The 144,179-nt window shown below is 42.7% G+C and overlaps 1 protein-coding gene across 1 annotated transcript; it reads right to left on the reverse strand.

The window, feature by feature from the left end:
• Positions 1-34,002: 34,002 nt before the first annotated feature.
• On the reverse strand, positions 34,003-110,944 carry ADRB2 (adrenoceptor beta 2). The gene is made up of 2 exons (XM_063120602.1): positions 109,593-110,944; positions 34,003-35,881 (listed from the first exon to the last, which is right to left on the reverse strand). Exons 1-2 carry the CDS (start codon positions 110,785-110,787, stop codon positions 35,847-35,849), a joined length of 1,230 nt encoding a protein of 409 aa, XP_062976672.1. The 5' UTR covers positions 110,788-110,944; the 3' UTR covers positions 34,003-35,846.
• Positions 110,945-144,179: the final 33,235 nt, after the last annotated feature.

Genomic DNA, 144,179 nt, shown 5'->3' on the forward strand with positions numbered 1-144,179 from the left:
GCATTTCTCTCCCCTTGAAGGGAAGACTGGCTAGTAAAGTGTGGTGTCCTGCAATAAGTACTTCTCTTCCCTTGAAGGGAAGACTGGCTAGTAAAGTGTGGTGTCCTGCAATAAGCACTTCTCTTCCCTTGAAGGGAAGTCTGTCCAGAAAAGTGTGGAGTCCTGAAATAAGCACTTCTCTCCCCTTGAAGGGAAGACTGGCTAGTAAAGTGTGGTGTCCTGCAATAAGCACTTCTCTCCTCTTGAAGGGAAGTCTGGCTAGTAAAGTGTGGTGTCCTGCAGTAAGCATTTCTCTCCCCTTGAAGGGAAGATTGGCTAGTAAAGTGTGGTGTCCTGCAATAAGCACTTCTCTTCCCTTGAAGGGAAGTCTGTCCAGAAAAGTGTGGATTCCTGCAATAAGTACTTCTCTTCCCTTGAAGGGAAGACTGGCTAGTAAAATGTGGTGTCCTGCAATAAGTACTTCTCTTCCCTTGATGGGAAGTCTGGCTAGTAAAATGTGGTGTCCTGCAATAAGAACTTCTCTTCCCTTAAAGGGAAGTCTGTCCAGAAAAGTGTGGTGTCCTGCAATAAATATTTCTCTTCCCTTGAAGGAAAGACTGGCTAGTAAAATGTGGTGTCCTGGAATAAGCACTTCTCTCCCCTTGTAGGGAAGTCTGGCTAGTAAAATGTGGTGTCCTGCAATAATTACTTCTCTTCCCTTGAAGGGAAGTCTGGCTAGTAAAATGTGGTGTCCTGCAATAAGAACTTCTCTTCCCTTAAAGGGAAGTCTGTCCAGAAAAGTGTGGTGTCCTGCAATAAATATTTCTCTTCCCTTGAAGGAAAGACTGGCTAGTAAAATGTGGTGTCCTGCAATAAGCACTTCTCTCCCCTTGTAGGGAAGACTGGCTAGTAAAATGTGGTGTCCTGCAATAATTACTTCTCTTCCCTTGAAGGGAACTCTGGCTAGTAAAATGTGGTGTCCTGCAATAAGCATTTCTCTCACCTTGAAGGGAAGTCTGGCCAGTAAAGTGTGGTGTCCTGCAATAAGTACTTCTCTTCCCTTGAAGGAAAGACTGGCTAGTAAAGTGTTGTGTCCTGCAGTAAGCATTTCTCTCCCCTTGAAGGGAAGACTGGCTAGTAAAGTGTGGTGTCCTCGAATAAGCATTTCTCTCCCCTTGAAGGGAAGTCTGTCCAGAAAAGTGTGGAGTCCTGCAATAAGTACTTCTCTTCCTTTGAAGGGAAGACTGGCTATTAAAGTGTGGAGTCCTGAAATAAGCACTTCTCTCCCCTTGAAGGGAAGCTTGGCTAGTAAAGTGTGGTGGCCTGCAATAAGCAATTCTCTCGCTTTGAAGGGAAGACTGGCTAGTAAAGTGTGAATGGTCGCAATAAGTGATCCCCTCCCTCTGATGGCAGTGCTTTCCTCTTTCGTCTTTACAGCAGAAATTCCAGGCATCCCTTCTTCGACACCTGCATTCACTTTCTATTCAATCCATCCAGCAAGTGGACTGCAAAGAAATGGACAGGGAAGTCTTGGTCCTTGATTTCAGAGGTGCAGCAGACCATCGTCCTGGGACAGAGGAGTGAAAATCTACATTTTATTTTTTAATTTATTGCACTTATATACCACTCCCATAGCAACGGCTCTCTAGGCGGTTTACAGAAATTCTAAAATTAAGGTAAAAACGAGTATACAAAATTTAAATTCTAAAACACAGAACATACCCACATGAAGAATTAAAAACTGTAAATCAACAAATGAAAGGGAAAAAAGCACAAAAACAAGTGCAATCAAAGCCAATGTAATATATTGCTTAGAGAGTTGGACTGACTTACCTCGAAGGATTTTTTTTGAGGATCAGATGGAGAGGAAGACGACGATGTAAGATGCCTCGCTTTCCTTGGAAGCGTTAAAAAAGCAAAGCCCACCCCATAAAGGGGAGTGAGGGGGGGACACTGGCCAGTAAAGTGTGGTGTCCTGGAGTAAGCATTTCTCTCCCCTTGAAGGGAAGTCTGGCTAGTAAAGTGTGGTGTCCTGCAGTAAGCATTTCTCTCCCCTTGAAGGGAAGATTGGCTAGTAAAGTGTGGTGTCCTGCAATAAGCACTTCTCTTCCCTTGAAGGGAAGTCTGTCCAGAAAAGTGTGGATTCCTGCAATAAGTACTTCTCTTCCCTTGAAGGGAAGACTGGCTAGTAAAATGTGGTGACCTGCAATAAGTACTTCTCTTCCCTTGATGGGAAGTCTGGCTAGTAAAATGTGGTGTCCTGCAATAAGAACTTCTCTTCCCTTAAAGGGAAGTCTGTCCAGAAAAGTGTGGTGTCCTGCAATAAATATTTCTCTTCCCTTGAAGGAAAGACTGGCTAGTAAAATGTGGTGTCCTGGAATAAGCACTTCTCTCCCCTTGTAGGGAAGTCTGGCTAGTAAAATGTGGTGTCCTGCAATAATTACTTCTCTTCCCTTGAAGGGAAGTCTGGCTAGTAAAATGTGGTGTCCTGCAATAAGAACTTCTCTTCCCTTAAAGGGAAGTCTGTCCAGAAAAGTGTGGTGTCCTGCAATAAATATTTCTCTTCCCTTGAAGGAAAGACTGGCTAGTAAAATGTGGTGTCCTGCAATAAGCACTTCTCTCCCCTTGTAGGGAAGACTGGCTAGTAAAATGTGGTGTCCTGCAATAATTACTTCTCTTCCCTTGAAGGGAACTCTGGCTAGTAAAATGTGGTGTCCTGCAATAAGCATTTCTCTCACCTTGAAGGGAAGACTGGCTAGTAAAGTGTGGTGTTCTCGAATAAGCATTTCTCTCCCCTTGAAGGGAAGTCTGTCCAGAAAAGTGTGGAGTCCTGCAATAAGTACTTCTCTTCCTTTGAAGGGAAGACTGGCTATTAAAGTGTGGAGTCCTGAAATAAGCACTTCTCTCCCCTTGAAGGGAAGCTTGGCTAGTAAAGTGTGGTGGCCTGCAATAAGCAATTCTCTCGCTTTGAAGGGAAGACTGGCTAGTAAAGTGTGAATGGTCGCAATAAGTGATCCCCTCCCTCTGAAGGCAGTGCTTTCCTCTTTCGTCTTTACAGCAGAAATTCCAGGCATCCCTTCTTCGACACCTGCATTCACTTTCTATTCAATCCATCCAGCAAGTGGACTGCAAAGAAATGGACAGGGAAGTCTTGGTCCTTGATTTCAGAGGTGCAGCAGACCATCGTCCTGGGACAGAGGAGTGAAAATCTACATTTTATTTTTTAATTTATTGCACTTATATACCACTCCCATAGCAACGGCTCTCTAGGCGGTTTACAGAAATTCTAAAATTAAGGTAAAAACGAGTATACAAAATTTAAATTCTAAAACACAGAACATACCCACATGAAGAATTAAAAACTGTAAATCAACAAATGAAAGGGAAAAAAGCACAAAAACAAGTGCAATCAAAGCCAGTGTAATATATTGCTTAGAGAGTTGGACTGACTTACCTCGAAGGATTTTTTTTGAGGATCAGATGGAGAGGAAGACGACGATGTAAGATGCCTCGCTTTCCTTGGAAGCATTAAAAAAGCAAAGCCCACCCCATAAAGGGGAGTGAGGGGGGGACACTGGCCAGTAAAGTGTGGTGTCCTGGAGTAAGCATTTCTCTCCCCTTGAAGGGAAGACTGGCTAGTAAAGTGTGGTGTCCTGCAGTAAGCACTTCTCTTCCCTTGAAGGGAAGACTGTCTAGTAAAATGTGGTGTCCTGCAATAAGCACTTCTCTCCCCTTGTAGGGAAGACTGGCTAGTAAAGTGTGGTGTCCTGCAATAAGAACTTCTCTTCCCTTAAAGGGAAGTCTGTCCAGAAAAGTGTGGTGTCGTGCAATAAATATTTCTCTTCCCTTGAAGGGAAGACTGGCTAGTAAAGTGTGGTGTCCTGCAATAAGCATTTCTCTCACCTTGAAGGGAAGACTGGCTAGTAAAGTGTGGTGTCCTGCAGTAAGCACTTCTCTTCCCTTGAAGGGAAGTCTGGCTAGTAAAATGTGGTGTCCTGCAATAAGTACTTCTCTTCCCTTGAAGGGAAGTCTGGCTAGTAAAATGTGGTGTCCTGCAATAAGAACTTCTCCTCCCTTAAAGGGAAGTCTGTCCAGAAAAGTGTGGTGTCCTGCAATAAATATTTCTCTTCCCTTGAAGGAAAGACTGGCTAGTAAAATGTGGTGTCCTGCAATAAGCACTTCTCTCCCCTTGTAGGGAAGACTGGCTAGTAAAGTGTGGTGTCCTGAAATAAGCACTTCTCTCCCCTTGAAGGGAAGACTGGCTAGTAAAGTGTGGTGTCCTGCAATAAGCATTTCTCTTCCCTTGAAGGGAAGACTGGCTAGTAAAGTGTGTTGTCCTGCAATAAGCACTTCTCTCCCCTTGAAGGGAAGACTGGCTGGTAAAGTGTGGTGTCCTGCAGTAAGCATTTCTCTCCCCTTGAAGGGAAGACTGGCTAGTAAAGTGTGGTGTCCTGCAATAAGTACTTCTCTTCCCTTGAAGGAAAGACTGGCTAGTAAAGTGTGGTGTCCTGCAATAAGCACTTCTCTTCCCTTGAAGGGAAGTCTGTCCAGAAAAGTGTGGAGTCCTGAAATAAGCACTTCTCTCCCCTTGAAGGGAAGACTGGGTAGTAAAGTGTGGTGTCCTGCAATAAGCACTTCTCTCCTCTTGAAGGGAAGTCTGGCTAGTAAAGTGTGGTGTCCTGCAGTAAGCATTTCTCTCCCCTTGAAGGGAAGACTGGCTAGTAAAGTGTGGTGTCCTGCAATAAGTACTTCTCTTCCCTTGAAGGGAAGACTGGCTAGTAAAGTGTGGTGTCCTGCAATAAGCACTTCTCTTCCCTTGAAGGGAAGTCTGTCCAGAAAAGTGTGGAGTCCTGAAATAAGCACTTCTCTCCCCTTGAAGGGAAGACTGGCTAGTAAAGTGTGGTGTCCTGCAATAAGCACTTCTCTCCTCTTGAAGGGAAGTCTGGCTAGTAAAGTGTGGTGTCCTGCAATAAGTACTTCTCTTCCCTTGAAGGGAAGACTGGCTAGTAAAGTGTGGTGTCCTGCAATAAGCACTTCTCTTCCCTTGAAGGGAAGTCTGTCCAGAAAAGTGTGGAGTCCTGAAATAAGCACTTCTCTCCCCTTGAAGGGAAGACTGGCTAGTAAAGTGTGGTGTCCTGCAATAAGCACTTCTCTCCTCTTGAAGGGAAGTCTGTCCAGAAAAGTGTGGTGTCCTGCAGTAAGCATTTCTCTCCCCTTGAAGGGAAGATTGGCTAGTAAAGTGTGGTGTCCTGCAATAAGCACTTCTCTTCCCTTGAAGGGAAGTCTGTCCAGAAAAGTGTGGATTCCTGCAATAAGTACTTCTCTTCCCTTGAAGGGAAGACTGGCTAGTAAAATGTGGTGTCCTGCAATAAGTACTTCTCTTCCCTTGATGGGAAGTCTGGCTAGTAAAATGTGGTGTCCTGCAATAAGAACTTCTCTTCCCTTAAAGGGAAGTCTGTCCAGAAAAGTGTGGTGTCCTGCAATAAATATTTCTCTTCCCTTGAAGGAAAGACTGGCTAGTAAAATGTGGTGTCCTGGAATAAGCACTTCTCTCCCCTTGTAGGGAAGTCTGGCTAGTAAAATGTGGTGTCCTGCAATAATTACTTCTCTTCCCTTGAAGGGAAGTCTGGCTAGTAAAATGTGGTGTCCTGCAATAAGAACTTCTCTTCCCTTAAAGGGAAGTCTGTCCAGAAAAGTGTGGTGTCCAGCAATAAATATTTCTCTTCCCTTGAAGGAAAGACTGGCTAGTAAAATGTGGTGTCCTGCAATAAGCACTTCTCTCCCCTTGTAGGGAAGACTGGCTAGTAAAATGTGGTGTCCTGCAATAATTACTTCTCTTCCCTTGAAGGGAACTCTGGCTAGTAAAATGTGGTGTCCTGCAATAAGCATTTCTCTCACCTTGAAGGGAAGTCTGGCCAGTAAAGTGTGGTGTCCTGCAATAAGTACTTCTCTTCCCTTGAAGGAAAGACTGGCTAGTAAAGTGTTGTGTCCTGCAGTAAGCATTTCTCTCCCCTTGAAGGGAAGACTGGCTAGTAAAGTGTGGTGTTCTCGAATAAGCATTTCTCTCCCCTTGAAGGGAAGTCTGTCCAGAAAAGTGTGGAGTCCTGCAATAAGTACTTCTCTTCCTTTGAAGGGAAGACTGGCTATTAAAGTGTGGAGTCCTGAAATAAGCACTTCTCTCCCCTTGAAGGGAAGCTTGGCTAGTAAAGTGTGGTGGCCTGCAATAAGCAATTCTCTCGCTTTGAAGGGAAGACTGGCTAGTAAAGTGTGAATGGTCGCAATAAGTGATCCCCTCCCTCTGAAGGCAGTGCTTTCCTCTTTCGTCTTTACAGCAGAAATTCCAGGCATCCCTTCTTCGACACCTGCATTCACTTTCTATTCAATCCATCCAGCAAGTGGACTGCAAAGAAATGGACAGGGAAGTCTTGGTCCTTGATTTCAGAGGTGCAGCAGACCATCGTCCTGGGACAGAGGAGTGAAAATCTACATTTTATTTTTTAATTTATTGCACTTATATACCACTCCCATAGCAACGGCTCTCTAGGCGGTTTACAGAAATTCTAAAATTAAGGTAAAAACGAGTATACAAAATTTAAATTCTAAAACACAGAACATACCCACATGAAGAATTAAAAACTGTAAATCAACAAATGAAACGGAAAAAAGCACAAAAACAAGTGCAATCAAAGCCAGTGTAATATATTGCTTAGAGAGTTGGACTGACTTACCTCGAAGGATTTTTTTTGAGGATCAGATGGAGAGGAAGACGACGATGTAAGATGCCTCGCTTTCCTTGGAAGCGTTAAAAAAGCAAAGCCCACCTCATAAAGGGGAGTGAGGGGGGGACACTGGCCAGTAAAGTGTGGTGTCCTGGAGTAAGCATTTCTCTCCCCTTGAAGGGAAGACTGGCTAGTAAAGTGTGGTGTCCTGCAGTAAGCACTTCTCTTCCCTTGAAGGGAAGACTGGCTAGTAAAGTGTGGTGTCCTGCAGTAAGCACTTCTCTCCCCTTGAAGGGAAGACTGGCTAGTAAAGTGTGGTGTCCTGCAATAAGCATTTCTCTCCCCTTGAAGGGAAGACTGGCTTAGTAAAGTGTGGTGTCCTGAAATAAGCACTTCTCTCCCCTTGAGGGGAAGACTGGCTAGTAAAGTTTTGTGTCCTGCAGTAAGCATTTCTCTCCCCTTGAAGGGAAGACTGGCTAGTAAAGTGTGGTGTCTTCAAATAAGCATTTCTCTCCCCTTGAAGGGAAGACTGGCTAGTAAAGTGTGGTGTCCTGCAGTAAGCATTTCTCTCCCCTTGAAGGGAAGACTGGCTAGTAAAGTGTGGTGTCCTGCAGTAAGCATTTCTCTCCCCTTGAAGGGAAGACTGGCTAGTAAAGTGTAGTGTCCTGCAGTAAGCATTTCTCTCCCCTTGAAGGGAAGACTGGCTAGTAAAGTGTGTTGTCCTGCAATAAGCACTTCTCTCCCCTTGAAGGGAAGACTAGCTGGTAAAGTAAAGTCTGGTGTCCTGCAATAAGAACTTCTCCACCCTTGAAGGGAAGACTGGCTGGTAAAGTCTGGTGTCCTGCAATAAGAACTTCTCTTCCCTTAAAGGGAAGTCTGTCCAGAAAAGTGTGGTGTCCTGCAATAAATATTTCTCTCACCTTGAAGGGAAGACTGGCTGGTAAAGTGTGGTGTCCTGCAATAAGCATTTCTCTCCCCTTGAAGGGAAGACTGGCTAGTAAAGTGTGGTGTCCTGCAGTAAGCATTTCTCTCCCCTTGAAGGGAACACTGGCTAGTAAAGTGTTGTGTCCTGCAGTAAGCATTTCTCTCCCCTTGAAGGGAAGACTGGCTAGTAAAGTGTAGTGTCCTGCAGTAAGCATTTCTCTCCCCTTGAAGGGAAGACTGGCTAGTAAAGTGTTGTGTCCTGCAATAAGCATTTCTCTCCCCTTGAAGGGAAGTCTGTCCAGAAAAGTGTGGTGTCCTGCAGTAAGCATTTCTCTCCCCTTGAAGGGAAGTCTGGATAGTAAAGTGTGGTGTCTTCGAATAAGCATTTCTCTCCCCTTGAAGGGAAGACTGGCTAGTAAAGTGTAGAGTCCTGCAATAAGCATTTCTCTCCCCTTGAAGGGAAGTCTGGCTAGTTAAGTGTGGTGTCTTCGAATAAGCATTTCTCTCCCCTTGAAGGGAAGACTGGCTAGTAAAGTGTAGTGTCCTGCAATAAGCATTTCTCTCCCCTTGAAGGGAAGACTGGCTAGTAAAGTGTGGAGTCCTGCAATAAGTAATTCTCTCCCCTTGAAGGGAAGACTGGCTAGTCAAGTGTAGTGTCCTGCAGTAAGCATTTCTCTCCCCTTGAAGGGAAGACTGGCTAGTAAAGTGTGGTGTCCTGCAGTAAGCATTTCTCTCCCCTTGAAGGGAAGACTGGCTAGTAAAGTGTGGTGTCCTGCAGTAAGCATTTCTCTCCCCTTGAAGGGAAGACTGGCTAGTAAAGTGTAGTGTCCTGCAGTAAGCATTTCTCTCCCCTTGAAGGGAAGACTGGCTAGTAAAGTGTGTTGTCCTGCAATAAGCACTTCTCTCCCCTTGAAGGGAAGACTAGCTGGTAAAGTAAAGTCTGGTGTCCTGCAATAAGAACTTCTCCACCCTTGAAGGGAAGACTGGCTGGTAAAGTCTGGTGTCCTGCAATAAGAACTTCTCTTCCCTTAAAGGGAAGTCTGTCCAGAAAAGTGTGGTGTCCTGCAATAAATATTTCTCTCACCTTGAAGGGAAGACTGGCTGATAAAGTGTGGTGTCCTGCAATAAGCATTTCTCTCCCCTTGAAGGGAAGACTGGCTAGTAAAGTGTGGTGTCCTGCAGTAAGCATTTCTCTCCCCTTGAAGGGAACACTGGCTAGTAAAGTGTTGTGTCCTGCAGTAAGCATTTCTCTCCCCTTGAAGGGAAGACTGGCTAGTAAAGTGTAGTGTCCTGCAGTAAGCATTTCTCTCCCCTTGAAGGGAAGACTGGCTAGTAAAGTGTTGTGTCCTGCAATAAGCATTTCTCTCCCCTTGAAGGGAAGTCTGGATAGTAAAGTGTGGTGTCTTCGAATAAGCATTTCTCTCCCCTTGAAGGGAAGACTGGCTAGTAAAGTGTAGAGTCCTGCAATAAGCATTTCTCTCCCCTTGAAGGGAAGTCTGGCTAGTTAAGTGTGGTGTCTTCGAATAAGCATTTCTCTCCCCTTGAAGGGAAGACTGGCTAGTAAAGTGTAGTGTCCTGCAATAAGCATTTCTCTCCCCTTGAAGGGAAGACTGGCTAGTAAAGTGTGGAGTCCTGCAATAAGTAATTCTCTCCCCTTGAAGGGAAGACTGGCTAGTAAAGTGTAGTGTCCTGCAGTAAGCATTTCTCTCCCCTTGAAGGAAAGACTGGCTAGTAAAGTGTGTTGTCCTGCAATAAACACTTCTCTCCCCTTGAAGGGAAGACTGGCTAGTAAAGTGTTGTGTCCTGCAATAAGCACTTCTCTCCCCTTGAAGGGAAGACTAGCTGGTAAAGTAAAGTCTGGTGTCCTGCAATAAGAACTTCTCCACCCTTGAAGGGAAGACTGGCTGGTCAAGTCTGGTGTCCTGCAATAAGAACTTCTCTTCCCTTAAAGGGAAGTCTGTCCAGAAAAGTGTGGTGTCCTGCAATAAATATTTCTCTTCCCTTGAAGGGAAGACTGGCTAGTAAAGTCTGGTGTCCTGCAATAAGCATTTCTCTCACCTTGAAGGGAAGACTGGCTGGTAAAGTGTGGTGTCCTGCAGTAAGCATTTCTCTCCCCTTGAAGGGAAGTCTGTCCAGAAAAGTGTGGTGTCCTGCAGTAAGCATTTCTCTCCCCTTGAAGGGAAGTCTGTCCAGAAAAGTGTGGTGTCCTGCAGTAAGCATTTCTCTCCCCTTGAAGGGAAGTCTGTCCAGAAAAGTGTGGTGTCCTGCAATAAGCACTTCTCTCCCCTTGAAGGGAAGACTGGCTAGTAAAGTGTGGTGTCCTGCAATAAGCACTTCTCTTCCATTAAAGGGAAGTCTGTCCAGAAAAGTGTGGTGTCGTGCAATAAATATTTCTCTTCCCTTGAAGGGAAGACTGGCTAGTAAAGTGTGGTGTCCTGCAATAAGCATTTCTCTCACCTTGAAGGGAAGACTGGCTAGTAAAGTGTGGTGTCCTGCAATAAGCATTTCTCTCACCTTGAAGGGAAGACTGGCTAGTAAAGTGTGGTGTCCTGCAATAAGCATTTCTCTCACCTTGAAGGGAAGACTGGCTAGTAAAGTGTGGTGTCCTGCAGTAAGCACTTCTCTTCCCTTGAAGGGAAGACTGGCTAGTAAAATGTGGTGTCCTGCAATAAGTACTTCTCTTCCCTTGAAGGGAAGTCTGGCTAGTAAAATGTGGTGTCCTGCAATAAGAACTTCTCTTCCCTTAAAGGGAAGTCTGTCCAGAAAAGTGTGGTGTCCTGCAATAAATATTTCTCTTCCCTTGAAGGAAAGACTGGCTAGTAAAATGTGGTGTCCTGCAATAAGCACTTCTCTCCCCTTGTAGGGAAGACTGGCTAGTAAAGTGTGGTGTCCTGAAATAAGCACTTCTCTCCCCTTGAAGGGAAGACTGGCTAGTAAAGTGTGGTGTCCTGCAATAAGCATTTCTCTCCCCTTGAAGGGAAGACTGGCTAGTAAAGTGTGGTGTCCTGCAATAAGCACTTCTCTCTCCTTGAAGGGAAGACTGGCTGGTAAAGTGTGTTGTCCTGCAATAAGCACTTCTCTCCCCTTGAAGGGAAGACTGGCTGGTAAAGTGTGGTGTCCTGCAGTAAGCATTTCTCTCCCCTTGAAGGGAAGACTGGCTAGTAAAGTGTGGTGTCCTGCAATAAGTACTTCTCTTCCCTTGAAGGGAAGACTGGCTAGTAAAGTGTGGTGTCCTGCAATAAGCACTTCTCTTCCCTTGAAGGGAAGTCTGTCCAGAAAAGTGTGGAGTCCTGAAATAAATATTTCTCTTCCCTTGAAGGGAAGACTGGCTAGTAAAGTCTGGTGTCCTGCAATAAGCATTTCTCTCCCCTTGAAGGGAAGTCTGGTTAGTAAAGTTTGGTGTCCTGCAATAAGCACTTCTCTCCCCTTGAAGGGAAGACTGGCTAGTAAAGTGTGGTGTCCTGCAATAAGCACTTCTCTTCCCTTGAAGGGAAGACTGGCTAGTAAAATGTGGTGTCCTGCAATAAGCACTTCTCTCCCCTTGTAGGGAAGACTGGCTAGTAAAGTGTGGTGTCCTGCAATAAGAACTTCTCTTCCATTAAAGGGAAGTCTGTCCAGAAAAGTGTGGTGTCGTGCAATAAATATTTCTCTTCCCTTGAAGGGAAGACTGGCTAGTAAAGTGTGGTGTCCTGCAATAAGCATTTCTCTCACCTTGAAGGGAAGACTGGCTAGTAAAGTGTGGTGTCCTGCAATAAGCATTTCTCTCACCTTGAAGGGAAGACTGGCTAGTAAAGTGTGGTGTCCTGCAGTAAGCACTTCTCTTCCCTTGAAGGGAAGACTGGCTAGTAAAATGTGGTGTCCTGCAATAAGTACTTCTCTTCCCTTGAAGGGAAGTCTGGCTAGTAAAATGTGGTGTCCTGCAATAAGAACTTCTCTTCCCTTAAAGGGAAGTCTGTCCAGAAAAGTGTGGTGTCCTGCAATAAATATTTCTCTTCCCTTGAAGGAAAGACTGGCTAGTAAAATGTGGTGTCCTGCAATAAGCACTTCTCTCCCCTTGTAGGGAAGACTGGCTAGTAAAGTGTGGTGTCCTGAAATAAGCACTTCTCTCCCCTTGAAGGGAAGACTGGCTAGTAAAGTGTGGTGTCCTGCAATAAGCATTTCTCTCCCCTTGAAGGGAAGACTGGCTAGTAAAGTGTGGTGTCCTGCAATAAGCACTTCTCTCTCCTTGAAGGGAAGACTGGCTGGTAAAGTGTGTTGTCCTGCAATAAGCACTTCTCTCCCCTTGAAGGGAAGACTGGCTGGTAAAGTGTGGTGTCCTGCAGTAAGCATTTCTCTCCCCTTGAAGGGAAGACTGGCTAGTAAAGTGTGGTGTCCTGCAATAAGTACTTCTCTTCCCTTGAAGGGAAGACTGGCTAGTAAAGTGTGGTGTCCTGTAATAAGCACTTCTCTTCCCTTGAAGGGAAGTCTGTCCAGAAAAGTGTGGAGTCCTGAAATAAGCACTTCTCTCCCCTTGAAGGGAAGACTGGCTAGTAAAGTGTTGTGTCCTGCAATAAGCACTTCTCTCCCCTTGAAGGGAAGACTAGCTGGTAAAGTAAAGTCTGGTGTCCTGCAATAAGAACTTCTCCACCCTTGAAGGGAAGACTGGCTGGTAAAGTCTGGTGTCCTGCAATAAGAACTTCTCTTCCCTTAAAGGGAAGTCTGTCCAGAAAAGTGTGGTGTCCTGCAATAAATATTTCTCTTCCCTTGAAGGGAAGACTGGCTAGTAAAGTGTGGTGTCCTGCAATAAGCATTTCTCTCCCCTTGAAGGGAAGTCTGTCCAGAAAAGTGTGGTGTCCTGCTGTAAGCATTTCTCTCCCCTTGAAGGGAAGTCTGGATAGTAAAGTGTGGTGTCTTCGAATAAGCATTTCTCTCCCCTTGAAGGGAAGACTGGCTAGTAAAGTGTAGAGTCCTGCAATAAGCATTTCTCTCCCCTTGAAGGGAAGTCTGGCTAGTAAAGTGTGGTGTCTTCGAATAAGCATTTCTCTCCCCTTGAAGGGAAGACTGGCTAGTAAAGTGTAGTGTCCTGCAATAAGCATTTCTCTCCCCTTGAAGGGAAGACTGGCTAGTAAAGTGTGGAGTCCTGCAATAAGTAATTCTCTCCCCTTGAAGGGAAGACTGGCTAGTAAAGTGTAGTGTCCTGCAGTAAGCATTTCTCTCCCCTTGAAGGAAAGACTGGCTAGTAAAGTGTGTTGTCCTGCAATAAACACTTCTCTCCCCTTGAAGGGAAGACTGGCTAGTAAAGTGTTGTGTCCTGCAATAAGCACTTCTCTCCCCTTGAAGGGAAGACTAGCTGGTAAAGTAAAGTCTGGTGTCCTGCAATAAGAACTTCTCCACCCTTGAAGGGAAGACTGGCTGGTAAAGTCTGGTGTCCTGCAATAAGAACTTCTCTTCCCTTAAAGGGAAGTCTGTCCAGAAAAGTGTGGTGTCCTGCAATAAATATTTCTCTTCCCTTGAAGGGAAGACTGGCTAGTAAAGTCTGGTGTCCTGCAATAAGCATTTCTCTCACCTTGAAGGGAAGACTGGCTGGTAAAGTGTGGTGTCCTGCAAAAAGAACTTCTCTTCCCTTGAAGGGAAGCCTGTCCAGAAAAGTGTGGTGTCCTGCAGTAAGCATTTCTCTCCCCTTGAAGGGAAGTCTGTCCAGAAAAGTGTGGTGTCCTGCAGTAAGCATTTCTCTCCCCTTGAAGGGAAGTCTGTCCAGAAAAGTGTGGTGTCCTGCAGTAAGCATTTCTCTCCCCTTGAAGGGAAGACTGGCTAGTAAAGTGTGGTGTCCTGCAATAAGAACTTCTCTTCCCTTACAGGGAAGTCTGTCCAGAAAAGTGTGGTGTCGTGCAATAAATATTTCTCTTCCCTTGAAGGGAAGACTGGCTAGTAAAGTGTGGTGTCCTGCAATAAGCATTTGTCTCACCTTGAAGGGAAGACTGGCTAGTAAAGTGTGGTGTCCTGCAATAAGCACTTCTCTCACCTTGAAGGGAAGACTGGCTAGTAAAGTGTGGTGTCCTGCAGTAAGCACTTCTCTTCCCTTGAAGGGAAGACTGGCTAGTAAAATGTGGTGTCCTGCAATAAGTACTTCTCTTCCCTTGAAGGGAAGTCTGGCTAGTAAAATGTGGTGTCCTGCAATAAGAACTTCTCTTCCCTTAAAGGGAAGTCTGTCCAGAAAAGTGTGGTGTCCTGCAATAAATATTTCTCTTCCCTTGAAGGAAAGACTGGCTAGTAAAATGTGGTGTCCTGCAATAAGCACTTCTCTCCCCTTGTAGGGAAGACTGGCTAGTAAAGTGTGGTGTCCTGAAATAAGCACTTCTCTCCCCTTGAAGGGAAGACTGGCTAGTAAAGTGTGGTGTCCTGCAATAAGCATTTCTCTCCCCTTGAAGGGAAGACTGGCTAGTAAAGTGTGGTGTCCTGCAATAAGCACTTCTCTCTCCTTGAAGGGAAGACTGGCTGGTAAAGTGTGTTGTCCTGCAATAAGCACTTCTCTCCCCTTGAAGGGAAGACTGGCTGGTAAAGTGTGGTGTCCTGCAGTAAGCATTTCTCTCCCCTTGAAGGGAAGACTGGCTAGTAAAGTGTGGTGTCCTGCAATAAGTACTTCTCTTCCCTTGAAGGGAAGACTGGCTAGTAAAGTGTGGTGTCCTGCAATAAGCACTTCTCTTCCCTTGAAGGGAAGTCTGTCCAGAAAAGTGTGGAGTCCTGAAATAAGCACTTCTCTCCCCTTGAAGGGAAGACTGGCTAGTAAAGTGTGGTGTCCTGCAATAAGCACTTCTCTCCTCTTGAAGGGAAGTCTGGCTAGTAAAGTGTGGTGTTCTGCAATAAGCACTTCTCTCCCCTTGAAGGGAAGATTGGCTAGTAAAGTGTGGTGTCCTGCAATAAGCATTTCTCTCCCCTTGAAGGGAAGATTGGCTAGTAAAGTGTGGTGTCCTGCAATAAGCACTTCTCTCCCCTTGAAAGGAAGATTGGCTAGTAAAGTGTGTTGTCCTGCAATAAGCACTTCTCTCCCCTTGAAGGGAAGATTGGCTAGTAAAGTGTGGTGTCCTGAAATAAGCACTTCTCTCCCCTTGAAGGGAAGACTGGCTAGTAAAGTGTGGTGTCCTGCAATAAGCATTTCTCTCCCCTTGAAGGGAAGATTGGCTAGTAAAGTGTTGTGTCCTGCAGTAAGCATTTCTCTCCCCTTGAAGGGAAGACTGGCTAGTAAAGTGTGGTGTCCTGCAATAAGCATTTCTCTCCCCTTGAAGGGAGGACTGGCTAGTAAAGTGTGGTGTCCTCGAATAAGCATTTCTCTCCCCTTGAAGGGAAGTCTGGCTATTAAAGTGTGGTGTCCTGCAATAAGCACTTCTCTCCCCTTGAAGGGAAGACTGGCTTAGTAAAGTGTGGTGTCCTGAAATAAGCACTTCTCTCCCCTTGAAGGGAGGATTGGCTAGTAAAGTGTGGTGGCCTGCAATAAGCAATTCTCTCGCTTTGAAGGGAAGACTGGCTACTAAAGTGTGAATGGTCGCAATAAGTGGTTCCCTCCCTCTGAAGGCAGCGCTTTCCTCTTACGTCTTTACAGCAAAACTTCCAGGCATCTTTTCTTCGGCACCTGCATTCACTTTCTAGTCAATCCGTCCAGCAAATGGACAGCAGAGAAATGGCCAGGGAAGTCTTGGTCCTTGATTTCAGAGGTGCAGTAGACTATCATCCTGGACAGAGAAGTGAAAATCTACAATTTATTTTTTTATTTATTGCACTTCTATACCGCTCCCATAGCTAGGGCTTTCTGGGCGGTTTACACAAATTCTAAAATTAAGATAAAAACGAGTATACAAAATTTAGAATTCTAAAACACAGAACATACACACATAAAGCATTAAAAACCATTAATCATCAAATGAAAAGGAAGCAGAACACAAAAACAATACAAATTCTAAAATTAAGATAAAATTAAGACAAAAATTAAAAAATTAAAATTAAGACAAAAACAATATAAATTCTAAAATTAAGATAAAAACGAGTATACAAAATTTAGAATTCTAAAACACAGAACATACACACATAAAGCATTAAAAACCATTAATCAACAAATGAGAAGGAAGCAGAACACAAAAACAAGTGCAATCAAAGCCAGTGTAATATATTGCTTAGAGAGTTGGATCCAGTAAAGTGTGAAGTCCAGGAATAAGCACTTCTCTCTCCTTAAAGGGGAGTCTGGCTGGAAATAAGTGTTAAGGCCAGCAATAAATTTTGCTCTCCCCTTAAAAGGGAGTCTGGCCAGTAACTGCGAACGCCGGAAATAAGGGGTCCCCTCCCTTTGAAGGCAGTGCTTTCCTCTCACATTGTTATATCAAAACTTCCAGGCAGCCCTTCTTTGGGAGCTGCATTGATTTTCCATTCAATCCATGTAGATAAGATGAAGAGGAGAATGACAATGATGCAAGCCACCTTGTTTTCCCTGCAAGAAGAAAAAAGCATATATACGTATGTAAACACATAATTCAATACAGCAGTGTCAAAACATTCAGCTCCATTTTCAGACATTGGAGGTTTTATACCTCATAGCTCAACCACCAGTTAAAATATCTTGACAATATACCAATATGTGCTCATTATATTGTCTTAATAATAATACATAACTTGTTAAACTAGAAATACGTTAATTCTTCATTTTAAAACTTCATGGTAATAACCCAGAGCAACAACAACAAAAGTTTAAATCTTACATCACATATCTAAAGCGGAAAGAGTTATAATCATATATATTCTTATGCTTTTTCTAATACTATATTAAACTTTTAAAAAAATCTCTTAAGATATTTTTCTTTGCTTCCAACAATTTATCAATAATTTAGTAAGGCTAATTTGACAGCTTGATAATAGAATACAAGATAAGAAAAACCCATATCCCCCCTTCCTATATTGTTATAACTTTCCTATCTTATATAAAATTTCAGCTACCAGCCTTTGTTTCTTCCTGATTAAAGGGATTTTTAGTGCATCAGAGAATACTACTACTATTTACTTTGGGGTTTTCAAAAGACAGTATTAATTCTTAAGGAATAGAGACACTGTTGCTACTAACTATAAGCCTTAATGACTCATTTTACCTCAGGACTTATTCCCAAACCTTAACCTTAGATATACACCCACATCTAGCTCTAGGATAGTCTTCTTTTGACTCCCAAAGCACCTCCTGTTGTATTTCTGGCTGCTTGGACAATTTATTTGAGGTTTTGCTGCCTGCTTGTTTAACCCTCTTCTGGCAAGATCTCAGGGCCTAAGGAACTCTCTGCCACTGTAACTCCAAGTTCTACAAGTGGACCCTTCCCCCCCACCACCACCAAATCTCTTTAGAATTTCCTGTTATAAGAGACTTTGGCATAAGAGAGTCTCCAAAACTAGAGCCATGACGAACTATTAAACAATCCTATGCATGTTTAGCCAAAAAAATAAAAAAAGTCATAAAACTCCCAGTGATAATTCTTAAGGACACTGTCCCTATTAAAAGCCTCTTAAAGACTACGTTTACCTCAGGAAAAAAATCCCTAAACCTTTACTCTAGCCCAATATATCCGTAGTAGTCTTCTTCTGAATCTCAAAACTTCTCATATTGTATTGCTGGCTGCTTGGACCATTTATCTGGGTGTTTGCTGCTGCCTGCGTGTATAACCTTTTACCTCAGGAAAAAACACCCCTAAACCTTTAGCCAAATACACCCCATAACAGTCTTCTTCTGAATCCCAAAGCTTCTCCTATTGTATTTCTGGCTGCTCATGCCATTTATCTGGGTGTTTGCTGCTGCCTGCGTGTATAACCTTTTACCTCAGGAAAAAACACCCCTAAACCTTTAGCCAAATACACCCCATAACAGTCTTCTTCTGAATCCCAAAGCTTCTCCTATTGTATTTCTGGCTGCTCATGCCATTTATATGGGCGTTTGCTGCTGCCTGCTTGTATAACCTTCTTTTACCACAGGAAAAAAACACCCCCTAAACCTTTAGCCAAATACACTCCATAACAAGATTCTTCTGAATCCCAAAGCTTCTCCTATTGTATTTCTGGCTGCTTGAGCCATTTATCTGGGTGTTTGCCTCTGCCTGCTTGTATAAGCTTCTTTTAGGGCAGCTTTCTGGCATAATACAGCCACCCTACACCTGACCTTCACTAACTACCCATGGTTATCCCACAGGAATAGCTTAATATTCGAGGGGAATATTCAACAGAACCCTTAGTTTCATATTCAAGCCTCGGCTGTTGAGTTTCTCCTCAGTTTTCTTTCTGAAACTTCACCTACCAAAGAACACCCCTTCCCTCTCGCTGTCTAATCTCAGACTGACTGACACCAAATGTCTTTTCCCGCTCTTTCCCACCTCATGGGAACGCCCAGCCAATCAGAACTGAATTTACCTGATCCAAGCCCCACCCAGAAATATTCAAATTATTTGTTTCTCTCTTCCCCCACTTCAGAACATCAATAAATAATTACTATAACAGGCTTTTGACAGAATATATATATATATATATATATATATATATATATAATTTTCCAAAAGAAAGTCAACCAGAAGTATGAAAAAGAAAAGAAGTAAATAAAAAAGGGGAATATATTGAATTTAAATAAAATTATCCACAGAGGGTAGTACATAACATCTTTTAAATGCCTCCTGAAGACATGCCTTTTTTACACAGGCTTTCCCTGTTTTTTTAATGTAGCTAGTTTTATACTGCCTTTTTTAACTTCTTAATGATTTAAATTTATACTTGTTATAGTTTATGTTTTTTAATTGTGCATTGCTCAGAGAGCTTCAGCTGATGGGCAGTATAAAAATGTAATAAATAAATAAATAAATAAATTTAACCTCTATTCATATTTTTCACTTAGCATTACAGACCAAACTATATGAGGAGTTCATGGGCTGCTTAGAAGTTTCCTTTTATCATTCTTCTCTATATCAAACTAATATTTAGTCTCTTTTCCATAATCTGAGGAAAGGGTTTGGCATATACCACTGTGCATGATCCTGCTCAGTATATAAAATAAAAAATCCTGTCATGTTTTATAAAAGTCAGGTATTTTGACTTTGGCTAATTTTATGGCATTTTTTTGGGAGGGTGTAAAAGCCGGAACGGAACGGAACAGGCCGGAACAGCCCCATTATATTAAAAAAACCATACCAAAAACAGTGGCATGTGTTAGCAACACTTGAGAACAATATTTTAAGACTAAAACCATACCAATATTATATCACTATTAACCCCAGAAATCCCAAAATGACGTCCGGAACAGAATGGGATGGCCGGAACGGCCACTAGGGAACGAGCGATATCAACCAAACTCACCAGACATGCATAACTAAATGGCAGGGATGCAATAGGCCACAAAAGTTGCCCCGAAACCACGTTCAGATACCCGTTCTGGGCAAAAACGCGTATTGCACAAAATGGGCCGTAACGGCACCTTCCCAATGAGGTAAGTCAACCAAACTCACCAGATGCACATGACAAGGTGGGACAAATATAGAAAGCTCCAAAAGTTGCCCCAAAACCACGTTCAGATACCCGTTCCGGGGGGAAACGCGTATTGCGCAAAATGGGCCGTAAAAGCACCTTCCCAATGCGATAAGTGAACCAAACTCACCAGATGCACATGACAAGGTGGGACAAATATAGAAAGCTCCAAAAGTTGCCCCGAAACCACGTTCAGATACCCGTTCCTGGCAAAAACGTGTATTGCGCAAAATGGGCCGTAACGGCACCTTCCCAATGAGGTAAGTCAACCAAACTGACCAGATGCACATGACAAGGTGGGACAAATATAGAAAGCTCCAAAAGTTGCCCCGAAACCACGTTCAGATACCTGTTCCGGGGGAAAACGCGTATTGTGCAAAATGGGCCGTAACGGCAGCTTCCCAATGCGATAAGTGAACCAAACTCACCAGATGAACATGACAGGGTGGGACAAATATAGAAAGCTCCAAAAGTTGCCCCGAAACCACGTTCAGATACCCGTTCCTGGCAAAAACGTGTATTGCGCAAAATGGGCCGTAACGGCACCTTCCCAATGAGGTAAGTCAACCAAACTCACCAGATGCACATGACAAGGTGGGACAAATATAGAAAACTCCAAAAGTTGCCCCAAAACCATGTTCAGATACCCGTTCCGGGGGGAAACGCGTATTGCGCAAAATGGGCCGTAACAGCACCTTCCCAATGCGATAAGTGAACCAAACTCACCAGATGCACATGACAAGGTGGGACAAATATAGAAAGCTCCAAAAGTTGCCCCAAAACCACGTTCAGATACCCGTTCCTGGCAAAAATGTGTATTGCGCAAAATGGGCCGTAACGGCACCTTCCCAATGAGGTAAGTCAACCAAACTCACCAGATGCACATGACAAGGTGGGACAAATATAGAAAGCTCCAAAAGCCGCCCCGAAACCATGTTCAGACACCCGTTCCGGGCAAAAGTCTGTGTTGCGCAAAACGGGCCGTAAAAGCAGCTTCCCATTGAGGAAAGTCAACCAAACTCAACAGATGCACATGACAAGGTGGGACAAATATAGAAAGCTCCAAAAGTTTCCCCAAAACCACGTTCAGATACCCGTTCCGGGGGGAAACGCGTATTGCGCAAAATGGGCCGTAACGGCAGCTTCCCAATGAGTTAAGTGAACCAAACTCACCAGATGCACATGACAAGGTGGGACAAATATAGAAAGCTCCAAAAGTTGCCCCAAAACCACATTCAGATACCCGTTCCGGGCAAAAATGCGTATTGCGCAAAATGGGCCGTAACGGCAGCTTCCCAATGAGGTAAGTGAACCAAACTCACCAGATGCACATGACAAGGTGGGACAAAAATAGAAAGCTCCAAAAGTTGCCCCAAAACCACGTTCAGATACCCGTTCCGGGCAAAAACGCGTATTGCGCTAAACGGCCGTAACGGCAGCTTCCCAATGAGATAAGTGAACCAAACTCACCAGATGCACATAATTAGGGGGGACAAATATAGAAAGCTCCAAAAGTTGCCCCCAAACCACGTTCAGATACCCGTTCCGGGCAAAAACGCATATTGCGCAAAACGGCCGTAACGGCAGCTTTCCAATGAGGTAAGTCAACCAAACTCACCAGATGCGCATTACTAGGTGGGACAGATGTAAAAAGCTCCAAAAGTTGCCCCGAAACCACGTTCAGATACCCGTTCTGGGCAAAAGTCTGTACTGCCCAAAACGAGCCGTAACGGCAGCTTCCCAATGAGGTAAGTCAACCAAACTCACCAGAAGCACATTACTAGATGGGACAGATATAATAACCTCTGAAATTTCCATGAAAGTCAGGTTCTGTTACCCATTCCGGGCCATAGTTCATATTCCCAAAATTAGCTGGCAAAGAAAATTATGGGTGAGGAAAATGAGGCACTATCTATTGTCGGGAAATTGCCTCGAAAGGCAACTTCTATGTGTGTGAATGCAATCAAATAAACTACTTTCATTGTACTAACTGGAACATTTAATAAACTTTCTCAGAATCCAGAGTGAAGTTCTGCAAAGATGGTTTCCTACAGAAGCCCATAGTTGTCATGTGGTTTGGTAGTGTGCTTAAAATATCAGTCTATGATGGCATTGTTGGGGTTGGGCTGTCTCATTCCATCATGAAGCTTACAATGACCTGTGGCTATTCACATCTTTCAACCTAACTTATCCCACAGGGTTATTACAAAATTGGGAAAGGCCATTGTAGTTCACCATGCGTTTCTGGGTGGCGGGTGGGATATAAATGTTCTGTCAAAAAAGCCCAGGTCTTTTGAGGATTGCCATGGGAGTACTGGAGGCTGCATTCCAGGAAGTCCAAAAACGCGGCCCCCAACCCCTTCCAGGGCTGATGGAGGCCTTCCCCTTCAGCCCTTTCCCCCAGGAAATTGGGTGCCAGTCCCGGTTGCCCTGGAGATCTCCGTTTTTCCAGAGGTCTCCCGGGTTTTCCGGGTCATCTGGTCACCCTTATCACACCAGGAGACAAAGCGTTAATGCCCACATTCCACAATCTTGACAGGTACCCCTCCCCTCCCCAAACATGGAATTTATTTTTAAAAGCCAATCACACAATTTTTAATTGTATGTTAGGTGTCTTGAATAGGTTAGCCCCATGTGAATAAGAGGGAGCTAGGTTGACCATTTGTTTGATTCAGTATAACCCATTGTCATTGGCTGTGATGTTCTGAAGCTTTATTAGTCATATTCTTTATGAAAACATGAATACAAGAAAAATAACCACAAACAGTAAGAACAAAAACAATGTACATAATATCTATATATACTCTTTCTCTCTCTCTCTCTCTCTCTCTCTCTCTCTCTGTGTGTGTGTGTGTGTGTGTGTGTGTGTGTGTGTGTGTAAATGTAAATGCTAACAAATAGCACCTGTTAACATAAATTTTTGCCTACAGTGTAGATTATTCATTTCTCACAACACTTTGGACATTTGAATATACCACGAGAAGCTTGATTTATCTCAAGGCAAGAGAGATGGTGCCAGTCCTGACAGGCTCCCTCGCACAGAACCATGGTGTCCTCCTTGGGTTTCTTGCACTGATCACCCATTAAGCACAAAGACCAAGATGAAGTGTTATACTGTTGTATTGCTGAAGACAAGAACTGGATTGTAGAAAATGTTCCTTTCGGTGGTTTTCTAGAAACAGGACTATTGAATTGCTTAATTTCTCTCTGATTTTTTTGCTTCTTTATTCTCTGCTGCTGTCTCTGCATTAAACTTGGCGGTGGAAGAAGTGATTTGTGCATGAGAAGTTCATTTGCAATCCACTGCCGTACAGGCACCATGTCTGCTGGGAAAGGGACAGGTGAGCCACTGCATAGCACATGTGCAAAGAGACATACAAAAAGTTTGGTTGACTTACCTCATTGGGAAGCTGCCGTTACGGCCCGTTTTGCACAATACGCGTTTTTGCCCGGAACGGGTATCTGAACGTGGTTTGGGGGCAACTTTTGGAGCTTTCTATATTTGTCCCACCTTGTCATGTGCATCTGGTGAGTTTGGTTCACTTAACTCATTGTGAAGCTGCCGTTACGGCCCATTTTGCGCAATACGCGTTTTCCCCCGGAACAGGTATCTGAACGTGGTTTCGGGGCAACTTTTGGAGCTTTCTATATTTGTCCCACCTTGTCATGTGCATCTGGTGAGTTTGGTTGACTTACCTCATTGGGAAGCTGCCGTTACGGCCCATTTTGCGCAATACGGGTTTCCCCCCGGAACGGGTATCTGAACGTGGTTTCGGGGCAACTTTTGGAGCTTTCTATATTTGTCCCCACCTAGTTATGTGCATCTGGTGAGTTTGGTTCACTTATCTCATTGGGAAGCTGCCGTTACGGCCGGTTTTGCTCAGTACGCGTTTTTGCCTGGAACGGATATCTGAACGTGGTTTAGGGCCAACGTTTGGAGCTTTCTATATTTGTCCCACCTAGTTATGTGCATCTGGTGAGTTTGGTTTACTTTCCTCGTTGGGAAGCTGCCGTTACGGCCGGTTTTGCGCAATACGCGTTTTTGCCCGGAACAGGTATCTGAACGTGGTTTTGGGGAAACTTTTGGAGCTTTCTATATTTGTCCCACCTAGTTATGTGCATCTGGTGAGTTTGGTTGACTTACCTCATTGGGAAGCTGCCGTTACGGCCCGTTTTGCGCAATATGCGTTTTTGCCCGGAACGGGTATCTGAACGTGGTTTCGGGGCAACTTTTGGAGCTTTCTATATTTGCCCCGAGTTATGTGCATCTGGTGAGTTTGGTTGACTTTCCTCATTGGGAAGCTGCTTTTACGGCCGGTTTTGCGCAAAACGCGTTTTTGCCCGGAACGGGTATCTGAACGTGGTTTGGGGGCAACTTTTGGGGCTTATTGCATCCCTGCCATTTAGTTATGCATGACTGGTGAGTTTGGTTGATATCGCTCGTTCCCTAGTGGCCGTTCCGGCCATCCCTTTCTGTTCCGGACGTCGTTTTGGGAGTTCTGGGGTTAATAGTGATATAATATTGGTATGGTTTTAGTCCTAAAATATTGTTCTCAAGTGTTGCTAACACATGCCACTGTTTTTGGTATGGTTTTTTAATATAATGAGGCTGTTCTGGCCTGTTCCGTTCCGTTCCGGCTTTTACACCGTCCCTATATTTTACATATTCCTGCACAGAAAGAGCAGAGAGCTGCATCAGAGATCAGCAATGAAGCAGTTAATGAATCCTCTCAAGATGGAAGCACACCCTGGGATGTTCAGTCCCCCCCCCCCTTGCTCTTCTATAACTGTTTGCCCAAGGGCAACATCAATACACAACTGTGTTTGTCACACATTGATCTGTTTAAATCTTGTTTTCTAGGATTTAATTACTATAATTTCTATTTTTGTAACACCTTTTCCTTCCCCCATGGTGCTTTTCTGTCACTGTCAGATGTGTTAATGGCACAAGTCTAACTTTTTTTCTGTTCATTTCTCCAAATGAACAAAGTCACTCTGCAGAATAGAGGAAGGAGGGGAAATGATCCTTAACCATGCATCCTCTGCCAGGATGGTGTGTGTGTGTATGTGTGTGTGTATGTGTGTGTGTACGCATGCGTACATTTCTTTTCTTTTCTTTTCTTTGGTCAGTTTCCATAGAGACCAAATAATGTGTCTGAGACTTAACATTATTTCATAATAATTAGCATGATCATTCTTTCCCCCCCCCTTTTTTCTTTTTTTCGTTTGCAGTTCCTTAAAGCAAATGGAGAACTATTTGACTATAAATTGGAGGCATTGGGGTTGGGGAATTCAAGTTGGGACCACATTGATTGGGGAAGGGGTAAAGGCTCCCTACCCCCCACATACACACACTAGGGTGCCAGTCTGGATTGGCCCCCAGTGCTTACTCTAGAGTAAAACAGAGAGAGACTTAGCTGCTAGCTAAATCTTTAAAGTCATGCCTGCAATGTGGGAGTACCATAGATTTCAATAATGGGGGGCATTATGATATTTGCTGTTTTAATTTCACCCACTTTCCTAAAAAACATGAAAACCGAATTTGTCTTTCTCATTGCTGAAGCAAAACTAAGCACACGTTTTCCATAAGCTTCCTACTGTGTTTTAAAAGCTCTCTTTCTTGAGAGGTTGCAGCCAGATTAGACCTCAGTAGCATATATGTAAAGTTGCTGGTTTGTTTTTCTGTGTTTTTTTTAATCAGTTTGCATCATTTTATTCTTGCTCATACTGAATCCCATTAGACATTATTTTGCCCAGTCATCCTGTTTTCCAAGTTCTTTTAGGCTGCAGTTGTATACACTAAATTGGACTTACTTCTGAGAAGGGGCTTTCCTACATTAGACTTTTAACCTGCCACTTTACTGAGGCTTCTACTTCCAGATTCTTTTTGGGATTAAGATTGGATCTTCTACATGTGTCTTTTCCCAGGTGTTTGTGTTCTCTTTTCTGCCTTTCTATATGTTCCATTACATAACCTCTAGGTGGCTCTGAGGTATAGCAGGATTGTGAAACTACACTAGGGTTTCATTCCATCATTACTTAAACTTCCCCCAGTTCACACACACCCAACCCTCAAAAATGGTTGCAAAGCATGGGAGAGGCACTAGAGCATGACAACAGCATGCGAAGCACCCAGAAATTACCATGAATGAGGAAACACGAGTGTATAATAAATGCCTCATGTAGAAAGGCTCTAGAGTTGGACCCCAGATTATTTACCAATCAGTTAAGTAATCTTGGTTGCAGTACAGATCACTGGATAAATCCACTTTTTTTCTTCCTTCTGTTTTAAAACTGTCGTATTTATTGCCACCCTTTGCTTGCCAGTTTTCAACCAATGATCAATTATTTAACAGACTTATTAGTGTATTGAAGCAATATAGAAAGATAGATGGAGAGATAGTATCAGCAGAGCCAGCCCTACCATTGGGCAGTGAGGCAGCCATCTCAGATGGCAGATGCTGAAGAGCGGGGAGTGGCAGCAGGTATTGGAGGACAGAGCTGTGTGTGCCATGTGACCTGCTTTGTGCTCCCTGAGGTAATCTGTTGCCTCAGGTGCTGTGAAGGTTGTTGTCTTGTCATAAGTGTTGAAGCAAGAGTCAAGTGCCAGTTGGATCATCATCTGTAGCTGGAATGGGAGGGACACATCTTGTCCTTTGCCTCAGGCAGCAAAATATCTCGGGATGGCCCTGAATGATGTTAGGTGAAACTTTTCTTGACATGGAGATAGAAAGATGTGGGTCTCACCTACCAGACAAAAAGGAGATGAAATATAGGATTGCCACCTCCTTGCCTAAGAGCTACATGACAATGCTATATTGGTGCAGCATTTCTTGTCATGTGAAAAATACGATGGGGAAAGCAAGACCTCTTTCATTTCTCTTTCATTGCCACCATACAGCCAACAAAGGCTCAGGAACCTCTGTTACAAATGGAGGTGGCCCATGGTGTTAATCACACAATAGCCAACATGGGGTAATAATCAACTCAACAATTGTTTATTTAGGGGGTACACCCCACACAACATGATAATAATCAACCATGGTGTGGATTACGATCAGCATTGAGTTGACTATTAATCCACGCTGAGTTGACTCACTCATCCCCCTGCACTCTCTCCCTCCCACTAGTATCCCATCAGCCATCACTGCTGAAAATCTACCCTGCCAGCTGGACAATAATGATCGGCCCAAGGGACCTTCAGTGACCCTCAGGGGTGAGTAGGGATTTGGATCCAGCTCTCCCTAATCTGAGCACATCTACTATACTACTTAACCACCCCAACTCATCTTTTTTTTTGCCTTCATTTTCCTTATCCCTCTTTTCCTTTTCTGAGAATCCCACTAGCTACAAAGTGGAAGATTGATGGGAGCAATGAGCCTAGGATGGAGATGGAGTTTATCAAGGCAAACATCAGAAGCAGGGCACTGCTGCTGCCCATCCATCCTCCTTGCTCTCTACAGCTGCTGAGAGCTGCAGAGATTACAGCTTTATTGTCATTCTTTTTTTATTTGCAATGGAAGACAAAATCATAAACACGCCTCCCCCATTAAAAATTTTGCGCTCCATCAGCTAGCAAAATAGGACAATACGGATCAAAGTGACAAAGTTGCATGTCTCTACTATACATCTTGCTGAAACCAGTTCTTCTGTGTTCTGATCTTCTGTTCCATTAGAAAAATAAGAGATGTAAATATCTGCCTTATTTTAATTGAGATTCAGCTACTAGAGGGTGCTACCACGATGTGCAAACTGGCAAAAAGACTTCAGTGGGTGCTGGCACATTTATTCAGCCAAATACCCAATCTATCTTGAAGACAAGAATGTTCTTCAGCAAAAAAGTTATTTAGTGTGAGAACACTCTTTGAAAATGTCTCTTTCTAAATGTTCTGATGCATTTAACTAGTTTACAACCTTGGGTGAATTTCGGGAACAAGTGGAATGATTGAGTTCATCAGATCTTTGAACATTGCCCTGTGAAAATGCACCCTAAATCCTGTCCAGCCCTTGCCTTTGTATCCCAGTCTTTATTCTTACATCCCGCTGACCTAAGAAACATAACTGTGAACCTCACATGCTAGACTCCTGTAGCAAGCAGAAATTAGACTGTACACAATACACATGGGAGTAGGTCCCTTTAAACATAATGAGATTTATATCTGAGTTAACGTATTTAAGATTGCACAACATGGGTGCATTTCATAAATGTAGGTCTCCTCCACCTTCATAATATTACGGAAACATATCCATGTCCTAGCATCAAACTGTTTGCTTTTCAGCTCCTACCAGCAGCAACCAGTTGTGGCATGGAAGCAGGGAAATGCAACACATAATGATGTCAGGATATGCTTAACAGTGCAAGAGCATGCACGTTGACTAGCAATAGTAGAGTTGGAAACGGCCTATAAGGCCATCGAGTTCAACCCCCTGCTCAATGCAGGAATCCACCTTAAACCATACCTGACAGATGGTTGTCCAGCTGCCTCTTGAATGCCTCTAGTGTGGGAGAGAGTCTGTTCAGTGAGGCTTACTCTCAGGTAAGCATGTGTACGATTGCAGCCTAAAATTCATTACAAATTGTGACCCTCTTCAGATGACATGCTAAGCCACGGTGGTTAAGCATTTTGAGCTAAACATTATGACTTAGCATGTTGTCAGAACGTGACTTAGTGTGTTGTATGAACTATTCCTAACCATGGTAATTATATAACCAAAGGTTAAACACATGCACTAACCATTTGCTGCAAAAGGGTTAGTAGCCTAACTATGGCTTAGGCCTTAGCTAGACCAGCCTTTATGAACCCCGGGATCATCCCTGTGCGTCCAGATGAAACACAGGGGATCCCGGGATCAGGGAGGGATCATCCCTCCCTGGCCCCAGGTTACAGCCCTACACTTTGAGCCCAGGACTGCGGAAGGTGTGGCCCGTTGCCGCGGTTTTTCCCGGCTCCATGCGATTACTTGCGTGGAGCCGGAAGCTGTGCATGGGGCGCAGAGCTCCTCAGGAGCACTGCGCCCATCGGGGCTAGGGTGGGGGGAGCAGGAAAAGTAGTTAAATTTTTTAAAAAACTTACCTTTGCACACAACCATTTGTCCACTCCAGCTCCTTTAAAAATAAAAAAGGCGGGTGCACCGCCTCTCTTCTTGAGGTCATCGTGCCTTATGTGTAAACGAGGGTGAGATCTCACGTTATTCACAACGCGAGGTCTCCCCTCCTCTCCCCTGGACTTTCAGGTATGTCTAGCTAAGGCCTTAGTGTGTTGTCTGAACAGGCTACTGTCAGGACAGAGTTGAACTCAATATTGCCTGCCCCATGTCAATTAATTGTTACATCTATTTCCATGCTTATGATTGCTACATAGAGCCAATTCCAACAAGCCAAATACCAAGATGATGCTTGATCATCTGTATTGCCACAAATGTGGTATGCATTTTCCTGACACACATCCTTACGTGTGGTCAAGTTTGGGGCCTTTGCCAGTGGTAAAGCTTCCCTCCATTCCCCACATGATTGGATGGCTGTCTGTCGTCGCAATCCACGGCTGGAGATGACGAGTGGAGAACAGGGCTGCAGCTTACACGTTGCCCAAAAAAGAGGACAAAAGAGGACACCAAATTGCATAAAGTTAATGCAAATTAATATGTATGGATAATCACTATAATCAAAATCTAACTGCAGTCCATCTCACACCGTGGAGGACACTGTGATGTTGTGTGGGCCTGCTTGCTCCGTCAGCTGTCCAGGTGCTGACTGCTGGTGGGTGACTTCAAGGTGCAGCTTCCCCTTTATGCTTCTTTCTGTTCAAACTGGACTTGGATTAGCTAGACCGTCGAAGAGAGGACGCCTTCTCTCCTGTGACAACGCTTCAAATAGAAGATTGTCCTCTGAAAAGTAGGACACATGGCTACCCTAGAAGTTATTTCCCCCAAATTATGGAATTTCATGGTTAGAAAAGGGTTCTAGAAAAGGGTTCTTCTTTTAAGAAAAGGGTTATCTTCTCTGCTTTTTCTCCATGGATTTCAGATGTCACAAGTCCAGTAATTCAAGTTTTTGTGAGCATTTTTTTAAAAAAACAAAAAAACCACAAATTCATTTGTCTTGTGTTTTAAGTTTGAAAACACTGTACTGTGATGTATCTGAAGTTGTGCTTATTGTGAGGAAGGGGTGTGTTTGAATGATTGATTTTGATAATGTGTAAAACCTGCAGTGGGAGGGTGGATTGCACTCAGGGAAACAACACACACTGCAGTTTTAAAAACACAGGAAAATGTATTTACTTCCATATTTGGAAACTGCTGCAAAGACCGTTATAAGTATACTTACTTCTGCAAAAAACGAACCAGGAAGTAGAGTTAAATGCTGCAGCAATGGATGGAGCGATAAATAAGATTAACATCTTCTTCCCATAGCAACAGAACAAATCAGTAACTAGGGGTGGAACAAGAGCAATCACGGAATACTGCAAAACCAGCAACTATTAGATGTATCACTTCAATTTAGCACACACTTAAGAAATGGGCAGATGTATTGCCCATATGTTAAACTGGTTCTCTGTATTCACTCAGTGTTAGTTTTAAACTGGTTCCACGTGCTATCCAAATAGGTTTTGTTCAAGTTTGCAATGATTAAAATGGTTACTCTATGCAAATAAGGAGACGTACTGCTTTTTCCTCCTCTGTGAGAAGTGGCAAGTTGGACTACATGAGATGCCTTGAGTTCAAAATGATTAACCACTTAAACCTTATCCCCCGGCCTCAGATTATTAAAGTTAATGGAAACAAAACAATGTGAAATAGAAAGAGATACAATGCAGTCACTTTTATTGCTGTGGTGCCCCAATCAGTGAGCTTTCAGAATGTAGATCTTTTATTTTTACCATTTCCTTACTGCTTGCAACAAAGGAACAAGCCGAGGTAGAGGTAGACCTTTTGGGATGTGGGGTGGGGAGAAGATATTTCAGTGCAGTTTTATAAACAAGCAGGGGAAAGGAAACACAAATGCAAGGGAAACTGGCAAAAAGAATGAACACGCACGCTTGAAGACAGTGCGCCGGTGGCTGATACTGAACCATTTCTTTTGTGTAGTGTGTGCACATGAATAAGAGCTGTGTTCCTTTAGAGAAGATGAAGGACATTAATAACATAGCCCCACTCTGACAGCATTATTGGCACGTGCTGTTGCCTTCGTCAGCTTAACAAGGCTTTTTAACAAAAGCCACATCAAGTAACTTTACATGCTCTCATCAAGGCCATTTAAACTGCAATAATTCACAATTGCTCATCTAACCATGAAAGGATTGAGCTGGGGTTTTTTTTTTACTGCAGCAGTACACTAAAGTAAAAACAAGAGTGATAACTATTTCCAGGTTTTATGGAGAGCTTTTAGACTTTGGGAATTTCAGGGAAATATTTAAAGAGATAGTTTCAGGTTTGCTCTTTTGTCCTGTTATTCCAAAACCTGATAGCAATCTCAAAGCTCTTTAAACTGAGAACCCGTTGCTGTCCTCCACAAGTTGAGGGTGGACTTTTGCAGCCTTTGCATCCATGCAGTTGCCCCATCCAATTGAGAAGCCTGGGGCAGTGTCCACCTGTGTCATTCCATTAGTGCAAATGACGTTGCACTAGCGAAAATTAGGTTCTGAACTATGCACCAGCGGGGAAACCAACTAAAGTTACATTTGCGCAAGTGCGGTTGCACACGTGGTCGTGCATTATGCTTGTGTGACCCATTGTGCGTAAGTCTTGTCCAGGCCTTCACACAACCCATTGTGCATTCCACCTGTGCAACCTGTTGTGCAACCAGTTGAACAAGTGGTTGTACAAACGTAATGGACAACTACTTGTGCTATGGAAAGATTCAGCAGAGATCCACTAACGCATTTTGAGTTTGCAGAAGGACACCACTGAATACTGCCCCTGGCCCCCTGCTGCAGAAGTTCACCCTCAACATGTGGAGGATGATGGGGGGGGGCAGAATGAGCATGCTTGTCCTTGCTCCCCTTGCCGTTGCCTATTCACTCTAACGCAAAGCATAAAGCAGAACTTCTGAATCGTACGGTGACAAGCAAACACGGCATTAATCCCTGTCCGTGCACGTGCCAATTGCACACTGGATTTCCCAAAGACTATCTATCTGGCAGAGCAGCCTCTCTGTTTAGACTTAACAGAGCTACATGGAGCCCATTTATTTTCTCTCTCCCTCGAGTGCTTTGAGAACTTCATGTAGAAAGTGCAGAAGAAAGGGCTGTAATTACAGCGGGAAATTAAGGCCCCTGCTATGTTGTGTTCTAAATTGTGAAGGATGAACTCCCACAGGCTTGATTCAAAGTGGGTTCAACAATTACGAGGGAAAGTAGAGAATGTTTAGAGAAAAGTTCTCTCTCTTCCCACCCCCAGAGTTCAAAATCTTGCCACCCCAAATCCTTCACCCTGTCAGTTTTCTACCTCCTGAACCATTAACCCCTTACCTGGTAGTTGCTGCTATGATGACTTCTGCCTCCCTTGTTGGTGGCTTTCCCTCCCCCCTGCCCCCCTTCCTCACTGAAATCGGGAAACCTGGGAAAGGGCTTCTATGCCTGTGATGCCTTATTTAGCAGTGTTAAAGGTTTCAGCAAGGCAGCCTGAAAGACAGGGAGGCACAGGTGATCCAAGGGACTGAGGCTTATGGGTTCCGTAGCTTATAAAGTACACAAAGGTACCCCCTGTTCTGATCTTTACAACTAGATGAGAGCATTTCCCCCATTCTGTTCCTTAATTTCATTTCTCTCTGCCCTGTCTTCTATTCCTGAATTCTGATTTAACTAGGGGCATTTCTAAAGTTAATTCCAGAAATGGAGCATGCATTGGAGTTTGCTGTAGCTTCTAGATCCTTCTCTTCATTTGGAGATTAGACAAACTCATGGAGAGATAAGGCTATCAATGTCTACCAGTCATGATGACTATATATTACTTCCAGTATTAAAGGTATATGCCTCTGTATGCCAGAGCTGTCATTTTTAAAGATAAAGAGATTAAACTTGGCACCCTGTTAGATCTTAAGTAGGGCTTTAGTCATGCTAAGTCTGAAGGAAATTTGTTCATCCATTGATTTTTAGATTTTTTTAAGTTTGAGGTTTTAAAATTATTATTTTTAAAAACTGCTAGAGCCATACCCTTCAAACTCAGATTGTCAAACCTTCTCTTTGGATCTTGCACATTGAGCAGTTCCAGCCGTTAAATCAAAGGGATCTCCAGTGTTTAGCTAAGAAGTGCTGGGTGGCAGGGCACCTTTCATGTCCCAGATTTTTTGTATTATTATTATTATTATTATTATTATTATTATTATTATTATTATTATTATTATTGGCTGTGCTGCTTACAGTGCAGTAAGATGGACTCTGAAAGGATCCTCCTCCTAGCCTCCTAGCATTTCTGATTAAGGGGATGCCAAAGCATCTCTCACTGCCTATATTTCGAACCACTGTGGCAACCTCGCAGGGACGGTTGTTTTGCTTTCTGCCAACCTCTCTGTGCCAGCCCACCTCTCTGTCTTCCTGGTGCCTGAGGGATATAGCTGTGCTTGGTCAACCCCATGAGCCTATGACATACATGCTCCCAGTACTCCATGCCGCCCGCATGCCTCTCCTCCTCTGTGCCCATCTCGCAGGGGCCGTTTGGGTCACTTATGTCACTGTTTACTTTGCTTCCTCCTACTAAATTTTTTAGTGGGTGTAATAGGAACAACAGTAACACACACACATACACAGAGAGCAAATGGGGAGTGGCGTGTGTGGGTATAAAAGGTGTTTGGAACTTGGATTTTGGGGGATTGGCTTCTTCCAGGGCAAGGGCAAATTGATATATCACTTTGCAATTCACAGATGTCAATCTCAAAGCTACCCCTCACCTCCTCAGTGTCTTCCTTGTGTGGAGAAGTTTTCAGTAAAGTGCAGCAACATTGTTTCAAGTCAAAACAAGCTTCAGAAATAGTTGGATACCTTTGAAGTGGTTCGAAGCTCCAACAGGGCTTTGCTCCACTCCGAAGGTATCCAACAGTTTAAAAACCATCCCCGCTCAGCAAATTCAAAGCTTCAATGGCGCTCCATCGAACCTTCGGATTTGCGCAGTGGTGCTCACAGTCCTACTGTCTAGCCCTATTCCAGTTTAAAGATAAAGAGCCATAAGAACGGTGGCCCATCAACACTTAACAGCAGACGTAACGGGCAGGCACACAGGGTCACCTGGTCACAGTCTCCGCACTATGGTGAGATTGGCTGCATTTCTATTTAAATTATAATGCTTCTTTCTAAATTTGCATTTATGCTCATATATTAGCACGTACAAATGTTATGCACATCTCTGCCCTAATTTGTGTTCTTCTCTTCTTCTTTTGCTGAAGCATTGTCTCTTTATTGCTGATTCTTAAGTGGCCACCCAACTATTTACAGATGTTTTGTGTCATGCCTAGTTTGTCCCTAGTGGATAACCGTCAGGTGCCAGTGTAGCCAATGAAAATGTAGGTTGATATCACTGATTCATAACGGACTTCCAACATACACCAGTAAGCCTTGCTGGAGAAATATGCCTAGATAAACATAGCGACTGTACTGAAGCTAGCCTGGTTTATATCCACAAAGGCTCTAGGCATGCCAATGGTACCGAGGAGGATACGTAATATACTGCTCAGCATTAAATCAGATTTGTTTTCCATCCTACCATTGCCGTCACTGAGAAAGCAGCAAGGGAGAGAGAATGCATAGCAGGAGAATGCTGGCTCATAGTGTATCCAAAGGGTCACCTTTGGATTCTTTTCTGGAACCAGACAGTAAATGGCAGACTGTAAGCCCTGGTGTTCATCTACAGATTTTGGACACTGTCATACGATAGATTCAGTTTTATTTTGGTGGAGCCAGTGGCCCATTGCTCCATGAGATTTTGTCACCCTCTCCCCCTTAGAAAGGAAGGCTAAGAAGCTAGAAAAAGAAACTCCTCTTACATCATGATCCAATAAATAAATAAATACATGTCACAACTATAAAGCAGCACAGGTGGAAGCCCAACATGTCTCAGGCAGAGTCCCAAATCGCTTCCTCTCTTGCCCTTCCCTTCCATATGATACCTTGGGATCAAAGAGTTCTGTTGAGTCGAGCCTCATGCTTGCACATAGTCCATGAGAGCAAACAGCAAGACAATCATTTGTCATCCAAAATGGCAGGACCACCAGGTTCTCTGCTGATGGACAGCGTTCTGGCTGTTTATAGTGCAGGGTTTATCTTCTCTTTAGCTATAAGCAGTGAAGGATGAAAGGTCTTTTGAGTGTAGGCAATACTGAACTCCAAACAGAAGGGATAAAAGGCTACATACACAGATGCCTTTATAATTCATGAGAGAGTGCCAGGCATCCTCTAAGTCAAAACCTTAAATATAACAATCCAAACTAAGAGCCTTTTCTTCTGCATTTTAAAGCTGTTACTTTCCAGGCTGAAAAGGGTTACATTTGAAAGGAATTTTTTGTATACCTAGAATACTTAATGCACAACGAGTGAACCTTTGTTCTAAAAATCACAACCCTGAAGATTCACCCCCATCCTGAAGCTGTCCTGTTACCCAACTTACACTCCAAAATCCTCATGTAAGCTTCTCCCCAGCACTCATTTGACCCTCCCAGACACTCAAGATGAGCTCGTTCCTCTTCCAAATATTTGGAATGGCCAATTCTCTTCTAACAACTAAACAAAGGGGATATTATTCAGCAGCACCTGAAGCAAGTTCAGTAGACATGTCCAGACCTCTCCATGTTCCAAAGGAAGAATTCAGGCACTGTACAATAGCTCTATGCTCATGCAAGAAAATCTACTTTAAGAAATGTAAACGAGGGGTGTTCGGTTGCTTAAAAGTTAGGAAAGAGAGAGAAGCTGGCTTCCAATCTTGACCTTTTGCAGTCCTCTCTGAAATGAAATTACACAGCAGTCAGTATCTATCAGATCTGTCTCTAAAAAGTTGAGTTGATAAAATTTGAGTAAATGTTGATTTAAAAATAACAGTTGTTAAAGTTTAGTGAATGTTTTCAAATCTTATCTCAGGGCAATGGTTCACTTCAGTCTGTTTGGTATCATGTCACACTGGGGGGGTGTCTTTGCTTTGAAGAAGTTGGCTGAAGATGTGCAGGAACACAAACTAGTTTCAAAAAGGCATTTTAAACAAATTTAGTTTTGATCATGCTTTTCTGTTGATTACTTCCAGGGTTCTTTTCATACTTGAATCACACGGGTTGCACTGAGATCATGTCCAATCATAGTAATCTTCTGGCTTCACCAGGAAGTTTGATGTTTGTTGTCCCTTCCACTTGTGGGTTAGCGATAAGATGGGGAAATGTATTCCCAAAGCATTTCAAGGCCTTGAGGATATTTAACTCTTCCTCTGCCTCTGGAAACTCATAATTGTTTGGCTTCAAGGAAGTGTTTCGTTATTGCACTGCGTAGGCTCCACCAACCCAACCTCAAAGAGGAGCTTTACAGAACGGATCTGGTTTCTCACAGCTGGGTCCCCAAAATGGGTCATTCACTGCAGATTCCTGCCATTTCAGTCTGGTGTCTCGGCTTACTGCCCTTTCCTTTATCCGTCTACGAAGGAATGTGTAGTTCTCCCAGTCCGTCGGACGCATGGCTGAACTTGGACTTGTCTCTTCACAAGCTTCTGTGAGCTGCCAACAGCGATGAAGAAGAGGCGTTGGCCCATTCAGCTTTCAACCATTCCAGGACAGCCGGGGATATCTGTGAGGTAGAGGGAAACATAGTTTGTTCAGCTTGCCATATGATAGCCCCCACAAAGATGGAGTGTTACAGTTATATTTGTGCTGCACCCAAAAATACAACTCTGGTTTTGCTGGGATCAAGCAAGTATTTCTAATCTTTGTTTCCAATGCAGAAGTGGGCAAGGCTGTCACAAGACATTTTGCTGCCTGATGCAAAAGACAAAATGATGCCCCTCTCCATTCCATGTACAGAAGCTGCCCAATCAGGGATTGAATTGTACTTCAACAGAAGGGACAGTGATGTCCTCCAGAGCATCTGAGACCAGCAAGCTGTCTTAGAGGTTTAGAGCAAGATATGTGGCACACCCAGCTCTGTCTTCTATCACCTTGCCACCACTCCTTGTCCCCCAATATCTGCAGCTGTCTCACTCTGCCTAATGGTTTCAGGGCTGGCCCTGAAAGGGGCCTATAATATAGGAAAAACCAAAATTCAATGCAATGAGAAACCAAATTCAATAATAACAACAACAACAACAACAACAACAACAACAACAACCACCTCACAGGCAGGAATTGTTTGGTTAGTTAAATTCTACCTCATTGCCTTTGGTCATTCAGAATATGTGAGCTGTACCTGCCAAAAAGCCAAGGAATGAGGCTATAAAGGAGTTATCCTCAACCAGTCACGGGTGTCTCAGGGGGAGAGATGGAAGGGGGAACAACTGCAAAGAGCTCTGCTGGGGAACTGACGCAAAGATATGGGGTGTAATGACATTGGTAGGTGAATGGTAGCACAGGACTATTTGAGGTTTTCAACATGAGACTGTTATCTACTTTTGGTTTCGTTGCAGAATTGAGATCTGAGCACTGCACAAAGAGCATTTCCTTTCCTGTTTTCCCACTACATAGCCTCTAGGTGGCACTGTGGTATAGTAGAATAGGGCAAATACACAACTGAAAAAGCATTTTCTTTACTTGTATGATTAAGTACTGCATATTCCCTGCTCGATATAGAAGTGAAACTGAAGTATCACGACATTGTCTAAAGAACCCATAAACAACCATGAATAGGGAATTAAGAGCACACAATAAATGCCTTGTGTAGAAAAGCATTTGGTGGTAGGTTAGATTTTATAAATCTGGAGCTATGAATGCTCTTAATTGCTCTCTTATGATTATCAATAGCCTGAGATTCATATTTCATCACTGAAAGGTCAGCACAAGGCAGAATGGGTTATTTTGCATTATATATATGCCTTGCATCTCCTGCTTTATAGGAGTCTGGTAAAATTTTATTGGATAGCATGATATTAAGATAGCCAAATCATCTTGAGTGGCCAAGACTGTGCAGGCATGCACAAGAAAGGACAGTTCTGCAGGTGAGAGTTTCTCTCTTGCATTTGGGGTCATTAGGTCAATTTTGCTACAAGTTCTATGCAGATTAAGAGATGCACATCAGATTTACAGAGCTAATTAAATCAACCCTTTTAAATCCCCCTGCAGCTGTATATTGCCTTTGTAGTTTAAGTTTTATCTCTTGGTGCATTTTAATCAAACACATTGCTACTTTAATATATTCAAGCAATAGCATGGTAGAGTCTTGAGTCACATTATGCAGCTGCTATCTAGAATTCTTCAGTATATTTCTTTCTGCCTTATAATAATTGGATCCCGTCTCATTTTCAGTTTAAATTCTTGTATCAAATACTCCCTCCTTTTATCAGTATTTCTAAGGACATTTTAAGTTATGATGGTAACAGTGGTCCAAATCGATGAAAGCATTTCATGTCTCTCTTGGGGTGGGGGCAGGGGAAGAGATTATCACTATTCTCTTCTAGTCCTCAGGTGTTCATATCTTAGAAAACCAACATGGTCTCTCTTCAGAAGGCCTAGCAAGCTCCCTCTCACTGTGGGGAGATCATACACAACCCTCCACATCCATGCACTGCAAAGTCTCTTGAGCATGTGATTTGGCCATTCATTTTCTAGCTGGTGTGACCATGGCAAAAAGTGCTCCATCATTGGCTGATGATACCAAATTATTCAGGAGGGTAAAAATACAAAAAGGATTGTGAAAAGCTCGAAGATGATGTCTCAAGATGGAATGAATAGGCAATAAAATGGCAGGTGTGGTTCAATGTAAGCAAGTGTAAATGATGCACTTCAGGGCAAAAAGTCCTCAGACACATGGATGATGTCTGAGCTGGCAGTGACTGAGCAGGAAAGGGAACTTGGGGATGAGGTGGACAACTTTATGAAAACACTGACTCAGGGTGCAGCAACTGCTTGAGATATCTGAATGCCAATACCAATCTAAGATGCAACCCCACTTGGAAAATTGTGAACAGTTGCTACACCTCAAAAAGGTTATTGTGGAGAAAGGAAAAGTGTAGAAACAGGTAACCAAAATTATCAGGTGGATGGAGCAACTCCCCTATGAGGAAAGTTGACAATGTTCGGGGCTTTTTAGTTCTGAAAAAATGGTGAGGAAGGGAGACATATTAGAGGCTTATAAAATTATGCATGGTGTGGGAAAATAGATAGACTCTGCCCGCCCCCATGCCTCAAAATGAAGCTGATTGGTGGTAGAATCAGGACAGACAAAAGAAAGTCTTTCACAGTGCATAGTTAAACTATGGCATTTGTTACCACAAGTTTTGCTAAATCTTAAGTGCCCACTGAAGTTGACAGTGAGGTCCTGATAATTCACTTAAACTAGTAATAGTCTTATCAGGCACCATAATTATTTCACAGAGAATGCAGAAGCATAGACATTACTGGAATATTTGGAAGAATGTGCATTCGTGCTGCTGTCGAACTGACCTGTGCAAAATTCTGCAGAAAAAGGCTTCTAGTTATGCTTCCCCCATTCCTTGCATAGGTTCATGCAATTGAGGAAATTGACATAAAACATGAGGCGGGGTGTGTGACTGCTTTTCTCTCTAATCTATATCAACAGATGTTCTGGGCGCATACAATTGCTACTTTTTCTGCTTCTTCTCCAGCCACTACTTCTCCTTTCTTCTCTGGGATACTTTTGGGATATACTCCACTTCCTCTGATATGGCTCATCTGGAGATAATTGGAACCTTTGCTTTTCTGCACTGACTAGTTCTGGTGTAACCATGATACACTGCATTGGATGGGGAGATTGGAATTTTGCTTTTCATACTGGAATAGCATAAAGAAGACAGGAAACTTATAGCATGGGCTAGAGGGAGTCTTAGGAGGGAGATGCAGGCATAGGATTCCTATTCAAATTGATTTGTCAACAGAACTCTAATACCATCTCTCTGCCATTCTTAAATCAGATAAAGCAGTGATTGTAAACCGCCCAGAGAGCTTCAGCTATGTGGCGGTATGTAAATGTAAATAATAATAATAATAATAATAATAATAATAATAATAATGCAAAAATGGAAGTGAATGCTCCAGGACATCTCTTTCAGACCTGCTGGAGGAGGAAGGGGACTGTGTGAGTTAAAGGCTAGTTGTGGCTCATTCTAATCATGCTAATCTACAGGCCAATATCTTCAGTTTGTCACAATCTCTGTATGACACAGGGAATGGTCCTGACTGTTTTGTGAAAAGCTATTATATGAGAATGTCAAAGTCTAAAGACCAGTCTGAAGACTCAACACTGGGTGGTTCCAGGGCTCTGTCTTCACGGCACTGAGTTAGCGTCACCTTCCCCCCAAACCCTGAGGTTTTACTTACTGAGATGGCATCAGGTAATCCCAATGCCAAAGAGGGAGCTCAGGGTTTCCGGTGGGCATCCTGATGGAAAGCGACCAATTGCTGGTTGCCTTCCACCAGGACTGCCCCTCAGATCATCCCTGGTGCAAGATCAGATGGGGGAAGAGTTGTACTGAACTTGCTCCAACTGAAAAAGTCGGGGTAAGTCCCAGACTTTTTCAATGCGCAGCTTCACAGGAAAGCCCCGCAGAGGCTGCGAATGGGTGGCTACATCATATAACTGATGCAGCGCAGATTTGCAGCCATTGCAGGGCTTCCCCCATGTATAGACAGCCCCCAGGTGAGACCTTTATTGTGCAATCGCCCTGAGTCATTCATAGAATTATACCGGGAGTCCAGATTTCATCTTTAGTTTGCAATCTCCCATACGTTCCCACTGCTTCTTCTGTCTTTTTTCTTTGCCAAAGAGCCGAACAATGCCGTTCGATCGGTAGCACTAGGAGTCCTCCATCTGGAAGCACTCAGGACATATCTCCACACAGACAAACCGGTTCAACAGCTATTCCTTCCCTCAAGGGAAATGCAGTTTGAACAGGAAGATTAGGATTCTCTAAGGAAGAATTATTGGCACCCTCCGCAAAATAAAATTCCAAAGGTTATTTAAGGGAGCCATAGGTCTTAAACTGGCATAAAAACCAATATAGGCTTATAGTAGAGATGTGCCCTGACAGAGGAAGCCTCATTCTCTCTGTAATGCAAACATTCACGACCATACACTATTTTATAGGCAGTAGGGTAGGAGCAGCCTTTCCCCAGTACTACACCATTTACGCCTTTTCTCCACCTTAGAAAAGGGTGGCTAAAGACAAATTAGCTCCGTTCCCCCCTCCGTGAACCTACGACAAGCTAAAACAAATGAGGTAAGATTGGAGTTGTTATTACAGTGTTTTACAACATGAGGAACTTATTTACTGCTATGCACAAAAGAGAAGAGATGCATTTTTTTTTTAAAAAAAAAGAAGCTTTTTAAAGAGCAGTAGACTGTTTCCTAAACATCTGTCTGAGAAGTAAAAAATCAGATGTTGAGCTGGAATTCCAGCTATCTGCTGTTTTGGGTAACCCAGTGAGAGATTTAGCTTTCATCACCTCTCACGGTCATCCTTCTGACCCGTGAATAAAATTTGGCCAAACTCATTAACTGAGTCAGACACTTCAAAACAAAAGCCAGCTGAAACTCTCACAAGGCCTGCCTCTAGTCTACCACTGACTGCCCCTAATGCAAGCCTGCACTTGTTGTAGTGTCATACAATTGCCCTTCATTCCAGGAAGCAACGGGCATGATTTATGAAACGGAGCATAAACACTCCACTCACTGTCTCCTCTTTGCTCTTCCTGATTCTTGGTCACGTGTGTGTACACAGGTCTGCCAATAGCACACAGTCCCTTCTGTCTTTAAGATTAGTGATTTCCACAATTGTAGTCGTTGGGGGGGGAGGGGGTTGCCCCTCTTTTTTCAGCTCCCTGTCTTCTCTGCTCTCTCTCCCCCTCCTCAGATTTCTCTTTTTCAGCCCACTCCTTCTTAAGTGTGGTGCCCAAAACAGGACACAGCACTCCAGATGAGTCTGAGCACTGCAGAATAAAGTGGAACTATCATACAGATACATTGAAAAAAGGACATTTTTAATGCCCCAGTAATCCAGCGCTTGCCGTTCGTGCTCTGCCTATTGCCTAAGTAGCTTCTACGAGTGTCCATAAAAGCAGGAGGCAAAAATGAAACCAATTCTAAATAATCCACTAGTTGCTTTCTCATCATGGATGAGATGACTTATTGTTGGCAGACTGTGAAGCAAGGATGAGCAGCAATTTTACAAAACAGCTGCAGAGGGAAATTTGTAATGGATCCTCTCCTTTTGGCTGCTATGCAAAGGAGGTTTCCTGAGGTGCCCCCTCTATGTGCACTCCAAGCAGGGACATTGCTTCAGTGTGGTGCAATCCAGTGCTGCAGGGTTGCATCTTGGAAAAACCACATAGGTGGGGTGTTAATTTCATGGGAAAGACACGGTGAGGAGCCTCCCATGCTGCTGGGAGTGCAAGGACAGGATAAAAGATAGATACGTTTTACTGTAAATTAGATACTGTTTATGAAATGAAACACTGTGTGCTAGAGACATATTGGCCAGGTCCATTTAGCCTCAGGATATAGTAGCTCAATGCCATCCATCCCACATTCCATTGTCATGTTCTGTTCTTTAATGCTTTTTTTATATGTTAGTATTGACGCAAATCGAGACACCTACCCTGGCACCACAGACTATACAGTAGAAGACTGCAGTTCAGAAACATCCCCCTTATTACTGATGTTGGGGGGTGAGTGCCAATCCTTATGTAGCCAAACTGGCACCACCGACATACAAGAGTGAGGTATCCACTGGCTCAGGGGAACACCAAGGCTTACATAAGTACAAAAATGTTTAGGAAAAAAGAACTCAAAAACAGCCAAGCATGCTCAGTGGGCACAGAATACTGCCTATCTGTTGAGGGGGGACCAGAAACCTGGGGGTGGGGATAATAGAATGGGAGAGGGCATGGCTGGCTGGCACCTTGAATGGAACACGCTAGATACTGTAACGTTTTGTTGCAGATCTCACTTGTCTTCTCTAATAAGTGATCAAAGCCACTCAGTCTAGAATGAAACTTTGAAGTGCAATCCTGTGCATGTTTAGCTAGGCAATACTGGGAGCTGTAGGACATTCCCCCACCCCACCCCACCCCCCAGTCTACACATGCATAGGATTGTGCTCTAGGGTTGTAATTCTAAACTCTATGACCTGACAGTAAGGGCCTTGCTAGACCTACCACCAAATCCGGCGGTGAGGAGGGGCCAGGCCACGCTAGAAGTAGCGCAGCCTGTCGGCCCTGTCTACACCTGAGGCGTGACAGGGCTGAAGAAAGCCCCGTCGTGTCCTCCATTTCCCCCCCCCCGCCTTAAAGCAGCCACGTGCGCAGGAGCGCACCAACGGCCAGGTAAGTATATATATTAAAGTATATATATTTTTTAATATATATATTAAAAAAGCCCCCCCTCCCCTGGCCTTTGATCCCCCCTCTCCCCCCCATGTCCCCACCTGCTATTTGCTTCCGATGTCCCCAGCCGCTGCGTGCCGCTGCCGCCAATGAGGACGATGTCCCCAGCCGGCGTTTCCTGCTGGCATCATGTCCCCGGGCCTGCAGGCATCACAGGCTGGGGTAGGTCTAGTGGGATCGAAGGCCAGGGGAGGTGGGGGGAATCAGGGGACGGGGGGACAAGAGCGCTGTGGCCCATCCGCCGCTTTTCCCGGCTACTCGCACATAAGTGCGGTAGCCAAGAAAAGCGGCGGAATGGTCCACACGCCCGCGGTTCCGGGTGGATCCAGTTATCCCGGGTCAAGGGAGGGTTTAGCCCAGCCTGACCCTGGGATTCCCTGTGCGTCATCTGCATGCACAGCAGGGAGCCCGGGCCTCGCACCGGGCTAAACCCTTGTCTAGCAGCTAAACTCTTGTCTAGCAACGGCCTAAGTCTCTTTGAACTCATTGGGAGTTGCACTGTAAGGGAGTTATTATTTCATAATGATTATGATGGCTTCCTAGACAGTACAGCAATGGCTACGTTCTTGAGTCCATCCGCTTCAAATAAAAAGGGTCTCAGCAGGAAGGAACACTAACTCTCATCTTCTGTTCAATGCTCCAAATGAATAATGTTCTATTGAAGACACAGGGGACACTCTGAGCTGTACTATTTTGGAATCTAGCTTCAGCAGTTCTCAAATTAACGAGGCTCAATGAAGAAGGCAAAAGGTTCAATTATAATGAAATTTATATTAAATGGAAATTCAGTTTGCCATCTGTTTTCCCTGCATGCCAGGAGTCATGGCCTGTCCTCCTAAGCCACAAGCAGGTCTACAAGATGCCCAGGGAAACATTTGTGCGAACCTCATAGTACATAGATGGTATTTGTTTTCTACAGCACATAAACGCCTATTACGAAAGGTATGAGACACTCTATTTCTCAGGCTGAAGCAGCAGACGTTGGCTACTCTATAAAATTCTTATTTATTTACTCTGTTTTACATGTCATTTTAATAGCTCTCTAGCAGAGAACAATGAAGATCTTGTGCTCCTTCTGCTCTGCTCTGTTGTTGTTTTTAAGTTGGCTTCATATTATGAGAGTTGTGCATTAAGAAGTAATTTCTTCACATTCTTCTATTTGCTTAGCGCTAATTACACAGCAGATTAGAGCAACACCACTTGGTGGTGCCAATATGCCAGGAAAAAAACAACACTAGCATCTCTAGTTCCAAGGGGATGGGAGAGGTTGCTTCTTTATTGTTTCAGAAAAATAATGTCTACTTTGATAAAGATAAGGGCTTCCCCCCATCCCAGTAATTCTTCACTTTACCCAGAATGTAAAACAGATGCAAGACAGCAGGAACTAACAAAGAAAAGTTAACATATTTCTCCTCATTTACTTTTCCCTGCAAAAATACAAAAATACAGGACTTAACACCTTAAAGACAAACAGATTTATTGTGGCATACACTGATGAATTGTGTTCTAGTCCACAACAGTTTATGCTAGCATAAAACTGTTAGTCTTTAAGGTGTCACAACACTCCTTTTTTTTCTTGCTATAACAGACTAACGATCTCTTTAGAATTTGTCCCTATAGGAATTTGTACCCATAAATAAATAAATGAATAAATAAGAGTGCACCAATGACGAAAATCTCGGACTCTCTACACATCTGAAATTTTAGTGATTATCCCAACAATGAGTGAATGCATGCCGCCAATCATATGTTAGCCTTTGCATAATAACCTACCTGCAAGTCTTCTTTTAAAAGCAATGGGTTGGCTCCAGACTTAGGCCGTAGCTAGACCTAAGGCTTATCCCAGGATTGTCCTGGGGTCAAACCTGTTCATCTAAGTGCCACACAGGGCATCCAGCGCTCAGGCAGGGACGAACCCTGGATGATCCTGGGATAAACTGTAGGTCTAGCTACGGCCATAGTCAAAGTAGACCTATTGAAATCCATGGGACTTAAGTTAGCTCTGACTGATTTAAACTTATGTCTTATTGATTTCAATGGGTCTACTGGAAGTAAGTCTGGATCCTACCTGGATCCTAATAGCATCATGCCAAGTCTTCATGTAATGCAGGAATGGGCAACTTGTGGCAGTCTTCCACATGTTGAGGCTAACACCTCCCATCAGCCCCAGCCATCACCATCAAGGATGAGGGAAGATGGGAGTTGAAGGCCAAAATATCCAGAGAGCCATAAGTTGCCCACCCCTGATGTAATGTATGGGGGGTGTCTTTACTATGAGGAGGTGGCCATATTGCTCAGAGCCTCGAGTAAAAGTTCACAGGAGCTCAACTTTTTTAATGGCCTGTAAAAATGGAGATGGGAGGTAGAAGGGCAGTTCCACTGGAATTTGATGCCTAACATGATTGTTCCAAGCTGGTTTGCAATCCTAGTACTACTATCTGTCCCCTCTTAATGAAAGAGGAAACAAAACTGGGTAGATGTCTGCACCAGAGCTGTGTGTGTGTTTGTGTGGGGAGGGGAGGATTGCATAACAGGACTACATAAAATTAGCCAATGAATCATAAAATGGTCATAGCGGTGGTGCTGGTGTGATCATATTGCTGTTGTTACCCACATTTTTTTTAAGAGAAAAAGTTAAATGGGTGTTCCCTGTTACTAGAACGGCACAGCAAGACAGTGATCAGCACATATTTTTAAAGTCACAAGACGTCATAAGAAGCAGGTGGTGGTGCTGCATTATCACTTACATTACAGGCAACAATAGATGTTGGTACACGATGACATCCATATTCTAAATGGCAAATGCTATGGAGTCGGTCTCTGCAGTTCCCTGTACAAAGTACCAGTGCTCATACATGAATGCAAATTTAAAGGGTGGTTGTTAATCAGCTAATCGTTATCTCCCCACTGCATTGTTGTACCACTGCAGAAGTGAAGAATTGGGCAAACAAACAAACAAGCAATAATTTCTCCAAACTGCTCATTAAAATAATGGGTGAACTCTGCCTAGGAAAAGCACAGGAAAGAAAACTTTCCATTGTTTGACATTTAATCAATATAGATTCCTGCCTCTTTGAAAATGCAAGTTCACCTCCGCCACCACCACGTTCATTCTATCCACAATGCAATGAGATCAAAACCCGAGGGGCAGAGGGAGATGCAAAGTAATTGATTAAAACAGTAATGTCAGGGGAGATTAAATGCAGCCCTTCCAACAGCTGATAAGCACTGTGCTCTGAATATTGTACTTCACTGCTTGTGGCTCATATACAGGCGGCTAATTGCTTCCATCTCCTCCTGCCATGGTTACACAGCCAGCCACTAAGTGTCAATTGTCACATTTAATTCCCTTGCAAAATGCTTCCTCTTTGATTACTGCTACTAACCCTTTGCCTTCTGGTCTCCAGGCAGGCATTCACCCCTCAACCCCATGCTAATAAAACATCACAATGCTCTTGAAGTTGGCTGGGAGTGATAATTTCAGAGCAGAAACCACAAAAGTGCCTGAATGGAAATCACAGCCAAGGACGCTTGTTGTTATTTGTCAGCTCTATTGGCATAAACCCTTAGCTGATGCCACTCAGCATGGAGTGGGATCATATATGCAGTATGTCATACTTTCTGTTTAAACTGCAATACTAATTTCCTTCAAAGATCACAGAATCATGCAGTTGGACTTTGGTGGTCATCTACTCCACCCACTCCTTTGTGCAGTTGCCATTACAATTTGTCTGATGGGTTGTCATCCATCCTCTACTCACATACATTCAGTGGAGAGCCCACCACCCTCTGAGGCAGCTCTTACAGTCAGGAAATTATTCCTGGAATGCTATGGGGGTGTGTGTGTGTGTGTGTGTCAGGCACTGTCATCTTCAACTCCACTTTCACCACCACTTCCGTCCTTTCTCTTACCATGGAAAATCTGTTAAGAAATAAAAGTAGGAATGGCTATGCAATGCCTTTGAATTGTTAGCAACAGGAGCCCTCCATCTGGAAGAGCAAAAACTAACATTTATCCGAATTTTGTTTCACTGCAATTTCCACCTATTGGTTCTAATCCTGCCCTTTAGTCTAGATGCTTCTGACTGTCTAAATTTTGCTGCCTATTTTTTTCTTTATTATGTGAATGTATTAAGGTTGCATATGTCCCAAAGCCAGCCTTCAAGGTACAAACTTACTGCAGATGTATAGTTCTTACATATTGCTGCATACCAAACACATAAGCCAATGGCTCTGATGTGGAAAACATTCACATTAAGTACACAAGAATTTGACTATGTGTGTATTTGTGCTCTTCAAATCCCCAGGCCTTGTGTTTATACTGGGACTAAGGGCCACTTCACACATAATGGGAGACGTGTATGCTTTCAAAGACAAGTTCACAGAGGCCTTATCCACTTTTCACCTTTCTTACATAGGTGAGGTAAAGACAACGCATCCACACCAGAAGCTGTTGATAGAGCGGGGTTCACCTCTTTCAAACAAAGGTTTGTCTTCTGTAATATGCAAAACAGAACTAACAAGCCATCTGAAATTATGCACGGGCAGTATTTTAAAAATAAAATAAAACTACTTCAAAATTAGGCATGGACAAAGTGATGGGCGCAGAAAATAGTCAAGTCCAATAGGGCCTGGAATAGGTTGGTGAGACCATGTTAATAAACCTCACAGGACTCTGTGGCTACTATTAAACATGTGTTTATTGCCCACTTTTTCACAAGCAGAGACTAGTCTGATTAAAACAACATGATCAATAACAACAACACACCACTATGTTTTTAACATAAACCTATTTTGATGTAGCCTGGCCTTGAAGGAAAGGCCAGGAATTGATCTAATGTGGATATATGTGTGGCGGGGAGGCGAGGGAGGGAGGGAGACTACCAATATAAGCCCTCATTTCCAGTTTATTGAGTTAATTTTCAGTGCTGTTTTCATACAGATCTATGCCATACAGAAGTATAGGACACTTTATCCTTGATGCTGAGGTTCAACATGTTGCTAATCCAGTGATCCACATAACAAAAGCTTTCCTCGCAACAAAACCCAGGCACAGCAGCTCACTGATTCTATCTGAAATGCAGTTCATCCTGCACCAGCATTTCTAAGACACAGAAAAGCTGAAGCAAAGTCGTTAACACTCAAAAAGGTCAGACCAGCCTTCCCCAACCTGATGTCCTTCAGATGTTTTGAACTACAACTCCCAGCTTCCCCAGTGATGGCTGGGGATGGTGGTAATTGTAGTCCAACACATCTGAAGGGCACCAGTTGCGCTAGACAATTAGAGGGAAACTGCCTCCCAGTCCTAAAAATAGAAACTTCTAAGAATCTGTAGGTTCCTGTTTAGTGGGTAGCAACTTTGAAAGGAGACATTGTGAGTTGATAACTACCCAAACTTTTAATCTTTTGAATAAGGAATCCATCACAACTAAAATCAAGACTTCTTTTTGGATATTTAGACCAGGTCAACTTCTTACCTTATTTTGGACATGACGCAAAGAGTGAGGGTAATGAAAGTGGATGAGGTGAGAGATCAAAGGTTACAAAACAGGGCCGTGAGGGCTTTCCTTGCTGGCATGTGAACATTTTAATGGTTGCAATAAATTACTTTCAAATGTTTCAGATTAAAATGGATTCAGACTTTTAATGAGGAAACCTTTGTGGACACTTGGCTCCATGTGATGGAAATATTTCTCCAGATGTAAGGCAATTGTTTGTGGAATTTGATAGAGCTGTGATTCCCACCAGCTAGCTGGGACTGCTCTAACTATTTCTGGGAAATGTTACTTCCTCATGATCAAACTCCTGGGTTTCTTTAAGATGACATGTTTATGAGATGCTGACAACCACCAGGACGTCTATGTAAGGACTTGACAGCATAATACCATTCCCTGACATCACTTCTTCTATGGTATGTCTCCTACGGTCATGATCACTATCAGTGCATGTATGTCTGCACAAGCTTGCACCTCAACTACCCTTCCCATTTGCAACCCCCCTCCCCAGTCTACTTTAGAGATATTTAGGCCTGTTAAGGTGCGTAGTCAATTTCTCAACTTTTCTCCTGTGGAATGCAGGGTTCCCTTTAAGTCATTACCCAAAGATTCATGTACAGCAGAGGTAGGCAACCTTTGGGACCCATGGCCACATCTGAAAATTGGAGAAACGTGTAGGCACAACCATAAAATGGCTGCTATGGGTGGGTATGGCTAGCTTCCCAGAAGCATTCATGGGAAATTAACATGGCAGCAGTATGAATGAATTGGGAGGAGTAGAGTGTCATGGTGGGCACCAAAGAAGGGGACACATTGGGGCTCACAGTCTCCATATTGCCTACCCGTGATGTTCAGGTATATACCACCAAGAGCATGGTGAAAGAATATTTTAACACCAACTGCAAATACATGGAAAACATCAGTGGAGTACCATAATATGAATTAGCACTCCATTGTCATAAATGAAACTTTGGAATGTAACTTTGAAGAAACTCTTTGCTGTGCTGCTACTCCACTATGTTATAATTAGCAAAGGACCTCCCATTAAGTAAAGTCTTGCAACCCCTCTCTCTTCCTCTGCCTCAGGTCTCTCTGATTGTCCCATAGTTCTATTGCTATTGGATGTTTGCTCTGAAGTCACAATGGGCCAATGTTGGCAGGGAAACCATGGTCCTTCTGATTGCCAGTGATTTATCTGCCCCAATGTTACAGAAGGACCAACGTGCATTTGCTCAGGTAGGTGAGTACTTTTGGGGTGAGGGGCAAAGAGTCTTTAGAGACCTTAGAATCATAACTCCAAGATCTACTGTATAAGCAACGTATCTAAAACTAAACCCCCTTATCCCGTACAATCTGCCCCTCACACTCAGGTCCTCTGTGAAGAATTTCCTTCTGCCAGCCAAAACTAGGCTGACAGGTATTACCCAGAGGACCTTCTCTTCTACTGCTCCAAGACTGTGGAATGGCCTGCCGGAGGAGATTCATCAACTTAACAGTCTTTTAGCATTTAAGAAAGTTATAAAGACTGATCTCTTCCGGCAGGCCTATCCAGTGGAATTTTAGTATGCTATTACGATTTTTTAAGGATGCTTTTTTAGGAAGTTTTAACAATGTATACTATGTTTTTAATCAGTATTTTATGTGTTTTATACTTACTGTTGTTCCCCACCTTGATCAGGATGGAAAGGCAGGTAAGAAATATATTATTATTATTATCATCATCATCATCATCATCATCATCCTATGGCAGTATGCCATGGGTTTTCCAATGACCACTTATGGGTACAGATCAGTTGGAAATGGAGAAGCAACACTTGGTGCTTATAAGGTAGGGTGAAAATAGCAAGAGAGAGCCAATGGTGAGCTTATTTTATGAAGGTTAAACATTGCTGGCATCTAACTAATTGACAAAGCTGTTGACATGCAAGGTCAGTGCAGAATCTATAGCATATTGTGTGAACTCTATTTTTACCATTTGGGAAATCATTCCTCCTCTACAAGATGATGCTATGGGAAGGAAATAAGCTGTGAAAATATCCATGAAAGGGAGACAATGTGATCTAAGTGATTGGATAACAGGATTCTGTTGCTATGGGGATGACTTATGACACATCATATGCTCCTCTCTGTGCATTATTGCATCTCAAAATTGTTTGAAAATGTATGGAGGTTAATAATATGCAATGATATATTTTTATAATATAAACTATAATAAATACTGGTGCTCTTTAAGGAGTAGAGCTTAATTTGAAAACAAAATTAAAGTGAACATGTGTAGCAGCAAATATAATACCAAAGCAGCTCAGTATATTTTGGGTGAAGGCCGCTTGTCTCAACTGGGCTGTTTCCTGAACAGAACATTTCAAGAAACTTACAAGAGTTCCATGATAAGCAAAGGCTAGTACAATAGTAAATATACATTTAAATTAGAAAAACATCCATAAACCTGGCTGAAAACATGCCCAAACCAATTATATTACCCTTAACTTCAATGTTGCCCCGTAACTGTCCCCGTAACTGTCCCCTGAACATATAAATGTTCAGAAAAGAGTAACCTTCAAAATTATAGTTTCCTACTGGAGGGAAACATACACTGACCCTGTTCGCATACCACAACAGCCCATGTGGCTTAATTTACCCATGCATCTTCCTGGGTGCCTGCGGAGACATTTTTGCATGGTGTCTGTGGTTGTTCCGCTTGCTGTGGCTTGTCATGTCATGTGAACTAAGGTGGTGGTTATTTGAAGGTTAGAAACCCCTCAAATAACTGTAAAATAAGCTGCGGGTTATTTGAGGGTTACCAAACCCTTAATTAACCCCGCTGCCTGGATTCACACAACATGAAAAGCCCTGGTAAGTTGGGCACCCCTGGGTGCCCATCATGCAAAAATGATGCCCATGGATGCCCAGCAAAACGTAACAGCCCCTGCAGGTAAATTAAATTAAGGATGACATGTTGTGTGAATCAGGTCACTGTCTGCAGAACAGACAACTAGAACATTAAGGGCACAATCCTATGCATGCCTAAACAGAAAAGTCCTACAAATACCAGCATGCCCCAGCTAGCCATGTCAAGTCCATGTTTTACAGCAACCACTCTCAGCTGAACTTGATGGAATCCCACCCCCCACCCCTGGTTTTAATTTACTGACCTACCCTGGCCGGACGTTGCGGGAAACTACAGGGACAGACACAACAGACATACATAGCACATATAGAGTGCTGAGACTGGAAAACCTAAAAGCAAGTATGTAGCTTTTCAAGAACCAAGGAAATTCAATGGGTCTTACTTTTGAGTAAATATCTATGGATGGAAATGCAACCTATGCAGGATTGAAATCTGACCACAAACTTGATCACAATCTGCTACTTTGAGATCCAAACAGGAAGGAAAAAAAGTATGCAGCATAAAATGAGCTATAATAACTAACATAGTAAACTGAAACTTATTCTAACATAGTGTACTTCCAGAATTAATCCGGGATTTTTATTTCAGAACAATTTTTCGTCTCCAAATACAGGCACAAAACATGAAATGCTTCCTTTTCACAAAGCAGTGGTAAAAAGCTTTTATCTCTGGACACTGGCTGTTGAAAAGTTCAAATGAGTATCATCAGTTCAAACTTCTGGGGCTAATTTATTAATTTGAAAAGTAGTTCAACACATAAGGCTAGTTTCAATTTTATATTTGATGTCAACATGATGTACCATCCTGGCTGACACTGGCTTGGTTGTCAGCTGTATAATATCCAGCTATCCGTTACACAACGGAATTCATTAAACAAAAAAAACAACCATTTACAAAACAATGTTAAGGCTCTACAGTTTTCAACCAAGCACCAAAAAGCAGGGAAATTGGGAGTTAAGGCTCACAAGCCTTAATGCCACCACATTCTCCCTAAGGAGGCAAAAAGTTCAAGTGAAATTCTCATTCTCCCAAAGCAGATGAACTGACCGGCCCAAAGTCAACCAGTGAGCTTCCATGGCTGAATGAGGATGTCCCGATTCCCGATCCCAGATCTCCTGATTCCCAATCCAACATTCTAGCCACTACACCACACTGGCTCTCAGTTATATGAGTTATTATGCTGGCTGTTGTTGGTAAAGAAGCTGTTACTGCTGACATCTTTGCTGGTCCTCTGTCTGACCTATTTTACTTCACTCTGAAGATAAAGGGGTTATTTCTGCCTTTTGGCTGCATGACTGCTTCAGCTGAAAGAGCCCACTCTGATATAGGTTCCTCTTCCTCATCACCTTTACTGAGATCAAATGCTGGAGAGGATGGCTATCAGCATAGCAACAGGTTGTGGCTGAGCAGCAAGCCATGTGTACCAATCCAGATTAATCTTGCCAAGAGCAATGCTCTTAACTTGAAGGTCACCCGAGAAGTGGATCATGAAAGGCATTGGATAGCAACTACAGGAGAGCTGTGAGCAGAATTCAGAGGTTTTTTTCCAGCTTGATATCTACACACAAATAGGGATAAATATCTCAGAATGCTATAGACGATGATGATGATGATGATTTTACAATTGGAAATGCACATTTCAAGCATGGCCTATACATGCATGTAAATAATAAAACAATTTCAATATTACATGTAAAAAGTTCATCGGGGACATTTCAAGTAAGGCCTGTGCATATATTTAAATAATGTAAAACAGTTAAAATATTAAATACTTGTAACAATGTCTGCAGAAACTATTTACAACTGTTTGTCTTAAGTTTATACACTGGTGACTTGATGGGATGTGCTGAAGGGTATTTTTTTTTATACTGTTGAACTTTCTTTTCTTTTTTTTCCTCTTTTTTTTAGTTTCTTACTTACCATGACAGGGCAATTCACTCAAGGCCTTTATATCTGTACTGAGCTACAAACATCAGGGAATATCTCAAAACGTCAGGACAGTTACAGGAATGGTGTCTAGACTTTGGGCAAAGCTTCCTTGGATTTGCAGTATTGCATGAATGTAAGCCTATGCGGCAGGGTCTTGCTATTTACTGTTTTACTCTGTATAGCACCATGTACATTGATGGTGCTATATAAATAAATAATAATAATAATAATAATGCCCCCTTTATTTGGTGAAAGGGTTCTAGGGGTCTGGATAAAAGGAAGTTACCAGAAGGCCAAAGAACTAGGACTAATAAGATGCATGTGTAAAGCTAACTGGAAAGTATCAACGACAGGATGCATGCAATTATGTGAGTTTGGGGGGGGGGGGGGCTCTGAACTAAAATACTTCCAAAATAAGCCCCAAATCTGAGGTAGGGTGACCATATGAAAAGAAGGACATATGAAAAGAAGGAAAAGAAGGCTCCTGTATCTTTAACAGTTGCACAGAAAAGGGGATTTCAGCAGATGTCATTTGTATATATGGAGAACCTGGTGAAATTCCCTCTTTATCACAACAGTTAAAACTGCAGGAGTTATACTAGAGTGACCGGATTTAAAAGAGGGCAGGGCACCTGCAGCTTTAACTGTTGTAATGAAGAGGAAATTTCCCCAGGTTCCCCATATATACAAATGACACTTGCTGAAATTCCCTTTTCAATACAACTGTTAAAGATACAGGAGCCCTGTTCTCCTTTTCATATGGTCACCCTATCTGAGGCAAAATCCATATAATTGAGGAAAGTTGCCAGCAAGTGAAGTGGTGTCAAGGTTTCTAAAAGAAAGGTGATTCCCTTCGGTATCCAAGAACAGAATTTCCAGAAGAAAAGCCCAATCGTGGGCAGGACACGTAGTCAACAGGTATGCTTTTCAATATCATGCAAAGATAGGGTGACCATATGAAAAGGAGGACAGGATTCCTGTATCTTTAACAGTTACATAGAAAAGGGAATTTCAGCAGGTGTCATTTGTATTTTCTCTTCTTCACAACAGTTAAAGCTGCAGGAGCTATACTAGAGTGACCAGATACAAAAGAGGGCAGGGCTCCCACAGCTTTAACTACTGTGATGAAGAGAGAATTTCACCAGCTGCTGCATGCATTCAAAGGACACCTGCTGAAATTCCCTTTTCTATATAACTGTTAAAGATACAGGAGCCCTGTCTTCCTTTCCTTATGGTCACCCTAGCAAGGACTTGGGGCAAGGAGAAATATTTCAGATACCGCCCCCCCCAATCAACAGAACTCTGAAAAAGATTGACACACCAAAGAAGAAGAAGCTTGCAGCCCATCTCCTGCTTCTGAGTATGCGAGCTGGCTGGCGTTCAGGCTCTGTGGCTCCAACATGGGTGACTATCTGAGTGAATGCAGACAGTGTGAATAGATTGAACTAAGAAAAGGCGTTCTAAAAATTTTGAGCCTCAATAGGTAGCTCACCCCATAATCCCAGCTACATATTCTGTACAGTGGGATATTATAGTTTATGTTTTTTATGCCTCCTCACACACACCCCACACACACACCTCTGAGAAGAATTCATATGTTGATTCTCTGTCAGCCATTTCCAAACTGGGATTATTTTGTCTGAGACTTGCTGTGCCTCAGGGATTGAAGATCTGTGACAAACCCCTATATTCTGATGTAGTTCAACAGTGCTCCTCAGAGCACCTTGTAAATTGGCACCCTCCTCGACAGGCCAACTAGGTTATCTCATATCTTTCTTTCCCAATCCACATCCAAAAGTTTATGCATAGGATTGCACTTTAAAAAGTGCTTTAAACAAATTAAGCAGTTTATTGCCACAAACATCCACACATACTATTTTTAAAACAACTTTGAAGCTGTTTAAGGTACTCAAGACTACCTCCTAAAAACATTTACCTGGAGCTTTCACTGCTTAAAAGGGTACCTCTGAAGTATCTTCTGGACTCCTGTAGAGAACGCATTTCAGCCCTAAATCTCATTGCTTAAAGCACTTTCAAAAACCAGTGTGGTGTTAATAGAATAGATATTTGGATGAAAGGAACTTTTGCAGGATTGCTGTGACCTTGAACTGAATGGAGGATATTTTATATAGTGTCTGGAGATGAAAATGCTCAGCAAATGACATTCCTATTCCATTTTTGGGGAGCAATAAAACTAAACACTTTTATTCTCTCCATCTAGTCAGCTTGCTCTCTTTGTATAGCCACAGCTGATGATTTCATATAATTTGAAACTCACAAATCGCCTTTCCTTGCTGATGAAGGGATACAATTAAACTAAACACTGTTGAGCCAAACAACCATTATGCCACAAAGAAGGAACTCTGCTTTCTCTCTCTCTCTCATTCTAATTTTAGTATATTCTGCTTCTTTATCTTCCCTTCCCCACTCTTAAGGATCAAGATTGCAGGAATTTCTTTTACATCAGTCCTTATTGCACCCTTCCCCAACCTGGAACCCTCCAGATGTGCTGTGTTATTTATTTAATTTATTTATTGCATTTCTATACTGCCCAATAGCCGAAGCTCTCTGGGCGGTTCACAAAAATTAAAACCATGAAGACTATTCAAAGTATAAAACAAACAACAATAAAACACAGTATGAAAGTAATATAAAAGCACTAGGATAAAACTGAGCAGTAATGCAGAGATTAATATAGATTTAAAATACAGATTTTAAACAGCAAAGTTAAAAAACTAAAAAACAAAACAAACTAAGATGACAAACTGTTAAAATACTGAGAAAATAAAAGTCTTCACCTGGCACCGGTGTCGGTGCCAGGTGAACCTCTCTAGGGAGCTCATTCCACAGTCGGTGTGTCACAGCAGAGAAGGCCTTCCTCCCGCAGGGTTGTTTTTTTTTTAAGTGTGCAGTCAGACACAAAATGTGCAGTTGGGGGGAAAATGTGCAGTTGGAAATCTGATAATGTGCAGCTGAAAAAAGTGGTGAAAAAATAAGACACCTGTGCGTTATGTGTATGTGTTTATTAAGAACTTAACAATAGACGAAGTCAGGGATGGCATGTAACACAAATTATATAAGGATGCAGGTGAAAGAGCCCTTGAAGGTGTGACTGATGTTGTTGGTCCTGCGACAGTGTTGCCTGAATACATGTGAGGGCAGAGTTGGCACTTGGGTCTATTGCATGGTCTGGTCCCTCTGTCTGTGTCTCTGGCCATAGCTAGACGGGGCGAAATCCCAGGGTAATCCCCAGGATCATCCCTGGCTTGGGCGGGGATGGGTAGGTATCTGACAGGGCATTTGCGCAGTTGGAAAATTTGCTTTAAAAAAACCCCTGTCCTCCTGGTAGCCACCTGTTTCACTTTCTTTGGCAGGGGCTCATGGAGAAGGACCCCTGAGGATGATCTTAGGGTACTTATGGGAGGAGGCGTTCCTCCAGATAACCTGGCCCCAAGTCATTTAGGGCTTTGAATGTTGATACCAGTACTTTGAATCAGGCCTGGACCTGTCCTGTCCTTTTTCCAGTGAAGCTGGAAAAGGACAGGTGTGATGTAGTGTCATTGGCCAGTCCCTGTTAGTAAACATGCTGTCCTGTTTTGTACCAGCTGAAGTTTCCAGACCTTTTTCAAAGGCAGCCCCACATATAACACATTGTAGTAATCCAGATGAGAGATTATCAGAGCATGCATAACTGTAGCTTGGCTATCTCTGTCCATATAAAGACATAGTCAGTATATCAGCCTAAGCTGATAAAAGGTGCTCCTTGCCACTGAGCCCACCTGCACCTCAAGTGACAGTTCTGAATCCAAGAGCACCCCCAAACTACAAACCTGGTCCTTTAGCGGGAGTGCAACCCCCTCCAGAACAGGTTGAACATCACCTTGCTGAACAGACGAACCACCCACTAACAGTACCTCCATTTTGTCTAGATTGAGTCTCAGTTTGTTGGCCCTCATCCAGTCCATTACCGTGCCCAGGCACTGATTCGGAACAGCCACTGCCTCACCTGGGTTTGATGAAAAGGAAAGGTAGAGCTGGGTGTCATCTGTGTATTGATGACACCTCAGTCCACATCTCTGGATAACCTCTCCCAGCGGTTTCATGTAAATATTGAACAGTCAGTCAGCATGCTAATGGTGGCAGGTTGGGTGCTTTAATCAAATGGGTTACTTATAATGTCCTTTGAATTTTATTTTGGGCCCCAAACAAAGTCAGTGTTTATGGGCCACTTCACGCCCACCCACCGAAGCTCCTGATCACTAGTTTGCACTAAACCCCTGATCCCTTCAGGGAGGTTCTCTTGTCCCATGCAGCCCCCCAAATGTAAAGCATGAAAGGAGAGAAGCCCTCAGAGGTTCTGGTCTTCTTGTGGGGTAGCCTTCACTTACATCGGGGCATTGAACCTCTTTCAGCCTGAGGGGCAAATTCCATTTCAGAGAAGCTTTTGGGGGGCACATTCCAGTGCTGGGTGGGCTGAAGGTCGTGGGCCCAAAATACCCCAAATAGCATATTTTAGATTAGAGCTCTTACTAAGCCTTAGGAGAAGCCTCTCAACCTGTAAGAAAGGGGGAAAACACCACAAAAGTTAGGAAACCACCAAGCAATCACGGGTTGGGGCGAAAGGGACTGGGGTCAGTCATGGTCATCTGGGGAACCCGGGAGAGTGTCGTGCCATCACTAGAGGAATCCTCCTTAGAGGAAGAAGTAGAGCCTCCAGAAACCAGGGGGACACTACATCAGCTGCTGGCACCAGACCAGGAGGAGCCTGTGTCTTCAGAGGAGATGAGCCCAGGTCCTTCCCTGTCAGGGGGAGGGGACTTTTGACTCTGGAGCACATGCTGAGCACCCCCGCCCCAAACCCCAGGAGTGTCACTGACTCAAGCAACAACCAGTAGGCTTCCTGTAAAAAGGAGTGCCCGCTTACAAAGAAGGTCTCTGCAGGAGAAAATGACTCCTCTTGAGTAGGGCTCTGGCCAGAGAGCTCTAATGGACAGCAGCTGTGCCTGGGTGGGGCCCAAGCCTTCAGTCAGAGCTTGACAATTGCTGGAAACAATGTCTTACTAGTTTCTCCTGGTTTCCTGAATCTGGCCTTGTTCTTGAACCTCTGTGCTATGATCTTGGACTCCTGCTTGACTCTGCTACTGGAATGTGTGTGGATTGGGCTGCCTAACAGTGCTTTGACTCATTGCCTGCTTGATTGCTCCTGCTTGCCTGATTCCATACCTGGGACTGATTGCCTGCTTTGCCTGAACTCCCTTGAACAGAAGCCTTTCTGCTGGAATGCTGGCCTGGGTTGTTACATGGCCTTGTGGTCAGCCCTATAACTGCGACTGCTACAGCCAAACCAAGACAGAGAGACAAACTGGGACTCCAGGAGGGCTGGATTTGGTCCTTGAGCCTGAGAATCTGTGCCCCTGATCTACATGAACAGGCCCCTGGAAAGACCAGCTTCAAGGATCCTTCCCATTTCCCACAGGCTCCAACGGCATTACACTCAAAACTACAGCTATTCAACCTGTAAGTGCACAGGTGACCCAGTTCTTTTGACCCAAGGCTGGCTAACAAGCTATGGTGGCTTGCTAACCATCCCATCCCCAGATATGCTGGTTGCATACTGGTGCACCTCCCTAATTACCCTCATTAGGTGCAGCTTGTTGTGATATGCAAACTCAGCAAGGGTTGGTGGCTGGGGTGGTTAACAAACCACCCAGCAGCCCTACAACAGAGCATGGGTCCTGGGTGGTCTGTTAACCACCCCAGCAACCTCCTTCGCCAGGCTTGCATGTAACAACAAGCTGCCTCTGGTGAGGGGTGACAACATCCTGGCATGCGCAGGGGTACTTAATAAGCTACTGTGGCAAGCTACTGTGGCTTATTAACCACTTATGTGCATGGGAGCTTGGTCAGTGAGGTGGTCTTTCTCACACCACAGCACATCCACTGTTGCCATTATTGCTGTGCTTGCAAATATTATGAGCATCTGTTCATAGATGTGAAAACCCTATACAGCATAATTGCAACAAGGTGTGTGTATACTGTACACATGTAAATCCATTTTGCAATTTGCTTGCTGATTATCAATAAGGATGTGTACAGCCATGCTGGATGTGTACAGCCATGCGAAAGGGCATTTTGAGGACAACTGGGGAAAGGAAACCGCTCTAATTAATCAAAAGCTTGCATTCTCACAATAGGTTCAAAAGAATTAATTTCCTACGAGTGTGCTGGAAATGGAATCTCAAAAGGCTCCAAAGAGAACAAAAGATTTCCTATCTAGAACTAATGCTTCCAGGAGAACTGGCATTCTAGAATTCTGGCTGACTGGTATCCAAGGGGTTGATCTGGCAAGAGAAACAAACCCCACAAAGTGAGTTGAAGGTAGGGATGACTGGATTTTGTGAAATCCATCCCGCATGTGTTTTGTGGATAGCACAGTGTCATACTTACCATCATCCGTACAGAGATAGGCTTGAATTTTTCTTCCCGTTATATGGGGGGAAATGTAAATACCGCTAAGGAAGTTTGCAACAATTTACATAGTTAAGAATGTAACATTTAGCTTATTTTCTCCCATTCCATTCAACTTCTTGCTGTGCATATTTTCCAGCAATGGTGTATGTCTCAGAAGAAATGTGTATTTTCCTGCTAATTATTTTGTGTGAATTTTGGGAACATTGAAAAATATATATCCCCAAAAGTCCACAGACTGCATGGAGGGGGTGGGGGAGGGCAGTGAGCAGCAAGCCGCAATCCAGATGCTTAGAAATCTGAACTCGTTCTGCAAGCCAGATGCCTAGAAATCCAAACTCATTTTAGTCTGTCTTGAATTTCTACAGCATCCCTCATAGAAGGTGTGAAAATGTGTGCATGTTTTTCTTCCATGCTTCGCCCAACCAGTCCCTTGTTTCCTTGGTATACTGAGCCAACTATTCATGTAGTCATTGCTTGGTAAACTTTACAAAAGGAGGCTATTGTGTAATCCATTTGTATTTATGGGACAGACACAATTATAAGTAGCTGCTGTAATGTATTCAGCTTTCAGCACTGAAAGGGCAGTTATTTGTTAATCAAATAATCTGTATGACAGATATTCTTGGTGGCCTCCATTGTCAGTTCAGGAAACCTAATACGACTGCAGAAAATATGAATTGTAATTAAAGGTGGGTGGTTTGACAGCTAGGAAAGAGATACGTGTTTCGCAAATCAAGACACCTCTGATGACATCATGGACAATACAGTACTGGGCTGCAAGGCAGAATCATTTCCTTCTGGGATGAGTGCTGATGCTTGCCAAACTGGCATTACTGACATACAAGAGCAGGCACAGGCAAAACCAAAATTTGGAGAAGTACCACAAAAAAAGGGGGGGAGAGAGAAACCCTCCAAAACAGCCCAATGAGGAGTGAGCATCGTCTGTGGACACAGAATGCTCAGTGACTCTAGGGAACTTCTCTGCTTTTCTACTAATTTACCTCTAGGTGGCACTGTGGTATAACAGAATAATGCAAATACGCAAGTGAAAAAAGCATTTTCTTTCACCTGTACAACTGAATACTGTGATTTCCTGGTCTAAAGTAACTCAACAAAACTGCTGGTTAGACTCAGAAGCGAAACTGGAGGGTCATGATGTTGTCTAAATAATTGTGAGTAGGGAATGATGAGCTTACAATAAATGCCTCATGTAGAAAAGGCATAGTCCCATCAATTTCAGTCAAATTTCTATCTAAGTATACGTGCTTAGGATTGCAGTATTAAGCTTATTATAGCTTGGTGTCTATTTGGATGGACAGGTAGAAAACTGAAGGGGAGGGGTAATGTAATTGGATATCTGGAGAGAAGGCATGACTGACTGGCTTCCTGCCTGGAACAATGAACAGGAGCACCTCTCACTGCAACATTTGTGCAGGTCCCACTTGTTGAGTAAGATACAGAACTGATTATGAAGTGGAGTTTATTCAGCATACTTTGTTTTCAAAGAAGACTGTCTAATTATTTTTTACCAATACAAATCCTGTGTTGCCGTTTGGGCTAGTAGTCAGGAAATGATTGGATAAAAATATGTTTGCCCGCTTCCCTTGCAGCTGGTACTTTTAAAATAAATATACTACAAATACACTGGCAGTGGAGAAAACAAACAAAAATGTTCTTTTTACCATTTCTTGAAATTTGCGTTCATAAACATGCAATGAAAGATTTTGCTTTCTCTTCTCCCTCTGTTGTCCTCAGCTCTTCCTCCTCAACTTCTTTTCATCCTCCTCAAACTATCACCAACTGACCTTTCTTCAGCCTCCTTCCTAACTCTCTGTGCCTGTCCTTTCATTGGCCAAGCACTCAAAGAACTCAGAGGAGTAGACACACATACACTGCGACACATATTACATCACATGCACAGTGTGGGGCATATGCATTAAGCTCCCCTTTGCTTCATCCCTCTTCTTCCTTCCTGAGGTGCCCAAAGCTCAAGCTTTGAACTTTTTTGTAGTTTCAAAATTTTCTGCAGGCCTAAGCTCCTCAAGCTTCAGTTTAAAACATAAATGAGCAAAATTGGTCTGGTAGATCTCTAGTAATAAGCCTTACACTACTATATTCTTATATAAGATTTACTCCTATATTCCCTGGGACTGAACATAGCAACCTGTCTGAAAGGATTTGAAGGTAAGGGCAGGCTAAATGGTTCTGCCTTGCTAGCAACAAAACAAAATTCTAGCTGAAAATCTAGAGGACAGCAGCAGCCAGTATACTATGGCTTTTTATGCTATGTTTAGGAAAATCACAACCTATTTAATGTTACTGGTAGGACTGTATCCATGAGCTCTCCCACACCTATTCCTGGGATCTTGGAACAAACAGATCAGTTCTGCAATAGTCAAGTAAATGTGGCCCAGAGCAGTGCAGTCCTGTGAACAGCAGCATAACTGAAAATCTTCTCCATACAGCGACATGCTTATTTCTGCTTACAGACAAGGCATGGACACATTCAAGAATATTAAGCATGTTCACTTACTCCAGTTGCGATCCGAAACACACGTACTAGGGAGTAAGCCCCATTGATCATAACGGGACTTTTATCGAGTAACCAGGCATAGGATTGGACTCTAAGGACTTAATCATATACAACTTTCATTGGAAAGTTCCACTGAACAAAATGGAAATTACATCCAATCAAAGTTGCATAAGATTGGGTTATAACATTTGTCCAGAACTTTCCAGAAGGGTACAGAAATTACTGGGCAAAAGAGTGTTTTTCCATAAGATGGAAAACAATACCTATGATTTTGGTTCGCAGACTCAGACTTATTAATCACTAGCTGATATGCCCGACGTTGCTTTGCCCCCCTAAGATATATGAGTGTGTTTAGATTTTTCTGGTACATTGTACAGCCAGGCCTATCACCATGTCAAATTTGAAGTTTCTGACTCATCTGGAAGTGGGTAAACATTTCCGGACATACATGACACACACACACTCTCTGCTTTATAGGTAGAGACTAGTTGATATACCCAATGTTGCTCAGCCCCCCTAAGTAGTAGGCCAGTGCTAGGCATGTGAGTTAACTTTTAAATGAATTAAATTTGTTTATTTTTTTCCTCTTTCACCCTCACAACAGCCCCCAAGGTAGTAGGCCAATGCTAGGTCTGAGGTAACTTTAAATGAATGAAACCCATTTTCTCTCTCTCTCCCCCTCAACACAGGCCAGGGTCACCTTGAAGATGCAGCTTTCCATGGCCTGCTTGACCATCTTCTGCTTGGGGCTCTTGATGGGCACTGGGAAGCCTCCAAGGGTGGCGGGGTTAAAGGCTTGTGCCTACTTTATCCCATTGTTCTTGCTGACCATGTGCTCCAGCAGGAGGCTGTACTGAAGCACTGGGGCCGGGATGGGCGCTTGCTCCACTTTGTCAGGCCTATTCGGGCCTGAGGAAGAAGCCACCACTATGATTTTCATTTCCCCTAAGAAAGCCAATGTGGTGGTGTGGTGGTTAGACTGGAAGTTGGGAGATCTGGGTTCTAGACCCCATTTGGCCATGGAAGCTCACTGGGTGACTTTGGGCCAGTCATATACTTTCAGCCCAACCTATCTCACAGGGTTGTTATGAGGATAAAATAGAGAGGAGGAGAATTATGTATGCTGCCTTGGGTTCCTTGGAGAAAAAAAAGAAGCATATAAATGCAATAAAAATAAATAAAGCGAAAACTACAACTCCTGGCACGCTTTTTGCCATGGTGACCATATCTAGGGGACTTGAGCATAAGAGCTCACTCGTGCGGGGTCAGTGGATGATCCTAGCGAAACAGAGAATGACACTACTACATAGACTTCATAATTCCTGACTAGCTCCCAGTAATAAGCCATATTATAACTGCATGAACAACTGAGCTTTATGATGATTAACAAAGATTTTTCCCATAATTGATTCTAGATATACAAAAGCAGCCTTCCATATTCATAAGAGGGTCATACATGTATTTTAAAGAAACAATGTTTGCATTAAGCTCAAATTTCATTTTAAATCTGGTGATGAGATGTACTAAAGCTAAAACTGAAAACACACATGACCTGATTACCTTTAAAACACACACACACACACACACACACACACACACACATACACACACACACTATGTTTTATTAGTTTAAAAAAATCATTGATTTGGATCCACCCTGTATAACAGTAATGCAAGTATGGGTATGTGGGGCCTCATTTTTGAGAGAAAAATTTGATGGAATTCTACAACTTCAGAATTGAGGCTGGATTTAGATACTATCTTGGCAAACATGTGATTGCAACAATCCTGTATTTGCCAAGATAATGGGAATGGAGTTGCTTAACCCCACTTGTGGCAACTAGAATCCTAACTCACAGAGCTGTTGTCAACACAAACAAGTTTATAAAGTATTTTGTGTGCTAGGAGTGCTATATAATTATGAGTTAATTTTGAAATTAGACTCTTGCCCCCACCCACAGACCTTGATTACTATTTGTCACAGAAAGACGGAAACTATTATTAAACGCATATTCATTTGGCTTTGCTGCACCTGAACACTCCTCCCTTCTCATACTCTCTCATACCCATACATTGATTATGGGTGTGAAATAAACAATAACCAACATCATACTTCCAGAAAATCAACCATGCCAACAATAACCCATCTAGGGCCAGATCTACACCAAGCAGGATAAAACACGTTGAAAACAGCTTGAAAACTGTGTATGCAGTGTGTCCTGGGCCCCAACAGTTATCACTACTGTTATAAACCATTTTAAAGCAGTAGTGTAGATCCTGCCTAGGAGAGCGTCTGCTTGTGTGCTCATTTTATTTTCATTCTGTTCAAGGTCTCAAGACTCTGTGCCTTGAGTAACGTTTTACCCTCTGTTACTGTCACTGAGTTGCAAAACAATTCAATTCACAGGGTTTCCCTTTTGTGACTATATCTTCTCCACGCCCCTCACTGTAGCAACTAACTCAGAAAGTGAACTCCCTCAAACCATGGCCTATGGCCTCCTGTTTCTAAATATGTTCTCCTTATCTAAATGCAAAATGGCAACTGTTGATGTGTGACTGAGCTGGAGTAGCTGCCCTTTGACCTGCTCCATTAATTTAATTTGCTTTTCCTACTTGCTGAAGAAAAGCCACCCTCTCCCTGCTCTCCAATGTAGTCGAACCAAATCTTGGTTGACTGAAGACACTCTCTCACACACTTTCTCCGCCCCCCCCCCCCCATCACGTATCTTACTGAGATAGGGGAAAGTCCTCTGCTGAGAAGGGCCTTGATACTATCTGATGTGAAATCCCACTGGAAAAAGAACAATTTGTTATTTATTTATTATTTATTGCATTTGTATCCCACCTTTTTTCTGAATGTGTCCAAGCTCCAATATAAGAAAAATAAATATATTGCCTCCATTGGGTTTAGGTGTATGCCAATATACTTTACAGCAGAACATCTCCTGATGATCGAATTTCATCTGCAGCTAAATTTGGCTTACTGTTACTAGAGGGGGAAAAGAATGATCAAAACCAGGTATTGTTGGACACCAAATGATTGACTACTACAAATTGATGATGGCTAAGATTATAGCTGCTTTATCAATAAGACTACATTTTTTACTAACCTCACTTCCAAGATAACATTACAAGAGATACTTGAGGAATTTGTTTTTTGTGAATACTGATATGAAGTGACCAGATCCACACTAATGTGCAATTTGGAACTTAATTTGCACTACCTGAATGTTCTGAAATAGTTCTTGGCTCAAAAGATGTACCCAAACATGTTTTAAAATGTGTATTTGGAGGGGAAATACACTTAGAAATAGATATTTAAATGCAAATTTTCATGTGGATTAAAAAAGCATTTCATTTATTTAATATCTTGCCTTTCTACCAAGAAATGGCACTCAAGACAGCTAACAGTAAAATCCAGTTTATAAACAAAATCTTAATTAAAACATCAAATAAAAACATATAAATTAAAAACACAATTAAAAGCACAACGATAAAAGAAGATAAACAGGAGCAACCAATTCAAAATTCACTTCAGCAGCAGACCTACTTATATGCCAAAGGCCTACCTGAATAAAAACATTTTTACCTGCCAGTGGAAGGACATCAAAGGGGGTGCAATTTAGCCTCCCTGAGTAGGGAGTTCTAGAGCCTAGGAGCAGCCTTCTTAAAACTGTTCGGAGAGGAATCCTGTAGCCCCTAGACAGTGTCCGGGGTGGGGGCATAGGATATTTTGGATTCCTGGACCTAAGGCCAGAGACAGCACTTGAAGCTTAGACGCAGGAGTCTGAGCTCCTGTCCCCTTACAGCCTGCATGGAGAAGCCATGAGTGGCTGGCTGTATGAGCTTGCAAACATGAGCTCATAGCAGAGTGAAAGGGAGTTGGTCAGCAAGGGAGGAGACTGGGGATGTGGGGATTAGATGTATCCTCCCTGCTACTCCCTGAAGCCTCCGTTAGATGGGCAAAAATGCCCATCTAGCTAAAATACAGAGCAGGAGATGAGTTCAGAGGTTTACGAGTATCTAGGCCAGATCGAATAGGACTGCACCCTAAATATAGTTTAATTTAAAACCATCTTAATATTTAGCTGAAACCCATCTTAATATTAAACTAGGAACCATCTTAATAAACAGATTTTAATTCTATTCCTGCCCCCTCATGTGACCATCTTCTCAAATCCAAATACTGAGTTAAGCGTTCTCTGAGTCTCATATATGGACATTATTGGTCTATGCATCATCTTTGTCCCTATATTTCTTGGCTTCAGTTTCCAACAGTGATATGCAGCCACTTCCAAAATGCATCTCAAACATCATAATTTCCTCTGGTAATTTTGCAATTCAGGATCCTTGTGCACCCATCCATAGCCACCAGAGTTGCTCCTAGTGGCTTAATTCTACTACTGAAGTTTAAGCGGCACATCCTCAATGACACCATTTAGGGAGGGAGGACTTTGCATGTAATCGAACACTGGGCAAGGTGATTATTACTCAGGAACAACTGTATTTCTGGCCAACACACTGGCTCTATAAAGTGATTATGATTATATTAGCAATAAAATGTGCCTGTGTACTAGGTTTCCATGTCAAAAGAACAAATTCCTTTTCTGAAGACTGGCTGGCCTGAGTTGGCCTACTACAGTTATGAGGCATTAAAAAGTTACCAAAACAAATACTTTTTTAAAGCACTGCTTTTTATTTCTGAGGGAGGGTTCATTTGTTGCTGTTGAGGGGGTAGGTTTTATTAATATTATTTTTACACCCTCAAAAAAAGTGCATTTGAAAATATCTAGTTTTTAACTTCATAACTGTCAATATTGGTCTTCATATCCGGGTAAAGATGGGCTAACAGGTTTACTTTCAGTTATTAGGGGTTTTCCAAGGCTTCATGAGAAGGTACTCATACGGAACTTGGATACAATATGCTCAGCTTGACCTCATTCATCATTCTGACATAACACTAAGTCATGCTACTGACCTGACGTTAGAATGCTATGCATCACCTGTTATATAACAAACTGAAAGCAGTGTGATATGACACAACCTGCTCAGAATCGGAATTCTAAAACATAAATACAAGACAAGTAATGACCTGGAATTCCTGGGTGGAGCATGTGAAACACCCAGATTCAGGACTCTCTTGGGCTATAATTGCACCATATTATTCCTACGGCCTTTTTGACAGAGGCATTTAATAACAGAGCTGAGCCAAAAGCGGGGGCCACTTTCATAAACATTTCTGACAGCTTCAAAAAACACATCCTTTTGGTGATTTTTTTTAGAGTTTGCTCTAAAAGGAGATGAATGTTGACCTATGCAGGAAACATTGTCTTGAATAGGCTTCATCTGCTCTCACTGTGATGTCATTGTGTTAACTATATGATCCCTGATTGGCTGGGATCACTCTGGGAAGGAGAAAGAAGTCCTAATGATCGTGAACATGACTGGGGGCACACTCTTATCAATTAATGTGTTGTTGTTGTTGCTGTTTTAAAAAGAAATGTTTCAGCCTCCTGAAAATGTTACTGTTTCCCCAACACTGTAAGAGGCAAACCTTCAGCACACCAGGGCAGGAGCTACACTACTGCTTATAACGGTTTATAATGGTTATGACAACTGTTCAGGCCCAGGACACATTACATATACAGTTTTCATACCGTTTTAAAAGTGTTATATCCTGCTTGGTGTAGATTGGCCCAGGTCACTATCTATTTTGTGGCTATAAAGCAAATTCCACTTCAGACAAGGCTTGGCTTGCTGATGTATTAGTTTCAAGTGAGTTAAAAAGTTAAGAATGACATTGTAATATGAAGAAACTTTAACAGAAGGTACAAAATGCCCAACACGTTTTGGTTTACACCTCCTTCAGTGGGGAAAAATATAATTTGGAGTACCTAAGAAGGGCATCATCATGATGTAATAGTATTTGGTTAGGACACACCCATTCTGCATCTTCTCTTACTTCTCCCCTAGCTTTTTTACTCCAGCCTTAATCATAAAGGCAACACTTTCTTAAACAGCTCAAATCTTATGCATTCAGAACACTTATAATTTCAGAATACAGCTTCCTTGCTTTCAAACACTTGGTTTATTTAAGCTAAAGCATTACCTAAATGCCATTATAGGCGTACATATAGAAATTCAAAAAGCAGGGGAGTCATATTTGTGTTGTCTTATGGTGCAGAGTTAATGTATAGGCAAAGTTTAACATACAACACTGAAATTATTCTAGCTATAGTTTGAAAAGACTGTGCTGTTTTATAAAATAATGCTGCTCCCTGAGGCATGCTGCAATGTTTCAGGAATCCAAGTTTAACTTCATGCTGTGATCGGAGATCAAAATACAGCATGGCAGGCTGGCTGAAAGCGTAGGTGATCCCAAAGGGTTTAGCATGACAGTGAGTCAGCATTTATGAATAAGCTTTTGCTAACATAATAGAATTACTCAGCTTTAAAATACTGAAATCAAGTTACCAAAGCAAATATACAAGACAAAAGCATTAGGCATAAATGAGTGCTTAGGAATGTGCAATAAACCCAAGGTAATTTTTTTCATTGGCGTAAGCTGCAATACATGTGCTGAAATATTTAGAGGATAGTGATCAGTGTATATTTGATAATACTGATGGCTTATTTCTCATCACAATAATCACTATGTAGGTATTCTATCCCAGCAAAAGGATAGTAAGTCTAAGATTACAATCCTAAGCATATTTACTTAGAGGGAAGTCCTATTGAAATTGAAGTGCTATGTTGTCATGTATAAAGTTATGTTTTAGGAAGGTACCAATAAAGGAACTAGGGCTGTGTATGGCCCCCGATTCACTTCGGATCCCAATTTGAAAGGTCTAAATTGTGCCCGATTTACTTCAGACCAATTTGGACCTGTTTTGATTCACTTCAGATCTGAATCCAAATTGAGATCCGGATTTCCGAATTATTTGGATTTCTCATTTTCCCATAGACTTGCATTGGAAAAAAGAAAAGCCTATAACTTTTTCATTTTTCATGTTATAAACATGAAATTTGGAGACCAAATAGATGCAGTGGAGTTGCTCATGTTTGTCAAATTCCAGACATATTGGTTCAGTGGTATTCATGCAATCAACTGGAAAGATTTGCTTTTTTTCAGGGAAAAATGGAGGAAGGGGAAGGAAGGGGGGAAGGATTGGAACAAACACACTAATGGCTAACAACTAGAGGAATCTTTTTTACATAAATTTTGTATGTATTTTTTAAAAAAACAAGCAGAAATAGAGGCAAGACATAACAGTGAGAGAAGGGAGAAAGCTCAAAAAAAGATTCAAGTACCAACACCCCCCAAAACTCACCAACTACAAAGCTAAGCTAGCTAGCCCAAAACACCCTACTCCTACCAAGTCTAACCCACAATGAGCAAGGATGAAGGAAGCTTGATCTCCTGATTGTCCTTAAGCCCTCCTCCACCATTGTGATTGGAAGCTGCTGGAGAGAATTGGGAGACTTCAGGAGGATTGGGGGATGAAGCTGGCATGTAACAGCCAATTTCCCCCTCCTTCCCCTGCCTACTTTAACAAAAAAATGTTGTCAGCACAGACAGGCTGTCTGGACTTGGGGGAAAAAAGGTCCAAATCAATCTAAATCAATCCAAATTGATTCGGACCATGTTGATTCACTTTGGACCAATTCGGATCTGTTTCGATTCACTTTGGATCTGTTTCAAAGCCTTCTGAATCACTCCATTTGCCTCAGATTCAGGATTCGAATCTGAGGCGATGCACAGCCCAAATAGGAATTTTCATTTGAGGTTTAACGGTTAGGAGGATTGGACGGTTGGGTTACAATTCTAAGCACATTTCCATACATAGTTGATGGTAATAGGCAGCAGGAGCCTTAACTTTTCATGCTTCTGGAATACAAAAGCATGACAAATGGGGCCTGCAAAAAAAAGTTGCAGTTTAGAGTTCTCCTACTCAATGTTCCAGTCAGCCAGCTATGTCCTCCTTCATGATACTCCATTCCTTTTGCACCCAGTCTTCCGTTTCACAGCCCCCCAAGAGTCAGCCAGCATTCTGTCCTTACTGAGCATACTCAGTTATCATTGAATTGTTTTTTGGGGGTATTTATCTGGTCCTTTTCATTAAGAAATCATGAATTATCTTCCTAACGTCAATTTCTCTTGCACATTCACCATTGTTAGATAAAAGAGCTAGATGGCTTTTGCTTCTTTTAGTTTCCTTCATTTAATCTGCTTAGGTTTCTCTCTGCCTAATTTGTTCTTGAAGCCAGACATGGCAGTATGATTAGTATGTGTGTGTGTATGTGTGCGTGTGCGTGTATACATATTTACATATATTTTGGTCTAGTATATCAGCAGCACTGGCTCCCACTGTCCTGGGATCAATGTCCCTGATTATTATGGTACTTGGATGGATTTCTGCAGGCAGGAGGGGGCACCAAGGTCCACTTCCAGTTGATTTAGCTTAAATTTGGATCTAACCCTGTGACTGGCCTTTTCCATAGCTCAATTCTATTGCACATCTTTTGTTGTGTAAACTAACTGTCTGAAAATCACTGTGTCTAGACATCTGGGACAAGGTACAATCCTTTGAATTCTTTATAGTGTATTATGCACTGTGTTTCTACAGGTTAAGCTAATGACTTTTCAGATTTCTACTTCTGATTATGCAACAACACTTTCCTTTGGGCTGGACTTACACATAACAAACAACCGACTATTGCTTAACTGAAAAGGCCACCCAAAAGATGGGTGTGAAGGAAGAAGTTATGTATAAAGAGAAACCTCTTGGTAATCAACATATGGAAGGAAGTAGAAAACAGACTAATGAGCACTTTGTTAGTATGGAAGAAAAGCCATAGCCTTTGGGAAAGGAACCAATGTAGTCAAGTATGATTTAAGAAAGACAGAACTAGTTGAAATGGAGTGCAAAATCACATACTAAATTAGTCACCCCCAACTTGACACCTTCCAAATATGTTGGGCTACAGTTACTATCATCCTCAGCCAGCATGCCTGTACTGGCTGGGGATGATGGGAGATACATCTGGATGACACTGGGTTGGAGAAGTCTAGGTCATGTGACAGCTGCAACCACTGTACTAAAAACTGCATGTATGAAGCTACTTTGATCGATCATCGCACAATCAATTTCCCTGCATTGTCATCACCTCCAGTTACCTAACATTCAATCTGGAGGTGATAAACCTATCACGAGCTGGCTTTCACAGGACTGAGGAAATGCGAAATCACCCAAAAATCTTCCCTTTAAAGGAACATCTTTCTTCTCTTGAAGCTGAAACCTGTCCAGCTGATATCACTTATGTTTGTCTTTTTTATTCACTGCTTTGCGCATATGGAAAGGTAGCCAAGAAATTATTTGAAACAACAACAACCACCGATCCCGAGGAAGCTGTATGCAGGAGAAGATTGTTGTGGACAGTGTTTGTTCATAAATGTTAGTAGAGTCTAGAATCTCCTTTGAAGATACTTTACTGGTGAATCCCCCTCCATTCACCAGCCCAGACCCCCTGCCACCACTGCTATAAGATTATTCAAATTCATTCTCTGTCAACAGGTAGTTTTCTCAGAAACAAGTTAGGGGTATTGCTATCTGTCAATAGTGCACTCTTTAGTACTTTTTCATTCTTAAAGTCAGCAGAATGCCTGACAAGTCTAAAGAGGAAACGTATTTTGTTTTCAACACTGATCACTGACTTGTAACACTGACAGACAAAAATATGTCAGCATCCCCACACCCATTGTGAGTGTGGACTAGCACACAACTAGGAGTAGCCTTGGTGAAAGAACTTGATTTGTTATTAATCTTAATAAGACACACCACAGAAAACAAAAATGAAAGACCAAGCACACCTAGAGGACAGAGGAAAACAATGAAAGAGCTGAGCATTACCACAGATAACAAGCCCTGGTACATGGATTGGCTGAAAAACATTGTGCAGAGACTGCACAATGCCTTTATGTTCACCACTCCACCTTCACCACCCTAACAAAACAAACGAAGATTTCCAATATAACTACTTGCTTTAAATAGCATAATTTGACAAATGTATGAGGAAGTAAAACTCTAAGCACAAGAAAGCCACCCCGCTAAAGCACTGTGCAGACATGGTTGAATAGGGTACAAAAGTGTGCATGGGAACAGGGAATAGGGTTCTGTCTGTTGGCCCTGCTCTGACATCTACATGTTCATTGGAACGTGTGCATAGAGGGCCTTTGCATGGACAAGGCAATGTGCATAGGGTCTGAAAGGGCAATCTGCACCATACTTAAAATAGTGTGTACAGGTTGCGAATGCTCATTGGAGCATTGGTTGCGAATGTTCATTGGAGAGGCGCACATTCTGATAAACAGCAAGGATAGCACAGAATGATTCCTCCTCCACCCACGCACCCCAGCATTCATTTCTACCCCGTGTGAATGTTTGCACAGTGTTGATATGTTCAAACCTCATGAGTCAGACGTTCTGGCATCCCTGCAATTTGTTAAGTGAGAAAGTTTCACCTCATACTCCATAATGGTTATAGTGTTCTAGGTAGAGATATGTTGTTGTTTTATTGGAAAATTCATACCCTACTTCTGGCATCCCCAATGTGAGGCCTGTTGGCACCTGCCTCTCCTGTTTTTTATTTTATTTCTTATGTTTTTAAAATTAGTGTTTACTTTTCATAACTGGGAAGTTGGCGTACTTCAAAGTGGATGGCTGTGCTCCAGTGTCATCTTTATTTTGCATTCAAAATAATTGTTTTGTGCTTTGAAATTCAGATACTACATCTGTCTTGTACTTGGGTCCTGGGCAAATTACTTATCTTTTAGTGTCATCAGTTTACCTCCTGGAAAATGAGTATTGCCATGACAGCCATTATTGGAATGGGCAAACTGCCCTCCCCTAGCAGCCATTTTGTGAGAGCACCACAACACTCTCCCAAAAATTCCAAATGTGCCCACTGACTCAAAAATATTGGGGACTTCTTCTTCCATTGTAGTCATGCTTCTAGAAACTGCATTTGTTACTTTAAGAGAATAACATTTTCATATGCAGGAAGTGAGGACTAGAAGAAAAAGGAACAGGGACTTGCACGCTTGGATAGATTACTGCACAGTTTGTCTGAGGTAATGAAAGATATCTGAGCAGTTATTCATGAGCGACAGTATCAGTGAGGTGAAAAACAGAGACCAAGGAACATATAAGCAAAGCAATTAAACATGCTTATGAAGAACAAGCTGTAGAGGTCTCCAATTTTAAAATGGCCATTCAAAACCAGTCAGTGTTGCCATCATTTAATGCACATGCAGATGGTGGCATAAGGACATGGTGGAGGAGAAAGACACAGGCCACAAAACTCCCCCCCCCCAGATGTTCATGATAATACCAGGAAGACAGCTTTGTTCTTGTGTAAAGCAGGAGCAGTGGTGTAGGTAATGCTCGGGGCTAACATCCAGGCCCTGCAACCTAGCCCCTGCCCAAATGACCACCCAGAGAGCGGCAGGTGAAGTGGGAATCAGGACAACAGAAGGAAAACCCATTTCATTCCTGTGGTCATGATGGTACTATGATTTAAGTGAGTTTAAAACACAAAAGTGCCACATACTGAGAGTTAAAAAAAAAAATCAAGGTTGGCAAACAGCTTTGTTGTCATTCTAACATATCAGTAATAGAAGCAGTTAGAAAGCACAGAATGATTTGGGGGATGGGAGAAGGGAATATTAGTTGTATGCTTAACAGCTTCCGATCATTAAGTCCAGTCTAAAATTACCTAGCTGCACTATTGAGCAGGGGAACAAATTTATGTTATATTCATTAAACAAAAAACCTACGGTTTACAAAACAATGTTAAGTCTCTACAGTTTTCAACCAAGCACCAAAAAGCAAGGAAATTGGCAGTTAAGGCTCACAAGCCTTAACGCCACATCCTCCCTAAGGAGGCAGAAAGTGCCAGTGAAATTCTAATTCTCCCAAAGCAGATAAACCATGAGGACAGGATGGAGGACAGGATATGCAGAGGTGACTGTCGGGTTGTGGAAAATGGATGACAAACAACTTAGGGCCACCTACTTCTCTTTTTCTGTTTAGAGCAGCCCTTCCCCAACCTGGTGCCCTCCAAAGGTGTTGGATTAGAACTCATCATTGCAAGTCAGTATGTCCCACAATCAGGAATACTGGGACTTGTCTGTCTCCGTAGCCTAACAATCAGAGAGAGCCCATGTTACCACACAAGATCCTTAATCTACCTGGTTGAAGGTTGCAGCTTATATCTTTGGGCTCAAGAGGTGCTCATATCTCCTGATAATAGACAATTATTCAAAGTATCCCTGACAAATTGGCTCACACAGTTGTGGCCAAGTTGAAAGCAATTTTCACCTGGCATGACATTTCTAGGGAGATTGTTTCTAATCACATTCCATTTGCAAGTCATGTCATGCAGCAATTTGCCAAAGAATGGGGTAGCATTATAACATAGTTGAGTTCCAACTACCCCCAATCCAATGGGCTAACTGAACACAGGGTCCAGCCAATCAAGTATATATTAGAAAAGACATTACAAGATTACACTGTTCCCCATCTGAGCCTGTGAAACCTCAGGGTTACCCCCAGTCACAGGTTTTCCATTTGCTCCAGCCCAATTGTTAATATGGCAACCTTTGTGTACCTGCCACAAAAGCACTGTCCCCCACTACCTACAGAGGTGCATGCACAACTGTAACACCTCCAACAGCAACAGAAGTTCCATTGCAGTAGATGAACTATCCTCTTGCCACCTTTCCATGTTGGTAACACAGTCGGTATGCAAACAAGCAGTGTATGAGTCCTGGCCTCTGTCACTGCAGGGAGGGAGAAGCCACAAGTATATGTAGTGAAAACACCTGATGGTGTTCAGAAGAAACAGGAGAGATTTGAAAAACAAACAATCATCTCTGACCCCCACATCCTCAGAGGCCCCACAAGACATCTTCAAAGGACCAGTTCCTGGAGTGAACAGAGATTCAGTACCTCAGAACTATAAACATACATCTGAGACTCCAGAAGTGACCAGAGATACTCAACGCAATCTACACCAAGCAGGATGTAGCAGTATGAAAGCAGCATGAAAGTGGTGTATGGTATGTGTCAATGGGCCCCAAGAGTTGTCAATGCACTTCAATACCGTTATAAAACAGTAGTGTGGCTCCTGCCTTTTATATACCGCTTTCATACCACTTTCATAGTGCAATATCCTGCTTGGTGTAGATTAGGCCACAGTGTCTCAAACCAGAAGACGTCAAGTGGTACATTACCTGCTATGTTTGATGAGTTTGTTATGGGAAAGTGGTAAATACTTGCCCTGAACGGAGAGTCATGTGCTTGAACCTCTGACTCCAATCCTCAATGTTTACTTTAAATTAGAAGACAGTTGTGCACAGCACTGCAAAGAGGGAAGTTATAGTGTGAGTGACCTGCCTCTTTAAGAAATATGTCTGAGTAGCAGCTTCCCTTCCTCCAAGAGTAGCTGTGGTCTTCTCAGTGATCCAGTTGGAACTGGTTGGTGTTCATTAGTCTGTCTGGATAGCAAGTTGTATCAGTTGTTCAAGAATAAAGACAGTTACCCTCACTCCTGCTGCTTGTTGGCCTTAGGTCAGGCATGCTGGAAAGCCATCTCACCCTATGAGTTCTCTCCAGCAAACCTACACAACTAAACTAAGGAATTACCACAACCACATTACCATAGTGTTACTTTTTCAAGCAGTAGAATTTGCAGTTTGGAATTTATGCAGGATTTGCCCATGGGAAAGCCCAAAGCAAATGGTGAAGCAAAAACATTCATGAGAGCCTTAATAAAGAGCCTCAACAATTGAAGGGGAAAAACTGGAAACAGGATATGTGTTTCTATGTAATGAGAAAACCATACCACACAATGCATCAGCAGCAGTCATTTTGAATGGAAACATTCACACCCAGTTACCCGGATCCTCTCCTCCAACACTGATGAAACATATTTTCATCTGCTCCATGTGGAGGGTAGTGGCTCCAATGTCAGCAGGGTGATGAATCCACTCTGGGTTTCAATCAGAACCAGTCAGAACTCTAAAGGAGCTCTCCAAGGTGCGAAGCCACTGCACTCCTTTGCCTGCTCCTGCTGCCTGGAAACTAAATTGGCTGAACCAACTGTCCCAATCAAACACTTCAAAGGGGGCTTCAAGCACTTGATTAAAACTGTAATTTGCAACACTGTTCAGCCAAGGAGGGATATAGATATGCTTTGATGAGTCTGTCTCTTTAAGAGTATGAATGAGGGCTGTATGAGAAAATTGTTTCAGTTCATTTTACATCAAGATTTACCCAGTTTGCACCTTCCAGACCAAACACAGATTCAAGCACAAATCTGCAAAGTCTGTATGCTTCTGAGCTCACAATGAAATTTGCAGACCAAAAAGGTTGCAGTCAACATCATGAATACATTTATAAAATGTGCATGAAAAAAATGTATACTTTTGAAAATGTATACAAACATATTTTAATCAATGGGAAAGGGATGTGTACATTTCAAAGATGTGCACAATTGATGTCTACATTTGGAAACATACACACGAAAATTCCACATGAATTTTCATGTGGAATGGAAAAACAAAAATTGCAAACTGATACAGACATGAGACTGAATGAGCTTAAGAACATATGAAGAGCAATGCTGGATCAGACCAGCAGCCCATCTAGTCTAGCACTCTGTTCACACAATGGCCAACCAGCCATCGGCCAGTGACCAACAAAGCAAGACATGGTGCAACAGCACTCTCCCACCCATGTTCCCCAGCAACTAGTACACACAGGCTTACTGCCTCGGATACTGGAGGCAGCACACAACCATCAGGGGTAGTAGCCATTGATAGCCTTCTCCTCCAGGAATTTATCCAACCCCCTTTTAAAGCCATCCAAATTGGTGGCCATCACTACATCTTGTGGTAGTGAATTCCACAATTCAACTATGCGCTGTGTAAAGAAGACCTTCCTTTGAGGTGGAATTTGGAGAACTTTGACATACTCGAGTTTTGTTTGTATGCACATTCCTGGTATGAAAAGAGTGATTGGTCCAAGATCAGCCCCTTTTCCCAGGGGACCAGTCACTTTTCCTTAACCTAACCCTGCCTCTCAGGCTCACTGTGAGGATAAAAAAGTGGAAGAACCATGTATGCCATCTTATGCTCCTTTCAGATGGGATATATATGAAATCATTAAAGTAATCAATGTTTAAATTAATGTAGAAATATGTATTTATTGTTACATTTATATCCTATTATTATTATTATTATTATTTATTTATATAGCACCATCGATGTACATGGTGCTGTACAGATAACACAGTAAATAGCAAGACCCTGCCGCATAGGCTTACAATCTAATAAAGTTGTAGTAAACAATAAGGAGGGAAAGAGAATGCAAACAGGCACAGGGAAGTGTAAACAGGCACTGGGAAGGGTGAAGCTAACAGTATAGAGTCAGAACAAGCTCAAGGCAGCTTACATGACCCTCCTCCTCCTCTCCATTTTATCCTCACAACAACCCTATGAGGTAGATCTGGCCAGTGTTTCTCAAACTGTGAGTCAGGACCCCCAGTGGGTCTCAGTTAACCTTCAGGAGGGGCTCTGTGCTGTGGACTGCCCAGTGCCTCTTTCCTTGATTCCCCTGTGCCATGGCCACCCCTTGCACACTGCAATGGCAGGTGTGGTAGTGGGAGTTGGTTAGAGAGCAATATATATGAATAAAAGAGAGGGAAGCTGTTATAGGAGAAAATGGGTGTAAAAGCAGAGGGGAGGGATGAAAAGAACTGACAGTTGGGGATAGGGTACGAGTTGTGTGAAAGAAGAAGAGGAGAAGAAATGACAGATTAGAAATGACAGAATACTTTGAAAGGCATGTGCAAAGGTGGAGAAAAATAATATAAAATAAACAGTTTCCCCTACTTAGAGTGGTCCCTAACCCATTTTGTTTGTTAGACACACTTGGAATTTTGAGAGTGTTGTTGACACTCTCCCAAAACAACTGCCATAGAGGAGCTTGTTCATTCATCAAATGGCTGCCTTGGTGGGCATAGTCAGTCACAAAGCGCTCATTTTCCAGAAGGCAAATTGGTGAGACTAATAGAAATGGAACCAAGTACAAGGTAGAGGTGAGGGATCCCAGCTCCATAATACAAAACCACTTCTTTGAACCCAAATAAATATTTTGAACCTAAATAAAAGGCAGCACTTTGCTTTGCAGATAGCAATCTTCCAGTTGTTGTTGTTGTTGTTGTTGTTACATTTATATAACGCCCCATAGCCAAAGTTCTTTGGGCGGTTTACAAATAGATTTTAAGATTTAAAATAATCTTAAGAAATAAAATTAAAATCAAATCAGGACAAGCTGTGAGCTTGGTGAGTGCCAACAGGGGTGTCCATTGACGTAGACTGGTGCCGTTGGGCAGCCTGGTGGAAACCCAGACTTAGAGCCTCTGGATCAGCAAAGTGGGAGTCTGAGTCATGATACCTTGAGAGCCAATATCTGTACTTAACTTGAGGAAAGATGAATTATGGAATTTGCTGCTACAAGGAAATAGCTAGAAATAACAAGAATTCATCAATTTTCAAAGAGGAATTAGATGTCAATAGAAAATGATTCAGCAAGTGGACCCTCAGGGTAAAAAGAACCCCTGGGTTACGCTGGGAGTCAGTGACTGGCCCAAAGTCACCCAAGTGAGCTTCATGGCCAAGTGGGGAATAGAACCTGGATCTTCCGAGTCCCAATCAAACACTCTAACAACTATACCATACTGAATCTCATTAATGTACAAAATCTAATGTTTTCCAACACTTAAATACATGAAAATATAATGTTGGGATTGGCTAGCATTAAGGCTGAGATAAAGAAGAAACTTGGGACAGTATACAATAGGACGCTAGTGTGAACATAAACAACGTTGTGCTAGTGTAGGGGACTGCTAACGCAACAACCCTTGAAAACTCATCACCCCAGCTAATGCTACTGGCATTGTGCTAGAAGTCCCTTACACTAGTGCAATTTAATTTATGTTAGTGCTAGAATTCAATTGGATACTGCCCTTTGTGGCAAAAAAGATCCCTAGTCTGCTCTAGTATAGTCCAGATGATTACATTTATTTTAAGTAAAACCATTTGCTTTTCTGATTCACAATCTACCTACTTCTTTCTCCTATCCACACCCACAAGCTTCATTTGCTAGTCACAGGAAACGGGTCTCCCTTCTGCTGTTCCAACTTTGTGGCTTGGCAAAACTAGGCAAACAAATAAGAACAACGCGGGATCTTTATTTTCAAGGTTTGCCACTATTGACAACAGTGGAAACATCCCCAGAAAAGCAGCCAACGGACTGGCTGTTCTAAGAAAAAGAAATGGCTAGGGGACCTCAAGGAAAAAGGACCATTAATTTACCATAATTAATAATGGTCAGAGCATCCTTTCATTTTGGGTGGAGCAACACACAGTCAGGTCAAATTGGGTCGCACTAATGAAGCAATGTGAATAATGCTTACTTGTAACTCTGTCACATAGGTGTCCATGAACACAAGTCTCTGGCAAAACAAGGCACACTATTGCCAAGTTTGTCTCTGTGAGGTCACTGTTTTGACTAGAAATGGCCAGGCAAAAATGTTCCATAAAATTCTGCAGGTTTAATGCAAACTTCAATGTTTATCACATGAGCAAGTGTGAAATGAAGCCTGAGGATGAATAGCTGAAAAAGGTCTATCTGGAGGAAAGTCAATTATGAACAAGGCTGCTGTTTATGAACATTCCCGGAATGGAGTCAAGAGAAGGTCCAGCTTGACTCTGCTCCCAGCCAGTGGTGACTCTCAGAAGATTAACTTATCATTGAGGCATGTCACAGTCTTGGAGTGCAAGAAAAGGAGGTATTGAAAAGATTATGCATCAGAAATAGCAAAGACTAAACCATCTGGACTCTTATGATGATTCTGAATATGCACCAGATAGCTGAAAAGGTACACACATGAGTGAAGTCTCACATAATCATGGAGAGAAACAATAAAGCTTCAAACATGAGTGCATCATGCAAGTTGCATTCAGATGAAAGCTGAGAGATTATATATCTCTGAAGATTGCTAGCACATAATCACTATCTCAGAATCTTTTCCAGAAATAAAAACAGAATTGATCTGCCCATAACTACTACCAAAAAGCTTATACTTTCCCCCCTGAAGTATCTAGTAATGCCTGCTAGTAAAGGAAAGGCAGTAGACTCAGGGCACCATGGTTTGACCTATGTGGCAGCTCTTACTGTATTGTTAGAATAATTAATTCCATGTGGCAAGCCTGGATTTAGGCGACGCTGAAGCATACATAATCATTAGCAACAACTGTCACTCTTGTTCACAGATTTCATGCTTGGAGAGACAGCAGCATTGTGATTGATTTAAGTGCAACACTCCTCTAAAATTTGATACTTTGGTTTAAAGGAACGAATACTGGTAAGATCCCACATGAGGATAAAATAAGTGGCCCCAGAAAGCTCCCCACCCCAATATTTCCACCTCTTTCTCAGAAACTTCAGTGGGAGTTTTCTTGTTTACTTCAAGGCAATTTGGATTTTACCCTGCGTCCTTGGGTCAAACAGGCATCTGATATGGCATTATTAGAATGCTGCTGCACAGCCTATTCTGTTATATGGACTTTTATGTTCAACCATCTCTTAATCACAGATTAATGGAACTTTTGTAATCATAACTTTATTCCACAATCATCACTGAGCTCAGAGGTCATGGCTGGCAGCAAGGGTAGGCATGGTTGGGCACCTGCTCAGGGCCCACACCCCAGCAGAGGCCCACTGTCAAGAGATCTCTGGGGTTGCTCCTCTTCAGCATTGCAGCCTAGTTATTCCCTTGCCTCTTGCTCTGGCCTGGGCAAAAGTGGTGGTGGTGGTGCTACTACCTACTTGTTCACTGGCTCTCTGCTTGTCAAGCAAGAAGTGGTAGCAATGACGAGGAAGAGGAGGAAGAGCAATAGAGCTGCTGACAATGGCAGTGAGAAGACAGACTCACTGAGAGAGGGGGCCAATTCAGGTGGTCTTGCCCAAGGGCCTTTAAAAGCCTGAAGATGGCACTGGCAGAGGTTTCCATAGGAGTGAGTGATGGCCAAGTGTACCACTAGTTTAACCCCCTTACACGGGATATCAGGAATAGAAATCAAGGAGTAAGATGATTGACATCAAAATGGAATTGGAATTTGTTTGGTGTGTTTGTTTGTTATGGATATATCAGGCTACTTTAATGATTTGTTGTATTCATTAATCATACTGGAGGCAGGTGTGATGCAATCGCTTTTGTACTCTTGCCATTTTTAAACCTTACATATTTGAATTCCCAACTCTCAGGCCCCGTCTCCAACCAAAAGCACCAGTGGATATGAACAATAATTCATATACTACATTCTCAGTCGTTATGGCATCTCAATTCTGGTAGAACAAAACTTAAATAAAGAGTATTTAATAGGGTTACATTGCAAACAGCTGAGTCAAATCTTTGTATTTAATCTGGTCCACTTCTGCAGCAAAAAAAAACTTACAGTGAGCAAATGTAGGGAGAAAGGGAATGAGCAGACTCTCCTCCCACAACCCCTAATACTAGGTTTCAGTGTAAGACACCAGTTCACTTCTCATACATCATCCACTTAATGGGTTTCTGTAAGTTTTCTGGATTAGACATAGAGCCACCCTTTGCTTGCACCATAAAGCCAAAATTATCAACTATTGATAGGGTCAGTTGATATTATTGACAACAGCATTCTGCAACAACTGTGGATTCCAGATCTTGATCGTGGCTATCCATGAAATTATCAGTACATGGGCAAATATGGCACAATCCTTATTTTCTAGGAAGTGGCGTAGTTACTGAATCAGATGCAGACAGTAGAAAATGCTTCTGGCTAGAGTTGCCGCCTATGCCTCTAGAAGCACAGCTGATTCCAGGAGAACACTAAGGCAGAGTGATGCTTCACACTTCAAGCAGCATTTTGACAGCACCAACATTTTACCTGGTAAACATGTGACGTATGAAGGAGGGTCAGATGCATGTCCTGCATCACTTGGTGACATGAAGTTGACACATAACAGGAAGCCACAACGTTCTACAGGTCTCTTGGTGTCTATCTGCTGGCTGTTCAGAGGCACACACCTCCTGATTACACTTAATGTGCCTATCAGCAAACCTGTGTATAGGTGGTGCTGTAGAAAGTATGAAGCACTTTGTGTGGCCCTCTCATCTATGACATCCGTAATGCTATAATGCTAACTGAAATAAGGGGCATTTCTACATGAGTCTTTTATCCTGCGCCTCTACCAGGCTTCTGCTTCTGGATTCTTTGCAGGATTAAGATCGGGTCCCTTACACATGCCCCTCCCCCAGATTTTCTTTCTCTGCTTTTCTACATGTTCCATTACACAACCACTACGTGGTGCTGTGCTATAGCAGAATTGCACAAATACATCAGGATTCTGTAACACTATTTAGAAAAATGCCACACTTTCCTTATTAGGAAAAAAACACCTTGCATGCAAAATACGAGAGAGGCCCTAGAGGATGTAAAGGACGTGCAAGCTAGCATGAGTGAGCAATCACAAATTCACAGTAAAAGCTTCATGTAGAAACACTCATGAAATGGATAATCAAGTAGTAGCTCCCTGTAAAGTATTTCTTTTTTTAGGGTAAAACTATTTGTGACATGGTGGATCTGTGACTGGATCCCGCAATGACCTTTTCTTTTCCTGAAAACAGCTAGTCCCCCAGATTTGATAGGGTATCTTTATTCTATGCCCTGTGCCAATTTCCAAATGCAAATAGCATGCCTTTCCCTGGAGGTGCTATGTGCTACGGAGGGAAAAATATATAGGCACTTGTATCATTCCTATGTTTTTACATGTGTTGCTAACCACAGCTCCCAGGGTGTGTATGCCAAATTGTATTAGGAAACTGGTTATGTGGGGGATGGGTTAACCTCTCCCCCAGTACTATGGCCCCAATCTCAATCATCTCTGGCCTCCCCCACACCCCACCCTGCTTCTTTATATCCGGAGACTCTCACGCTTCACATGTAGCTACATAGCGAATGGGAGTTCATTCTCTCTTGGGAGTTAGGAGAAATGTCTCCTTAGCTTCATAATGAGACTACAGCCCCACCCAGATCAAGATCACTTGGCACTGACTCGCAAAACTCAACACAATTGGCAATGTGTTCCCATAAGATCTAATCACTTAGGAGATCCTGGAAAATTTTGCCTAATGTTCACCTGCTTACCAATGTTATATCTGCTTATAAATTCAGATATTTTGAAATTGTATTGCCCATTGCTACATAAAGCAGGGCTACTTCTACAGAACAGGATGGTAAAATAAAAGTTAAGTACTTCAGTGCAGAACAATGCTGTCCCTGACTGTTGGGCAGTATAAAAATGCAAATAATAATAATAATAATAACAACAACAATAATAATAATATAGATTTTGTTACATACATTCCGTCTGTGCTTTGCAGATTGACAGGCATCTTTCATTCCATTGTCCTCTCATTGATGCAATCAGAATTTTTTTTAAGGATTGTACAAGAATTTCATCCCACTTGTTCTATTGTGCAAATCACTCCACCACTACCCCAAGTAAAAACACAGTCCACAAGTCTGCCAAACTCATTTGAATCAGTTGCAGATTTTCTCTGGCCTTAGTGTTGCTTACTGGTAAAGAATATTTCTGCCAAAGAGAAACACTTGTGATAAGGAAGGAAAAGGAATAGGGAAGAAAGCCCTCGAGGGTACAATCATTCAGGACCGGCCCTAACATTAGGCATAGTGATGTGCCAGTTCAGACAGCAAATGCTGAGGAGAGGTGTTAGAGGAAAGAGCTATGTGAGCCATGTGCCCTACCCTTTAAGCTAGATTGCTGCCCTCAAGAGCAGAGGAGGATGGTGTCCTCATGTCAATGTTGAAGCAAGATTTAGCTACCAGACTGTCTGCCTTCTGTAAATGGAAAGAGGCAGTGGAGGCTGGTGGCTCTGATGTCAGTGGAACTGTCAATCTGCTCTGGGTTTCAGTCAGAACTCTAAAGAAGCTATGGGGAAAGGGTACAGCACCGGTTTCAGCATCTTGGATAGCATCTTTAGAATTCTGACTGAAAGCCAGAGCGGATTCACAGCTCTACTGACACCAGAGCCACCAGCCTCCACTGGAACGAGGGGCACCATCTTGCCCTTTGCCTCAAGCAGCAAAGTATCTTGGGCCAGCCCTGCAACCATCATTTCTCCCATTTCTGTTGTTGAAAAGTACTCTGTGGTTTTATTTATTTATTTATTTATTTATTTATTTATTTATTTATTACATTTTTATACCACCCAATAGCCGAAGCTCTCTGGATGATTCACAAAAATTAAAACCATAATAAAACAACCAACAGTCTAAAAACACAAATACAAAATACAGTATAAAAAGCACAACCAGGATAAACCACGCAGCAAAAATTGACATAAGATTAAAATACAGATTAAATTTAAGTTAAAATTAAGTGTTAAAATGCTGAGAGAATAAAAAGGTCTTCAGCTGGCGACAAAAGGAGTACAGTGTAGGCACCAGGCGGACCTCTCTGGGGAGCTCATTCCACAGCCGCGGTGCCACAGTGGAGAAAGCCCTCCTCCTAGTAGCCACCTGCCTCACTTCCTTTGGTTCTAGCTTTAACAGACATCAATGGAATACGGGTTGAGCAGGGTCAACCAGCCTGGTGAATTTGACTAAAAGAGCACTAGACTATCAAGCAATCGCACCGGGTGAGCCATAAGCACTGGAAACAAATTGTGCCCACGTAAGTCAACTGAGAAGCATTCATCCTCGGCAAGGGATGACAGGAACCAATAATAAAAGAAGCTTTAAAATTTTGTTGAGAAAGTGCAGGATATCTCTACAATGAAAGAGGGACACAGGGCGAAGAGGCAGTTCCACAAGGTTTCACTCCAGTCACGGTGGTAAACGCGCACTATAAAAACAATACTGACAATCTCTGACATTTATTGTAACACGTATATTCTAAGCAGGGATTTCTAGAAAAGCACAAATAAATATGGTAATGTCCTGTTCCCTTGTGAAAGAACCTAGGAAATACCACTTTCATGACCTTCTCCTGCTCATTTTCCAAACAGCAATCTTCACCTTTCTATCTCTAGGGGGCTGTCTATATGCGGGGGAAGCCCAGCAGTGGCGGCGAATATGCACTGCATCAGTTATAGGATGCTGACGCAGCTTTGTAGCCACCACAGGGCTTTCCCGTGAAGCTGTGTATTGAAAAAGTTGGGGACTCACCCCGACCTTTTCAATGGGAGCGAGGTCAGTACAGCTCTTCCACCGTCTGACATCATTCCAAGCCAATCTGGGGGTGGTCCTGGTGGAAGGCAACTGGCGATTGGTTGCTTTCCACCACGAAGAGGCGGGGAGGTGGCTCTGGTATCCAAATGGCAGCCAGAAGCCCCACGCTTCCTCCCTGGTGTTGGGATTACCTGACACCACTGCAGGGGAGTAAAACTAGAGTTTCTGAGAGAGGCAGCTCCAACTTGCTGCAGTGAAGACAGCCCCCAGGTTCCCCATAGCAGGGCCGGACAAAGCTGGTAGTAGGCCCAGGCCAGATGGGAAATGTAGGCCCCATTTCAAACTGCTCATTAAGCATTTTTAAATCAGTTCTAAATACATATGAACAAGAATGATTTATGAAAAAAAGGTAATGGCAAGCACTTTTATTCAAGATGTATATAAGACATCACTTCTTCACATTCCAAAATGCTTTACGTGCTTTTCTTTGGGCAAATTCATCCTCAACAACAGAAAAATCAAGCAACTTTGCCCAGGGGGACTCGGAGTAGGCCCCCTCGTAGGCTGATGCCAACTGCCCCCCCTCTGCCCAGCCCTGTCCAATAGTTGTCCTTCCTCAACTTCCATGAGAAAGATGTGAAGATACCCACACAGATTTCTCCATACCATACACAAAATGCAGAATCCTCCCCTTCTACAGACTCTAAGGTCGGATCTACACTATTGCTTTAAAGCGCTTTATAACAGTTTTATAGCGCTTTAAAGCAGCTATAGCGCTTTATAACTGTTATAAAGCGCTTTAAAGCAGTAGTGTAGATCCGGCCTAATAATGTGCCCAGAACATCAGTGTCACCACTGGAGCAGCCTATGTAGGTTTTGAGTCCAATATAGTGCAATATTCTTGCAATGCAATCCAATGCACATCCAATCAAAAGTAAGTCCCAGTGAATTCAATAGGGTTTGCTCCCAGGTAAATATGCACAGGATTACAGCATTTGAAAATTGGAGGGTAGTTGTTGATTGATTTTGTTATGTAACCTGAAATGCAGATATGTGTGGAAATTATGCCATCATCCTGATCCACGCACCTCACCACATTTACCAAATAAGATTCCTTCACACATATCAAATATTACAGGGAAGACGTCAAGCTTGCAGGATCTTCTTCATTTGTTCTCTTTTTTTAATCAGAAATTTCAGATCCACCCATCAGGGTTTAGTGGAAAAGACATACACTTAGGATTCTGAACCCAGGAATTAAAGCTGAATGGAAGCCACAGTCCTTCCACACAAAAATCCACTCCTGGTTCACTAGGGTGACCGTATGAAAAGGAGGACAGGGCTCCTGTATCTTTAACAGTTGCATAGAAAAGGGAATTTCAGCAGATGTCATTTGTATATATGGAGAACCTGGTGTAATTCCCTCTTCATCACAACAGTTAAAGCTGCAGGAGCTATGACCAGATTTAAAAGAGGGCAGGGCACCTGCATCTTTAACTGTTGTGATGAAGAAGAAATTTCACCAGGTTCCCCATATATACAAATGACACCTGCTGAAATTCCTTTTTCAATACTACTGTTAAAGATACAGGAGCCCTGTCCTCCTTTTCATATGGTCACCCTAGGTTAACATCCCGCCTCCCAAGTATTCTGTATTTCAGTAGTAATATTTAGAGCAAGAGGGAGTCATTTTGTTGTTGTATAAGAAAATTGGGAGTCAGAAATCCTTGCCATTCTCCTGCAAATTACCCAGAGATCTGCCAATCTACCTTCAGTCCACCCCTGAAAAATTAAATCATGAGAAGCAGGTATGGCTGGACTGCATTCTTTTTCCTCATCAGGCTGTAAGGTGGAGCTAGGAATTCCCTGAGAACACCAGTTGGTTGCCACAGGCTCCTGTGTGTCTACAGATCTCTGCACTGGTGCTCTGCTACTGGATTTGGAGAATTCTGCATTTCTGCAGCAGCTTCATCTGCATGTGGTGGATGACGATTATTTATGACAGCTATACATTAACCCCAGGATCAGAGGCATATGTATGTCTCTCAATGCCAGTTGCTGAGAAACACAAGGAACATGAGCAGGGAGATGCTATTGCGCTCATACCTTCATTGTGGGCTATCCAGGGGCATCTGGCTGGCCCCTGTGTGAACAGAAGGGTTGAGTGGATCGGCTGCAGGTGGTTCTTCTTCTGTTCTTTCATGGCCCTTCTTACGTTCTTTCAATGTGTACATATATAGAACGTCCCCTTGCTTTGATCAGGGCACAATCCCTGAACATTCAAGAGGTAACTCTAGCATGTGATACTGTGATAGGAGACACCGGTAACAAGGCTGACTGTTTATAAAGTTGGCAGTTGTAAAAGCCAGAATTTTCTCTTGGCTCATGACGTATGTTGGCTTTTTTTTTTCTTTTCTATTTTTGCTTCTCTGAGCCAAAGCAAACTTAGCTGTGCTGAGAAACTGTGTCACTTCCTGCGTTATCTGCTCCTGCTCTCAAACCTAAGGCCGGTAAGCGTCAACTCATGTGCTAAGTTCCCGGTCTTAATTATGCAGCTCTTGTGCTGTAAAGTACAGTGGAGTCACACACCCTCGTCCTGTCCCTCAGCGCCCCAGCATAGTGCTGTACAGTGTTGTGAGTGAGATCTGACCACAGCTGTCACTTAGCATCTGTTAACACGTCAGCTGCAGGCTCGAAAGGAAAGAGGGGCCGCAAAGGAACAGCTTGTACTAAGCAGTCTGAGGATGGTGGGAATCTAAAAGAAAGCCATTGTTCAAGGTGTGACAGAGACACCTTTATATGGGGCTTCTGTGCCAGAAGTGCCAATATATGTAGCCCTGACCTGACCGTTTCTGCATCTCAAGACAAAACCCTGTGGCTTTTGCTCCAAATGACTTGGGATGCATGCTAGCACATAAATATTATGGGGTGGAGAATGGATATGGGCTTTGTGCAGGAGTATCTGAGCTAGCGGTGACCGAACAAAAAAGAGATCTTGGGATTGCGGTGGACAGCTCGATGAAAATGTCCACCCAGTGTGCAGCCGCTGTAAAGAAGGCAAACTCCATGTTAGGCATTATAAGAAAAGGAATTGAGAATAAAACAGCTGCCCTTATCATACTGCCCTTATACAAATCTATGGTGCGACCACACTTAAAATACTGTGTACAGTTCTTGTCACTACACCTAAAAAGGATATTATAGAGCAGGAAAAAGTGCAGAAAAGGGAAACTAAACTGATTAAGGGGGTGGAACTTCTCCCCTATTTATTTATTTATTTATTTTATTACATTTATATACCGCCCCACAGCCGAAGCTCTCTGGGCGGTTTACAACATGAGGGAAGGTTACATTAACTGGGATTGTTTAACTTGGAAAAAAGGAAGCTAAGGGGAGACATGATAGAGGTGCACAAAATTATGCATGGTGTGGAGAATGTGGACATTTTTCCACATTTCCACAGGGAGACTTTTTTCTCCCTCTCTCAAAATACTAGAACCCGGGGTCATCCCATGAAGCTGATTGGTGGGAGATTCAGGACAAATAAAAGGAAGCACTTCTTCACACGGTGCATAGTTAAATTATGGAACACTACCACAAGATGTAGTGATGGCCACCAAACTGGATGGCTTTAAAGGGGCTTGGATAAATTCCTGGAGGCAAAGGCTATCAGTGGCTACTAGCCCTGATGGTTGTGTGCTATCTCCAGTATTCGAGGCAGTAAGCCTGGGTGCACCAGTTGCTGGGGAACATGGGTGGGAGGGTGCTGTTGCACCATGTCCTGCTTGTTCATCCCTGGCCGATGGCTGGTTGGCCACTGTGTGAACAGAGTGCTGGACTAGATGGACCCTTGGTCTGATCCAGCAGGGCACTTCTTATGATCTTAGGCCTGCAAGGTGACCAATGGTGCAGCTAGGTAATTTTAAATCCTGGTCCTTGTGGTCTTGTGGGGATTCCTTTAAATGAGCATGGGTATGGCTTCACTTGTGAAGCACATGGCTTCACATTTTGCAGGGAACGGGGAAATCCCTATTCCATGCTTTACATCTGCTTCTACATTCCTAATACAACAGCAACACTATTTGCCTATATTCTTATTACGTGCAGGTTGCATTTAAACTCACCTAAATCATAGCACCTTCATGATTATAGGAATAAATGGAATTTGTTTCTGCTGCGCTCATCAATTGCTGCTCTCTGGCTTATCATGTGGGGGGCCCCTGGGCTGTAGGGCCCTGGTCTTTGACCCCAAGTTCCAGTCCTACTGGGATGGGAAATGAGGATTTCCTGCATCCCCAAAACAGCCGTCTAATAATCCATTTCAAAAAAATGCCATAGAGACGTGGGACTTGAAGTGGGACTGCTTCAGATAAATGGTGTCAGCATTTCAGCCATATGCACTTTTAAGGATCTTATAAGCACTGAAAAAGAAATGACTGGGAAGTATGATTTGCTCATCCAGCCCAGTTATATAAAAATCCTCCTGATCCATTAAATAAAATGGTTATAAATGCCTATTGATCATGCGATCAGTTGTACTTCTCAAGGTTTACAATCAAATGAGCCTCATTTGTTGTATTGTCTTCTATGAGCAAATTCTTGATTTATAATAGCACAGCAAGCAGCAAAACTTGGCTCGGGAAATAAAAGCCATCATGGGGAAAGAGAATAATTTCAAAATCTATGGTCCTGAAACATTATGAAGACTTATTTCAATATCGGTGAGACAGATCTGAAGCCATTTTGGTCTATAAAGGTGCATTATGCTGGAATTGGTCTTTTGAAAAGTGAAAGTCTTTGCCAGTTCTCAAGGCTGTTTCCAAATGAATAGCTGCATCTCTGTGGGTGTTTTCAACTTCAGGCAAGGACTGGAAACAGTCCAAGACTTCCCCATTAGGAATGGCTCAAAAATGTTTAGGGTGGACAGTACCAAGCACAGATTTAAATCAGCTGCTCCCACTATCTGAAGAGACCAGTTATGGACATAGGTAAGCCCTTCTGGATCATCAAGAAGTAGTAGACCATGCAACCTAGGTCAGATCTACACCAAGCAGGATATAGCACTATGAAAGCGGTATGAAAGCCGTAGATGGTATGGGACAATGGGTCCCAACAGTTATCAGTGCACTTCAATACCACTATAAAGCAGTCGTGTGGCTCCTGCCTTTCATAGTGCAATATCCTACTTGATGTAGATTAGGCCTAAGACTCTAAGTGCACCCCACAGCAAGCAAGCATTGGCGGTCGGAAAGCAGACACAACTGGGTTAAGCAGATATATTTCTGCAGCATCTCCTACTTAATTGTTTGCTTTAAAAGAACAAAACGAATTGCCAAGTTGCAACTCGGCAACATTAACCATGAACTTTGACATAATTCTAAACTTGACTGAAATGTAGGCATAATGGGTGGTATCCAATGTTTGTCCTAATAGAGTAGACCCATTGGAATTAGTGGGACTTGAGATAGTCACTAGTTAAGTCCCATTCATTTCAATGGGTCTACTCTATTTAGGACTAACATTGTATATTATCCAAATGATTCCCATAGCTACATATTGCTCTGCCTCAAAGTTCATATAGCACAAAGGCCTAAGTAAGTGTGCCTAGGGTTGCAGACTTGCAGCACAATCTTACATCTACTCAGAAGTAATTCCTGGCTTTCCTGAGGGCTGTGAGGAAAAAGACGAAAATAACACTCTCCCCATTCCTTTGCACACATGCCAGGGAGAGATAGAGCTGGTCCCTCAATTCAAACCTTGTGTCTGCCATATAAAGAAGCCCATGCTAATACCGCAAAGAACCCAAAAGCAGGAAGCCATGTAAAGGATGCAGGTTTTTGTATGGGGGGCGTTGCTTAATGTAAAGACACCCTAGGTCCCCTACCCCTGTACTATACATAACTCCCATTGTTTTCCATTGTACTATCTAACCAATTGTTTCTATATTTTGGAGCTTTGTGCAATGGATTTTTTCATTTCTTATGTACATGCACCCTTTTACTAAACAGTTTTCTTTCCTGGGACACAATATTTTATTTATTTATTTATTTCATTTCATTTCATTTCTGTACCACCCAATACCTGAAGCTCTCTAGGCAGTTCACAATAGTTAAAACCATCAAGTAAGCATGATAAAACATAATATAAAAGTTTAAAACTACAGAATAAAAACAGGGGGGAAATAAAAAGCAAAATAAAATCTAGCAGCAGTACAAAGATTTAAAATGCAGTAATAGATTTAAAAACAACAGAAACTGAAAGAGTAAAATGCCTGGGAAAATAAAAAGGGTCTTCACCTGGCACTGAAAAGTCTGCAAGATAAGTGCCAGGCAAGCCTTTCTGGGGAGCTCATTTCACAACCCAGGTGCCACAACAGAAAAGGCCCACTTCACTTCATTTGGTGGGGGCACCCAGAGAAGAGCCTCTGAAGATGATTTTAGGGTCCTGACAGGTAAATATGGAAGAAGATTATCCTTACAGTAATTACATTGCAGTAATCCCAGCGAGAGGTTACTAGAGCATGGATAATGGTAGCTAGGCTATCTCTGTACAGATATTGTACAGCCTAAGCTGATAGAAGGTGCTCCGTGCTGCCGAGTCCATTGGAGAAGGGCCGCTGAAGATGATCTTAGGATCCAGGCAGGTATAGATATCAAGATTGATTAGCAAAGTACCTGCAAGGTGATAATAAATCCCAGCTCAGAAGAATCAGGATGATAGGCTGGAACCACCTTGATTTTAAACTGAGAAAAGCACTACGTACAGGAACTTTACATAAATATTAGAGCTCCAATGTTTAGTTAATGGATCAGTTGAAAATCTTTTAATCAGCTAGAAAGGCATTACTGATTAACTAGATAGCAGCCTTTGAAAATTATTTACTTTGAATTCTTGAACTTACAGAAATTGTGTGTGGCAAGCACTGTCTTGGAAGAGACATATTTACATTTGCATTTCATGCTGCATGGAATACTTTTGCATATATGCGTGCATCATCTAAAAACAAGGAAAGCTTGCTTCTTTCCTTGGAAGTATTATTATATTCGTATTCAAAGCAACACAGGTTTAGTTGATCAATTTGTTGCTTAAAACACATAGTTACTTGGATAACATTTACTTCACTGGGTGACAACTGTAATAAATACTGTTTTGCTAAGGGTGCTTCCAGACAAGGCTCTTAGCTTGCTACAACCCTGTCTCATTGATGGAATTTGATGGGGGAACCAGACAATGCTGTTTTCATCTTGTAACCATCCCGCGTTTTCCCACCGCTTCTTCTGCCTTTTTCTTTCTTTCTACAAAAATGCATTAAGGAGGAAAAGGCAGAATAGCTGCACAATGTCTTTTGAACAGGAATGGACAACTTCTGGGGGAGGGGGTTCAGGGAGCCATATTCCCCCCCCCAAAAAAAACCCAGTGGGAGCCACCTCAATGCCTTTCTTGCCAAAATTTGCACCAGAGCTACATCAAACAGGATATGACACTTTGAAAACAGTTTGAAAACTGTATATAGAGTGTGTCCTGGACCCCAACAGTTGTCACTACTGTTATAAACCATTTTAAAGCAGTAGCATACATCCTGCCTTGGTGGCGTGGTGGCCACACACAAAAAAGTGGTGATTTTGCTTTAAAACAAGATGGGTGGGAGCACATGCTTTGTTTTAAAGCAGAATTGCAGAGTGTTGTCTTGCTTTTTTAAAAGGCTATTTTTTTACTACCTCTGCAGTGGCAAATTTAGCAGCAGCAGTGGCAGTGATGGTGGGGCACTGGGGGCCACAAAAATGCCAGGGTGCTGCATGTGGCCCAAGGCCAAGTGTTATGCACCTCTGTCCTGGAAGCACCCTAATACTGGAGTAATTGGAGTTTGATCACTGGATTTTCAGATCACCAGTGTTTAGAACCTACTAGGATCCTCTTCTCCATCTTCCAGCTGAAGATGCAATGCAACATTCCAATATACATAGCCCTTTTTTCAAAATATATGCACCGCAATTTATATGCAATTGGCTGATTCTTCCAAAACCTGGACTGGTTAAAGTTTCCACGCCATCTGATGAGTTAAGATTGAGGCCTTAGCTAGACCTACCTTTTGTTCCACAACGGAGGAGGGAAGACCTCGCGTTGTGATTAACGCGAGATCCCTCCTCTGTTTACACATGAGGCGCGATGACATCAGGAAGAGAGGCGTCGCGCCCACCTTTTAAAATTATTTTTAAAGAAGAAGGAGTGCACGAACGCTCATGCGCTGAAGATAAGGGTTTTTTAAAAAAATATTTATTTAATTTCCCCACTCCCCCAACCCTAACTCCGATGGGTGCAGCACTCTTGAGGAGTGCTGTGCCCCGTGCGCAGCTCCAGGCTCCACGTAAGTAATCACACAGAGCCGGGTCAAACCGCAGAAACGGGCCACACGTTCCGTGGTCTGGGGCTTAACCCAAGACCGTAGAAAAAGTGGGCCCAAATGGGAGGGCTCTATCCCAGGGCAAGGGAGGGATGATCCCTCCCTGATCCCGGGATCCCCTGTGCTTCATCTGGATGCACAGGGACGATGCCGGGGTTTGCCCCGGGATAAAGCTTGGTCTAACTAAGGCCTGAGATGTTTTTGAAAAAAAGGACCTGATATGCGGCTGGCCTGCTCTGTAACATACATAGCTTATCTTCACCAATGAATTGAAAAAAATAGAGACACAGCTTCAGTGCTCATAGGATTTAGATGGAATGAGTCATGGACGTCTCATGATTATTCATGACTTAACTGACAGGATACTTGGGACAGGTATAGGTTGCAATCTCTGTAGAATGTGAGGTTCCTCCTGCAGTCTTCTCCGCCCAGGACAGGATGAAGCATTTCCTTCCAGGCAAGGAGGCTATAAATTACCAGCAATTCATGTACATGATGAAATAAAGAATTAGGAAAGGGCTTCTAGGAAGGGTGTCCTTTAAAATCTAGTTCCTTGTTTCTTGTTTCTTCTTACTTGTTGTTCCCCACCTCAATCCAAATGGTGGATGATGATGATGATGATGATGATGATGATGATTCATGTTTTGAGTTGAAGTTTCATTTTCACAGGATGTTATTGTAGTTTACCACTTAAACACACCAAAACACTCCAACTGCAGTATGCAACAGCTCATCAAACATCCTTTCCATAAGCGAGAGTCTATTTCTATTTAGCAGACCGTTTCCCCCTCATACTTGGTACCATTTATGCTTGAGATCTAAACTTCTGTATCCCCCCCCCCCCCCCGGTGACGTCAGACCATTGTTCTCGCTTTGAGGACCACGGTGCAGAGTCAAAGAGCAGAATAAAGCGAGTTGGGAAAGGAAAAGGTGCTGGTTCAAAAGCGGAACGCAGATAAAGATTTGAGAGTTGTGCCTTTTCAAGGGCTTTTTGCACACCAAAAATAGTAGAGAAATAAAACCCCAATCAAATGATATTGCTATTTTTTTTTAAAGGATTTATTCAGAAATATACTTGCAATCTGGTGATATTATCATGCTTTTAGTATGCAAAGTACTTTACAGCCTGTAGTTTGGCAAGGTGGTGGGAAATCAATTCTGCTGGAAAAGAGGGGACCGGCATGTCCTCCTTCCCTGCAGAATCAGGCTGTGGCAGCTGGAATGACTGTGCGGGGGGGGGGGGTTGGAGAGGGGCAGGACACCATGGCAGGACACATAGGATGTCGCCCATGGGCTGGACGTTGTCTACCCTTGGATTGCATTTTATGAATCTCTTTAATCCTCAAAATATCCTTGAGGTTGTTGTTTTTTAAAAAAAAAATTCTTTGGGCCTCTGAGACTGGCCATGCCAAACCACCACCACCACCACCACACACACACACACACACACACACACACACACACACACACACACCCATGGCTAAGCGGGGATTAAAGGCTGATCTTCCATATCAAACTCCAAAACTGTATTCTCTAGAATGATCAAAAAGACATTCAAGATCCATGTTTAACAAGTCTGGATTCATATTTATGGACTGATTTTGGGAGTTGATAAGCGCTCTCTTTCCCATACTCAGCTGGCCTCCGATCTTAGAGCACTCTCTTGAAAACCGGCAGTCCAAAAAGGAGATATAATTAGAGTGTTGGCAATTGTGTGGGTTTGATACCAGCTAATTAAAAACCTTGTGGTTTTGGTGTGTGTGTGTGTGTGTGTGTGTTTAGAAGGTGAGGGGGAGTTGAAAAGTGCAAGGAGTGCCTCTAGGATATAAGCATAGCTTTCGGTGTTACAGCCCTCAAACTGCTCTCAAGTGGCATGAAGAATGTGAAATGGCTCCATTGTGACACTTGGGGATGGATTTCTGATCAGTAATTAACCCTTAGAGCAACAGATGCCTGCACACCTCCATCTAAGCAACATTATTTTGCATGAGCACATCTCTCAGTACTTTCTGGAGAGGCTTTGCAAGGGGAAATGTCTAAAATCCCCTACAACAAATGAGCAACAGCTACCTATTTACTGTGCATTGTGCACTATAAATTGAATTTCCAGAAGGCCCTGAAGTTTGCTTAATGTGGAATGTCTTCTGTAGACCCGAGAACATTTTGGCACATCTATTCATCACCAAAGAACATTTGGTAGAAACCCAATGAGTCTTTATAGTTGGAAGAACTAGGGAAAGAAAATATGGGAAGGCAGCCTGACAGCAAAGGTACAATAAATAATATTTATTTTAACACATGTCAAGAAAATTGGGCCTTCAATAAATAATTATCTGGCTCCGTCCATTCATAATATGTAATTAGCTGCAAGGATAAAAAATAACTTCACATCTTGATCCTCATATGTACAGCAGTGCAAAAGAAACTTTAATAAAAAGAGTAAATAAGAAAAGTTGTCACTGTGTACTCTTGCTGATTTCCAGCAACATTGGGCAACTATTCAAAGTATGGTTTGAGGAAGTGTTTTTTGTATATAAAGAAGGCTTTTAATTCAGCTGATTATTTTTTAAAAAATAAGCCTCATAAAGTGTAAGGTCAATTCACTGCTCTGCTCCCCTTGAGACTTTAATTAGTCCTTTCCCAGTTCCTACCATGACAACTGATGTTCATTAACTCACAGAGCTGGGAGGAAATGGCATTTTAAAACAATATATTCCAATCCCATTGTTTGCAGACCTCTGAAGTGTCCTGCGGACCAACATCTTGTTCTATTGCCATCTTGCAACCAACTTCTTCGGCAGGGAACTTGAGCCTCTTGAGGAAAGTCCCACAGGTAATATTCAGTCAGGAGGCCCCAAATGCCAGTTTGGCAACCTAGCAAAGGCACAGTATGCATTTTTGGTGGGAGAGAGGAAATGGGACGAGTCTGGTTTGGGGGAATGAATGGGCTTGGAGGAATGAGAGCAGAATGAATCACACAGAGCAAGTTGGCCAAGGAAAACGCATATGGAGGGAACGTGACATAGAAGAATGAAATCTGAAAAGAACTGGGCAAATAATGGAACGGAGAGGTAAATGGAGATAAATGGAATGGAGATTTTCCTAGATGCCAGATTGTTCAAGGGCTCATGTAAGTTAAGCTGCAGTAATATACAAGGGCAGGGATAAGATGCAAGAAGCACAGAAGGATTTTTAAAATTACTTTTAAAAACTCATCCTGGCATCAAATATTTCTGGCTACCATTTTTTTTCCTTTCCATCTTTTATGCCTGTATCTCCATGGGCTGTGATCTCTCTCTCTCTCATCCTAGATAAATGTCCCATTTGCTTTTTAGACCTTCTGCTAGCTCAGTTCCTTAACTGCATGCACCTTTTGAACTGCCCTACAATACTACGTCCATGATTTCCCCTTTTGTGTGCAGCATAGGCTTGGTTGCGTATCTATGCACACAAGGATTTCTCCCTTTCTCTGTCAGCAATTCCTTGCTCAGTGCGGAGCTGCTTTTAAAAGTCCCTCAAACTTTAGGCAAGGCCTATCTGCCAGTATGGATGCTACTTCCAAAGAGAAATCACACACATACAAAGCCAGCAAAGGCCTTTGAACTGAGGTCTATGTATGTTGTGTTACTCTGACTTCTGCCAGTAGCTTCCTAGAGCATTCAATTATTTGCAAACTTCAGTGAGTGCAATTTATGTTCTATATAACTGATATTATCATCCTGATTTTTCTGGAAATCATCCCAGCCAGCTTACAAAAACAGAAACAATAAAAATACATTTTTAAAAAAACAATGCATAAAACAGTGTTCTATATATATCAGAAATATAAAACCGAACTCACAAGAGCAGCAGTCATTAAACCAACTTAAAAGCTGCGGTCACAACTATTCCATAAAGCAGCAGAAGAATTAAACATTAAAAGACTTTGGAAATAAATAAATAAAAAGTCTTCAGTAGACATCCGAAAAGGGTGAGGGAAGGGAGAGCTTGGCAGATCTTTATCGGGATGGTATTCCACAGTTTTTGTGCCACCATATGGGTAGTCTTGCCTTTTTCACCTGCCGAATCCCACATAGGACAGAGAGCAGGTCCAGAACCCCTGACCTTGACTGTAAAGTTTGGGCAGGTTCATTTGGGAGCAGGTGGTTCTTACTTGCCTGACTTAAGGTTCATGAAGCCAGGAAAGTAGTTCTTTATGTTCTACAGTCAAAGTAATTAAAATTGTACAAGGTTAACCTGGAATTCAATCAGCAGAAGTTGCTGAGTGTCATCTTTTGGGAATTGGGGTACTTGAATTAGGGATGATATTGTTATTATTATTGTTTATTAGACATCTTCTTCAGAAAAAAAAGACTCAATGCATCTTATATCAGGAATTAAAACATACTTTTTTAAAAAAAATAACGTTTAAATTAAAAACAATTTTAAACAGCTAAAAACAAGTAACAATAAAATAGCAGAAAAAGTCTCCACCTGAACGTTCATCTAAAAGCAAAAATTGGAGGTCAGCATGTAATATGCTGATAGTACCAACTTGCTTGTTGCTGATGTGTCAGCTGACAGATTTCTAAACTTCCTCATATCTCCAGGAATATCTTTAGGCATTATCATGAGGGCACAAATTTACAAAGCAGAACTTTGAAAAAACAAGAGAACAGGGTGCTCCTGAAGTGGTATGTCAGTAAACTTCAGCACAACATGGCTCAGTGGGGAGTTAACTATTTGCATTACATTGTGAAACTTGATTTATCAACCATAAGAAGGCCTAATTCATGTGAAATCATCCACCCAAAAGATCTGAGCCATCACCCATGCGATTGCACTGCACCAAACCCCAGCTCTGTGTAGAGATGGTCAATCAGGGTAGATAAATACATCAGAATATAAGAGTCTTTCTGGGTGAGACCAAAGGCCTACGTAGTCCAACGTTCTGTTCCCAGAGTGGTCAACCAGATGCCTATGGGAAGCCCATAAGCAGGACATGAGTGAAATAGCTCCTTCCCGCTCATATTCTTGAGCAACTGGTATTTAGAGGCATACCCAGCAAAGTGGCGGGGAAGGGGGGCAGGATTATAACTTATGCACAGAGGCCTGCGTGAGATTACGTGTGAGTATAGGTACTGAACACATGATCAGTAGCTTCACTTTTTGCAGTGTTCAGATTGTGTGTTAAGATACTACACATTGGGGAGCATGCACCTATCCAATAGGTAGGGTGCTTGCGTGTCCTCTAATCAGCAATATCAGCTGCACTTATGTTTTCAAGCTACTAACCACTAGGCTACATATGCTAATATATAGGAGTTTCTGAGTCCATGGCTAGACCAGGCCTATATCCCGGGATTGCCCTGGGATCATCCCTGTACATCCAAATGACACACAGGGGATTGTGGGAGCAGGCAGGGACGCCCCCTCCATTTGCCTGGGATAATCCTTAGATCTAGCTAAGGCCGGAGTAAATTTTGGTCTTATCACCAATTTAATTAATCATAATGCTAAACACCGTGGAGAGTGTCTCCCTTGCTCCCTTCAATGTACTCCTTCAGGTTTCTCTGCAACTCAGAACATGACGACTGTTCATTTAGCATCACATGACAAAGGAGATATGATCATGTTCCTAGCTACGAGGCAATTTAAAATATCAGTAGCCAGCCCGGCATTCTAGGTATGCCCATGTGCTTTCTGCTGTGGTGGGTTTCAAGTTTAGCAGAGTCCCCTGTGTGTTTTAATATGACGTGCAGCCCAATGCTATGCATGTTCACTCAAGAAAAACAAACATACACTTTATTCAATGGGACTTCCTTTCAAGTAGCTGTCCATAAAACTATAGCCTGTGTGGACATGGGCACACATTAGACAATGCTGATGTTGAGGATCCTAGAATGTCACCAAAGGGCTTGCTTACCGTTTCATCCACCCTTGATCATAAGGAGTCCACCCTTGACCACAAGGTTCCATGGATCCAATAAACCAACATTTTATAGATATAGATGAGCCCGTGTGGTATTGTGATTACTGGGCAGACTCGGGTTCACCTTCCCATTCACCCATGAAGCTCACTGGGTAACTTGGGGTCAGTCACTTTCTCTCAGTATAACCTACCTCTCAGGAATGTTGTGAAGATAAAATGGGGTAAGGAACTATATATGCCATCTTGAATTCCTTGAAGTTAAGATGCAATATACATGTAATAAATAATAGAAATACTGAGGGCATACATGTGAGTTGGTATTCTTTGATGAGAGCAAATGGCCTATACTGTAGGCCAGTCTCCTGTATCTAAATCCTTGTGCTGTGTAAAACAGGCTTCATGAGTGAACAGCACCTGATTTTCCCAAGTCTGTAGGTTGCACCCTGTGTCAGGTTTCACTGTGCTAGGACAGCCTGTTAATGTTTATCTGAAGAGAAAATGTTTTGTAGACTTGGCAATTTTTCTCAGTTGTGTACTCTTCCAACGTCATTATTCCACGTATTGCCCTGAGATGAGGACAAGTGTCGTACTGATGTAAAACTGTACACTGGACCTGCTTATGACCCATAATGTACTAGAAGAGGAGAGGAATTAATAAATATTATTTAAAAAAATGCTCTGCTTGCTGATTGGGCATGGCGATTCTGACTAGAAGATTGCAACACGGTACCCTAGAATGCCCAGAAGGCTATTTATTTATTTATTTATTTCATTTCATTTTTATACTGCCCAATAGCTGAAGCTCTCTGGGCTAATGGGAGAAGCTCTCTCAGTCTACTTTCTCTAAACACAGAAATATGGATTTTTGATCACTCCAAAACCTAATCTTAGAGCCAAGCTGCACTTCATTCCAAGAAGGCTGTAAGTGTAGTGGTTCCTTTCCTCCCCCCTGTTTCCACAACTTTCCTTCTGTTTGGACCGATTTATTTATTTTAACGTTTGTATCCCACCCTATTACCACTGGGATCTCAGGGCGGCGTACAGTTAAAATCAGAACAATATAAACATAAATAATTTACAAAGCTAAAAATGTATGAAATCGTTAACAAATTAAAACCAGTAGAATTCTTTTTAAAAGCAATAAAACTATTAAAATCAATTAAAACTCATGGAGAATTTAGCCCTTGAAAGCTTTGATAAAAAGCCATGTTTCAACTTGGTGCTGAAATGAAGCCAGTGCCAGCGCCAGTTGGGCCTCCAAGGGGAGGGTATTCCACAAGCGAGGTGCCACAACAGAGAAAGCCCTCTCCCACATCCCACCAGAATGCATGCCTCGCATTGGTGGGACACGGAGTAGGGCTTCTCCAACAGATCTCAAATCTCAGGCAGGCATATATAGGGAGAGGCGCTCCCTCAGGTACCGAGGTCCCAAGACATTTAGGGCCTTGAATGTCATTGCCAACACCTTGAATTCTGACCGGAAGCGTATAGGCAGCCAATGCAATTCTTTTAAGACCAGTGTTCTATGGTCTTTATACGATGTTCTAGCTGCTGCATTTTGCACCAGCTGCAAATTACCTAACCTTGTGCAAAAAGATTACTGAAATTAGCTGTGCTCCTCCTGATTCATGATAGATTCCTCTCCTTCCTGTGGCCCTGTTGTTGTTTTTAAAGTCCTGCAACAAAACATGTGCTTGTAAAAGAATTTTTGGAGAACACAAAATGTTGCATTTTACAGTGTTCCTGAGAAGGATTTTATTCAAATTGCATTGGCCCAATAAATAATATTTCATCCTCTTTAGAGCAGGGCTGAACAACCTCAGGCCCAGGGGCCAAATACAGCCCTCCTGGGCTTCCCAAGACGTTCCACCCCCTTCCCCCGACTCTACCCCTTTCCCCTCAACCACCAACCATTTGGAGGTTTCCTGGCTTTTGTACAGTTTTCCCACATTTTAAAAGATTGAAATTAGAGCTATGCACAAAAGGATGTCTCAAAATTCTCCACCCTACTTGTGGGCAGAGAAACTGGGGGTTGGGCAATTTCACTGAATTTCTCAAGGAGGAGGAGAAATTCTCAACAATTTCTCACAGGTAGGGCTCACTATTGATAGGGGTTGTTGCAGTGTTCCTTTTTTCCTAATGTTTTTGTTTGTTTTAAATTTGGGCTTTCACTGCTAGTGGCAACAGCATCACTTGCTGGCAGCCTGGCCTTATTTTGCATCCTTCACAATGCAGGTGTGAGGAGGGCAGTGTTGTATCTAGGTCCAAGGAAGAGATGGCTGTTGGCCCAGCACTTGCTCTATCTTCCAATTTCCTGAAAGTTTTCTTCTCCCATGGAAGAGGTTTCCATTGTTCTGTCTCATTCCCAGGGTGCTTTATCATTTACTTTTAGAGTGTTTTTGAGCATACATGAGGCAGCCAAGGGTGCTGTGTGTGTTTCCTTTCTACTACACACCTCTGTATTGCTCTGCAGCCTCTCAAGCTGCCTGCACTGCCTGATCTGGAAAAAAAAAGCCCTATGGGAGAAATTACCTCATGATTTCTTCCCCTGGGGTTTAACTGAAGTGCAGGAAGGCTATAGGCTGCAGAGAGATGATTGTACAATGAAAGTCAGCCCACTCACGCACACTCCTCAGTCAGGTGAGCACAAGCAACCCAAACCCAACCCATGAGAATTTCTCTTGAAATTTTCTTCACCATTAGATTTCTCTTCTTTATTTTTAAACAATTTCTATCAAATTGAATGAGAATGGTTGAAAAAATGCGGGTGAAATTTTCATCACAGCACTAGTTGTAATGCCTCTTGTAAGGCTTAGTTATAGTAAGGTGCTTTCTGCACCTCCTGGCCTTCCAGGAGGGAGGGGGGAGAATCTTGGGATTTCCTGGTTTCGAGATCCTCCCCCTGGGTGCACACGCTTGTGCTATGTTCTGGGATGGCACGGGCGCCATTTTTTAAATTATTATTTTTTAAGCAGCAGGGCTTCAAAATACTCACATTAAAAGTGTGTGTATTTTTAAAAAACAAACAAACCTGAAACTGCCCCCCAAACCCCTTCCCTGCCATTCCAGGGGTGGCAAAATTGCTGCCATCCCCTCCCCTGATAGGCACAGAGCCACGCGGCATGGCTCCATGCCCATTTCTGGTGCTGCATTTACTTGCGAGTAAGCGCAGCACCAGGCAGGATGGGTGCCCACACCTTCCACGGTCTCAGGACGGTCCCGAGACCACAGGAAGAATCGGGTTTTCCCAGAGTTTCTTTATCCCTGGGAAAACCCATGCCCGTTCTCTGTCGTCCCCCTCCCCCGACCCCAGGAGTTCCTGTGCGTAATTTGAATGCACAGGGAGTCAGCTGTGACCTGCCCAAACTATCGAGCTGGTGTAGACATGGCCTAAGAGGTTTAAGCTACAATATGCTGGTGGTTTTTGTATTTTTTGATCTTACTCCTTTGCCTTTGGCCCCGTCCCCCACTGGAATGTGGCCCTCAAGAGCTTCTCTGAAACTGAATTTGGCCCTCGGGGCGAAAGACATCCCCTAACCTAGAGGTTTGATCTCCTTGTTTCCATCTTACCAAGGCATGCCCATTCTGAATGCCTTTCTCTCAAGTCTGCAGTCCTAGAGCTTTATCACACCAGCGTTATATTGTACAATCACTGCGAATTGCATGCAAAGGACTCAGAAGTTTTCCACCATATAATCTGCTTTGATTATGAAGTACTCCCATGCATCCTGCCTTAATAGTGCTATAAAGCCGAAAGATTCACTGTATTTAGCCCCTACATTTTAAGCATATCTTCCCGAGCCGCCGCTAGGGCGCAGGAGCAGAATTTTAAAGAAATGCTTACATCTGCATAAGCTTTAAAGATAAAGACACCAAAATTGGCGCAGTAATAGATATTAGGGAGAGCTTTAAGCATACCAAATTTGAATTGAATTGGGTCATCCATTGATTTTTTATGATTTTTTTTTTTTACATTTCCCCCCTTAAACTCACTTCCTGGTATGCATAGGATCACTGTCACCTGGTAGCAAAAACAACAACAATGGCGAAAGCTTAGCACTACGGGGATAATCCAAGGGAAGCAGGTACGTGGGATGAAGCTCCTATGCATACGCACTTGTAAGTCTAATTGAATTTAGTGAGACTTACTTCAGAGTAAACATGTTTAGGATCAGGCCGCATGTCTCATATTTACAGTATAAGCGAATACATGTTGACTTTGTTCAGAAGTGAGTCACAGTGAATCCAGGGGTGTTTGTCCCCTAGTTAAGTGTGTTCCTTTTTGGTAAGAGAAATGCTCTGGTCTCTCGGCTGAAGGATACTTGACAACTGCTTCAAACTGGAAGGAAGAGTTTGCTAGTTTCACTCTCCCCCTCAGCCCCCACCCCAAGTACAGTTTCCCCTCAGAAGCTCACAGCAACATGTCCTTCCTCTTTCATCCAACTTCAGGAAGGGAAGGGCGTTTGACTGCCTTAATAACTTGGCCTGAGTAAAAACAAACCTCAAGCCTGGCGGGGCACAAGTTGAAAGTTTATGAAGATGCATTATGGGGAAGGAAATAAGATTGCGAGAAAGATGCTTGCAAACAGCAGAGCTAGGTGTTTGGTGGTGCTCTCAGAGTGGGTGGAAGTGCTTGGGGAAAGAATGACATGCTGTCTATTTTGCAAACAGCATCTTCCTTAGGCAAATCTTTAAGCAGTTCAGCCAAAGGAGGCTGGCAGGCAGGAGTCTTGTTCGGTATTTTCAAAAATAGAAATATTCCCATAAAGCACATGTCTAATCAACAAACGTCAGTCCGGGGATGCCCTTAGAGTAAATGAGTTATATCCACTGTGGTGTTTGCTAAGCAAAAACTGAAGTGTAAAACCACAGAAAATACAATCAGTGCTTTAATATGTACAAAACAAAGGGAGATGGTTCCAAATGCATTTTAAGCACAAACAGCTCTTCATCAGAGGATACATTTCTGTCAACACCACACAGTTCATATACTTGCTATTCCTTTAATAATTCTTTGTAGACCTGAGGTCTTGTTTTGAGAACTGGTTCTGTCCTTTTTGTTTCGTTTGTTTCAGTTTTTATTGAAATGCCTGGCCTGCAGACATCATGAATAATCCAAACCTAAAGATAGCAAATACCAATTGCAATGCTTCAGACAATGAACAAAATATAATTATATAAAATAGTCAGTATATATAAAGTGCTTTGTCCTCCTTTTAGTGAGGCTAGGTTACAAGAGCTTGTAAGTAGCTCTTTTTATTTTTTTGAAAATCAAAACATTATTTTCTTCCCTGATGTTTTCCCCATCAAGGCACTATTCTAGGAAACTTCTTATTAGAATCCTCGAGGACTCATCCAAATATTCTTAACTGGCTGCCCGCAGCATGAGACACATTACTGGCCAGTAGCTATTTCAAGCAAAGAAATCTGGACAAATACATTCAAAGAATAAGATGGATAAAAAGCAACAATTATGTGTTAGCATTAAATCTCGGATAACAAAAGAGCCAAGTTAAAAGATGTCAGCTTATCTAGGACAGAGTAGCCCAAGAAGCTGATCTATTACTCAAAGAATCATTTGGACAGAGGGAAGACCCTTCCCTTCAAAAGCCACATGACTTGACTCAGACCCAGGAAGTAATCTTTGCCCTGAGATGCATATGGTGAGGAGAGATGGGAAGACCTAAAGGACTACAGTCAAAGCCTGACACCAAGCAAGGTTATTATTACCCATATTATAGGGGGACAGCAACAAATTAGAGGAAGAGAAGACATTCTCTAATGCCCAGGGTTCCTAAACCATTACTGCTTTGCTGTATCTCCTTCTCCTATACTGTCTGGACAGCTCCCAATTCCACATCCTCATTCTATACCTTTATCCTTCCTGTTTCAGCTATTAAAGTTCACTCTCAAATGTCATATTGAGCTGGTTTGGATGTCACACTAAACCATGGTTTATCATGATGTGAACCAGCTGCAGAAAATCTTGGGCTCATGTGTTCTCCCCTCCCCTCCCCTCCTCAGGCACAAGAGATTAGCAGCTTTTGCCTCCATTTTTCATTAACCACAGCTTGTTTCATCCAACCCAAACAAACTGCAGTTAATCCTAACCATGGTTAGTTGAAACAAGTCAACTTCAAACTACGAGTTATAAAGCTGGCTTAAGATCAACCCACAGTCGACTCTGGACTTAACACTAAATGGCAGTTAAATCAAAACGGAAGTGAAAACATCCAGTTTCCTCCTCATTACTGTGCTGGAGGAGGAGAGAGAAACTTGTGATCCCAAAGCTGGTCTCAGTCACAGTAAGCCATGGTTTACTGTGACATCTGAGCTGGCCTTTTGTGAACTAGCACCACTAAAATGCTGTGTGCGGAGTGGGAATCAATACTGCAGGCCTAAGAGCTTTTCATTATGTACAAAATAAGAGAAAAGTATATTTTACTCTTTTCAATTTCCCTGATGTTTACAGCAGTGGAAAAAACAGTCCCTGAATTCTCTCGGGTGCTTAGAATAGCTCTTAAACCCAGAAAGGCTGGGAAGGCCTTCGGTTCACCAATCCAGATACTTTGTGGAGGAATATAATAGTAATAATAATAATAATAATAATAATAATAATAATAATAATAATAATGAGATAGGCAGACAAACAGAAAGGAAAAATGTGCCACTGCTTTATAAAGGATGCAGATTGTATTATATTCTCTGCTGTGTTTGACTTTGGCACTTTCACATCTCCTTGTCAATTATGCTCTGAAAATAAATAAATGGGAGATGAACTATATTTAAAACAACAAAGAATACTTGGGTTATCTGGAAGTTTGTTTTACTTCATGCTGCGACCAAAGAGCCAAATGTTAGAGCTTAGCCTTTCTTGCTGCAGCCGGGCAAAGGAGCCAACAGCACTTGCTCCCCACCCACCTCACACCTTCTACTCCCCTCTCTCCTGCACCTGTTGACTCATGTCCGAATATCAACTTCCCATCTGACAGCCCTTGAGAACTGGCAATGGACACGAAGCAAAACCAGAAGGAGGGGGCGGGGAGCGACATATCAGGGGGGGAAAAAAATCTGTTAAGCAAACCAATCAACTAGACGACCAGCGAGTTATAACTGAGCTGAACTGATGCCAGTGCTGCAGTTTTGTCAGCTCTGTGAAGGGGATCACAACATCTCTCTCTCCAAAGCTGAACTGGTAATAAGCAAATCGAATGTGAAAGCCTGAGGCAACGTCCCACACTTGAAGCCTGGACAGAGGCAATGCCTGAGACTCTCCTGTAAATTCAGTTCCATCTGGCCAGCCAAGATATACAACTCAAAGCTGGTGTAGGCAACCTGGTGCCTTCCAGGTGTTTTGGACTACAACTCCCATAATCCCTGACCATGAGTCATGTTGGTTGGGGGTTATCGGAGTTGTAGTCCAAAACATCCGGAAGGTACTGGGTTGCCTACCTCAGAATTCAAAATTTACTAACCACTTAGCATCTCATAGAGATCTATATACTGTCTAGGGAATTCCTGTGCCTCGAAATGTTGATTCATTTGAAATGCAAGCTTAATGAATCATCAACATTGTTGCAACAAGCCTTCCTAATTCGAGAAAACATGCCTCCTTCCTTCTGTCTTCTCCGCTCCCTCCTCCCACCTCCAAGTGCAATTTGAAATTAAAAGTGGGAGCTAGACTTTGATTGCCAGATGAGGGAGCTCTGTGCCAAGCAAGAAATCACAAACTTTTTTCCATTGCAAGCCTGGGCTTGTGCATGACAGATAGCGGCATCATATTCTGCAACCGGGAAGGGGGCAAATACAGCCACTCACAGGGCAGGCTGCCAATGTTTGCTGGCCCAATCAAAATGCATGTGTGCACATGGCACACATGTTCATATACACCCCAGAAAAGGGCATTGGATGGTTTCAGAGAGGATTTCATACACTCCCAGCAATAGCCTAAGCCTCCTCTGTAAGGTTCAGTTCAAAATGTGAAAGCAAAAAGAGTTCTAGAATAACATTTCAAGGATTATTACATTTTTGAAGAATCCTAACAGTTTGGCACTATTCTGTTTGAGGATTTAGGGTGTTTTGTTTGTTTGTTTGTTTGTTTTAAAGTAGAAAAGGATACACCTTACTCAGATCAGAAAATTCTGGTCTAGTTCAATCGACATGGAGAATAGTAACAAGATTGTTAGGTATGGCCCAAAGCCTTCAGTTAGGGCAGATCTATTGAAGGGCATCAATGCTGATATATATTGCACAAAATCACACAATATATCACTGAATGAGCTGTGGACCCTGTGGTCCTCCTAAAATGCAGTAGAAGCCAAAGGGATATTGTCTGGTGGGTTAAGGGGACATGGCTACACAGCTTAGTGAACCTAAAATGCTATTGGCCACAAGGCTTTTATGTAGCCTAAACACCTCCAGGCAGGGACGACGTAAAGCATCAAGCACACTGGGTACTAATTTAACAACCAAAAATAATATAATGACCCAGGATCAATCCCATTTCTATTCCAGAATTCATTGCCTACGTGTTCTTGTGGGCTGCATTTTAACCAAATAGAAAAAGTGGCATTTATGGAGAGTGGAAGAGATGACATTTTCTTGTCTTGATTATAGTTTTAATTGCTTAATGTCTTTAAAATCAGTTCATGAATTTAAGTAGTTAGCAAGGGGACCTTAAATGAGAACTGCTTGCAAGCTACTTGCTGATCCAAAACCAGCAGAGCACCACTCTGAGCAATAAATACCTTTACCTTCCTGTCACTGCTGGACTAGAAGTCAGAGAAGGACAAATGAAAGCATTGGCACACAGGTGATTTACCCCCTCTACCATTTGAAATAAAATATTATTTTACATTGCAGCACAAATTAGGCAATAAACATTTCACTCCTCCCAGATGTCTTGCTGTCATCATCTGGCTTATGTCAACAGGAGGAAAAAGTTTGTTGGTTAATGATTTTAGAATAACGAGGTTTAATCCATGCCAGTTCCCTGCCATTTGAGACCATGCCTTTCCATCTGCCAAGACTCTAAATATGGAACAATGACCCAAAGTGTTGGATACCCACAACATTTGCATGGGGACAATCTAATAAATGGGCGAGGGTGGATTGGTTTAGCTACAAGCAACACTACACACCGTCTCAGTTTCACAACTATATAAGCATCTATGATTTGAATAGTGTTGGCTGTGTGGGTAGAAACAAAACATATATCTAAAATGAAGGGACGTTGAAAGGTATGTTTACAGTGCTAATATCAACGAAGATTTGGTATTAATGAGGATTTCAGAAGTTATACTTGCACTGGTTCCTACACATTGGCCTTTTTATACGTAAAGGACTTGGGAATCGCAAGTTGCAGTGAAGAACATATTCAAGCAATAGTCAGTATGGACAATGTTAAAAAAAAAAGTAAACACTTGACTTTACAGCATTCTCAAAAACTGTACAACCAACCCTAACTTCTTGCCTTAAACTTTAAGGCACTCCTTAAAGCTGTCATCTTCCGATGAGAGGGAGAGCCATCTGTAGCACCAGATTCCTTCTTGAGTTAAGGGATTTCACTTTTAGGAACAGCAGCTCAGTTCAATATTCCTACAACTGTGAGGTAGATGAGCATGGTAACACTCCATCATGCTAATACATTCCTTTGTGGCATGGCCCTTACATTGTCTTAGCTCTTGTGGAAGAAGAGGGCATATACAAATGCATATACAAATCCAAATAGCCCTTTCTTTAAATACTTTCCATAGCCTGCTAACAAGTTAGCACAGGGTTCCTCCTACATTTTGTGCAAATCTTTCCTTAGCTGTAGCTGCTGTACAGCCACTACATGCTATTCCCTGTTTCAGTGTCATACGGCGACAATAAAGACCATGCTAAAGATTGTCTGTGCTAGGCTCTGCCCCCTGGAACCTAATGTTACCATGCAACACAGTACCTTTGCAATGCAAAAACGCTTCCCCAGTAGGGGGGCATCCTTCTTCACACAGCAATTCGCTAGCCGTCTCGTGTCCCATATGATAGCCATTGTGATCCTCATTGAAGTCGCCTTTCCCATTGCTATTGGAATATCCATTGATGTACAATTTCGGGACAGTCCTCCGGAAGCAGAGGATCTCCTGGAAAGCATACCTGAAGTCTGGGCTTCGGCAGTAAATTAAGGGGTTGAAAGCAGAATTGACATATCCCACCCAGTTCAAAATGATGTACACGGAATTGGGAATCAAGGGCTCATGGATGGCATGCACAATGTGGACAATGAAGAAAGGCAGCCAACACAAGGTAAAGGTGCCCATGATAATGCCCAAGGTTTTGAGAGCTTTGTGTTCTTTCAAGCAAAACTTGGACGCTCTCCTGTGACCTGCCTTCCCAGCATTTTGCTCGTGCTGTAAACTTTGCTGATGGAACCGCCCTTCACATTTGTCGATCTTCTTGAGGTGCTTCTGGGCAACCTGGAAGACCCTAGCATAGACAAAAACCATGACCACCAACGGCAAATAGAAGGAGATGATGGAAGAAGCAATGGCATACTCTCGGTTGATGAAGAAGTCACAGCAAGTCTCGTCATTATAGCACTTTGTAGCCTCTGGCTTGTCAGATTTGTACCAGTCCACCCAGATAGGCAAGAAGGATGTCAGGATAGAAATGAGCCAAACTAACAGGATGACCATCCTGGCTTTATTCTTGGTCAAATGGCTTTGATACTTGAAAGGGGAAGTGATGGCGAAGTACCTGTCCACGGCAATTACGCAGAGAGTCTCGATGCTGGCTGTTACGCACAGCACGTCGATGGAGGTCCAAAACTTGCACCAGAAGCTCCCGAACTTCCAGGTGCGCTGGATGATGTGGCTGGCTCCGAAAGGGACCACCCCCAGCCCCATCAGCAGGTCCGCACAAGCCAGGGAGGTGATGAAGTAGTTGGTGACGGTCTGCAGCCTCTGGAACCGGGCGATGGCCGTGATCACCAGCACGTTGCCAAAGACGATGGCCAGCACGATCAGGGACATGAGGATGCCCATGCCCACCGCCCAGCTCTCGTTGGACTCGGTGCAATTGCCCCGGCAATGCCCGTCGCCGCTGCCATTCGCGCTCAACATGGGCTGCACCGAGCTGGCGGCGCTCACTGTTTCCATAGCGCTAGCGAGCTATAGGCAGGCAGCTCGAAAAGTTCCGATCGCCTTGGCCGCCGCCGCTCTTACTTCCAGCAAGTCCCAGCAACTCCGCTCGCAGCGCGCGGAGGCTCCGCCGCCAAGCCGTCCCCGCCCCTCCCTCTGCGTGTGCGTGACGGATCCGAAGTCCCCTGCCACTTAACCTTTGCAGGCGCTCTGCTCCCAGTCGCTGCAGCAGGCAGGAGGAGGCACGCTGGAGGCGATCCAGGCTTGGCAAGCGCGCGCCGGGCTTGGCGGGACTGGAAGCCTCATCCAGCCAGCACAGCAGCCTTGACAGCGGCGCGGGCTGTTTGCTGCTGCTGCTGCTGCTGCTGCCGCTGCCGTCGTCCTCGGAGCCTCCCCGCTTTGGTCACCTCCCGTGCGCGCCTGTCAAATAACCCTGGTTGACTAGAACTTGTCCGGAGGAGCCCGTTATTTTTAAGGGAGTTTATAGGAACTCTTAATTGTGACGTCGAGCAGCCCCCAGCCAATAGGCTGCTGGGAGGGCCACACGCACCGCGGGGAGAGCTCGGCGGTTGCTGCTGCTGCCGCCGCCTCTCCGCTTCCGTCTGTCAGATGCCGCTTTCAGAGGACCGCCTGCGGCAGCTGCTCTTTGCAAACTTATAGCCTGGAGCGTGTGGTCCGGCCCGACAGGAAAGCCGCCCGCCTCGTCTGTAGCCCGCCGTTTGTCACCTGCCTCGAGAAGCAGCGTCGGAGAGGAGCAGCCTGTAAGATCTGGAAGAGGGCTGGGAATGGGGGTGCCCCGCCCCCCGTTGTGGCGGTGGGCAAGAAGGACTTTGAGCGGGAAGGACGGACGAATATGTGCCTTCGACGGTGCACCGTCGGGTGCCTCGAGCGGCCAGGGACTCGCCAAACGCCCTCTTTTGGCAAATACGCCGCCCTCTGCCACTCCGCGCTCAGCACCCTGTGGGAGCAGGGAAGACCTGCACTCCTATTCCATCGCCGTTTCATCCTGCCAAAAAGTTACCTCCTGTAATTTCTGACCAAAGGAAGAAAATCAAGGATCCATTAAATCAAAAAGGGATCCTCAGGATTTCATAAGATTTTAAAAGAGGACACCCACAAAACCACCATCCAATCACAAAACCACATCTGCCTCCACAGACTGAACCAGAAAAAAACAGGGATCCACCATGGCACAAAAACAGGGATCTGAGACATGTCTGCAGGCAGATGTGCTCTTTGATTTCATGGTGTTTGGGGATATTTTTCTTGTAAAAACCATGACGATCCCTGCCTCAGATCCATGTTTTTGAGCTGTGGCTGCGTTCATGAGTGGCAGATCCTGGTTCATTCTGTGGAGGTAAATTAGATATGCTCTAATTGGATGGTGGTTTTGTGGGTGTCCTCTTTAAAAATTGTACGAAATCATGAGGATCCCTTTTAGATTTCATGGTTCCTTGTTTTACCCAGCCCCCTTTCCAAACCTTTTGGTCCTAATTCAGCCTTACCCAACCTGGTGCTTTCTAGATGTGTTGGACTACAATTCATAGTATCCCCTAGCTAGCTGGTTCCTGGTAAAATATTGCCCCTGTTTAGACTTTGTGAGATTTGAGGAATGCCTTTTTCTTTGTTAGTGTACATTCAACTACACCAGGATGACCATTTTTTAGTTTTCTGGCTCTCCCCATGAGAGTCTTCCAGATAGTAAATGCTGTTGAATGTATTCTAGTAGCTGCTAAGCATTATAACCATTGTGAAGCCAAAAGTGCAATTCTAGGCATCTTTAGTCAGAAAAAAATTCCTACAATGTCCAGCATTACTCAGCCAACCATGGACTTCCTGGAAGTACTTGGTTGGCCATTGCGGGACAACGGATGCTGGACTTGGTCTAATCCAGGAGGGATCCTCTTCTGTTTGAAACTTAGCATAATCAGCTAAGAGTGTGTTAGTGTGGGTCAGGGGGATCAATCCTTTATGTGGCAGCAATCCTTATGTCAAAATAAAAGTACCCCTGTTTTTATCTATGAAATATTTGAGGGCGTGTAACGTATCAGAGCTTGGAAGGAGAGAAAAAAGCAATTCCAATCCCACTCATTTTGTCCCTGTGACTCATTCATCACAATGCTATGGATTCTCTTCCTTGACATCCTTCCATCCCAGTGTAAACCCATGCACTCCAACTCCCAGTTTTAACTCAAGTGGCTAATCATGAGAATACTTGACTCAGATTCTCATCAAATTGTAATTCCTTCCTCCACCCCAACATACACTTTTCTCTTACCCCAGCTCACCACTCCCCCGTGGGTTACCATTTTAGCTCAACCTCTTGATGATAACCTGCTGCTACAGAATGGGAAATTAAAAAGGAAACAGGCTAGTCTTTAAGGGTGCAATCTTACGCCAACTTAAAAGTCACTTCACTGGCAAAGTATAAAATGTTGTTTACTACCTTTAAAGCCCTACATGGTTTGGGTCCAGGTTACCTGCGGGATCACCTTCTCCCATACAATCCGCCCCACACACTCAGGTCCTCTGGGAAGGGTTTCTCCAGTCAGCCACAACTAGGCTGGCAACTGTTAGACAGAGGAACTTTTCTTCTGCTGCCCCCAGACTGTGGAATGGCCTGCTGGAGGAGATTCGCCAGCTTAAAGCTCTCTCTGAGTTTAAGACAGCTGTGAAAACTAGCCTCTTCCAGCAGTCCTATCCAGATGAATTTTAAACCTAAGAATTTTGAGATGCTGTGATTGTTATTTTAATATTGTATTGGTTTTATATGCTGTTTTAACTAATTTTATGTATTATATTGTATTTAGTGTTGTTACCCGCCTCAATCTAGAGGGAGAGATGGGTAATAAATAGATGATGATGATGATGATGATGATGATGATGATGATGCATGTTTAGACAGGAAAAAAGTCCTACAACATGAGCATTTCCCAGCCAGTCATGGTGGGAGTTGTAAGCCTTTTTTCTGTCTGAACATGCATAGGATTGTGGCTTAAATATCATTAAAGGATATCAGTTTGTTTTGCAACTACATTAAACTTGTAATTCTATCCTGTTCTGTTGGGATTTGTAGACTCAGGAAAGAGTACCCGAGCAGTCTGGAGAGAGAGCTGTGTGTGCATATAGTTTACTTCTTGTTAGAGTTGAACTCTCTCTTATTTTTCATTTTGAATGATCATTTCAGGCTGCATATATATTTTTGCAATTTTCAGTAGTTCAACTGAAATGTGGATAGTTTATTGAAAAGCCCATTTTATGGGTGTGGTGGATATAAAGTGTGGACAAAATATTTGATTAATAAATTATGTCACTGCAACTTAGTTTTACACAATGTACTAAGGATCAGCTTAACTTGAAAACTGGAGAAAGATGTGCACCTTTTTTTATATGGATTTCATTACACTTGGGTTGAAAACTCGTTTCGTTACAAATCATTGCAAAATTTATCTTTTGATTTTCTCTCAGAATTTAGTGGACTTGCCCTGGAGCCAGATAGTTTAATTAGAGTAAGGAAAACTTCTTTTCTGTTTAGAAAAGTGTGGAATAAATAATAAGTCACTCCATTACAAGAAGGAAGGGAGACAATGCAAATAGGTGGACATCCAGATGACAATCTTATGTGAAATAAATAGGTATATGGAGAAACTGAATCAAATTCTGGAAGAGTTACCACTGTTGAAAAGTGTAAATGGCTACATTTTCAAAATTCATCTATGTAAATAATATACTTTGCATTAATATTTTTAAAAGTTCCTGAAACGTAATCAATTATTATTTTAACTAGCCATTATTTTAACTAGCCCTCAAATTTAACTCCTTTAATAGTGCTTTAATAGTGCAATAGTGCTTTAATAGTCCTTTAATAGTGCAATCCTATGAATGTTTACTCAGAAGTAAGTTCCACTGTATTCAGTGTGGTGTGAGATAACTGTCACAACTAAACCTGCCTTTATTTCTTCCTAAAACAGAACAGATGCTATCGGGCCCATGTGAGATGACTGTACATTACAGTTTACTTCCTTCAGGTTGACTGTGCATAGACTTGATAAAAGACCATATCCGATTTGCAAATTTTTGTAATTTACAGGAGTCATCACAGGATAGTTTATAGATCTCCCATTGTTCCCAGAGATTCTGCATATCTTGTACAGTTTTTAATTATTTGATTGGAATACTTGAAGTCCTACGGATTCCTGCATGTGTCGCCCATAGTTTCAGATACCTCACAGCGCATTCTAATAGATGACTCTGTAGAGGCTACATCCACTACAGTGACAATAGGCTTTTTGGTCTAGTTCTGGTTGAGCAGTACTTTAGCAAGAGTTCAAGCCGAGCAGATCTCTCCCATTTGTACTATCTGAGATCCTTTCACGGCAGATAACAGGGAGCTTGTCTTGATGAGGGGTTTGCCCAAGAGTGGATTTGGAGTTGTGGCAGGTCATCTATTTGATGCAGCCACCATCCTGAAGCCATCCCGGGGCAAACCCCCTAAACTCCGCTTAAAAAAAGTCGGGCGCTTTCCCCTACTTTTTTTAAGCGGAGGCATGCCACAGCCGATGGCACCCCCGATTGGTTGCCATCAGCTGGAGGACAGCCGGTTCAGGTGCTGCTCATCCCTCTCTTCCTCCCCCTCCGGCTGCCCCGTTGCTTCCCCCACTTTTTATTTATTTTTTAATCTGTAGATGCAAACCTTCACATCTACAGATTAAAAAAAATGGGGGGGGAGGAATGGGGCAGCCGGAGGGGGAGGGATGACCTCCCTCTGGCTGCCTTGTTCCTCCCCCCTCCCCAGTGCTCGGCCTGGTGGTGGCAGCAACTCCTCATTGGTGCTCCTTCCCATGCAGAGTCTGAGGCCTTGCGGTGCCCTCAAGACAGGGCCAGGGAGTGACCTTGGGACTTTCATGTGCTCTTCTACTGTGTTGTGCCTCCCCACTCCTTATCTATGTTTTCCATTTGTTCAGTTTTCAGAAAGTGCAAATGAGAAACAGTAGTGGAGAAAGAAAGAAAATGCTAGAGGGGCTGGAAGACAAGACAATAACTGTGGACAAACAATAGGATGGTCATCACCCCAACCCAGCTCGTATGGCTTCCAAAAGCAGCTGGCTGGCTGCCACCGGAAGCAATGCTGAAGTAGATGGACCTTGGTCTGAGTCAGCGGAGCATGTCTTACATTAATGTCTTATATTAATTGTGTGAAACGAAAGTCATCTGCTCTGTTTGCCAGACCCCTATTGCTCAGGGATGCATATCCATTGTGGCCATGTCTAACATGGCCACAAGTGGGAGATTGTTTTAGCTGTAATGTAGATATGTAGGAGGCCATAAGATGGGAAGTTAGGGAAGCTTTCGTAATAAGGGGCTAAGCATGGACGATGCAATTCCCCATAGTAAGCAGATGTAGTACACCTAGGATCCCCTCCAGTTTCAAGCAACATTCTAAGATTTCCTTCTGCTACATTGGTGATGATTTATTTAACTAACCTGTATGACATTGCTGCTTGGACTGAGGTTGAAACATGCAAAGGAAGTGATAGCGTTAAGAACCATGAAGGAGGAAATGACGTAATTTCAAGTTGCTGAAACATCTGCTTTCTCTTTAGTGGATCTGTTTGGCAGTTAAGGATCTACAGGACCTTTCTATCGTATATTAGGGAACAGTTCAGTTCATTCCAGAGCCGTTAATATTTCACATTTTCACAGGCAGTAAAGGGACTCTTTCATTTACTTGTGAAAATAACATAAAAAAGAACGTTTTGCATAATAGGCTTTACATTTTCAAGATGCAATAGTTGTTGTTTGTTCCAGCACTAATTTAGTAAAGTAGTACCTACTTGTTTGCTTGCACATTTAAGGGGGGGAAATAATCATATTTAAAGATGAATTCATTTAATTGAAACGATAAGTGGTAAATATCTAAAGTGAATGCCATTTCTCCAGCTAGCAGCAGAGGTAGCTGTGTTGTTGGCTGTTACAGGTCTGATCCAATCATTCTAGCTATTCTCTCCTAAGCATGCTTACTCCAGAGTAGACACTGTGTTGAGTTGCATCCTTTGAAAAGTTGCCACAAGTACAAATAAATGTCTATAATAGCCATCAGCACTGCATAGAATATATCTGTCGTCCAAGGAGCTATTGAGACGTGGAAGTATATGTAAGACAGCTCCAACACTTCTTTTTATTATTATAGATGAGAAGCCACTCTGGGAATTTAGAATAGAGAAGCAGTGGGAAGAGTGCTGCTTACCTCCTTCTCCATCCTCCAATTATTTGTTCCAATTCTTAGTCTTTCTCTCATATGCACATATGGGGTTTTTCCCCACATGGTGCTTCAACTGCATATTTGGAAGGATAAAAACACAACTGTGGTGTTATAGGGTAAAAACTGCTGGGGGATATTTGGGATGGAGAAGTGGCAGAAGGGGAAAGGCTGCAGCACCTTTCCCCTCACCTCTGCTCAAAATTCTCTCCTCTATAAATGTCTCCTTGATTCATATACAGTGTTGAGCTTCTCTTATATCCACTTGCATGTAACATATAGTCAGCTCCTATATCCAGCATGATAACCATGTTATTCAAGCAAGACATGGTTTGTCTTCTAATGTATATGCAGTGAAGTGGGACAGAAACATTTCCAGCGCTTTATGGCCCCTTTCTACACCTAAGGGTTATCCCAGGAAAATGGAGGGATTTGGATGCACAGGAAGAATCCAGGGATGATCCTGGGGGGAAAGGCAGGTACAGAAACAGCCTATGTAGAAAAAATTCCATTTCATAAATGTATTAGTAAAAATGAATTTGTGCCAATTGCAAATACAATATTAGGCAAACTTGGCATTTTCAAAGTTGTAATTCATGTTTTTCAAGTGATTACCCCTAGAATAGATCTATGTCAGTGAAATACATATATGTCTGAGAGTGAAGTAGAACTAAGAAATAGTGACAGCAAAACTGAAAATGCCCCAACAACCTTAGTGGATGAGAGTTGAACTCTGTTGAAGTAGATGAGTGATCATCATTAAGCACAGTTCTTTGGGTTGCTAAAATTAATGAGTGTGTCCTGAATTTCCCCCCCCCCGCCTTAAATTTAAACATTGACTTTAAATATTCACAAGTGTTCTAATAAAAATGTCTACATAATACATCATTTCAATTGCATGAAGTGTGCTTTAATTTCCCCCCTTAAACATTTCAGGTCAAATACATGGTGTATTGGGACAAAAAAATAACATGGGGTTTGTTTGTTTTAGCTTTGTTTACTAAATACAAGTAAAATAAACATGCTAAATTAGATCTCTCTAGGGCAAGGATGGGCAAATTGTGGTCCTGCAGATGTTTTGACCTACAGCTTCCATCAGCCCTAATCAGCATAACTAATGGTGAGGAATAATGGGAGTTGTAGGCTAAAACATCTTGGGGGCACACATTGCCCACCTCTGTAAGGCTTAGAAGAAGAAGCTCTTGGCTTAACTCTAGAAAATATAGGGCTTTAAAAATCCCCTTGTTAATGAGTACATAATAACAACAGCAACAACTACACGAGTCCACATCTGTAGGAACAGCTTAGAATATTGAAAGCTTAGAAGCAGCTGTTGGCTTTAGGCTTCACTGCTATTCCCCTCCCTTGGTTCCTATTGCTCCTACAGCAGCCAATGCTGCAGCTGGACCAAAAGGATGCTCCAGAAGCATACTGTGGCAGAGGCATGAAGACCCCAATGCTGATCTTCAGGATTTCTGCTTTGATAGCCTGGATCATAGTTGATAGGTGTGGAAATGTTATCTATGTACCAAGCACTGCATTGTACACAAGGGGCAATAAGTGTTCTAGCTTTAAATAAAGATGGGGTTGCAAGATACAGCTGAAACAGGAAATTTGAGCATGACCACAGTTTCCCTAGTTAGCTTTCTGTGCATTGTGAAGGAATATTGGTAACTTCTTTGTTTTAAATCTGAAAAATGTACCCCCCATACTTAACTACTTTTTTTAAAGCCACAGATCATATAAAGTAGTGATTTCACAAGGTTTTGTAAGTCCAAAGGTGCAGCTCCAGGCATGACTTTGTTTGCATTTAGACACACACAAGTGAGCAAAATGGAGCAATATGTTTTGTCCCATAAAATGGATTTCAAGAATCCAGAGCTGTCATTTGGAGATGTCATATGGGAAGGCAAAAAAGAGAGTAAAGCTGTATGATGTACTCTAATTTTCGGCTTGATTGATTCTCTGTGCTAATTTGCAGGGAATTTGCATATTGTAGTGGTTTTTAGAGAGTGTGCTGAGATGGCACATTTTGTCCCTTTGCTTGCAGTTCGTTGGGCCTCATTACCTTGGCCACTCATCTGAAAATGCAAATTTACTCCCATCAGGAACCAGACTGATTTGACCGTTAATGCACAGGATTGTGGTGCCTTGTTGAGCCTAGTGCCACAGTGAATGTTCTCTCTGCGGATCATTCTGATCTGATGGAAGCTGGATCAACTACATCCTTTGCATGAAAGATGTCTAACACTGACATTGCCAACATCGGGAGCTGCATGTTGGCACGGTTTAATGTTACCTGCTCATCTCTTTTTAAGCATATTCTCATTGGTTTGGGGAGTGTAGGTAGAAGCATTTTGGACTATTTTCAAGCAACAGCTTCCAGCAGTGCCAGCCCCAGGTTTTTGAGGGCTCTTGGGCAAGACCCCTTCAGTGGCGCCCCTCCCTCAATGGACATGTCTACACCAGCCCTATATCCTGGGATCGTCCCTGTGTATCCAAATGCCGCACAGGATCTCGGGAGCAGGCAGGGACAATCCCTCCATTTTCCTGGGATAACCCTTAGGTGTAGAAAGGGCCAATGAGTCAACCTCCCCACCATCATTGTCACCAGCTACTATTGCACCTCATCTCATCTTTCTCATCATTGTACCACTTGCTTGCCTGACATACAGAGAGCCAGTGAGCAAGTAGGCAGTGATATCTACTGTTTCTCCTTACCACTACCTCCAAGCAAGAGCAAAAGGCTGATGAACAAGCAGGTTGCAATGGTGAAGAGGAGGAACAATTCCAGGGGGCTCCTGTCAATGGGCCCGAGCTGGGCTGGGGTCCCTGGACAGGTGCCCAGCCATGCTTATCCTTGACGTCAGTGCTGGCTTCCAAGACTGGCTAGGGTTGTATATTGCAAAAGCCTTGGCTAGATAGCCACAAACATATGGATTGCTGAGCACAGCTAACTTAAGAACCAGCCCTCTGTTCTTAAATGAGCATTCTCATTAGCTTCCGTAAGTCTGTGGTTAAAATGCTGTTTCTGGTAGTGATGTGTGACACACCCACAGCTACACACATTGGCCTTGCCTTGAAAACCAGTTGGGCTTTTCAAGAGATAACAAGGAATGGTTGGAAAATCTCAAGGGTTGCTTCTGGGGGCGGGGAGGATATTATTAGTCATTTGAAAGGAAAGCTTTATTTTATTTTGGAAACCCTGCTTTTTACATACCCCCTTCCTTTGAAAAGGGGAAGGGCAGGTAATGCTCAGAGACAGCTGAAAATATGCTCCTGAGCATTCTAAAGAGTATCATTTCCTGCTGGAATTATGATCCCTGCATGAAATGACACTCCTGAGTATGCCCAAGAGCAGGAATCGTTTTCAAGTATGAGTGAGAAAGTGCCTGTCCGTGAGGCCTGCAGCTGGTAACCATCTCTCCCTTGTCAAATGTAAAGGTGCTATTTTTTCTGGTGAAGAGAGGGGAACTAGTAGGGGCTACTAGTAGCAGAGGCAGTGGGTGAACCCAATTTCAAGTCTACTCTATACATGAAAGAGTCTGTAGTTGGCTTGAAACGGGCATGTCTTTTCAAGAGAGGGGAGTTTACTTTTCAAGACTCCCCACCACTGCCATTTCCTCAGCATCACTAATTTTAAGATGTGTCTGCAGACGAATCATCTCAAAGCTTTATAGGAAGTGTCCTGGCCACCTGTCCTATAATAAGGCATATGTGGGTCAACTGGAGATTTTAAAAAAAGAGGAAGATAAAAGGCTTAGAATCCAATAAGTTTGACAAGAAGCCTTGGTATGTTTGCATTAGGAAAAAGACTGAACAGGACACAATGATCTTGACATATTTATAAGTCTACAAAAACGAAGACAAGTGACAATTGTTTCCTTTTGCTGCAAAAAACTGAACAAGAATTAAGTGTTCCAAGGCAGATTTAGATTAGATATTAGAGAGTTTTTTCCAAACTAAAAAAGAGTCACATAATGGAACAAGTTGCTTAAGACAGTTATGGAATGTTCTCCAAGGTGTTTTCAAAGGAAGTCTACGTTTCTGTCACAGATGTTGTAGGTATAACAGTCCTTTGGTTCGCTACATTGGAGGCGGCCTTTGAAATCTTTCTTTCATTGCATGAACACTTCCCTGGCCTCCCCACTCCATTCTCAGTGGGTTGGGGATAAATACAGTAGCCAACAAATGTGGAGGGTGTGGCTAAGGCTGTTCTATTTGTTCTCAGCACTAGAAAGAAAGCTTGGGTGTGTCCATCTTTACAGCCAGGAAAACAGCAAGAGGGGAAGGCGTTTATGCATCCTAAAACAAAAGAGAAAATATTCTCAGGTGCTTGAAAAAACTTTTATTATGACTAACACGTTTCGGAAAAGGCTTTCCTTCTTCAGGGGCTGTAATTGAAATCATTGCAAAACATTACTAATAGTTTAAAACTGAAAATATGTAAGCATGTCTAAAAGCTTACAACAAATAATGTACTAAAGTGCATCCACAATTGACAAGACTTCTAAGACATAACCATTAAAAAAAAGTTTTGCTTTGGGTAAAAGTTCTAATGTATTGCCTTTTCCTACTGGTATGTTGAAATCAAATTCACATGTTAAAATAAAAAAGCTTGGGTGTATCCATCTTTACAATCAGCCACTCTTTTGCTTCTTCAGTGAGGTCACTATTATTATTATTATTATTATTATTATTATTATTATTTATTTATTTATTTATATAGCACCATCAATGTACATGGTGCTGTACAGAGTAAAACAGTAAATAGCAAGACCCTGCCGCATAGGCTTACATTCTAATAAGAGAATGTTTATGTTACCTTGGAGTGGGGAGGGGAAATGTTTGGAAAAAGTGAAATGTCACGTCATTGGTATGACAGTGTTCTTTTCTGGTCATTTTCAATGCCAGACCACCCAACTGCTATAACGCTCTCCCCACCACATATGTTTCATGTTTCATCATGATATTTTATTTTTATTTTTAAAATGAATACCCTTCCATTAAAATTGCTTAAAGTGGCTTAAACTGTAATAAGAAAGTAAAATAATAAATGCAACAAAAATACAAATTAGTAACAATGCAAAGATAAAACAGACAAGATAGAACTCCATCAGACAAGCATTTTCCTGCATGCTCGTTACTGGGCATGCCCAGATTTTCATGGGTCCCTCTCATGACATCTGCCTCCTGAGCACCTCCCGCCCCTTCTAGCCTTTACGCAACGGAAAAAAACCCCAGTAAGTCCAACTTATTTTTAAAGACAGAAGTTGCCGCTATCTCATGCTGTGTGCAGGAGAAGAAGCGGGATCAAACCGGCCCACTGAATGGGCCATGTGCAAGTTGTTTACTTCCTTTTTCAAAAGAGGAAGTAATGAGGGACAAACATGCAGGCGGAGAAGCAACGGTAAGCAATCATGGTTTTCCCCCATGTGATGGCGCTCTATAATGTTGCTGATCAGAAAGATCTTTGTATAGTGCTATTGCTTTTTTACATCGCAGTTCTATATATGTTTACTCAAAGTGGCTTACTCCCAGGTTAGTGGGTTTAGGATTGCAGTGTTAGGCTTATCTGGGAGTAAGTGTCATTGTACTCAGTGGAACTTCTCAGTCGACATATGGCTTGTATGCTCAATCTTGTTCTTAGTTCACTTGCTTGATTGCCTGCTCTTTTGATCTTATTTAAGATATTAACAGAGTTGTTTTAATGCTGCCTCGTACCTGTCGTATTTCATATTTTATTGCTGTCGTTTTATTTTGTGATCCACCCCGAGGACCCTTTGTTATAGGATGGCATGTCAATGCAAATAAGCAGTGCTTTGAATTAGACCTGGAAGCAAACTGAAGCCAGTGAACCTGTCGGAAATAAGAGAGTCACACATTCCCAATATCTGGCTCCGGTCAGTATCTGGACGCAGCATTTTGGACCAGCTGAAGTTTCCAGACACTTTTCATAAGCAACCTCATATAGACTGCATTGCAATAGTCCAATTGTGATGTATTTAAAGCAGTGTTCTTCAACTGGTCTAGATGCAGGACCCACCTCGGACTCCCAACCTGCAATATGCAACCCACTTCCATAATTTTCTCCATGCCCAATATTGTGGCAACAGCTTTGTTGTGACTCATCTGGACTGATCTCACAACCTACTTTTGGATCGCGACCCACCAGTTGAAGACCACTGATTTAAGGTATATCAGATATATTGTGCTGTGAGAGATGTACATTCTTACCATGGAGTAAGTTATAGGTTGATGTGGAAAAATACACAGGTCTTGTTCAATGGACCTTCTGATCTTTCCACATGCTTGAGCTTGCAAGGTGTCCTCGAGGCTTCCTAGTGCCCAAGACCTGTTTTCTCAAACACATTAATGTATCATTGTAAAGCAGTAGTTGTCATATCCTTGGCATATACAGCTTTTAGAAAAACAAAACCGAAAATGCTGATGACAGACAAGTGTTGAGCCCAGCTGCAATTTGACATGGGAAGGCGTGGGTCAGGAGGAATGGAAGGGCTGAACATTTCCATTCACACGGCTTCCCCATTGAGGGTTGGCAACTTCTACAGCAGGCTCCCTCAGCCTGGTGCCTTCCGGAAGTTTTCAACTATACTATTTATCATCCCTGGCCATTGACCATGTTGGCTGAGGCAGATGAGAGTTGTAGTCCAAAATATCTGGAGGCCACCAGATTTGGGAAGGCTGCAGTACTGGGAGAGCTCTTTCTCACCACTGCTGCCCCTCCTTGCACAATTGAGGAACCTGGAGCAAACATTCAGTCTGTAAGCCCCCAAATTGCAAGGGATCTTGCATGTCATAAAATCTTGAGGTTTGCAACTTCTATAAATAGACCAGTTTTGTGTCCCCATATAAAGAAACATTCTTCAGATAAGATAATATGAGATTATGATTTTGTCAGAGTAGAGTAACGAATAGTGGAATTAGAGTCTCTTGTTCCAGAGGGGACATTTTCTGCATTTCCTGCTTATCTAGTACTTGAGATTATCTCATGCACACTTGAATGTCGATGTGCACTTAGATCTCTGCTATGCGCTGCTGCTATGGGATCCATGAGTCCCACTGGCAGGGCACATACCTATTGGTACACCAGAGTCTGAAGCAGGATTGAAGTCCCAAAGAAGCCATCCACAGGCCCTGCCTTGTATAAATATATTATGTTGTCTAAATGAATGGATTGCTTGACAGCTGAGTGTGAGTTTGTTTCACCTTCAGACAAAAGAATTTGGCAAGCAACCGACATGTCCCATTCAATGGCTGGTTGTTGTGGTAACATAACAATCTCACTTAGTACCTCTTTAGTCACCTCCTTTTCTCCCTTTCTTAAATCTTAGGTGGGGCTCTTTGAGATTACCTGAAGCTGTGAATCACTAATGAAGGAGTTTATTTGTTTGGTTTCAACTGTTTCCTAGATTCTAATTAAGGATTAACATGGAGGGCATAACTTCTGGATGGGAGAAGGGGGACAAGGAGGGGCTTTTAATCCATTTGCCTCAGAAGGCTTTTCTACATGGGGCTTTAACCTGCCAATTTACCAAGACTTCTGCTTCCAGATTCTTTGTAGGAATAAGCTTAACTTCTTCACATGTGTTTTATCTAAAAGTTTTCTTTCTCTACCTTTCTATATGTTTCATTACACAACCACTAGGTGGAGCTGTGGTATAGCGGAATTGCACAAATACACCACAGTTTCCTGCTGCCATTCACAGAAATACCAGACCTTTCTCGTTAGGAAAAAACAAAACAAATTATGCTATAATAGTTGCAAAGCATGGGAGATGCTCTAGAAGATGACAAGTTCAGGTAAAGCACTCACAAACTACCATGAGTGAGGAATCATGAGTGCATAATAAATGCCTTGTGTTCTTAATTATCCCCGCTCCAGCAGGCAAGTCGGCAGGCATTGAACTAGAAACCGTATCAGATGGTTTCAGCAATGCCCTTTGGGTAGTCTGAAATGAAAGAGAGGCACGGTCACTTACTCAGCCTCCCTTCCATTTCAGAACATCCCAAGGCTTTTTCCAGTACTGCTTGGCACTATTGCACAAGGAATGAAACCCAAAAGAGGTACGTCAAGATACAGGGTAGTGGTTCCAGGAATCCATGCAATATGCTATTGGATAAATCATCAACTACTATTGTAGGTTTAGCCATGTATGCAATTTGAAGCAGAGCAGGCAGGTATCCAGCACAAACAGGGGTGGCCTGTGACTCCGCTCAGCTCTGCTTAGGAGAACCGAACAGAGCCCTGGCTCCACACATGCCCATTTTCAGCAGATAGCCACAACCTAATTCCTTTCCACCCATCTATAACCAGTTAAGGTAGCCAGGCGGATTCCTATTTTCCCCCTCCTGCCTGTCACCACAGCAGTGGCCAGAACCCCTTTCCTCTCCATTTTGGGATGAAGATTAATTTAGGGTGCTTCCAGACAGAGGAGTCCTAGCACTACCATTCAGAAGACATTGTGCAGCTATTCCATCTTTTCTTCTTAATAGATTTCTGCTTTAAAAAAGTCAGAAGAAGCCATGGAGAAATTCAGGATGCTTATCAGTGGAAGCCATCATAATCTCCCCCCACCCCTGTAAAATTTTGTGAATGAGGCAGGGTGATGGCAAGTTAAAACGCCTCACCTGGAAGCACCCTTCTTGTTTTCTTCTGTATCAGAAACAGCATTACTAGCACAGCTGAGGGAGGACATGAACATGAGGTGTGTCATGGATTATCTCTCAAAAATGCCCTTACACAGATGTGCGAAGACAAGTGCTTTGGATGCATAGAAAGGAAACTAGACCAAATTATTGACATGCCAAACTAGATGTGACATTAACTATGTGAAAAATGAATGTGTGCAGGCAGACTGCCAGAGTGCGGGTGGGGAGAGATGGTGGAACAGACTTGAGATTGCAGCAAGCTGGGGAGAAAACTAAAAAGTGCCCAATGGAAGAAGAGTCCTGTGAGACTTAAAGGACAAAGATTAGCAACTTCATTGGGCAAATTCACACAATCATGGAAGGAAAAGAAGCCATGGTGCTTATTTTCCCTCCCCGCACTTACTGGTTGCAAGCCATCAAATTAGCATAATTACATGTCGTGATGTCCGAACTCTGAAACCCTAGAACAAGCCATGGGTTTCAAGGTGGTTTGCAAACCATTCCAGCCAGCCATTCTGTCCAGGTTAGGACATCATGACAACCTGCACCCAGTGAGGGTAACTAAGCTAATTAGGCAAATTGTGATGGGCATGTGTGATTGTGCATGTGCAAACCTGATCGTTGGGGCTCTTCACACAACACATTAACCCACACTCAGTGATTGAACCGTGGGTTGTTTTTTGAACTGTGGGTAGTTTGTTGAACCATGGGTTTATGTGTTGTCTGAGCCCAGGACATTTTCTGTAGGTTGTCCTGTTAACCATGTAGTGTGGCTTAACCACCCTGAACAACCCAACAACAAACCATGGGTTCTCAAGGTGGCTTATTCAAGAAAACTGGGAACAATTTTGTGTCATGTAAACAGGCGGCCAGTGCAGTCATTTCAGAACCAAATGCACATGATTCCCCTGCAACCACCCAAAGTCAACCCTGTGGAACATATCACAGTTGAAGGAGTTACAACAGCATAGATGAGGGTTGCTAAATCCTTACTCTCCATGTAAGGTCCTTGTGTGCATACAGGATGGAGATGATAGAAAATATTCTCGGAGAACAGTTGCCAGATGGGAATCCAGAAGCAGAGGAAGAACCACAAGTGCCACCAGCATTAACTGGTCATTTGGCAAGACCAATTAATTGATTAACAATAGACCAAATCTATAGAAGAGACACAGGGTCGATTCACGTGACATGGCTGGCTCATTGTGGATTACTTAACTACTACTGCAACTTAAGTGAGGGTGGTTTAACCGTCAAATACCCCACGCACAGGAAAGGTGCTACCATTAGGCCAACTAGGCAGCCACCTAGGGCAGAGACCTCAGAGGGGCGCAGTAGTGCCTTTTAAGGGTCAGCTTTGCACAAATTAGCTGTTTTAAGAAAAAAAACATAATAAAAGGAAAATATAATAGTTCAGAAAATCTTCTTGAACAGCTGAATCTAAGTTGGCAATTTTGGGGAGGGGGGTGCAAGTAGCTCGCCTTGCCTAGGGCTCAAAATAGTCTGGCCCAGGCCCTGCCCACGAACAACATGGCAGAACCCCCAATGAGCCCAGTCGGGGAATGCACAATCAAAATCACCATGGCAAACACCTGGCATGTGCCACAGCTCATTGTGGGTTAAACAACCCACAATAAGCCCGCTGTGTTTTGCGAACCGTGTCATAGACAAGCTGTAAGACATCCGTAAGTCAGATGTGTGCTCCAGAAAGACCAAAGAGTTTATTATAACCACATGAGAAGAGCTCTGCTTATTCAGATCAAAGGCCTATTCTGTTTTCTCACATTGGCAACCACATGGGAAGCCCCGAACCAGGGCTTGAGGGCAATAGCCTTCTCGTACCGTTGCTCCCCAGCAACTGGTATTCAGAGGCAACATGCCTCTGATCTTGATCTTGGAGGTATTAAGAATAAACTGCAGGGTACAAAGTGTATTGACATTCTCAACAAAGTGAGATGTAAAGATACAGTTCCAAGCTGCCCACATTTCTATCTTGGTCACATATGAAAGCACGTGTCCCTCATATCACGTGCCTCAAGGGCGCCTCTGTGCAAAGAGATAATGCTGCTTCCTCCTAGAAGCTGTGTGTTAGAGGGAAACCACCCTGCCAACAGGACCCTGTTATCCAAATAATGATTAATGAAAGCTTTTGCAGATTCCTCTCACACAGGATTAAGCTGAAAAGTTTCATCCGTGATATACAAGCACTCAGAAAGGTTTTCCTCAGGCAGCCGCTTCTGCTGAATCATTGTTGGGGCTCTCAGTTCGCTGCAGCCTTTAGTTTTCATTGATGTTCCGCTGTTCCAATTATGTCATCCTTGCGATGTGTCACAATGGGCACCCCCTTTATCAAGGGGAACAAGTTATTCCCCCCTGCTTTCATCTGCAAAGAACAACCTGACAACTTTGTTGATCGTTGTCGATTTACAGGATTATTTGAGCTTGTTATTGCACGAGCAGGACCACTTCTTAAGTTACTATGTAAGTATTCACTCTCAGATGTGTTTCTATCTCTACCCAACCTCACCCCTCCCTGGCCAGACCTCCTTTTTGTGGGACCTTGTCTGATGAAGAGATTTGGACATTCCAAAAGCTGGCACATTTTTTGTGATCTTTTGTTTACGCTTAATCATGGTATTATTACACCAATATGGATAAATGTACAGAATCTTCTAAATACAAGCTGGTGAGGAGAATATCACTATATTCAAAAGCAACAGCATGGGTTTGGTTTTTCTTTCTTTCCTTTTTAGCTCACTTATTTCAAGCATGCGGAGTGTAGTATACGGATCAGGATTAATAGCATTTTCCCCATATTAATTACATACCGTGAGGAGCCTTCAAGGGTCGCCATGCAGTCTGCCAGGCTTCCCCAGTTATCCAATGTCAAGACCCTACAATAGCTAAGGGCTGGTTTTTTATTTATTTTTCTTACTGCCAACATGGCTTCCCATGGTTATTTCCTGAAGATTTAAGTTTTAATCCCATACTCACTTACCTGGAAGTAAGTCCTATTGAACTCAGTGGGGCTTACCTCTGAGTAGACATGCATAGCTTGCACTCTTAATCTTTTATTTTGATTCAACATCACCTACAATTAGTTAGTGTAATAATTATTTTTATCACTTGATTTAAGGGAGTGTAGAGGTATATAATTTTTCATGTGATCATCTGCCAAAAAATAAGCATATAAGGCTTGTCTATACAGCTTGTTTACCCTGACTTAAATGCTCATATTCATGTTTTAGGACACATGACGCAGCCGTCCATTTGCCGTAGTGCCAGGTTTTTAACGCAATAATGCACATCTTTGCATTCACAATTTACCACGACTTTTAGATCACGTCCGAGTTTGCACCACGTTATGGCTATGTGTCTTTGGGGGAGTTAAATCGCATTTTGACATGTGGGTGGAGCTTTCAGGGTAGAACAACGTGATTGGCTGATTTCCCACCAATCAGCTGTCTCGTTCCTTCGCGCCAGTTTTAGTTTGAATTCTCTGATTCTGCGGAGCTCCGCAGAGAAAGCTACTTAAAACAAATTTATTTTTTATTTATTGCATTTCAATACCACCCAATAGCAGAAGCTCTCTGGGTGTTTCACAAAAACAAAGAGGGGGGAACGGGCAGCCAGAGGAAGGAGACATGTTCTGCTGCCTCGTTCCTTTCCCTCTGTGGCCTCATTCCTCCCCTCCCCCACTCCCGGTTTGTCTGTGAATCTGTGGAGCTCCGCATATAAAATTTATAGCTTCGCTCCTCTCTCCTCCGTAGCTTCATATATGCGATAATGTGCATGTGCGCATTTATAACTCACTATAAAAACAAATAAATTCAGAAAATAAATTGGGGTTGCTGCTGCAGTGTGACACCCTTTACCTACATTCAAATCGATGAAAATTTGGGTTTATATTTAATTATTTCAGCTGAACACTGGAATGCTAGAATTCCTTTATTCCCAGGTTGCTAGCAGTGGAGGGTGGCTCCATCCATTCTGAGTTTCAGTCAGAAGTCTAAGGGAGCTATCCAAGGTGTGGAACCTATTTGGGAGATTGGGTTCAGCACCTTGGATAGCCCCTTTAGAGTTCTGGATGATTCTGACTGAAACCCAAAGTGGATTCACAGCTCCACTGACATTGGAGCCACCAGCCTCCACTGGTTGTTAGGCTAAGCCTGACCGAAACCAAGAAGGACTTACAACATTCTCCACATTCAAATACATTGGGAATTCTCTATTCTTACTACTTTATTTCCCAATCTGGTTCAGAGCACTATGAATTTGATAGCTTACTACAACTTTTACTTTCTTTGGCTCATCTGTTTCTCTTCCCCTGTTTACATTACTTGTGTGAACACAGATGCACATTGATGGTGGGGGCAGCCATGCTGCAAAACAATGTTAAAGTGATCATACAAATGATAGTATCAAGATTCTTTTTGTGTGGTGTGATGTTTGACCAATCTGCAGGACTCTAGGTGCATATCAGGAAACATCACACAAAAAGAAACTTGTTGCAACCATATGTATGCTCATGTCAAGATCCCTTTTTTGCATTGTTTGATCAACCTAGAAGATGTAACGGAGCAAATAAAGGAGAAAGCTGAAGCAAACTGTGTGTGTGCTCCAAATTTACAAATTTTCTGGCTCGAATTAAAATTCAAGAGGAGTGAAACTTACAACAGAGCAAATAAGAGAAACAATAGATGAGGTCAGCATCATTAAAGTTAACGGATCAGACTGGAGACACAGCTGTGACATGATGGGGTGGCAGAAAAAATATCTCATGCATTTCCAAATCATTTTCAGTTTGTCTCTGGCTAAATCTAACCCTAGCACTATAGTGGCAAACCTTGAACCAAAAGTTTCAACTGAAGAACATATTTTTTAAAAAAGAAGGAGGCTGAGCAACCTGCATATTTTTTTTTCTATAATACAAAGAGAGTATTTTGCACTGGAAAGTGGGAACCATTGTGGACTCACTTGTGGAGCAACAGATCTCCATTCATACCAGGCAAAAGGAGGGGCTCCCATGGTCCTAGCAGGCTTCATCTATGTTCTCCTCCAGAAAGCAGCCTCTGGTGCAAGTCTGGGCAACGTTTTCACACCTGATTGCACTGCCATGCAGCAATGGGTGGTGAGTTGGGCTACACACACACACACACACACTCAAAAATAGCACGCAAGCCAGCTCTAATGCACTTTAGCGCACAGGGAGCTTCGGCTATTGGGCGGTATAAAAATGCAATAAATAAATAAATAAATAAATAAATTGCGCAGGTGTGCATACACACTAATGCGAAGTAGTAGAAGTAGAACAAAATTCTGGTTAAAATATCTGATTCCGTCAGTGTGCAGACGAAGGAATGAAAGACACCTGACAATCCGCAAAACACAGATGGAATGGATTTAACAAAATCCCAACATACATAGGATGGCATTGTTAGTGTACCTGTTTCATGCCTGTCACCATGCATTCTCCAGAGGTGGCCTCCATGGTTAGGAAAAAAAGCAAGTAGTATTTTATTTATTGACTGCCTTTACAGAGCTTTTAATGTCTATGTTCTATGGCATCCAGTGGAACTGGAACTTACGATGTTGTCTGATTTTTTTTTTATTGATTTTTTTTATTTTTATCTTCCAGACTGTCTGATATTCTTTATCTTCCAGTCTGGAGGGGATGGGAGGATGGTGAAGAAACTTAGTCTAGTACCGAAAAAATAATAATAATCATCTGACAGTAGCTGATTCTTCTCCTATAAAATCTAGTACTGAATGTAACAACTACATATTAGGAATTTATAATCTTTGAGCCAAATGTTATTTTTTTCCTGCATAAATCTATAAGGAAGATGAACAGAGATTAGAAAATGATGGGAGTAATGGGAGGCCAACAGAGGAAATAAAGGCAGCTTAATAAAAACTAATGTTTTAAAAACTTACTGATAGTAGTTGGGTGGGTATTGTTTTGTTTAAAAATAATTTTATAATATTTTGTGATTTTGCAGTGAGACTCATTTAGCAGGATTAAAAAAAAACTACAATTTCCCATGGACAATGAAGGTTTCAGACATGCTTGGAAGAGAGTCAGAAACTTTGGCTTTTGTAGACCACCTTGGCTGTGTCTCCATGCCCTACACCCCCAACCCCAACCCCAACCCCACACACCTTGTAAGTCTGGGAAACAGTGAGAAAACTTAGGCAAGGCAAAGTGGCAAACATCTGGTGATGACAGAGGATCTCTACCAGGCTAGGTCTTTTTGAGCATTCGGGAATTGTCAGATAATTCTCAATAATAGCTTAATTCATTCCAAACCAAGACGGTGTCAGCCTTGGTGAGCCTTTGAGCAGCTGCAACAGAAGCTAATGAGAATTTGAGGGCCAGATACGGGTGGCCAGGTTTAAGAGCAGAGAGACAGCATGGCAATTAGGTGAGTAACTCAAAACTGGGAAGTTGACATGGATGTGAAGGCTTTGTACTGCCTGCCATGTCACCATTGAGTGGTCAGCTGACAGTGTTCAGCCTGTGGGATCAGCTGACTATTCTGGCTAGAACTGCAGCTAGGAAGGCACCCTTATTTATTTATTTATTTATTTATTTTATTACATTTATATTCTGCCTTTTTTCCTCCTTCAGGAACCCAAGATGGCGTACAGTATCCTTCTCTCCATTTTATCCTCACAACATCCCTGTGAGGTAGGTTGGGCTGAGAGCCTGTGACTAGCCCAAAACTCAGTGGGCTTCCATGGCTTAGTGTGGACTAGATCCTGGATCTCCCACCTCCCAGTCCAACAATCTAGCCACTACACCACACTGGCTCTCTTAACTCACCGAATCTAATCTTACTAGGTTGCTGAGTGAAGGACCAGAGCCCTGGTGGTGCTGGAGTTCAAGAAGGAAAGACTGCTGCAGGCTTTGGTTGGGGTCACTCCCCTTGGTGCTTCACAGATGAGCAAGTTTCACCCAGTCTGAATTCATTTCTGTCTATTTTTCGTGTTCCTGCTTATATTCTGGAACTGCTGCCCTGACAAATACCGTGGTATAATGTACTTTCCCAAGGGTTCTCCCCATGTCAGGCCCATACCTGGGGAGGGGTGGGCTAGGAGGCCTGCCCCCCCTATATCTTCTCTACCACCTAAACATTTTTGTTTACCAATAAATAATTAAAAAACAGTTTACAATTTTGTCTTTAACAGGTCTGCAAACCAGATGAACTACCCCCCTCCCGCTTTTTTGGTGAACCCCCTGAACATTTTAAGCTGGCTGAGTCTGGTAATGCACCTCAAATTTGGCCTGCCATGACTGATCCAGTTACAAGTAAAAAAGGGGGGGGAAAGTCTTGAATATTTTATAGGAAGACAGTATTTAAAAAGAATGTAATCATTTCAATAAAAGCACATTAAAATATTCTAATATTATAATTGTCCAAATATTGTACATTTCATAGAATATATCCTACCTTCCACTGCAGAAATATTATAAATCTCATAAAATATTTTCCTTTTTTGTTTTCATTGGTGTGTGTGTGTGTGTGTGTGTTTAAATCAGTCTGTAGTTTATATTGTTACACACTCTTTACTTCCTTGAGTGGTGAGAAGTTCTAGGGACAGCACTACAGGATTTCCTTTTCCTGTGGTTGAGAGAGCACCGGAGCCTTGTGGTGTCTTTGTATTATTCATTGTATTTACAAATATGCAAACAGAGCATAGGTGGGGACAAACAGACATCCTGCTAGGCAGAAATGCTGCTGTTGCATAAGATCGTGTGTGTGTGTGTGTGTGTGTGTGTGTGTGTGTGTGTGAGAGAGAGAGAGAGAGAGAGAGAGAGAGAGAGAGAGAGAGAGAGAGAGATCTCCAGCATCTGAAGGAACTTTATCTTCAGTAAAAGCACAACTCGCTCCCTCCCACTCCATTTTCAGACTTGACCACTTACCTGGCACTGGCAGCACACCCCATGAGGGTGCAGGGGGCGGGGAAGGGAACTTATTGGCTATTGCAGTGTAACCATTGGGAAGTCCAAGTGGTGGTAGGTGCTGAAGGAGGCCTTCTGGGGGCAGCCTGCCCAAGCCCTCACAAAATCTGGAGCTAGACCTCTTGTCAACATTCTGAACCATGCTTAAAGGGCACTGGGCTGTTTGGTGGGAGGGATTGCTTTCTTCACTGTTGTTGCTGCTGCTGCTGTTGTTATTTTTTTTTTAAAAAAAATGCTTTTATAAGCCTCAGGGCTCCTGCAACCCTGCTTATACCTCCCTCTTGTTTCTCAGTGACACCACTTTAGTTTCATTTCTGTCAGCAGTCACCAACTGAGCTCACTATTTGAGGGAGTGATAATGCAATACGTTTCATACTTCATTTCTGTTGCTTATATATAGGTACACAGAAGATACTTTAAATATAATCATCAGATAATAAGAGCAAGCCCAGCACGATAAGGCAGGAATTGCCTGCCCTATCAAGTAATATGGGCATTGGTCCTTAACATTGTATAATGCGTGAATAATGTCCTATATGGGCTTCCCTTTTTCTTCATTTCTCAGCTGGTAGCCATTTGTACAGAGACTGAGGGTGCTTCCAGACAAAGGGCTTCTAGCACTACTAGTCAGAAGCCTTTGTGCAACTGTTCTGTTTTTCTTCTTGTTGTTAATGGGTTTTCTGAAATAAGAAAAAAGGTAGAAGAAGTAGGAAAACACAGGAGGGATACAAAGTGAAGATGACAACATGTGGAGCCCCCATAAAATTCCATGGATGATGGTATGACAAAAAGCCTTCTAAGAGACTAAAAGTGTATGCTTGGACTTGTAAGAACCTTTCTGAGGGGGTGTCTTTAAGGAATGTATCATGAAGGGGAAATTTATTCATAAGAACATAACAGCCCTGCTGGATCAGACCAAGGGTCCTTCTAGTCCAGCATTGTGTTCACATAGTGGCCAACCAGCTGCACAGGGTAAATCCACAACCAAGAAATGAGTGCAACAGCCCTTCCTTGCCCATGTTCCTTACATAAGCATACTGCCTGTGATACTGGAGACAGCATATAGCAATCAGGAATAGCAGCCACTGTTCTCCTCCACGAATTTGTCTAATCCCCTTTTAAAGTCCTCCAAGTTAAGGCTATCAGTACATCTTGTGGTAGCAAATTCCATAGTTTAGAGAGGAGGCCTCTACTTTGCTGAAGACATCAGACCGGCCTTACCATTAGTGAGGCAGCTTCCTGAGGCAATCAATGCTGCAGAATGGTGTGTCCCATGATGATGATGATGATGATGTGTATACCGCCCCACAGCTGAAGCTCTGTGGGCAGTTTACAAAAGTTAAAAACATCACTAGTATGGAAGTAAGATTCAAGTGCCAGTCTTGTTGGCTTCTACGTGTGGAAGGTTGGGGTGGGGGGTCATCTTGTCCTTCACCCCAGACAGCAAAATGCCCTGCTGAAGAGGAGGCTCTGAGTTCCTCACAATTTGAAAAGAAAGTAAGTGTTGATAGTGTTTTGGCCTTTTGCTTCCACAGGAGAATTTATCTTGTCCATGGTGACAAAATGGCTGGAGCTTGGCCCTGAGAATGTGCTAGCCCAAATCATTGATGTAAAACAGCTGTGGGGAAAGAATACTACCTAATATTAGAAAAGCAACATGCCTAATCGAGTTATAGGGAAAGGAACGTTACGTGCTGTATTCTTCTTTGACTGAAAGGAAATTAATTCTGAGAGCTTTCTTATTAAATCTTCTATTAAACCCAAAATAGCTCATAGATGGTTGCTACTAGTCAGATAGACTTTTCTCTTTGTCCTGTGAGGTTGTTCCAAGGGCTGAGGGAAGATGAAATGGAGCCAGGGAAAGTAGTGACATGGAGTCTCAGAGCGTCATCACACAGAAAATCTTGTTTGCTGACCACCACGTCTCCGCCCACGCATTTGTCCCTCATTACTTCCTCTTTTGAAAGGGAAGTAAACAACCTGCACGTGGCCCATTCAGTGGGACATTTTGATCCCACTGCTTCTCCTGCACACAGCAGGAGATAGCAGCAACTTCCATCTTTAAAAATAAGTCAGACTTACTGGGGTGTTTTTATGTGGTGCAAAGAAGACTAGAAGGGTTGGAAAGGGTGCGGGAGGCAGACAATGTGAGAAGGACCTGCTAAAATCCGTGAGTGCTCAGTAACAAGCATGCAATAAAATGTTTCTCTGACAGAGCTCTGAGGAGTGGGTGCTGCAAAGCAATATAAAAAGGAGAATGTGGTAAATTGTCTCTTTGATTGCGGAATCAATCTAGTATGATTTCATCTTAATCTTGCCTCTTTCCACTGCCAAAGGCTGGGAATTAGAGAGTATTTCTGAATGAAGAACCTCTCCTTTGTCTGCATTTAAGGTCAATTTGCATAACTATTTTTGTGGTGAAAAGTGGCAGGGCTGGCTTCTAAGAACATCCCCAGATGATAAAAGCAGCAGTTTATTTTGTCATGGCTATTAAGTCACTAGATAACTACTACTTTGGTAACTTGCAATTTTGCCAAATGGGAATCTTTTCACACACAAAAAAAAACAAAAAAACACATCATTAGGTGAAAACTTGCATTTTTCTTACTTGGACATCATAATGCAGCAGCTCTTTATCTTTTATGAATACCATTTTGAAAGTGCAATTTGACCTTTAGATTCAGTGCCTGAACACTGAATCTAAGGGTCGAATTGCACTTTTGTGGAGGGGGGAAGTAACAGCCTTTATAAGACTAGTTTTTTGCTTTTGCTTTTAAGTGGCAGCTGTATTTACAAAATGGGAGAAAATGCAGTTTAGGGTAAGGCTAGGGCAATACAGAAGGCCCTTCAGAGCCATTATGGTTGTGGTGGTTAGAATGGTGGACTCAGACTGAGGAGCTTTTGATTCAAGCCTCTACTCAGGCATGAAATTACTTGGTGACCTTGAGTCAGTCTAACCTACCTCACAGAGTTGTTGTGTAGATAAATTGGGGAGAGTGGCGCCGTTATACAGCACCCTGAGCTCCTTGTAGGAAGACTGGGATTAAAACGTGCTAAATAAATAAGGCCAAATCAAGTCTGGAGCAGCTGTGTCATCTGCAATTAGATATGCCTCATTTCTCAGTCCTCTGTACAGTTCATCCCACCTGTCAAATTTCTAGTCATGATTTTCTGCTAAAGTAGGAGTCGCCTTGCATAGTGGAAAGTCTGTTGGTTCTGTCAAACGCACACCTGCGAGTAATAACGTCAGAGATGAACAAGCTGCTATGACAGCGTATCTTTGAATGTTCAAAAATTAACGTAATGTTGTCAAAAAAAGGTTGCCCCCCACCCTGTCCAAAAAAGCTCACCACCTGGTTATGTTTACCTAGTGGCAAGATGTCCTGTAGCATTACAGGTGATATCATCCATTTGGTTAATTTGTAGCCTGGTGACAATATTATGGTGTGGATTGTTATTGTTTTTATTACTCATCTTCAAGGAGCCCAGAGTGGAATAATGATAGGATGCTTTTAAAGGTGCTTCTGCTTGTGTACAAATGCTTAGCAGTCCCCACCCCACCCGGCATCAGTTTTTCCACACAGAAGGGAACAAAATGGAACACTCATTTTGCAGGCCTATCTGTTTCTTCAAATTTGCTTGAAGAATGGGAAAGGGGACATATGATAGCAGTCCTACTCACATTCATGCCGTTGCAGAAGGGTAGACAAAAACATGCCCCAAATTTCCACACAGATTTCAGAATATCTACTCCTACCATATGAAACCGTGATACGTAGAAAGAGTGCCATCATTTGCCCTGTGGATTAAACAGAGGGTGAGATCTCATGATAAAATATCGTGAGATCTTCACCCCTCCATCCCACTAGACCACTAGGTCTAGCTGAGGCCTTTATCTTTACACTGAACTTGGACAGCCCTTCAATAGACAACACCTTCAAAAGACAGGACAGTCATCTGGCAGACCCTCAAACAGACGACTGTTCTATATTAAAGCAGACAAATAGCCACCCTACGTCCTTCTCCACCCCTCCTACTCCTTCTCCTCTAAAATATACTGTAAGTAATAACAAAAATAATAGTACTAGAGGTGTAAAGCATGTACAGTTAGTTCACAACCTACCAACTTAAAACCAATACTCTATTTCAATGTAACCCTAGTGGTCAATGTAACCCTAGTGTGGCCTAAACCAGTCTCTAGCAGAAGTATAAGGGATGCTTGGGAGTTAGAAAACTATTTGTGGATGGATAAAGAACCAAAGAAGAATCTAATCAGACACTTCCTTCTCATTAGCAACCCGGTTAAAATAAAAGCCTATTGCCCAGAAGTGAAAGGCACCATATCACTGGGCCTAGTATTCTTATCTGCCCAGCCCTATTGTATCATATCAAAACAGATTGTTTTGCATAACTCTTTAAACAATGATAATTGGCTTGGGGTTTCCTGTTCAATGTGGCACCCGTCGACATGATAATATCTCTGAACTACTATTTTGTGCTATAATTGTGGAGCAATATTCCAGGTCAAGTTACTGGTGGTGGTGGTTTTAATTTTCTCTTGCATGCAGATGCAATAATGTTTGATTTTTGCAAAATTGTTGCCTCCTAAGATACTAGTTCAAAACCAAGTTCAGGAAATTTTCTTTTCTTCTTTTATACCTTGCTGTGTAACCTTTACAAATGACTGCACTGAGTCTCCATTGAATTCTTTCACTCTCTGAGACCCAGTTTTGTAACTTACGTGTGCATCACTTTTCACTTTTAATAAAAAAAAGTGTGCAGTTACAAAACAAATCTTTCTATCATTCAATATTCAAGTCATGAAAAAGATGGAATTAAGTTAGCTCATATAAAAAGTGACTAATAAGAATGTCTGAAGTGAGCAGGTTCCTACTCAAGAATCCTATACCCCGATCAAGCACACCCATTTCTCTCCATGCCAAAAACACTCCCTGCAGACTCCAACATTTCCAGCGTTCACCAACATTTCCAAGTTGAACGAAAGCATTCTAGAACACAAGAAATCCTTTCCTGACAAGTCATGTGATGTGATTCCAGAAAATATCTCATATGACATTCTTACCAGGGACTGCTCCACTGTGCTTGTGCACCTGTGGGTGTTTTTTTTCCTTCTCTTGGGTCCCTCCCCCACCCCGAATCTCTTGAGCCAGAACAAGATAATTTTTCTGGATACACCCCTGCCAGTTCAATAGGCCTGTCAGGTGGAATAAACCGAGTGACTGACTTGATCAGGGACAGCCAGTAAATTCAGGGCAGAAAAGGTAATTGAGCCCAAATATTCTTGGTCCACGTCCAACACTCAAGTACACCGACCAGTAGCCATAACTGGGGTATTCTTATTAAATTTGGGTTTTCTGTTTGGATGCCTTAATTTACAACTCATCTCATGGTACAGCCTTCCCCAACTTAGCCCCCTCTAGATGTTTTGGACTATAACCCCCAGGATTTCTGACCATTGGCCATGTTGGCTGGGGCTGGTGGGAGTTGAAGTCCAAAACATCTGGAGGAAACGGGTTGTGAAAGGCTAACATAGTAGGTTTACATTTTGGGGGCAAGTTGTTCTTTACAGTGTTTCACTGAATTGTCCAAGCCGGAAAAGGCAGTACTAGAGGCAGAAGGTGATATGTGGTGGATGAAAGCACAGAGCATGCCAGATGTCCCTGCTATTACACCTGCTATTAAAATAAGTAAGTACAATAGAGATCATGTGCTCATAAATACTACTTCAGTGAATTAGTCTCTTTCCAATCTTGGCTTCCTACTTCATTGGTCAAAATCTGATTTTATAAAATACTTTGTGGTTTCATTCAACTCAACAGAGCTGAGTAAACATGGATGGTGCCATCCCTCTTCCTTCCAATCCCTCTTCAAAGCTCATCCTTTTGTTGTTGTTCAAGATGTAGATTAATCTTAATATCTTAATCTGCATCCTCAAGTTATGTGTAAGTATGTGTAACTGCATTTGTTCAACTTCATACCCTGCCTATCCTAGTCTCGCCTTCTCCTACCTGTCATCTTCATTAATGTGTCTTTTACATTTTAACTCCTTTGGAGTTGGGGCCTGAATCTTTCTTATCTACAGAACTCCATGAAGTGCCCTGTATACAGATGAAGTGATGCTGATTTTGATGAAGATGCAAAGGAATTTTGGCAAATGTGCTGATGACTGCTACTCAAATTGCTGTATTTTTTTCAGAGGCAAATTTATCATCAGCTGTCAGATATCCTTTGCACTAAACAGAGGGATAAAATTCATAGAGGAGTGTCCTTAGAGTCACTATAAAATGTTCTGAAATTCTAGTATGAATGTATGAAAATGGAAAGAAAATCACATTTGAATTTTCAAGGTTTTAACATTGACTTTTGAATCTCAGGGTATACCATAATTTCCTAGCTCTGAATTTTGACTCAGTTTATTGCTAATCTCTCTAAAGATTTAGATTCTGGGCTGGAATCTGTAGGTAGTTGTGCTTGGGCTTATTTTGTGTTGGCCCTTATTTTGAATGGGACTACATCAGATTATACCATGGCAGTCTTAGGCCTTAGCTAGACCTAAGGTTTATCCTGGGATCATCCCGGGGTTGTCCCTGCCTGCTCCCGGGATCCCCTGTCTGTCATTTACATGAACAGGGATGACCCCGGGACGATCCCAGGATAAACTGATAAATTTTAGGTCTAGCTAAGGCCATAGAAATTAATATGCCAGTGGTATTCTACCCCAGCCTTTGTGGAAAAAACATTTTGGGAGAGGGTGGGGCAGTTTCTCAGTTTAAGAATGAGTTCTGCTTATGTGACTGATACTTCAGAGTTACTCATCTGATATTATTTCATCTGTTTTGCAATAACCTGAGTATGAGTTGGACACATGGAATGATATTCACCTACTTTACATATATTTGTTGTAACTGACAAGCTCAACCCAAGAGAGACAAAAGAGGTTGGCACTTGCAAGAAATGCTGATGGCTAAAAGAGGCAAGTATTGCGGTTCTTTATATGAGTGTTTGTGTGTACATGCACAGAAGGGTGGGGTGCCCAAGTGTGGCATGCCAGAGGTTGTTGCTTGTAAGGATGAAGAATGCTACCACTTCTGTGCCAAGGCCCTTAAACTGGAAAAACCAGGAAGACCGTGGGTATGGATTAAGATATAAAAAATGCATGATGAGAATATTATGCAGCTCCTACCCACCCAGTGTATGAATCTGTGTGCCCAGTTTTATATGCTGGGTGTACTGAATGCAGAGAAAATTATATCCAGGCGTCATCACAATATGAGCTGATAGGGTTGAATCTTTAAAAAAAAATCCAGTCCCCTTTGCAAATGGATAATTAAAGAGCTTGAAAAAGCATGCCTCTGGTAATTAAATGCCGTAGCCTAGCTCGATCTATAAATTTACCTGATACCCAGATCTAAAGCAAAATAAACACAAGTTATGATTTATCCTAGCCAATATGCACCTCTTCTGTGAACGGATTCCAACACTTCGGACCTGATGATCTTTGATGTACCTTCCAGTTATATAAATATAGGTCATAGTCTGGAATCTCCTTTAGTTTACATTTCAGTTCCTAACATGGTTACTTGGCTGCTTAGATGCATTTCTAGCTGGGCTGCTTAAGCTCAAAATCGCCAAAATGACAGACAATCCTAAATATCAAATTTCCTCCATACCAGGGTTTTTTCTGATGCAACTGACACTATCTAACAGCTTTGTGCAAGGCACACAGAATTTTTTTTTTTTACACCTAAGATAGAACATTATCTCACCTCTATAAAGGTTAGCCAGAAGATAATCAGGTTGCCAGAATGAATTTATTAACTTTTCTTGTAAATCTTTAGATCATCTTTGTTCTGCCCCAATGTTGTGTGAAACCTGGGTCTGAATTTTACAAATAAAATCTTACTGAAGATCAGAAATAAGCATGGCAAAACAGAAAGTTATTTAATTAGCTTCTGAGTCGACATGTTAAATCCTAAGACTTCCCATCTCTCATATGTCAAGATTAAAAAGAATCTTGTCTGACTAGGTTAGTATATAGATCAGGGGTGGGCAACCTGTAGTCCTAGAGCCACATGCGGCCCTCAGCCTAATTTCAAAAGCCTTCTGCATGTGATCAGTTCAGACCTCTGGCAAGAGTAATCTGTCCCTTACTGGGCAGGCCACATTGGGCTAGAAGGAAGAGGGAAGGAAAGAAAGGGGGCTGGCAAAAGGAAAGGGGTGAAAAGAAAGGGGCGGAAAGAGACAGTAGTGACCCATCTATTTTGGCTCTGGTCCTGCCCACTGTGGGTTTTGGCCTTGCCTACTACTGACTTGTGGCCCCTGACAGATTACCCATGAGGGGATGCAGCCCTCGATAGAAAAGAAAGGTTACCCACCCATGGTAAAAATAGAGAAAATGGAAGGAAGGGCATGCCCCACTATCAGGTTAATTGGACCAGGTCCCATTGTTTTCATACAGTACTAGCAAAAAAGCCCGTCATACAACAGGTGTAGAGGAGCAGTCTGGTGAGGAGGTTAGTGGGTTTTGGCCCCTCTGCTAGGCCGTAAGCTCCTGGCAGTTATCTTTCCCGGAACTTGGAACTTCCATAGAAGGCCGCAGTTCCGAGGAACATCCCTAGATGGCACCAGTTCTCAGAACTTGGAACTTCCATAGAAGGCCGCAGTTCCAAGAAATATCGCTAGATGGCGCCAGAGGGCAAAAACTATTTATCGGAACTTGGAACTTCCATAGAAGGCCACAGTTCCGAGGAACATCCCTAGATGGCGCCAGGGGGCAAAAACTGTAACTGGCTTGGAGGAGCAGTCTGGGCTTTTATATACATAGATAGATAAGCTACTGCAGTACTTTGGAGATCACACTCTTTTTCATTTGTCTCATTGCTCATACAGTCAGAGGACGCCGTGTTATTAAATATGATACCAGGCACCATAAGTAACATATCCAAAATTCCAGCTAATTGCCCAGCCTAATATTTGTCTTCCCCATTGGGAAGGATTTTTAGAGTTTGTTCCACCTGCCACCATAAATATTCACAAAAATGTATGTCACCACAACTTAATTTGTGCACAGAGCATTCCAGAAGAAATTATGTTGACTAGAATTGGATCTATAATCAGCAGATCTATAAATCAATGGTGGTTCAGTGCTAGTGCTAATGTTGTTGAGCTAGCACAAAGTAATGCTAGCACAATGTCATTAGAATTTGCTAGTGCAGTGGGAAAAAGCAATGATTTCCTACTGAAATTTGGCAATACGTAACCTCTATATTCAGAGGAGGTATGCTCCTGAATTAAAAAGGGGGGCAACAACCTGGGAGGGCTATTGCCTTCACACTCTGCTTGTAGGCTTCTTGGAAACACCTGGGGGCTGTCTATATGCAGGGAAAGCCCTGGGGTGGTTCCGCGGTAGCACTAAGTCACTTATACGACACAGCAGCCACTGCGGAGCCCTCCCGGGGCTTTTCCCGAAGCTCTGAAGTAAAAAAGTCGGGGACTTACCCCAACTTTTTTCTCTGGAGCCAGGCCAGAATAGTGCATCTGCTGTTGCATCACCACTCCAGAGTTGCAGCAGAGGTGTGGCCAGGTGAATGGTGACCCCGGATTGGTCGCCATACACCAGGGCAGGGGAGTCTCTGTGAGGAGAGGAGTCTCTCTTTTGCTGGGGAAGTTCCCCATTCCCTTTATGAGCTGGCTGTCAATACACGGGGAAAGCCCCACAAGGTAAAGGGAAGGACGGTCAGGAGCTGTGGTTCCTATGATGAATGTAACCCCCAAGTTTGCTCCTTGGCATGAGGATTACCTGCCGCAACCCCACAGGAGCAAAACTGCAGGGTTTGGGGGGCTCGCGGAACCAATGGATCATCAAGACAGGCCCCTGGTTGGCCATGGCGGGAAACTTGATGTAGGACTAGATAGAACTTTGGCTTGATCCACCACGGCTCTTCTTTTAAAGTTAAAAGAAGTTAAGTCAAAACTTATTTTAGAGTTAAAAGAAGTTAAAATTATATAATACCTCTCCTCCATACATTTGTAATGATGTACTGGGAAGGAAGTTGATTTCAGAAGTATTATGGTATTCCTGAATTCCACTACCCAAAAGATGGGTTGAGAGAAACTATAAATCTTCATTTCAGTGTTCCGTCCTCTCCAGTTATCCTCCCCTGTGACAACACACAATCGCCTATCTGATGTCACAAAAAAGATGCCTATTATGGCCTCATCTGCTGTGGGTTATCAGCAATGCTCAGGAGCCACTGCTTTGTGGCCAGATAGTTGGGCATTACCACCCAAAAGACTCTTTGGCCTTAATAATGCTACTTAATAATGCTACTTAACACACAATGTAAACTTCCATCCTAAGAAGGAAAAAATACCAGATGGGCCATCAGACTACTCCAACAACGATGTCCTTAGTTGGTTGTCATTAATTTTAAGTAGAAAGCACTTTGATAAATATTGGAGTCTAGAAAGAGGAGACCAATTTATAAGCCT

The sequence above is a fragment of the Elgaria multicarinata genome, chromosome 3 (genome assembly GCF_023053635.1).
Source record: "Elgaria multicarinata webbii isolate HBS135686 ecotype San Diego chromosome 3, rElgMul1.1.pri, whole genome shotgun sequence".
In the NCBI taxonomy this organism is placed as follows: Eukaryota; Metazoa; Chordata; class Lepidosauria; order Squamata; family Anguidae; genus Elgaria; species Elgaria multicarinata.

Coding starts and splice junctions, on each gene's coding strand:
- ADRB2 (XM_063120602.1), bottom strand. CDS start 110,787: ATGGAAACAGTGAGCGCCGCCAGCTCGGTGCAGCCCATGTTGAGCGCG. Junction 35,882..109,592: donor AGCGTTTTTGCATTGCAAAG/GTACTGTGTTGC, acceptor TCTACCTCACAG/ATATCCCCGGCTGTCCTGGA.